General features: G+C 40.9%; 5 protein-coding genes and 1 non-coding gene across 11 annotated transcripts; 4 read left to right on the forward strand and 2 right to left on the reverse strand.

The window, feature by feature from the left end:
* Positions 1–5,424: 5,424 nt before the first annotated feature.
* Positions 5,425–41,448, reverse strand: PCMT1 (protein-L-isoaspartate (D-aspartate) O-methyltransferase). Of its 2 annotated transcripts, none has more exons than XM_066179100.1 (8): positions 41,190–41,448; positions 28,977–29,081; positions 27,833–27,864; positions 25,996–26,100; positions 22,623–22,743; positions 17,847–17,932; positions 16,064–16,233; positions 5,425–7,641 (listed from the first exon to the last, which is right to left on the reverse strand). In XM_066179100.1, exons 1-8 carry the CDS (start codon positions 41,446–41,448, stop codon positions 7,629–7,631), a joined length of 891 nt encoding a protein of 296 aa, XP_066035197.1. In that variant the 3' UTR covers positions 5,425–7,628. The 2 variants fall into 2 exon arrangements, with proteins under 2 accessions (XP_066035197.1, XP_066035198.1); XM_066179101.1 differs by having other exon boundaries at positions 16,017–16,233.
* Positions 41,449–47,770: 6,322 nt separating this feature from the next.
* Positions 47,771–55,930, forward strand: NUP43 (nucleoporin 43). The gene is made up of 8 exons (XM_066179102.1): positions 47,771–47,920; positions 48,305–48,427; positions 48,698–48,775; positions 49,687–49,864; positions 50,487–50,622; positions 51,470–51,621; positions 53,482–53,604; positions 54,872–55,930. The coding sequence occupies exons 1-8, from the start codon at positions 47,801–47,803 to the stop codon at positions 55,084–55,086; spliced, it is 1,125 nt and encodes a 374-aa protein (XP_066035199.1). The 5' UTR covers positions 47,771–47,800; the 3' UTR covers positions 55,087–55,930.
* A 759-nt stretch (positions 55,931–56,689) lies between these two features.
* LATS1 (large tumor suppressor kinase 1) lies at positions 56,690–78,946 on the forward strand. 2 transcript variants are annotated; one of them, XM_066179103.1, is made up of 8 exons: positions 56,690–56,890; positions 60,728–61,233; positions 63,294–63,444; positions 65,264–66,789; positions 71,428–72,010; positions 72,714–72,896; positions 73,148–73,254; positions 74,195–78,946. In XM_066179103.1, exons 2-8 carry the CDS (start codon positions 60,883–60,885, stop codon positions 74,708–74,710), a joined length of 3,417 nt encoding a protein of 1,138 aa, XP_066035200.1. In that variant the 5' UTR covers positions 56,690–56,890; positions 60,728–60,882; the 3' UTR covers positions 74,711–78,946. The 2 variants fall into 2 exon arrangements, with proteins under 2 accessions (XP_066035200.1, XP_066035201.1); XM_066179104.1 differs by having other exon boundaries at positions 63,294–63,429.
* A 1,012-nt stretch (positions 78,947–79,958) lies between these two features.
* KATNA1 (katanin catalytic subunit A1) lies at positions 79,959–99,046 on the forward strand. 3 transcript variants are annotated; one of them, XM_066179107.1, is made up of 11 exons: positions 79,959–80,210; positions 85,670–85,844; positions 86,560–86,717; positions 87,521–87,704; positions 89,578–89,699; positions 91,074–91,179; positions 91,528–91,686; positions 92,800–92,926; positions 94,473–94,607; positions 94,870–94,996; positions 98,704–99,046. In XM_066179107.1, the coding sequence occupies exons 2-11, from the start codon at positions 85,674–85,676 to the stop codon at positions 98,900–98,902; spliced, it is 1,488 nt and encodes a 495-aa protein (XP_066035204.1). In that variant the 5' UTR covers positions 79,959–80,210; positions 85,670–85,673; the 3' UTR covers positions 98,903–99,046. The 3 variants fall into 3 exon arrangements, with proteins under 3 accessions (XP_066035204.1, XP_066035202.1, XP_066035205.1); XM_066179105.1 differs by lacking the exon at positions 79,959–80,210 and adding an exon at positions 80,580–80,695; XM_066179108.1 differs by lacking the exon at positions 79,959–80,210 and adding an exon at positions 81,496–81,899.
* TRNAG-GCC (transfer RNA glycine (anticodon GCC)) lies at positions 80,284–80,354 on the forward strand. The gene has a single exon. It is a non-coding gene; the product is annotated as a tRNA-Gly (tRNA).
* Positions 99,047–102,256: 3,210 nt separating the features above from the next.
* On the reverse strand, positions 102,257–121,095 carry GINM1 (glycosylated integral membrane protein 1). 2 transcript variants are annotated; one of them, XM_066179109.1, is made up of 8 exons: positions 120,959–121,095; positions 112,257–112,316; positions 111,984–112,080; positions 109,070–109,221; positions 106,728–106,884; positions 105,845–105,975; positions 105,003–105,166; positions 102,257–103,201 (listed from the first exon to the last, which is right to left on the reverse strand). In XM_066179109.1, the coding sequence occupies exons 1-8, from the start codon at positions 121,067–121,069 to the stop codon at positions 103,093–103,095; spliced, it is 981 nt and encodes a 326-aa protein (XP_066035206.1). In that variant the 5' UTR covers positions 121,070–121,095; the 3' UTR covers positions 102,257–103,092. The 2 variants fall into 2 exon arrangements, with proteins under 2 accessions (XP_066035206.1, XP_066035207.1); XM_066179110.1 differs by lacking the exon at positions 120,959–121,095 and adding an exon at positions 118,216–118,289.
* Between the last annotated feature and the right edge of the window lie 22,372 nt (positions 121,096–143,467).

Below are 143,467 nucleotides of genomic sequence, written 5' to 3' on the forward strand. Positions count from 1 at the left end.
TATGTTTCAGTGGGTTCAGCAGACCACCTGCTGATGCTGCCCATTTTCAGTTGGGGAGTACAGCCTCTCTTCCATCCCAGCCCCCAGCAGACATGGCAAATAGCGCAAGACCCAAAAGACCACATTTTAAATACAGCCTTCTAGGGACGACTCGCTGCCCATTTAGTTGGGGTCTTATTTTCTATCATTGAAATTTGCATTGGGTTTTAATTAAATACCTAGATGTCCTTCACCACCTTACCAAAGCAGCAAGAAAAGTGGTCTTTTCTCTCTGTGCCCACTGTGCTCCTATTACCAAAACCCATTACCCTGGCACACAGCCAGCAGCAGAACAAAAGCTTTGGTTTTGTTCTGCCGAGCAGGACAACGGCAAGATGTGGCACCAAGCACAAGCCAGCCAGTACAGCTGTGGAAAGCAAGAGCTCAGCTTTCCAGTCACTTTACCCAACAGCAGGCTTTGTTTCTGTGCTGCTGCTGGTGGAATAAACCTTCAAGGATTTTGCATATGACAGCTGAGAATGAATGCCTCCAAGCAGAGAGCAGCAGACAGCAAGCACGGTACAGGAGTCTGGCTAATGCTGGGTTGAGAGTTGCCACAGTCTTCCCAGGGACTCTTCTTTCTGCGAGGGGAGATGGTGACAGTTGCTGCCCTACAGGCCACCAGCTTGAGACCAGTACTTCCCAGGTGACAGCAAACTCCACGGCTGGAGTGAAATAAAATAGTTTTCACCTTCCTAGAGAGCCTGGGGGGATTGAGAGCTGGATGGAGAGCAAGACAAAATTAGCAAAGTAACAAACTGGCTTGGCAGCTCCTGCAATTAACACACACACTGGTCTCAATACCATGTGTTTGCATTTAATAGCTTTCATGTTATTTGATTTTAAATAAGTCATACTGAACTACTGAGCTAGAGCACACCTCGGAGTAGCAGAAAATACTGTCAACATGCTAAGGATGCTCTTCCCCTTCTCCCCAGGCAGCTCCCAGCCGCTGCCTCCTGCTGACACCACTTCCGTAGCACGTTCCCAGCCACTTCCAAGGTTGGGGCTCTCCCTCTGATGTCAAAGGAGTCTTCAGAGCAGGCTGTACTTCTAGCCCAGCTTCATGGCTGCTTTGCTAAAACTGCATTCATGGCCTCTCTGCAGACCCCAGAGCTGGGGAGTTTTACACAGTCACAGATCACAGAATATTCTGAGTCAAAAGGGATGTATGAGTGTTTATCCTGTAGCAGAAGTGAGACATTCTGTGTGAAAGTCATCACTATTTGAAGTCTGTCAGATCTGTTTTTCCTGTCCTAAACACTGACATTTGTCTATCCACGTATCTGTGAATATGCTCAGTCCACCTATTCTTACCAGCACTTTAGGTAAGCAGAGAATATTGACTACCCTGACTGCATGGCCCTGTGGATGTTGCTCCTCTGTCTATTAGGAGAGGTCATTAAAATTTATTTTGTCAGTGTATTTTAATGTTGATCAAGATTCTTATTTCACTTAGACTGGTTTTTTAAACTGTTTTGCCCTTCAGAGAGCTTAAGGGTACAAATTACTTCAGAGTAGCAAACACTACAATACTTACCCAGGCTTGATCCATATTTAGAAGTAATGGGGATTTTTCCAAAATATGGGCTGCTTGCTGCCCACTTTTGCAGGGGATCTTAGCCTAAATATCTCGCTGTAATCATTCCATAGCACTGTAGGATAATAGCAGGGGCAGTTCCAAGAGCACATTTGCAAAACAAAAAGGCTGAAATAGGTCAGTGTGATGCTCCATTTGCTTTTCAAATCCTAGATAAAGCATAAGAGTTTCAATCCCAAACTGCACAGAGCCAGTCAGAGACAGGAACCAATAGCAACACAAACACGCCACCCCAAAACAAAGGGAGAGCCTTTCAAGTAAGCCCTGACAGAATCCACAGTCATGCATCACTGAGGTCTGTGCTGGCTGTTTTCATGTGCATCAGGAATTGGGATTTTTCAGTTTCTAATGGCAAAAGCTAAAGGAGTAAGAGCAAAGGGAAAAGCTAGAGAAGATTCAGAGAGTGTGGACGGGCATAAAGACCAGACAGAGGCAATAAACAGAGAGTAATTAATATGAAAAAGAGCCCAGGACACAATCAGTGTGCTGAGTGACAGGGAAACATGCTGTAAACAAGGAATATTTAAAGGGGAAAAAATGTGTAGAAGTAACTCTGCTTTCTATTTTTCAAGTTATAGTTACTTAAAACAACTGAAAAAGTGAGCTGCAGTCTGCACTGGAGTCCTGAAACACAAAGAAAGAGAAATGTAGAATAACTGGATCATCACACTTCAGAAACAAGTTTTTAAATACACAGAAACAAATTTTAAATTTTTTAAATAAAATTTTTAATTTTTGCAGTTATAAGGCTCCTGGCTGACACTGATAAACAAATATAAATCAATGAAAAGTGTATTTTGAGCAAGCTGGCAGAAACCAGACAAAGCAGAAAGGTTCTGTGAAGGACTGAGAGTCACCACATCCTTGGCCAAAAGAAATGTAGAATCCTGTTCTAAAGAGGGTAGAGCAAGACATTTTAACATAGTTCTTGAAACTACCAGATCCTAATGCATTAAAGAGATGCATTTAAGATTTCTACACTCAAACCAAATGACGGGACAACAGAGATACAGAAGGAGCAGGGAACTTGAAAGAGTGCAGGACTGTAAAGGACTTGAAAGCAGGCAGCCCAGTGGAAGATTGGGCCTATAGGGAAAGCATGCCTGAAGGCTAATTCCATGCCCAAGAGATGACAATCCTGAGGCTGCCTCTATATCCAGAGGAGAGGAGCTTCTCTAGAGCTTCTCTGATCAGAGCAGTAGCCTTAGCAGGTACTCTCAATCACCCATTTTCCTAACCAGAGGCCTTCGAGAATGTCCTCCTACTCCATAAGGCACCTGCAGTAAAAGTTACTGGTTTATCTCAGATGCCAATTCTCCATTATAGCTGGAAAAGGATTTGGCAGAACATAATAAGCAAGAAACATGGCTTGTTCATAATACAAACACATAAAATTCAAACATAAGCCCAAACATGGCGGAAAAAAGGACTTCAACTTCTCAGAAGTATTAGGAATGTTTTCAAGAGCATCTACCAGGTCAGTTGCTCAGAAGCATATGATGAAAATGGCTGAACTATAAAAAAACCCTTAGAGAATCAAAGTGAGATCTCAGAGTAACTTCATCAACTTCATCAATTCATCAATATTTATGAAAATAGGCTGTTGTTGCTAAAAAAGTTTTGCTAAAAGGTATGGGATTGTCTCAAGTTCTAAATTTGTTATGATGAGACACAAAGTGAGTTATTTTCATTTCTCCTTCCTGAAGTTTTCAGGCAACTCTCAATGGTCAGCTGCATCTCCTCCAAACATATTTCAGCAATAGCTATGTCCACTCAATTCATAATTTAAAGAAATAGGATTTTAGTTACCGAGCACATCCTGCTGAGCATCTCATTAACACCCTGCCAAGAGCGTGAGAGAACAGCAACAGCCTTTCATAGGAAAATTCAGAGTGCATCTGCTGCATCATGAATTTGTGCTGTGTAAAAAACTACTACCTGGAACAGAAAGCAGCCCTGTATGTATGTCAAGGATGAAGTATGGGAGGTAAACAGGCCAGGTAGAGGGAACTTTACACTCCCTCTGCCAGCATAAGGCCAAGTTTTAGTCCATGCTTATTTCTTCAGATCTGGCTGAGGCATGGAACCCCAAACCTGGCCAGCTGGGGGGGTCTGAGCACACAAGTGTGTGTTATTTACAGTAAAGGCAAAGTGGGGTTATAATAGCTTAAGAGTGTCTGTGCACTTACAACTGGTCTGCAGTTCACAGCCTTTCACAGTCAAAAGCAGATGGACAAAACTCAAATAGACCCAAAAAAGGCAAAATGTATGAACCCGCAAAACCCACTCAAACCCCATGCTTGAAGCCATCTACTGTATACCACAATATAACTCTAATTTACCCTCCCTGATCTATGAAGCCTGAACATCCAGAAATGCAAAAGACCAGTTTCAGAGGCATCATCTCCTGCATCTCCCTGGGCCATCTTTGTGGCAACATGTCCCCTCTGATTTTTTTTGTTTGGTTCTGCACAATGTGCTTGTGTGACCTCACCATCTGCCTTTGTTCTGAACCAGGACCACCCCTCATTCACTTCAGCAGAACACCTCTTCTACCTCTTGAGACAGGCATCAAGGTTCCATAAAGATAGCTATTCATCTTTTGAACTGCATCCTAACAATATGTTTAAAATCAGCTATACAGAACCAAAGCTACAAGTCATGAGTTTGGTTTGCATTACTCATCCTTTGTATCATGTCAAAGTTCAGAAGGAATTCTCTCATGTTCTCCTGTGAACTGCATTTAAATCAAAAGCAGCACAACCTAGGGCACATTAATGCGCAGAAGGAAGAAAGCACTACTGCTGTAAGAACGGGTTAACACCCTTCTTCCTGGCAGGGTGTACTAGTTCAGAATTTTCCTCAGAGTATTTTACTTTACCTCTTTGTGCTGATGTGTTAATTCCACAGTCCCTCCACACTCTAAAATCCTGGAGCTTGTCACTCTGTCACAAAAACACTGCACATGTGGAGAGAACTGCTGCCAGCTGGAAGCTCCAGAGCCTACCACGCAGAAACCCCCTAGCGCCAGGCATTATTGCCCATTTCAAACTCGATGACTACCAAACATTTCAGGAATCATCCAGGTGGCTTCATCAGCAGTGCTGGTGCACACGTGCTGGTTTCCCTCCAGATAAAATCATGTTACGGGCTCTGTGGCCTCAAGCCACCTGACCAGTCTGAACAGAAAAAGTACAAAGTCATTCATTCCTGCTGCATAAACAAAAAGAATCCATCCAGCACATAAACTCCTCTGTGGAGAACCCACAACTCTCAGTGGGTTTTCAAGATACAGGTATTGGCTTTCCAAGTCTTCTACTCTCTGGATTCCAGAAACAACTGGCTAAGCAACTCAGAGTTCAGCCAATCTGTTCTCCCAAGCTGCTCTGGCTTAGAGGTGATAGTAACAGCCCAGTGCAACATGACTGCACCTCTTATAAAGACAGAAAACTTTAATCCTTGCAAATGGCAAACCACTCTCCAAGGTAGCTGGATTCAGCTATGGACAGCAGACAGAACTGTGCACAGAGCCTGTTCACCAGAACACACAGACGTGAACTAAGAAAAATTCCAAATAGCCACCAAAAACCCCATTTACATTCCAGGTAGTATTAACAGGATTTTTAACTGCTGCAATACATAAATTGACTGAAAATGGACACATAGTTCTGGTCAGTTAGCAAACCAGTATTTTTATACATGTTTTCTTTTGGATATGTGACATCCTGTTGAAAGTTAAAAAACAACAAAACCAAAACAAAATCAGACAGACACCTAGATACAGCTTCCTCTCAATTTGTTTTATTTGGCAAAGTAGCAGTTCAGACAGTTCACACAGCATTTATTCAAACTCTTCAAGTCTTCTGCATTTCAACTTGTCCTTGTCTCCAAGTTTTTACTTCAGAACCATTGCTCCATCATGGAGGAGTTTCCATTTTTGACTCCTAAATGCTACTCCTGGATACTCCTTTCTTGTCTGAGTACCTTGACTATCATCGACCCCTTCAGTGGAATGGGTGCACCTATTCTCACCAGCCTTGGTCCCTGAAGCCTTACACCTCCTGAAGTGGTTCTCCCCCAGGAAGCTGTCATCGGGTCTCAGCTTTAACACCACTTCCAAGTCAGGCTAGCTTATTACACTGTGACCAGAGACAGGAATTTGGATACAGTTGAGCTCCTATCTTTCATTTAACGTATTAAATTAGTGAGAAGATGTAAATAAAGCTGAACTCAAACTGAAAGATACAGCGACCAAAAGGCTGAACGTTAGCATGCATCAGTTAAGATATTTCACTTCAACACCAAGAACTAGAGTCACAGTTGATTGTGGGTTAGTACAAATTTGTCAGACGCAAGTGGATTTTTCTGGATTGTATTTTCTAGAATACACACTATATTAATTTCTTTAGAAGATTAATCTTGTGCATGTGCTCCCAGGCTGCAGTCTGATCAGGAGGTGGTACATTAACTTCCAAATATCTAAATAAATTAAGTCATACAGTATCTTTTACAGAAGGAGAAAATGGGGCTGACCTTCAAAAAGCAGGTTATGTAAAAAGTTCCTTTTCCATATTCAGAGGCCTTTGAATTTTAACCTTTATGCTTCCTGGGATTAATCCTATCACAAAATTATTGCTCTTCCACCATAAGAAGTTGTTTTGGTTTTTTTTCCCAGTGATCATTATGAGTTGTTTTATTCTATAATCCTTCCTACCATAAGAAAAAAAGAAAATACGCTATTTAATTCCTGATTGCTCAAATATGAGCAGGATGACTGAAGACACACACTTCTCCCCTTTCCCAAAGAGCCCACCTTACTGTACTGCTTCACAATTTGCTGTTGACTTTTTACAGTACCAAACAGAAAACTTAGGGCAGAAAAAAAGGTTTATAGCCTTCCAACTATTCTTCTATATGAAAACTGAGTAAGTGCATCTATCTGTACTTAGGAGTCCAGGATTCTTTCTGCATGCATGATGTGTTCCTTTTACAGCAATTTGGAATTCACTTTCTAAAAAGCCGGAATTTTTCCTGGGTGCCCACAGTTATAAAAATAAGAATGGTAATACAGCAAATGGCTTTGCCAAAAGCAACTTTCTTTTAGAACCAAAGGGGGGTTTGGTTTTTAATAAAGAACCTAGCATATCTCAGACTACCTACCCATCTTAATCTTCCACACAAGCACAAAACCCCCCTTTTGCTTTTAACTTTATTTGGCAAAGCAGCATTGCGTAAATTGTTCAGTGATTGGAACACACCTCACCTCCCTTTTATGGAGTTAGATCCATGTGTATCCCACCAGCACTGAGCTATAAACCAGAACAGAATTTCTTCAAGATCACATTAATCAATTTTAGAAGGAAAGGGAAAACCATGTCTGTTATGTTCAGCTTGAACAGCAATGTTTGATAAGAGCAGCCACCTACCTCTGATGTCTTGAAATTTAATATATACAAATGCCTGGTTTTAAGGTAAAAAAGCAGCTGATTGTACCTACTACATGCTAGTCTATGACACCATGTCAAAAGCTTAGAAAGGAAGTTCATCTCCTTTTAGTAGCATCTAGCAGACGTTGGAACACAGAAAACCTGGTATTACCTACGTAGTGTTGTAAGGTGCACAGAAGCAGTTTTACCAAGGGACACAGGAGCCGAGAGAAGTGAGTGTTCAAGTTCCCCCATCAAAATTAGAGCTCACAAGCCTATAGGTCTTTATCTGCAGTTTTGCAGAAATTCACTTCAAACAGATGAAAGTGAAATAAAGGCATGTTAAATAAAACAGTGCCCACATAAAACTTTCCACCATTTCTTTATCAGATTTGCCTTGAGCATCTAAAAAAATAAAACAAACACCACGCTTTTCCATGCTGATAACAACAGTATAACGAAGTCCAAAACAAGCTGCAATGCTGTTGGTTTTCAAAAAGCTTTTAGAACTGGAGATGAGCAGTCCACTGTAACACTATGTTTGGGTCAAGATGATGTAGCTTTTACAATTCATCCCTGTAGAAAGAAAACACATGCAGTTACGTTTCTTCTCCCCTTGGAAATGGTATTTGAAAAGTTTTGATACTGACTCAGGTTACATTTAAGTGCTCACGCACATCAGCAAAACTTTAGAAATCTCTTCAAGCACTTGAAAAACAAAAAAGAAACACCAAAGGAAAGGCAACAGCAATCCCATATCATCTCATACTATTATGTGACTTATTGGGTAATATGGGTCCCTCTATTTTACATTTAATGGATCACTTGCTTTAAGGAAACTCCACACACTGCACAGCTACCTGCCATCCAAATTCTGCTGGCTACACACTGGCAAGCAACTGAGCCAACTTACTAGACAGACTGTTGGCAAAACCCATCCTCTGTAGCTGCCAAAAAGGCAAGTTTAGCTTCAGCTGCACTCAAGAACTCTCAAGACAGTGGGAACACAATCTTGCATCCCTGTCATGCAGTTTGTACCACTTTGTTTATTTCTCAGAGGAACTCGATTAGCTTCTGAAGGAGCTACAATAAATCAGGAGTAGGTTATGGAAAGGCTGGGGGCAGGGCATTGTGTGTGTGAGCTAAAAGGAGAAATAATAGCTCTAGCTAGGAGAAATAATATATCAGAAGTCCCCCTAAATCGCTGAAGGAATCTAGAAAATGCAGAGGTTTGTCCCTGTAGGATATTTAAAACACACTGAAACAAGAAACCCATAAAACCTATATTAGAACCATAAAGTTATCATATAGTTATGATTTGTTAAAGTATTTCTAAAGCATTAATTTTAATGCAAAATGCCCATCAAATCTGAAAGCTGTGCACTGTGCCACTCTGAGCACTAGAAAACTTGAAGTGTTCTTCCTCTTTTTTTTTTTTTCCCCCCCACAAGGCACAAGCGATCTATAAATTTAGAATGAGTTTGCCACAATTTTTCTTTTGGTGCATCAGCCTCATTAGCCAAAGCAAACAGTGTCTGAATTAGAAAAAACCTCAGTAATGTGATTGCTGGCTCAATACATAGTAGTACTTCCAGCTATCATGCAAACTAATGCACAAAAATCTAGCTCTACATGCACACATACAAAACTTTTAAGTTACAAAGACATTTTTATGCTCCAGGAATCATACAGCATGGAATGACAGCATGCAAAACATTGTAAAAAGCAACTGAAAAGGCTGTAGAAACTAGTGCTTAAATGACTAGATTTCTATCTTATGCAGTTGAGATGCAAACGTTGTGATTTGTAAGTGATAAATATTTGCATTCTTTGCACTTTGCACTGCCTCCTAATAGTAAGGTACTAATCACACAGCTTTAGAGCACTGCAGTAATTACAGACAGCAGAAAAAGGCAGGAGGCAGAAGAACACATCTTGGCAGGGATAAAGAAAAATCTTTTTATAGCTAAAGGTTTGGAAGCTCTCCGTATTTGCCTATCTCACAGAATGGGTATTTGCTTATTTTAAACAGAAAAAAAGAAATTAACATCTGATACCCAGTTTAAAATGCAGTGCCAGTGAATTCAGACCAAGTGCTTCATTCATCCCTAACACTACCAGGACCTGCATCATCAGTTAAGTTTTACAACTTCAAGAACTATATGTAAGTAATGACTACTGCTGTTGCTTAGTCTCATATGCCTAATTGTGGCTGTAATTTTTGTCCTGATTCCTACCACACACTCACAGCTTTATAAAACCCTGGTCTTTTATTGTGACAAGCAATTCTTAATCCTTCAAACCCAAGGCAGATCCTCAAGAAACTATAAGCCTAAGAAACATTCTGTATTTACTTTGAAACTATTAAACACAGTGATTTTACCCACCGGCATATCTTAGCAAGACTTTTGCCTTTTTGCTAATGCACCTAAAATATTTAAAGTGAGGGTTTGTTTTTTCTTTTCTTATACTTAAAACATATATGTATTATATAAATATATAATTTAAAATAAATATATATGGTTTAATTGTTGGTATTTTTCATTGCTTTAACATATTCACTGACCACTATATCCTATAGGTGACATTCAAAATAAGGATTTTCATATTTTATTTTTTAGAACATTTACTGTATTAAGGGAATCAGCTTTCCTCAAGAGATTTTTCACTTGCTCTTCGCTACCCATTAATTTAAAAACAGCATGCCAGCCCAAACCAATCCACAATATAAGTGTTAAATATATTCAGCACTTATTTTCTACAGACAAAAGTTGAATTTATATGTCCATTATTGGACTGTATGTATTAGAAAGTTCCAGAAAAGTGTCAGATCACTAAAGGTAACAGTTGTCAGCTTTCTCCCTAATGTAGCATAGCTTGCAGACATAAATACATATTGCAAACCAGCATCAGCTGACCTGAGCTGATCCTGTATGGATCGGAAACTGACAAGCTATGAAATCTACCAGGTCTCAGCTACTGGTAAGAATCAGGATACAGGCCTATCCTCCCAGTCAAAGAACAAAATCTATCCTGCTACAAAGCTTAAAAGGAGACTCAAAAGATTGCTCTTTCCTCGTTAAAACTATCCTGTTGTCCTCTAGAGCCACAAGAAAGATCTACTAATTTGTATTCTTTCTGGCCACAGCTGTTTGCTGTGTTTCTTATGCAACTCACATAATTTCTCTCCACCTTCATATATGTACTCCATCCAATCTGCTTACCAGCTCCTGCTTAGCAAGCAATATCTATATTTAGGGTTTAAGTCACCATAGTAGTCCTTCTCAGGCCTTTGGAATTCCAACAAGAGAACCACTCATCTGTCAACTGAGTCATCAAAGCAACTTGGCAAGCTCAAGTTAAAGCAAATTTCAGAAGTCATTAGCTCAAAATTACTATTCTTGGAAAAAAATGTAAGAAAGTTGGAAAGACTTTGGCTTACTACTGGGGAAAACGTATATATTAATATTCTACGCTTCCCATTATGAATATCCAACAACAAACCAAGAAACATTCTCAGAAAAAAAATCTAATAGACAGTGTTTCAGATAAATAAAAGAGTTCATCAAGAAATAAAATAAAGAATCTTATCAACAATAAATTTGGGATACAAGTAAGTCATGCAGCTTTGCAATCCGTCACCACCTCTTTAGTGGAAGGCATTCAAATTAAGTATTTGAACAAACATTTATAAATCTATTTGAAGTCTGTATCTCACTCTTTTAGATCCACTTCAATTTTCTTGTCATTAGGCAGCATTTGACTTTCCCTTTTCAATATATCATTCATCCATGAAAAATATGTTTTCATTACTGAAAGTGAAATTCAGAGTGTGGCCTGTTATGAATTAGAAGTACAGCATCTACTCAGTGTTTCAGCAACCCGTTATTTCTCACTTTATAACTTTAAAGATGCAATATTTAGACTTGTAGCATTTTAACCTGGAAAGGTGCTATTATAAAATATTTATTATTTGCTATGATCAATCATAAAATTTAGGGTAAATTGAAATTATATAGAATTTTTTTCTGTAATCTACTGTATCAGATATATCACACACACTTTTACATAACTGTATTGGGTTTGCCTGGCAAGGTTTGGAAGGGGAAAGAAGGTCAGGGCTGCAGGGTGGCTTCTGTGAGAAGGTGCCAGAAGCTTCCTCCATTTTCTATAGAGCCAACACCAGCTGACTCCTACTTGGACCCTCCACTGGCCAACACTGAGCCTGTCAGGAATGGAAGCAACACCTCTGCAGTAACACATTTAAGAAAGAAAAAAGCTATCGGGCAGAGAAGAGCGGGGTGAGAACATGGGAGAGGAATAGCCCTGCAGACACCCAGATCAGGGGATGAGGGGCAGGAGCTGCTGCAGGTACTGGAGCTAAGATTCCCCTGCAGCCCATGGTGAGGCAGCTGTGCCCCTGCAGCCCATGGAGGAGCACACACTGGAACAGGTGGATGCCCGAGAGGAGGCTGTGAACCCATGGGAGGCCTGTGCTGGAACAGGGTCCTGGCAGGCACCAGCAGACCCATGGAGAGAGGAGCCCACTCTGGAGCAGGTTTCCTGGTAGGACTTGTCACCCTGCGGGGAACCTATGCTGGAGCAGGCTGTGCCTGCAGGACTGCATCCCAAGAACAGTGACCAACCTTGGAGCAGTTCATGAAGAACTGTAGCCCATAGGAAGGACTCATGCTGGATAAGTTCATGGAGAACTGTGTCCTGTAGGAGGGACCCCACACTGGAGCAGAGGAAGGACTTCTCTCCCTGAGCAGCAGCAGGAAGAACGTGTGATTAACTGACTGCAAACCCCAGTCCTTGCCTCCTTGCACTGCCAGGGGGCAGGAGGTAGAGGTAGGAAGGAGGGAGAAGGGATGCATGAAAGGTGTTTTTGAGGTTTTTTTCTACATCTCATTATCCTGCTTTGATTTTGCTTGGCAATAATTTCTATTAATATCTCCAAATGAAGTCTGTTGTATCCATGATGGTAACTGGGGAGTGATCTCTCCCTGTCCTTAACTCATGAGTCTTCTGTTGTATTTATTCTCCCTCCTCTGTCCAGTTGTGGAAGGAGCAGTTTTGGTGAGCACCTGGCATTCAGTCAGAGTCAAACCATCACAATAATACGTAATTCTTAAATTTAACTTAAAATATTTTGTGCAAAGATTTTTTTTGCTGAAGTAAAATAAAAACTTGAACCATAACCATTATTCTACATGGCCTGAGGAATTCCAGCAAACAATATCTGCTAATTTCAAACTAAATTGGTCAACTAGCTCATCAGGGGCACCTGAAACACTGAATGAGAGTTTCTAAGCAGAAACATATTAAAATATATCCTAAGAAATACATTTTCCAAAAGGGTGTTAATTGTCGTTGATGCACAGATAAGAGAGTACAGTAACAGCCCCAGTTTAATCACTGAAGTTTTTCCTCAGGTCATACTGTCATTATAATTTTCTATTTTATCAGCAAGTATGAGTTCAGCATGAGATTTACAAATAATTTCTACTAATACAATATATAAGACAAAAGTAGTTGTTAACATTTTAAAAACAGCTGCCTGTCTGAAAATCAAATCCAAAATGCAACAGAGACTCATTGCTAAGTGTTATTTACATTGTCATTCTCTCATGGGTCCGTGTCAGCAATAGCATGGCCAGCAAGACAAGGTATCCCCTGGAGGTACTTTAAAGATGTGTAGAAGTGGCCCCTGGGAACATGGTTTAGTGGTGGACTTGGCAGTACTGGGTTAAAAGTCAGACTCAATGACCTTAAACGTGTTTTCTATCCTAAATAATACCATGATTCTGTAACTTTTAAAACTGTCTTTCTATATAAGTAGTAAGTGAACTCTCACAGAGAAATAAAACAAGAGAGATAATAATTTATACAAGATCTGCCAATAAGGCAGCCATCAAGCCATATTCCCAACTGTGCAACACAAGAGGCCTTCTCTCCATCCTATTTTTCAGTAAAAAACCCCAAAACAATTGATAAGTTTTATGTGAAAGGATACCCTTATCAGCATAATCACATAACTGGGCACTGACTGCTGGATCTCTGGCAAACTGCATTGTTTTGTTTTGTACCAGAGATAGGGTTCCTGTGTATATTCTACTTCTGAATGTCCCAGCGAGTCACATTTGAGAGGATTCCCACTAACATTGGGAGATTAAAAAAACAGTATTGCAACTGTACCAAAACTAGAAAGTCATGGCCTAAATTTAAAGAAATTTAACACTATTTACAAATAAGATGCTTTATTTAGCAAATGTATTGAAATCCAAGGAACCTTTTCCTTCCAGCTAGTCCAGACTTCCTTTTGCGACAAGTTCCAGTTTCACACAGTGAAGCGTGATACAAAATACCTGAAGACAGGCTTGACTTCACACCCCACTTATGAATGTTGTGCTGCTTTGCAAAAGCACCTTGCAGCCCCATTAAAGAACATTCCAAAATGTGAATGGCTCAGCAAAAATTTAAACAGTTTCCTTCCTGCCAACTGGAAGGTCTGCTAGCCTAGGAAAATGCTGCTGGCCTATCAATTGTATTCTGTGAAGGGACACCAATTCTTCCTTCAATGTGATGAAAGAGTTACCTGCATTAGGAGTGAAATCACATAATGTAAACTAAAAGAATGACAAACTAAACACACATAATTGAGCTAATCTTAAAATGATTACTGTTTAATGAATTTGTGATTTACAGCAACTAGTCTCCCATACCCTACAGATTTTTATTACAGAAACTCTTAGAAATGCTTTTTCAGGAGTCTCTAACTGAACTCTGCTCACAGATCTTGAGCAATTTAGAAAAGAAAAACTGAAGCCTACGAAGTGAAGAAAAAACACCTTTCATCTTTGATGCCCGCAGAGATAGCAAATGCTGACTTATAATTAGGAATTTCCTTGGCAGCAGCTGGCTGACAATACACTTCATAGTCAACAAGGAAAAACCAACAAAAACAAAGATGTAACCTCCTGTAAGGTCAGCGGTACACTGACAGTCATCCTAGAAAATGGAATGGGAATTTTCTTCAGATCACAAAAAGGACAATTAAAGAAATATCAAATGTTACAGGAAGTGGACTTCTGAGATTTTCTTTAACAGAGAGTTTCAAGACTGAACGAAATATAAATGTGCATGGCAAGATACAGCCTCTATGCCATTGCAGATGAACCCCTCAGGCTAAGCACTTTTATTTTCTGATAACATCACTGTAAATTGTTAAATTAAAAATAAATAAATAAAATCAAGAAGTGTTTCAGAAAAGCAAAGAAACTTGTACAAATTTCTGGGGAAAATAACCCTACAGTATGCATGACTAAAGAAGGCTCAAACTATTAGCTCTTCCCAAGCTGGCAGACAAAATGAAATACCAAACTGCACTGAAGAGATGAAAAAACCTCAGAATTCTAGTCCTTAACACAGTACCCTATCATCACTTGTAGCAAGGGATAAACTATCCTTCAAGAAACTCTTCTTCAAGTGTTTATGAACACACAACTGCTGCTACCAAAAAAATCCCAATTGCTACTCTAATCAGATAAGGTGGAAATGGAGAAAGATCTATGAAACCTCTCTGAGAGAAGGAAGGCTTAAGAAGACAACTATTCTTTTTTAGACCAAGCAAAGCATGGACTCCAAACTTAAATAAAACACTTGCCAGAGGAGGAAACTGACCACAAAGGAACGCTTCCAAAGCTTTACAAGAGGCAGGAAACCCCTGAGTACCACACTGAGGGAATACTGGCAATATTCGAGGCCAAAGCATTCATTTGCATAACAAATACAAAACATTTGAATAACAAGCACGCTTCACAAGCTTTGAACTAAGCTGTATTTCACTGAAGATGTTTTAAGAGTAATTTCTACGTGCTGGCTATATAGTAATCCAAAAAACACTGAAATGTTTGAAATGAGATTTCACTAAGCAAAAGTATGCAAACTGCATTATTTGGAATTTTTATGAATATTTTGATAGGTTAGACTAAGTATTCATGCATTCAAATCACAAGCTATACTCCAGAATATCAAGGGAAAAAAAGTCAAAAATCTAAATTTAGGTTATAAAGCTCAAGAGTTGTTTTTCAGAGCTCAATGCACATCTCTGCACTTCACTAATGCCAATAATGCATTCACAAGCCCCTTCTGCCAGGAAGCAAAACAGCAGTGTTGCTTTGTTCATTCACATACTAATGTCTAGCATGGCTTAAGCTGACAGCTGCATTAAGTCTATTTATTTATTTATTTATTTATTTATTTATTGCTGGCTGTTCAATTCAGCAAACTGGAAGGTTTCCTGCTTCTAGAAAGGCCTTTAGAGTTTGCTGTATTGGCAAACACAAATACTGCCCCATCAGAGACAGATGATAGACTTCTAATAAAGTCTGAGAAAATTTTCTGAACACTACTCAGCTACATTTATACTTTAGGGAAGAAGGAATTATCTTCTCTACTTTTTGCTACTTGGGGGCTAAAGGAAAGTGCTTGCAAGATCATCTACATTTTCCACAAAGAATTTTGCAAAGATTTTTCTTTCTTTGTAGTGTTTCAGAAAAATAAAAAATGAACACCCAATTACCACTAACTTAAAGGACAAAACAGTATTTATTAGGTAAAATTTTACACTTCACCTTAATTATTGGGCAAAATAGTTATAAAAAGTTCATTAAAAGTGAAGTTTAACCTTAGAAAATACTGTGTTTAAAACAACAAATAATAATCTTCAAAACACCAAAGACTAAAGAAAATATGTCCAAAAAAGACAAAGTGCAACCCATGCAATATTTTTCTTCTGCTTTTAATTTAACTGAAACTTAGCATAACCTCCTTTGGGTGATGTAGTAATGCAGACTGAGTCACTTTTCATGGTATGGAGGAGCAGAAAGCAATGACAGCAGCAAAGGCAGGCCTTGCAGTCTATCTGCTTAAAATTCACACCCTTTCACCTTGCGTGTGTGTGGAAGAAGTAAGTGGAACAGAAAATCACTTCCACCTGGACCACTGCTTCTCTTTATCTGTTAAAGGCACATATATCACTCCCATCAGAGGCTTCATTTTGACACTGCCATCTTCTAGTTTGTCATACTGTTCGAGCATCTGGTTTCCCCCAGCAGGGCCAACTGGTAATATCAATCTTCCGCCAGGTTTTAACTGGTCTATAAGCTAGAACACAACACAGAAATTAGAATGTAACCAGCCACTTCAGAGAAGCTGGATCCAAAGTATGTTACAGTAGATTAATAGCTTTGCCAGTATGTATCTATCTACTTTTATGCAGTAGGTAACTACTTCCATTACGAAAAATAAAAAGTGCACTGAAAATGAGAGTATCACAGCAACACAGTACAACAACTGGTATTACAGTAAAATAATTTAATTAACTGGGTAAGTTCCAGTTTTATTTTCTATATATGTGGGGGAAACATGTAAATCACATATTATTTCTACAGCAGATTCAATCTTTTGAAACTATTTAACTGTTCAATAGTTATTGTGCATCAGGACGGGCCCATTGTCAAAAATTCTGGGGGTAACTCATCTCCCCTTAAGCCCTCAGAATAAGATTTGAGATTGGTGAGTTTTTATTATTTCTCTTCCTGGAAAAATTTTGTCTACAACAAACTCACTAACCAACAGCTCCTCTTTCATTCTGTGAATGGAACAGCCTTTTGTGAAACTAGTCTAAAACATATGAATATGAGTAAGATAAGTGACACAAACATAGTATGTGAGAAATGCTTGCATTTTTTTTCACAGTTAAAGGAGGCTAATCACAGTAGTCTCAAGAAAAATTTCATACTTCCCAGATGTCACAAAAAAAGTTAATCCCCATTGCTAACAAAAGTTATAATTAAGAACTGTTTCATAACTGTTTCATTCACAAATAAGCTTTCAGTTACTTTTTAAATTGTCATCTGTCAATATTTTGCTGGGAACACCCTCCACGCACACTCCCACCAAAAAAAAAAAAAAACCACAACAACAAAAAAACCCAACCAAACAAAAAAAACCCAACCAAACAAATAAATCCCCCTCAAAAAAACCCTAAAAACACAACCAACTTTAAAAAAAATTAAGCAAAAGAAAAAAAAAAAAAAAAAAACAACCCACCACCATTGGTGATTGTCTGGAAATGTCCAATCTGTCTGTAACAACTCAAAGCCCAGTCTTTCACTATTCCTCACTAAGATTTAAAAACTTTAACTGGCATCTAGCATATAAAAATCAAGCTATGTATTACCATGTGCCTGATGAAAGGAAGAGAAAAAAAATCTTATCTGCAAAAATGGACTATATGTATGCACACTCTAAAGCCCCTATTTACTCTTCAGCTTCTCTAGTAAGAACTGCCCTGTATCCATTCTGAAAGCTATGAACAAATGGCACTGTTTGTACTTCCAGCTGAGCATTTTGCTTTTAACAGACTCAGTGCTTTGGAACTTAGAAAACACACTTAAATTTTTTTAACTCAGCGTTTGATAAAATTATCTTATTAAACAAAATGGTCCAGTTCACTGTTGTCATAGAGGGTTGCACACATGTCATTTTAAAACATGTTTATTTAGAGCAGAGTTATTAGAACATACAGCTTTATCAAACCAACAGGAAGCCCAATTGTAACAGAGACAAAAACCCCACACCATACAGTAATACCACACTGCCCACTGATACTCCCAGCAGTGCAAGCTACCAAGTATTTTACATACAGATGTATGCAAAGCATTCTCTACAGCTAAGATATTACAGAAACACACACACAAAACATAAAGGCTTACTGCTTGGGGCACAACTGGGGCTGCAGCTCCAACATGAATGGCATCATAGGGAGCTTCTTCTGCATATCCCATTCGTCCATCTCCCACTGCAAGAAAATGCTATTTTTAAAAACATTTTCAAAAGGACTAGAGAAAACAGCTGTTTTCCCATATCTATATGTAAAAAATAAACACATTTGTAAAATAAATGCAACAAAACACTCTCATGTATGTACACGTGCTTGTAAAATATACTAAATACCATTGAAGCATCTGTAATTAAAAAGCATGGATTTATAATGGAAGTTCTTGGAAACACATGGTCCACCTAGAAAAGATACTAAAGTATTTATGTTCCCTACCAACTCCAGTGCAGCTGAGTTTCCCCCCTCATTTACCCTCTTAGAACACACTTTCTCTGCCTTGACTTTATGCACATCATTCCTAAATATAATGCAAATCGTAAGTCCAAAGCATTGAATGTCAGAAGCACGTATCAGAAGACTCCAAAGGTGAAGAAAAGACAAATTAAGTGCTCCCATGGACTATATACCTACAGCTGCACAACCAGTCAGAACAAGAGCCCACACCTACATGCATACATTAATGCAGTACTGCAGTAACCTCTGCACGCCCCACATTCCAGCAGATGGGCTTCACTATTCTTCCTGCAGACAATCACTGGACTAACACAGAGAGCCAGGTCAGACTCATGGCTAAAGCTACAGTTGGCTGCTTGGAAGATGCTATTAGTAATTAAGGTTTTCAGAGGTTACCAGTGCTGCTTCAGCTTTGGTGGAAAACTCATGGAAAAGCACCCTATCACAGATGTCTCATACCACTCCAGTTATGCAGAAGGAAAGAGCAACAGTTTGGGGTTTTTACGCCAATGAAATGTGACAAACTAAACTGGACCTCGAGTTAAGTTTTGAAAGAAGATAGTGTGAATATGGCATCCACAGTATTCACAGGAAAGCAACAGGAAGTCAGAGCAAGTTAGGCAAGCTCTCTCTGGAGTCATTTAGAACAAATGTAATAAATTAGGCTGAACCATCCATAAATTCATACTCTGTGATTACAGAAGATCCAATAATCAGTCAAAAAGGAAAAACATGGAGGTTAATGAGCATAGTCCTCTGATCAGCACAAGTAATTTAGGGTTTCCCATCTTTGGGCTAAGCTTTGACTTCTGTGCAAACACCAATATCACAGGTTAATTAAAACTGAAAGAGTCAAAAGAAGTGCTACGCCCCAGTCAAGAGGCTGAGAATCTGTCAACTTTTTGCCTTCCAACAACTCACAAGGCAGGAAAAACACACAGTCACCACAGCAGGTTTCACTCTGACCTCCTTTGATGATAAGGAGGGCCATCTGGATAGTAAGAACACCTTTAGGTATCCAGGGTCTTTAGTACAGAACCTGGACAGCTCCTCAAAACAATTAAAACTGAGGTACTTGTCATCTTCCTATGAGGTCCTAAAAGATGACCCTGGCAAGGACCTTCGGCACCCATGCTCCTTAAGAGACCACATTTTCGCAGAAGTTGAGAGGCCTCAGAGGTCAGTGACATAAATACTCATATCATCAATCCTGACCAGCACAAGCTCCAACCAAGGGCCACAAGCAGAAGCTGCCAAGCAAGAAGTACTAGTGCTTCAAGAGAACCCATCCCTACCGATCACCATTTCCACTAAGTCAGATGGCAACCGAGATCACCAGTAATAAAAATTCCAGTATTTCCAGAGCATAATCCCTCTGACTGCCAAAGCGGATTCTACTGGAACAACTACCTCCATGCAGTCAAGTATATAATTTAACTTATTCATCTTAGTAGCACTATACAACTCTTCTAAAGAAGCAGCAATGATGTGTTTGTTACTATATGAAGCTGCTGTTCCATCAGAAATGGCAATGGAGAAAGACTTCCTTAGCTTATTCATATAGATACTGCTAAAAATTATGTTGCTACACAAGGAGGCAGATCCTCATTCCCCAGGGTACACAGAAGGCATTACAAGCAATGATCTACAGTACTGCTGGCAAAAGAAGTGACTTCCAAGTTGAAGAAGCAGCTGTGAAAGAAACTGCTGTCACTTCTGAAGAAGAACACATGTATTCTGAGACATACATGTCCCTAGTGCACTCTCCAGAGAAGTCTGAATGTGACTTCTGCACATCTTATCACTTTACTGACAGCAGTAAAACAGACCCAAAAACAACTAACCCCTTTGCACTTAGAATCAATAGCTAACATCTTCAAAAACAGCACACATCCAACCAAAGGGGGGGGGGGGGAAATCACGCTCCTTTATATGTATCAGGCACAGCATGGCTCTTCCCTTTTAAAATCCACAAAAACTCTTCTGGCTACAGAAGAAATGTATCCACCCACAATGGCAACACACTTTTAGATATACAGAAGACTTAAAACATAGTTAAGTTGGCATTCATATATTCAATGTCATTCAAATTATTATATTATTCAACGTCCAAGGGGAAAGAGCAACCCAAATTTTCAGCTTGTGTTTACATCCTGAATAATGTCACCTATCCTACTCACATCTCCAGTTACATGCAGCCTGTTAGTGAAATAATTGTGGTGGTGGGTGGCAGTTGGTGATGGAGAAAAAATGTCAGGACTTTTGATATAAAAGGGTTCTGTAACTTGTTTATAAATCTAGACCTGACCTGCTGATCACTGTACTCAAGCCTTCAGTGCCTCTATGCAGACCTGTTTCATACAGAGCTGTAGTATGAGCACAGAAACGGAAGAAAATTACTTCCCTCAGTCATTTAGAATCCCTCATCCCTGCTGGCTATGGCTGCATCAGCAAATAGTGCGGTACAATAGAAGCAGATCTGTACAGCAAAAGCTTTTGCTGAGAACCTGGCATCCATGCAACACACGCATTTTGGGATAATCGCTGCAGTCTAGAGCTAAGTCTTATTGTCTTAATATCCACATATCAAACATATTTGGTTGCTTCTTGGAACACATAATCTTGTCTAGTTACATCCAAAAGAATCAAATTTTGTGCTTTCCAGGAGTACTCTCATATGAACCAAAGAGTGGTAAGTAGAAGCCCTCGAGAGATTCACTTCAAAGCCTTCCTCCTGATATTAAGAAGAAACAAAATAAAAATCAAGCTATCAAAAAAAGAAAAAAGACAAAAAAAAAAAAAAAAAAAAGACCCACAAACTAACAAAGACATGTTAATCCAAGTATACCTATTCCCAACTTCTCAGTGCAGTTCTGCTGAGACATCCCAAAAATAACTTTGGTGTTCCTGAAATGCACTTATGGTATATGTGAGATATGACAAAGCAGAGTAGAATGACTGAAGCACACTGTGAAAACTCAGCAACTGACACACCTGGTCTTATTTCATAGAACTCCCATCATCAATCAACTGGTTTTCACAATTTTTTTTTGGTGTGTTTGGGATGGGGGGGTTTGGGTGGGGTTTTCTGTTGCTGTCTTTTTGTTTTAAATAAACAGCTGTCTGGATCCTTGCTCCACATCAAAGAGCTCCCAGAAATCCAGCACAGCTGAACCATTCTTCTCCACCTAAGTTTCACTTGTCCATCTGTACTTTTTTAAAATGTACCTCACAACATAACTATTCACAAGTCTCTTAGTCACTCTGCTACATAGTCAAAAATAATATAGATAATGATGGTTACTTAGAATTCTAGACTCCCAAGAGCACGAGAGTTTGTTTCAGGAACAACCAGAAGTGTAAGTCAAAACTGCTTTTGTACAGCAACAATGGAAATTATTCCCTCATTCCTCCTCTACAGCCCTAGAAGTGTAACTTCTTTTCCAAGAAGCTTTGAGACATAAGTATTCTCAGCGAGATACATTGCATTTTATACATGTGTACATATTGATAAACTTATTTTAAAAACATTTGGTAAAGTCTCTCATTTACAAAAAACCACCAAAAATCAAAATAGTAATTAAACTAAAAGCCAAATATCACACAATAATAATTTTTCCAAGTGCTCTTGTAAGAAGCCTCAGAAAGCATCCAGCATCAACTTCTTTTTTAAACTTAATGAATAGAATGACACTTTCCTCCTGCCAGATCTGCATCTTCTAAGAAAAACAGACAATAACCAAACAAAAAATCCCAAACAAAGAAAGAAAAACCAAACAAAAAGTCCCCCCCAATTTGTTTTTTTACATAAAAAACCATTATTTTAAATAATTCGCTGTCCTTGCATTGTTTGGGCATTATTCCCTCTCAGTAACTGTAACTGCATTAAAGTACTTTGGTGTCAATCACTTCCCTAACATACAACTACCATCAATTTTAAAAACAAGTGAAATAAACTTCAGTTGTGCATACTGCCAATTTTTCCACTTGAATCTTCACATGCAGCTTTCTCAACTACTTTATCAGAAGTGTGAAGGCTTTGTTAAAACACCCAAATTTAGACAACAGGGTATTTATTCAAGAACAGTTGTGAATTCAACCCCAATTTTAAATAGCAAATATAACATGACAGACTCTCAGCATGTATTTTCACCAAAAAAACGCTTCCCTGTTAACCTTTTCTAGAAGAATGATAACATAGTTGTGATCACCAGAAGTCATATTCTGAAAACTGGGGGAAGATACTGGTTTTCAGAGCCCTAAAGACAATTTAGATTTTAAAGTTTTCATTTGGCTTCTCTTTCTTGGGTTTAACTTCTTAAATTCAAACTTTTAATAACCTCCAATTCAGTCATTTTCAACCAGTTGCTAGAAAGAATATCAGTTTAATTAGTAAGTATATCAGTCTGATGCTCACCAATCAGTTTCACTCTTCCTGAAGACAGCAATGTGGGATCGTCTTTTTTGACATTATTTATTGAGTCATCTACTAGTTCTTTGATATGATCAATTCCTACAACTTGTCCTTTGGGACCAACCTGGAATAAAAATATACAGTTGAACAATTTCTGCTAGTTTTATTTACAGAATGAGTACTTATACTTCCTGACCTCATTTCTCTAAAACAAAAACAGCGAAGTGGAAATATATTTTCCCAATGTTATTAAAACTACCATTAGACATGACAAATTCTGACTGCTGGAAGCACCTGATGATTAAAGTGTGTCTGCACAGTTTTATAAATACTTGTTAGAGTGATGTTTTTCAGATGGGATTCAGTTGTGTTATATTGTTAGTGGAGATTTCTTCTTGGAATTTTTAGAAATTAAATTTGATCATGTTTGTTTTCATTACCTGCAATAAAAAGTAACAACATCAAGGACAAAGACTAGAACTGATCTCCTTTCACACTGAACAAAATTTACCAAGGAATAAGGTTTTTCTAGAGAAGACATTACTTCAAGGATTAAATCATGATTTTTATTCAAAATCATCTCAAGAGTCCTATTCTTTCAGAAGCAAATGCTGCAATTACCAGGGACAAATTACCATTCACTCACCCTTGCATTCATGAATCTACTTTCAGATTTACAGCTCTCCTCCACAGGAAGAGTGGAACTTCTGAGAGCTCTTAACTCAAAATTAAGATCACAAAATCTCTCTATTCGTAGAGGGGGGAAAAAAAGGTCTACTAACAAAAATTTCTCCACTACAGGTATTTCTTCCAGAATTTTGTCTTTAGTCCAGGAAAAAAAATCAAAACCAATCCAAATCTTCAAAAATATGATCACTTATAACAGGATCCTGCTCAAAGAACACAATAGAAGAGTATGTCCTAGCAGCAGCCCATGCTGCCTAACAACTGTCTTCGGGCACATCTGAACACATTGTTTATGTTTCTGTATCTTACATTTTAATATTGTTAAGGCATGGAAAATTAGTAACTGGTTATTCCGGGGAATTTTTTGTTTGTTTGTTTTATTATGAACAAGTCCTATGTTAAAAACATAAAAAGAGCAGTGTTGGGTTTGAGTGGAAGACCACCATCCAGCCTGTGAAACAGGGCAAGGCACAGAGCGAGTTCTCATTGTGACAGCCATGGATTGCTGTTCAGAGGAATGCCTGGCAGTCAGTTGTACTATAAGCTGGCAAAAGACCCAGTATATTCCAAACAGTAATATCACAGAAATGAAAATTTAGCAAAATGGTCAGAGCATGAAATAGTCTGATAAAGTAAAAGAACCTCCTGCTGCATGTGACAGCCCGTTATGCTATTTCTGAGTCCTCATCAACTACCTCTGCCTATTACCCTGGAACTGTGAAGTACATGCCATTGAGACAACAGAAGGATGGCACAATTTCTGGGATCTCCATGTTAGGAATAAAAGTATACCCCACTCTTTTCATAAATCCAGTACTGACAGGATGATAACTGTAATTCATTTAATTTGTCAGCAACCCTCAGAAGTAAATAAACTTAATTTTGCAAGATATGTAGATAAGTTGATCACAGAAGTTTAACATGAAAATCCAAACAACAATCCTAAAGATACTTTACTAGTCTAAGTAAAGATAAAGCTTTCCCAGAGGTACCACAAATGAGATTATCATCATAAGAGTAAAGTTGTTATCTATGTGCACCCAGGCACTTGTGCCACAAATGTGAGCTACTGATTCTAGATCTCAAGTAGACTGAGAAGCAATATCAGCATAGTCATAAACAGCACCTCCCCAACTGAATTTTAGTGGCAAAACACTCTACCATTAATTCCCATAATATACTTCTTTCAAGTTTTTATTACTGTTGCAATGCTATCAAGCAGAATTAAAGCATTTACTCCGTTTTCCACGACACAGGTCTCTAAGCCATTCCAATGCAAACAACCAAGGAGGATTCATAAGAGGCACATGACATTCATATGGCAATAAAAAGATAGAGGGATTAACTACTGGAAATTTGGAAAGGGATTTCCTTCTTGTGCTGATTCTGACTTCTCCACAGCTGTTTCAGTAGAAAAAGTGCACAACCACAATTTAGCACGCCCTGGTGCAAATGCCTGTTCCTTTATGCATTCATAACTTCAGTGAAACATACATATAGCCTGGACAAAAGTTTTAATGCTTGTAGGATTGGCATTCCTATGCTAGAAATTGATTGCTGACTTGACAGACCAAAAATAATAAGCAGTTGTTGAATTAAGTGCCATTTAAAATTTCCTCTAAACTGCAGTTTGGTTAACTTATTTCAACTACTTTTTTTTTTTTTTTTTTTTTTAATTTTGCAGCTAACATTTAGAAACCTAAATACTTTTGCAAATGCATTGCCCAGTCCTAAACATTCCGAGCTAATTCTTAACATGGAAACAGAAGGGATTGGAGACTCAGATTGGTGCTTGAAAACAGAAAACTAAGTAGCAAAGAAACCTAAATGAGAAATTATCATATGTATCAACACATTTCAAATTAACTTTGCAGAAAGACAAAACAAAAAATCTAGCTGGCAGTTTAATGAAGGTCCCTAGTAATCATAAAGCAATTATAAAGCCCTAGAACAGAGAAAGAAGAACTGATTGTATTACTCTTCATGAATCAGTCTAACAATACAATAGCTACAGCCACTAAACCCCAAATTTTTTCATCTTTCCCCCCCCATGTAAGATAGGGCACAGAAAATTCCTTAGGTACAGGCTGAATAACACAACTGAGATTAGGTCAGTTGGCAAAGATGTAAAACTCAGACGGATCTCTAACTTCTAAAAGGTTAAATGGACATTTATAGTAATGCTTGTGCAATATAACATGAAAAGAAAGCAATTAAATTCAAAGACTATATATATACATAAGATTTTTTCATGTGGAAATAGGATTCTTTAACCCTTCACTAAGCCCTCATCATAACAGGAATCCATGACAATTTATCACAATGAGAACATTCATGGCCACACAAGATAACAAAAATGGAACTCTTCAAGACAAACATCATCTTCCTTCAAGATATAAAGCAACAGCTACAATTCAATCATTAAAAAATCCCACAACAATCAAAAAACCCTAAACATTCTCATTAGGTAATTTCTTCACTACTACACAATTTACTGGACCATTTAACTTGAACATCTGCTATCAGCTATCATAACAAATGGGTACCAATCACACCCAGGAAAGTAAGTTATTTTCTGTGTAATATACTTCAGTCCAATAGGAAGCATGATTTTTTTTGCCCTGTAATTCAGAGTTACACTTGAGTTCAAGTAGTTCTGATGATCAAGTGATTAAACTAAATAACTCACCATTCGTGAAAAGCATGCTGTAAGAATTCCACTTCCAGATCCTACATCAAGTGCTTTGGCTCCTTCATGTAACTGCTCAGACAGAAGCTCAAGTGCATATGCATGCTAAGAGATGACAGAGAGAAAATTTCAAATTATTTTAAGTGTTTGTTTCACTCAATGTATGTTAATTTCTAACGAGATTTTGGGAAATGCCCTGAGCATTTGTGTGAGAAATTTCAGAATAATTTCTGTTACGAAAAATGGGGGGAAGGAGTTAACTACATGATATAATCATTGTTATTTCATTAGCTTCAACAAATTTTTTTTGTATTTTTTTTGTTAGCATCCACATACAAAGCCCTGACTGACCACTCAAGCTTCTAGCACAGACACTATTTATTTATTGGGAAAGACACTATAAATCAGTTTATTTCTCCTCAGGTCTGGTGACTCTTACTATTCTGGCAGTATATGGCCAATAAAGAATTTAGTTTATCATCATTATGCCATATGCATTGGAACAAGCTGGTACAAAAGCTAGCTAGGAAGAAGGCAGCTCTAGAGCATCAATAAAAATGGCTATTAAAACTACCTCCTCTATTACTTGCACACTTGCTGAACCAAAGAAAAGGAAAAAGAAGCTGTCTCTTACAAAGGCAGATAGGCAGGTTCATGTATGAAATGCAGTAGTCTGTAGATACACTCGACAACTTTTGCTTTGCTACGTGGTGGACCAGTACACAAACTAAGCTTAGGCTGCACACTAAAAAAACAATTTGTTCTTTAATGTTTCAAAGACAGCCATTACCACACTCTTTCAGCTTAATCCATCCCACCCAGAAAACACAAATAATTAGAATACTCTGTGTTAGAACATTCCTTGTTAATATTTGCTTACAGGATAAATTACCTTTTTGCTCTAACACTTCATACATTACTACTGCTAAGCAAAGGAAAAATAATGACTTAAGGGACTTAAAATTTTGAAGCATAATTACTACTTGTTTTTCCCCTTAGCAACAGTACTTTTTTCTGTCTTTTCTTGAATAATTTCATTAACATCTCTATACAAAATTCCTGATTTTTTTGTATTGATAACTAGGTAAATTCTAAGCCAACTACACAGTTTTTAGTGAGAAGCAGACTTTTACTATTTTTACACACTTTCCAAACATCATAAAGACAAAATACATGCTTCTATTCACCTTTTATCTCAAATAAAGATACACAGAAAAATGATAGGTGGGTTAGATATATGCACTGAAATCCCAACTGGAACGCTCACCCTGGTCTCAAACCACTTGGCAAAAAAGCCTGCAACTCAGTACAATGTACCAGTTTTCTTGTCTAAAGATTTAAAGGCATTACAGCAGTACCATACTATAAGAATCACTGTCATTCATTCCTGAATTCTTATGATTTTATAAACTACAGAGTAATTTACAATGAAAAGAGTTCTGGAAATCTTCTGGTCCAGTCCTCTTTCAATACAGGGGCATTTTAAATTAGGCTGCTCAGAACCTTGTTCAGTGAGCTTCTTTGTATATCAAAGAACAGAATTTCCACAAGCTGCAAAGCCTGTTTCAGTGGTTAACTACCCTCATTTTTTTTTTAAACTCTAGAAACTAATCAGATTTTCCTATGTTGCATTTTTTTGCCCACTACCCCTCATACTATTACTGTACATCTGCAGGAAAAATCTTGATCAATCTTTTCTACTTCCTCCCAGTATGCAGTTCACAGAAGTGTCACTGCAATCAACTGCTCATTAAATTTACTAAGGTAAATATTTTATTTCAAAAGCACCTGGATGTTTATAAAATCACTATACTAATCACCCAGGTTTAAAACTTACCATATGTGGAGCACTGATTGTTGCTTGGAAACCTGTAAAACAAGAAAATGGAAGATGTTCATTGGTGTTCAGATAGCAACCTTAGAATCTTTACTACCTTGACTGTAAAGTGCAACACCTTTACTGTCACCCTTATTCAGGGTACAACATCCACAGCCCAGCAGTTACACAGGTACTCTACATCAGAAGTGAGTTCCAGTACATCAGCTGAAAGCTAAGCAGTGTCAACAGGAAAAAAAAGAATTTTATCCTTGATCTCAGCTACAATCTCCATTTTGTCACTACACATTGAATGAATATCACATACTAAGCAAGTAGGTTGAATTCAGAAGACTAATGTCTCCCAGAAGAATATAACTTCTTTTTCACTCAGTCCCTATGTAAAAATCTGGATTTGTTAGTTTGAGTTTCATGTAGTGGCAACCATAGAACATCTGGAGAACAATCTCAAGTATTCTGCAAACAGCAAATGAGGACAAACACCTGTAAGAATGGGAGGAACACTCACTATATTTGTTTTTGTAAAGATACATACTCAAAGGCTTATGTATCTTAAAATATTTTTTAATTTTCCTATAGAACTAACAAAATCCTAATAAACTTCACTCACCATGTAATATTAAAGGCAGGAAGAAGAAAAAAGAAATTAGTACATCTACATAGCTCTCTCTCTTATCTTGGAAAGATAAAGCTGGAACCAGGATGGAAAACAACTGTCCTATCAGTAGATCTGCCCATTCAAAGCCTATTTTTCAAGATTTCACGTAATGGTTTACCAAATTTTGCATCAGTCCCAACTGAATAATTTCTGTAAAGATAGGGAATGTTTCTACCATAAACTGGATGCAAATTTTTTTTAAGTATTTATATCAGCTGTACCACCACAAGTTGCTGTGGTTTGAAAAATAACTACATATTTACACATATTAATATTGGCTGAAAAACATCTCTCATATCCAAATATGCCAACTGCATTCCACAAGAAATTGAAGCTTAGTCAAAAGGTATGCAATAAATTGATGAAGAACTAAATAACCTTCCAAATTACAAAAATTATTTTCACATTCCTAACACATAAATGACAAAAGCAGTCAAAATTACACAAATGAAAACGATCTCAATCACTTTTGCAAGATGCTCTTACCTATAGACTGTGGAGAGTCCATGTAAGGGTTGTATTTTGCATAGTGGCAACGGTCTGTAGCCAGCATTACTTCAAATACCTTGTCTGTTTTGATTATTCCATTTTCTATAAACAAAAAAGTATATAAAAATGAAGGGATTGTTTCTCTTCTGTAGTGCAAGAGTCTGTGAAATGTGTTAACATATTCATAAAATTGTGAGAAATCATCTGCCTTGCACAGATCTCTAACACTCTTACCCTCATCATACCGCCCATGGCAGGGGTTGGACTACATCATCTTTAAAGGCCCCTTTAGCCCAAACCCTTCTGTGATACTAAAATTAAATCTGGGGTCTGGAGATCAAACCATGCTTAAGTGAGAGAAAGTTGAACAAGACTCTCCCTGCAGTTACAAATGCTTTTCTGAAACCACTGGCAAAGATCTACACCCTAGTAAAACTCAACTTCATGCACAACTTTGATAAATCCTGAGAATACAGTCAGTAAGACATTAGTATTACTATACACAACAAACAAAATATACTTCATATTTCTAAGAAGCTATACAAGTAATTATTGAAAAATATACAAAACCAAGTTGGAAATGTAATGTTGAAGCATCATCACTCAGTACTTTAGTTTCCAGATCTCTTTGTCTTGTGTTAGCAAAGAAAAAAAATCCTTTTGTAAAGAAATTCCCACTGAATCTGAATTCTTATGCTGAGGCAGACTGAGGCAAAAAAGTTTCTATATCAAAACACTCTGAATCTTTTTACACTTTTCAAAATAAAATATAAATGCAAATGCATGTAAAATGTCAGAAGCAGCCATTTTTCCTTGCTGTTTTACTGAGGTTTTTTAAACTTTAATAATTCTATTTTTTTGAAGTTCTGAAGAGGACATTAATGAATAACAGAAAACTGTGGAAAACAAATGGAAAATATTAACTAATTACTTGCATTGAAAGATTATATAAACCACAAATAACTGCCTTTAAATGATGGGTTGCTTCATTAACTGCTGTCTTTAAATAAGGATTTATTTACAAAATTATACTTTAAGAAAAAAAAAATCATTTGAGCACCATTAATATCTAACCCAAAACATGAAAATCAGATTATGGAACTCCTGTAAGATTGTCCTGAAGTTGCACCAGTGAGTTTTCTTGACATACCACCAACAAAACACAGCTGTGCCCAGGACTGGGCTAACTTCTGCAGAGACTTTCCTGACTGTTTACAGCGTGCTCCCAACTGCACCTAATAATCATGAGATTTTCTTGTCTTTTTTTCTTATCTACTATCTATGTCCAGAATTAATTACCCTATATAAAACAGACTTGAATTCAGAAAGGAAAATCACCCCTCAGATCACATTCCTTTTTGGTCTGAAGACAAAGTATGACATAGAACTGCAAAAGGAATGTTCTCTTACTACAGAAGATTTTAAGGGAAACAATTCCTTTTTAAAAAATATTGTTTTTAAAAAATATTTCTGTATCTGTTAAGTCCCAGAAGAAGCATACACTCCATTTACCTCTACTTTCAATGTCTTGTGTCCCTACACATTAGACATATCCTGTTCTTTTACTTCATTTTGAACTGAATACTACAGCAGTTTCAGTTAGAGGAAACTCATTTCGATCCAACGTTTTAAACCAAAGCCAGGAGGCATTTGCAGCAGTTCATAAGTTTACTTACTGAGCAAAACTGTACCCAAAAGAAAACAAACAAATCAATCCACTAATACGTTGGCACTAAAAACAGAGGATAGTAAGGAGAAAAAAGTTTTCCCTGACCACTAGAAATTAGTCGGATTAGTTGTATAGCAATTCTGTGAACAAAGCATAGAAACCAAAAAAATCAAACTTTTACTCTTAGAAGCTCATTAAGAATCACTAAGTAGTATCTCCAAATCAATTATACTTTAAAAACAGGAGAATAAGCAAGGCTGATTATGACAAAAGTGAAGAGATTAAAGGCTCTAGGGGGCTTGAAGGGATGCCAAAAAACAGTAGCTGAGAAACACTCAGAACAGGTCTAAAATAGTGATTTCTTTACATGCAGATAGGTGCATATACTCTAAAACTATAGGTAGCCACCCACTCTTTCCTTTTGTGCCTTGTGGAATAAACATGCAGAGAACAAAAAGAATAAACTTCCAGCTTGGAAGTGCAACTGCAGGGCCCTATGATAAGGCCAAGAACCTTCTCTATTTTTACAAAACTTAGCTCCAATAAAAGTACATACAATGATCAAATAAGATGCTTACACTGACAAGCAAATTACAAAAAAAAACCCCCTGAAAACAGAAACTACTAATATTCTACAGATTTTGAGCATTCAGGATGCTCTCATTAAGCAAACAATCATGAGATCTGCTGACTGTTGTGCTGTCTTTGATTATTGTCATCTTTCTCGTCAGTAAATAGGAATTGAAGAAAGCTCTCCACACTCAGAATCCCCAGCAGAATCTGTGGGAGAAGCTGAATCTGCTGTCAGCCATTTATTTTAATTATTGAATAATGCTCCATCCTCATTAAAAAAAACAAACCTCTCAGCTACCCCCCCCCCCATAGATTTAGTCTGCTTTTCAAATTTGCTTATTATACAATCGAAGTAACATCAAATTTTAGGTGGAAAATAAGAAAAACAATCAAGCCCTAAAAAGTAAGATCAATATTGACTTAGTTGTAATTTTTATTGTGTTGATAACAGTAAGATTTTTTTTCATAGTCTCACAGCTGAATATAGAGAAACATAGCAACTGCAAGGTACCAAACTCCAAAAAAGTCCTTTCTTTCCTGCCACAGTCAGTCCCAAGATGACCAGCTGCCAGGATCTTAATTCTGTCTGAAACATGTCTCTATCAAATTCTCAGTTAAGTCCACAAAAGAAGTATACCCCATAAAGAAGGCAATAATAGAAGCTTACACTGCGAGGACAACATTCCAATTTCATGTCATCTCTACCAAAAAAAACAAAACAATTTAAAAAAATTAACTATTAATAAAATGCTAACTAAAAACATTTTCTAAATCTTAAAATGTAAGAAAATAAATATTGCAAGAAAATAATTCACTATTAAATGTACAATAGAAAAATCTTTCCAATTAAAATTTGCAGAGAAAACTCTCCTTGAGGAGACTATTGGGTTTCAAGACCAATAATCAGTTTGTACTGCAAACAAATCAGGTATTAAAGGGTTTACAAGGAAAGGATAATACACAAACACACTGACAGCTTGAAATAGAGTAAATTCAAATAAAACAGAGTTATATCATCACAACTTCCAAGCTTCAAAGGGCTGAAGCCGAAAAGTAAGTACTTAACAGTGGAGCACTGCCTGCCAAGTTCAAGAGTTACTCTGTGCAGAGGCTGTGGCAATGACAACTTGACATAATTGGAGCATGTTTTGAAAACTCTCTCTGGTCTGCCTCTTTTCCACAAATAACACCATGAAAACAGGAAAAGAGCTCAGAGCAGTCCCTGGACTTGAAGATGGGAATACACCACTGTTGAATGTAACCTGGGAAACTGGGCAGTTGGCTGTCAGAGAGCAAGGAAAGAAGAATCTGAAAAGGCATCTATGGACCTGAAACAAGTAAACAACCTATTTTTTTACTTTGTCTTTTATTTAGCAACAAATTCGCTACTGAAGTGCTTATGTTTCAAAGAATTGCCTACCTCACTGACGGTATCCTGACTGTTGATCAAACACATTTGTAACCAAACCATAAAATACTAGCAACATTTACACCAACATTGGCTTCCATATCAGAAAAGGGGATGTGTCATTGCCACATGATCCAGCACACAAGCTTACTTTACAAACCATTACACCTACTCAAACTCCTCCTGTGGCTGAGTTTATGTATTAAAAAAATGCTCTTGCAAATCCCAAAACCATTTACTGTGCAACTACTTCAGCATCCACATAGTTCAGCTTAGATGACTTTCTCCATAACCACTGCAGAATACTTCACTTCAGAAGACAAGTTTTCAGCAAAACAGTGATATTTTTAAATCATACAGAGGTCTTAAGGCACGATGCAAAGCACATACAGCTTTACATTACTAACGATTCATTCATGGAGATTAAAATTACTGATGTGACAAATCATAGAATGGTTTGGGTTAGAAGAAACCTTAAAGGTCAACTAGTTAGTCCATTCTTATGTTGGGGGCCCCAGAGCTGGATGCAGCACTCCAGGTGGGCCTCACCAGAGAAGAGCAGAGCAGCAGAATTACCTCCCCTGCCCTGACAGCCACATCACTTTTGATGCAGGACAGTTTGCTCTCCACAGACTGGCAGAGGGTGCACTCAATCCCACTATCCATGTCAATGACAGAGATGTTAAACCACACCAGTCCAAGTGCCAACCCCTGAGGAACACCACTTGTCACAGTCCACACTCGAACATAGAGCTTTTGACCACAACTCTCCTGAGGGCTACCACGCAGCCTTATCTATCAAACAGTCCATCCATCTAATCCATGCCTCTCACTTTTAAAGACACGGATATAGTGAAGGACAGTGTCAAATGACAGTCTCCATCTGACCCATGCAAACCAGCTAGCATCTTTCCAGAGAATGGGCTGGAACAGAACCGCATCCTGATTTGTACGCAACGTCAAGATTGTTGGTTTTAAGCACCTGATCAACTGACATTTTTAAAATCAGGGTCTTTTTGTTTGAGCAGAGGAAGAAAAAAGATGGGAAAGAAGTGGTTCAGTTAATAGAATTTTATTTAAGTAAGGAGCATAGGAAGATTTCACTGTAAAGCATGAACACAAAGAAAGCACTTAGAACAAGAAGTGATACATCAGCACCCTAAGATCCAATAACAGACACTGACCCAAAACATACAAAGCTCTTTGTGCTAAAGAAATTGCAAGTAGGTGTTTGTAAACAAGTGTTTCTTATACCGCTCATACGTGCAAACTTCTTGTGCTTTGCTGATAGTTTAAGAGCTATCTGCCTCAAACATTCAGCTGCCCATCTACTGTCACTGAGATTTGGATTCACAATATCCAAACAGTGTCCAAACGGGATGTTGCATACAGCTCACTGGAAGGAATCACTTGAGAGTCTATCATTCAGAGACACAACGACAGAGACACTGAGGAAAACAAGAGTCCATCAAAGCTAATCTTACAGTCCACATAATATAAAGTCAATATAAAATCCCATGAAAATTCCAAAGTGACAGAAACTAAAAATAATGGGAGTAATAACAGTAATAAAAATAAACATTCAATTACCATTTAAATGCTACTCAAAACTTGCAGAGGCAAAACAACATGGGAATCATAAGCCAGGCTAAACACAACAAACTAGTATACAGCCTCAAGCTTCGGTTAAATACAAATTTACATTTCACTTTTACTTTCAGGTGGAATTCCTTCCCTATTTAATTAGAATCACCTTCAAAAACAACCCACCCATTTTGGTATAAAATGTAAGAGTTTTCTATTCATTTTCATGGATCTGAAAGTCTGCAGTTAACTAATTTAGTCATTTTAACCACTGCTGTATTGCCCTCTCCTACTGTAAGCCAATGTTGCAAAGTTGGTATTAACAATTTTCTTCTCCAGAGGAGGAGAAAGGCCTGCTACCACAGCCTTCCAGCACACAGATTTATACAGAAGTTCTCTGTAACGTACTCATATTTATCATAATGGTTATGTTGATTTCGTCTAAATCTGTATCAGCAGCTGAATGAAGAAACTTTGAGGAGTACACAAAAGAAGAAAGTAACTTTAAGGTTGTTTTCAGCATGCAAAAACATAGAACCTCATCTTCCAATGAACTTTAACATCCACGTGCAGATGAGGGAGACTTCAACCTCTGAGCACTCCTCAATCTCTCAACATTTGAGAAGGCTGAACTTCACTTACACATCACATGGAAAGTCAAAACTAAAAAGAGTTCAATACGAACTGGCAACAACCATCCCTAATAATGAAAAAATGTTGCAGAGCTTAAGAAAAACTTAGCTGGATCAGACAGATAGACAAAGAACTTTCTTCACAGTAAGGCTTGAGGCAAAACTACTTACAGCTTTAGATCTGTAAAGGAGGCAGATGGTGCACATCTCACACTTTACTGAACAGATCCCATGCAACCACTCTGCAGTTTTCAGAAAAGCCAGTGCTGTTAAGACCAGCAGCCAGACCACAAGAAGAGTTTGTTATTACAAAGGTGGTTTCATTAAGACAGGCACTAGTACTATACAGAAATAGAGAAAAATCAGAAGATCAGCAAAATATAACTCTGACTCTTGGAACAAAAATGACAAAGACCTGTCCTACTAGCAGAAATTAGGAAGAATTTCTGAAGCTGTATTTCAATAGTGTTAGCACTTAAAACTATTATGTGCTCAAGTCCACTATTGAAGTATTCAGGTTCTGAAGTCTTAAAATGCAATTTACAAGTCAGTCAGTCCAGGAGAAGTCCACAGTTTCTGATCTCAAGCTTTAAAAGAGTTAAGTTTTTTGCCAAATGTTAGTAATTTAAATTAAAAATCAAAACATTAATAAATTAACCTAATTTAAAAATTAATTAAATTATTTACTTAAAGTGTTACATAGCATTAAAAAACACAACTCTGAGGGATAACATTCATATAAACAATCACTCAAAAGAACATGAACATTATACATTTATTTCTAGGCTTTCCAGTAGCTTTTAGTGCTCTCTTGCTACTACATCAGGATGAAAGAAACAGTAGCATTAAAAGAAAAATTTAGAGTTATACTGAAGCTAAACCATAGGAGATTCCCTCTTTTTAAAATGCCTACAAGCAGCAGTAATGACTGGTTGTGGCCATATTTCTAGTATCATTTCCATTTTGCTATGGATTACTAGGCAGCTTCAGACCACCAGGAAAAAATCATATCATGCCATTATATTCACGTACAAAAATAAAAATCTATCTTCAATCAAGCAAGAACACTAAACATTTTTAATTAAAATTATTTATTAGGAGATATAAAAATTTTTGATGTAAATAATAATAATAAAAAAATGCCCTCTTTTTTTCTTGAATGATCAAGGACTTGGATTTTGATGCACTGAATTTTGGGAGTTTCTGGGAAAGTATGGGTATGTTTTTAACATTACACTGACACCCTGGTCTAACATTAAGGGAAAGTAGATGCCAACAAAGAACCAGTTAAGAACACAGTCTTAATTTACACACCAATAAAACGTGACAAATGTTCTTAAATTTAGGTTGGGTTCTTTCTGTTATCATTTCCTATTATCTGGGATAGTTGTCTTGATTTACTTGAAGGCCTGCCTCTTAAAAGATCAAGGGTGTAGAAATTCCTTCAAAACATTTCATTGACATAGGCAAGTCATAAAAAAATACTCAAATCTTTTTTAAAAATAAAAAAGTTTCTCAACAACTCCTTTAGGCAATTATTCAAATTACTTGCTAACATTTTTTTAAAAAATCTCAATGCTCCAAAAAATAGCATCACAGATTTCAAGTCTGCCACCTGAGACATGAACTAAATTTTAGAAATTTTAGATATTCTTAAATTAACATATCAGTGGATTGTTAGTTTTTAACTGAAAAAATAGTTCCCTTTCTAACCGTTTCACTACCTGGTCATAAGTTCCAATGCTTATTCACTGAAGCCTCAACACATTTATGATGAAGGAAAGGGTGGTCACTGAATGCACACAGCAGGCAGCATAAGTGCTTGTACAGGAGAGTCATTAGATTTGGTCTAAATTATCATTTCCCTTCTTCATGTTCATCCAAGTTACATTACTCTTTCTTAAGCAAAATTAAATGTACAAGAGATTTGGAAAAACCAAGAGAAAAGACATGACAGGGGAAAAGAAAACAAAACCAATGTTTACTGCTTGCTGAACCCAGCTTAGGCTTACTATTTCCAATGCTCTCCCATTCATGGCAGTTCCCAAAGATTTGTCCTCAGCAACCACAACCCTGCACCAAAGGCATCGATTCATTGCAGATAAGCCTTCACCATGATAATGTATACCAAGATGTCATTTTTAATTATTTAACAACTAAGTAATTAAAACACTTGGAGAAATACCTTTAGCATGTTTAAAAATAGAATTCTCAGACCCTGATAGTACTTGAATATATACTGATTTGAAGCATCATTCACACTGAAAAATTAAGGAACTGATCTTACATGACGTGCAAAATTCTATGGATTCTTGTAAATGAGAGTTGCAAACTGCTGTGACACAAGTTTCTTAGGTGAAGAAGGTAAAAGAATGTAGCAAGAAACAAATCCACAGACAGTTAACAGCCACAGCCCAGTTAATTGACCTTCACTTTCACTGGGAAACGTGGGTTCAAGAGCAGCTATAGGTGATCAAACACCATTGACACAACATGATCAGAGAAATAAACAAAGCAAGCTTGTCATATAGCAGCATGACACTGACTGGAGGAAAAAGGCACAATAAAGAAACCTAATGAACTCTGCTTGTGAATTGGACAGGGAACCAATTCTTCTGTCCTTCAGGTGTGAAAGAAAAGCCGATTGCGAAGATGCTGGCAGGTAAAGTAACAGGACTTGGCAAAAGCCCAAGTATGACAGACAGAAGATGAAATGATCTGATAGTGACCTATCGGCAGACAGCTGAAGATACAGAGAAGGGAGAAAAGTTACAGATTTAGAATCAAAAGACTTTCAACCAAGCAAGACAACAGTAAATAACTCACCAATTCTCTTCCTCCTTCCTCAGCACCTCTACATGACAGACTCATAATAAAAAAAACCAACCCTGTCAGAGTTATTTAACACAAGCAATTATTTCTGTGTTTAGCATGATCTCTAACCCTACAGTAACCTGCATTTCTAAAGTTTCCTAGAAATGTTGTCTGTTAAAAGATCTTACTTAAATTATATTTTAGGGGAAGGGCACATGTTCAACTATTTTCAGTTAGGAAGAAGCAAAGATTTAAATAATTACTCTGTATTTGTTTTAGGCTTTAATGAATAAAGAATCATTCAGATTAAAAAAGGCATTTTTAAAAAATGAGAAGTACTTTCAAAAATCACTGAAACAAAGCAGCTGAACACCTCATAGCAACAGCACATTCAAGGACAGCATTTTTGTTGAGAACAGCATGTTTTAAACAAGTTTATTTTGCATGTGTCAAATTGTGCATCTATGATGCAACATTAACAGCACAAAAATATGTTTACAATGCAACAAGAAGTTAAAAATCAAAACAACAAAGCAATGTACTGCAACATTCTTCAGTCACTTCTCCCTAAGCATGTGCTGAAAAACATGCAAAGTTCCAGGGCCCTCTTTACTAGTTTGTTCCTTTTAAGACAGGACAGCAAAGATAAAGCCTATAAAGAATAATGGCCTAAATCTGCATTGCAAATACCCAAAATCACTTGTCACTGCCCTAACACAATGATCATTACCATGACAGAAAAGTTAATTCGATAGTTAAAGTGACACTGAAGTGAGTAGTAAAGCAAATGCCATCAAATGGAGAACTTCATTGCCACAAAAAAGAAGCACTAGTAACTGTCAGTAACATCTTATAACCAAGAATATTCTTCATAGCTGTTTTAAAGGAAAAGAACATATAGCCTACAGGAATCTTCCAATAGTGTTTTTATTTGGAGCAAAACCACTTTAATTCTCCCCAGCCCCAACTTACCCACAACCACTTTCCCTGCTTCTCTAACCATAATAGTACAACAGCTTACAGATATTGAGGAGTTTAAATCCTGACATTTCACAAGTCATGAGAAAGTGACCCAGTCCTACAGCACTGCCTCCCTCACAAGCCATTCTACAAGAACAGTCAAGAATTGTGGCATAAGGGCAGGGGCAAGAACCTCTCTACCAGGATTTGCTTCAGAAGAAAACATACTGTGTCACTACAACCTGCGTCGTTTTATTTATGTTATACAAAACATACTCTACATTACACACACATTTACTAAGTTACGCACAAGACAAACACTGGACAACATCAAATTAACCTCATCCAATTTGCATTCTTACTTTTAGCATAAAATGCTGTAAATGTAGCTGTTTTTAGAGAAGGGAAAATACAATGAGGGATCTACTACTTACTCCAAAAGAATTCTCTGGAACATTTTAGTCTTTCTGTAACCAATAATTTTTAAGTTTGTTGAAACATATCCGGGAGAATTTTATCATATTAAACAGTACTTTCTTCTACATCTGCTCCCAGCTTTAGTGACAAGGTATCATCTTACCTGAGGAACTCTAACTTGAAAGTTATGGTCTTAATTCAGCAGCTGCTCTGCACTGATAAAGCCCTGCAACATGACAAGAGTCCCACTGAAGCTGACAACAATCTTGCTGCAAGATCAAAGGCCTCTGTGCTTCCACGATATTTTATTGCCAATCCACTATTTCCCTGTTTAACAACACTCAAAACATTTTAGCATGCATATGCAAAACAGACAGGGGGAAATTACAGACTGAATTTCCCAAGAAATTACCAACAGTGCACACTTTGAGATTACAATATTGAGCGCTTCTATTTTACTTTCCTCTTCCTATATTGCCTAACTACAATGGTTTCTAGCTTTGTCATCATTATTTGCAACGCCCTAAAAAGCTCCCATGTGTTGAAAAACTGTCATTGTCTTCTGCAACAAAGAAACAGGTTTTGCCTTCAGGTTCTGAGCACCATAGACTATTCTGGCAATAACTGCTTTTTGGATGTATTTTGGAGTTTAACGTTGATTTTTATGTCAGAAAGCTTTTCCCTGCTCTGTAAGAGAACAGTAGTATTTCACTAAAACAGTATTTCTAGCCCTTTCAGTTGCAGAACAAAACAAAAAATGCATTGCAACACTTGTAACTAGAGAAGTTATTATCAGAATTTTTACAATGAAACTCTACAGTAATTAGTAGTTTTTACAGGGAAACAGAAAGTCACTTCAGCATGTACTATTCTGCTGGATGTCACAGTTCTCAAAAGAAATACTGGAAAAGACCACAGGATCAGATGATCTAACATAAGCAGAGAAAAGGAGAAAACAACAAGGGTGATTCTCCTATGACACCAGAATAACGAGGCGGCCATACAGCTGAACTTGACTGCGGTCTTGTAGTATCAAAAAAACAGGAGACAACTGCCATAATACAGGCTCCAAATCTACATCCTTTGACGTCTCGGACACGGACCTAAGAAGAGGAAGGAAAAAGGCCAGGACCAGAGACGAGGGACACACTAAGTATGTTTAAGAGAAGTTAATTCTATTCTAATATGAAAAAAATGGAAGCTCTGAATACAGCAGGCGTTGCGTCTCCGTCCTCTCAGGACCTGCAGACTTCAGGATGTACTGAAGTACATCGGCGAAGAAACGCCCGCCCAACGTTCAGCACGGGGACAGCACAAACCCTGGGTGAGCACAAGGGAGCGCCCAGTGCCGGGCAGGCACCGCAAAGCTCGGCTGTCACAGCACGGCTCCGCAACCCCGACAGCTCCTCTCCTGTCCCTGCGGTCCCAGCCCGGCCCTTCCAGCGGAGCCGCTCCGGACCCCGCCGGGGAGGGGGGAGGAGGGACTGCTGCCACACGCCCCTTTCACCCAACACAAACAGCCGCGGCCTCTTCGGCGCGATTCCCAAACCCGGGCGTCTCCCGCTGCGTTGTTCAGCCCGGGCCTCAAAGACCGGAGGGCGCCCGCCGACACCACCAGTCCCGCCGAAGCCCGGAGCGAAGCCAGACGGACGCCGATCCCGGTGCGTGCGGGGGATCACGGGCCCTCCGGCGCTGCCACCGCGGCCCCGCCTCAGCTCGCACAAGGCAGACGGGGATGAGGCGGCGGGAACGGGGCCGGCGAGGGGGGGACGGGGCGAGCAGGGAACAGCCACGGCCGCCGCACGGCGCTTCCCCTCCGGGACCGCCATCGGCGCCACCCCGCCCGCCGCAATGCCTCCCGCAACAACAGCCCGGCCCGCCCTGCGACACCGGCCGCCGCACGGACGCACACCCCCCCAGCCCGAGCACCCGGGCTCGCCCGGACACACCCCCGGCCGGACACAGAGACACGCACGTACAGGGACGGACGGACAACACGGACACACGCGGCCGGGCGCCGGTGCCGCTCCCTGTGACAGTTGGCGGCGGGTCGGGCGGGCGCCGCGGGAGCGCGCGGTCGCTAACGGTCACCGGGCGGCGGGGAACGGCCGCCCCGCAGCCCCGCCTGCCCGCGCCCCCGCCCCGGGACTCACTGCGGAGGTTGTGGATGAGCTCAGAGTGGCTGGCGCCGCCCGACTTCCAGGCCATCGCTAGGCACACTCTGCGGAGCAGGTACAGAGCCGCCTTCAGCGCCGCGACTGCGCACAGCAGCTTCCCCAGGAAGGACACAACCTCCAGCGCCGATACAGGCGCCGCCTCCTCGCCGCCTCCTCCCGCGGCCGCCGCCGCTGCGGCTGCCGCGCGCTCGCCGAGGGGAGGGGCCACGCGCCCACCGCCCCGCGCGCCCGACATGCCCCGGCCGCGGCCGCCGCCGCCGCTCCGCCGGCCAGCGCGGTGCCCCCCCGCGCATGCGCGCCCACCGCGCCCAGGGGCGCGCGTGGGGAGAGCCTCGCGCGCCGGGGCGGGGATGCTCAGCGGCTGCTCCCGGCCCGCGCGTTTTATTGCCGGGGCTCTGGATCTCGCGCTGGCGGCGAGACCCCAGTCCTGCCTTCGCCTCAGAAACGGCGGCGGGGCGGGACGGGTCTGGGTTATGTGAATTTAGGAGCTCTGTTAATGAATGAGGTAGCGAAACGACACGTCGCACACGCTTTCCCCCCTTCCCCGGCCTTAGCCGCTCCTGTGACACAAGTCGGTACACGTCGGCTACCGGAGAAGTCGGCGTGGGGGATGGCGAGCCCCATCACGGTGGCTGCCCCGCCAGCTGCCGGCTCCGGCCCAGCGCGCGACCCGCCGCCCTTGCGACGGAGCCAATTAGCGGCGTCTCCCGGCGTCGTGTTTTGCATAGGGCGCGCCTATTGGCCGCGGCCAGCCCGCGCGGGCCAGGCCTACGTGTTAGAGGCTGCCATTGGCCAGGTGGCGTGGGGGCTGCGTGTCCCGTGTGTGTCCCGTGTGTGCCCACGGCAGGCCGCGGTGGGAACGGGGCAGGGCGGGTACCACCGGCACCCGGGAAACAACGCGAGAATTGGAGCGGGGTGGAAGAACACGGTGAGTTGGCACAGCCGTGCATTGTCTGAACGCTGCGCGAGTGCCCGTGTTTCACGGGAGCATCTACCGGGGCAATGCCGATGACGTAGGACGAAGTTATAAATTAAAACTACTTTTCAAAGGTGTCCAGGACAATAGCTCAGAATTTAGTAAATGCCGATGGGCCTTTATTCGATCCCAGCATAGGCACATGATGAAGTAGCAATCTCAAGGGAAAAGTAGCACCTCCATATCCTCCCACAGCCTGTAACATAACGAGGAAAACCAGAGAATTCACTTTCCACAGTCAGGTAATGTTTCTCCCCGCTCTGAATCTCCTTTGTGGTTAATTTTGCCGCCAATATTCATTTGCCACCTGTTATTTATAAACGTTTCTATTGTTTAAAGGGAAAGCATATACCATCTTTGCAATTTTGGAGAACCCACCATCAGTGCTGTGACTTCTGCGTTCGTGCTGCCTTCTGGTCCCTGCAAATGGGCACATTGTAAATTCACACACCTAGGAATAGTTTTGCAGCGCTTCCTTTCTTAACCAGGCACACTGGCACAGGTATTTCATCTACATGGTACCAGACATCAGGGTTTTCAGTTCTTGGCTTTGAAATGTGAGAACAGTGATACGTAACTATGGATAGGTTTGCCCTATCAATAGAATATTGTATAAATATTGGGGAAAATAAGGTGTCATCTAGCAGAGGTAATTTCAAGTATTACATTGTTTCTTAAAAGCATTTCTGATACAGAAATGGACACAGCCTAAGATACCAGCGTGGGAGATTACACAGATCTTGTGAGAGAGCCTATCTTGACTGGGAGTGTTGAACATTCCAGCTCCACACAACACATCTATTTCATCCAATCATTGCCGGTTCAGGTGAAGAGGTGAAGGTGGGAATCTGCTTCCCTACTCTGCAGTCAGTCCAGGGCAAATCTGACACTTGCTCAATGCATATACCAACCAGATCCCATCCATAGACTTCCCATCTGGTTCTTTTAATCCTGGAGACAGATTTACTGCTTCATTCTGTGTTCTTCATCTAACTTCTTCTGAACATGATCTGGCAACTGCAGTCCGTGTGAGGCTCCCAGCCTGTCCCAGAATATAAAAGGTCTCCCTGTTACACCCAGTGGGCTGAGAGAGAAGGAAAGAAGCCATGGATTTAGAGGAATTCCCCAAAGGGACCAAGTACAGAGAACAGACAGACATTGTAAAAGTACAGCACAGAAATACTTAATTGTTTTAAATGCAAAAGACATTTTCTGTTGTCAGATGCAAGCAAACTGCATTGCTTTCACACAGAGAGGTTGCTGGCAAGAAAATAGCTGGCCCACATTTAAAAGCATTCCAAGGATACTTACCCCCTTGGGAAACCAAAAGCACAACAGAAACCATTTACGTACAAACTGATGCTGCTTACCAGGACCAGCTTGAATTAGGCTTAGGCTTGTCACAGAGCAAGCCTGCATTTCTTTCAGGAGTTTGCAGTCTTGCTCAGTTGCTTTCTGACTGAATGTACCTATTTGCCATGTTCTTGACATGAGTATTCAGAGAATTAAAACAAGTGTGGGCCTTCCTTAACAATATCTGGGATGTCTTGGATGGATACCAGGCATGTGTGAAGGAAACAGCATTTGGCTTGGCAGGCTTCCAGGAGCTCTAAGACAAGCCAAGTTGCTTCGAAGGGCCCTGGGAAACTAGCATGCACCAACAGTGGCAGAATGCACTCGTTTATGCAGTAAACAAATGAAGGAGTCCCTAACTCTTTCAGTTCCATAATCCCAGGCCATGAGTCCATTTTAAATACCTATTAGGAGTACATCTATTGAGACTAAACTAAAAGCAACATAGACAAACTTTACTAGAGTAAAATACAAGCAGAAATAATGATAAAGAAGAATGTTCTGGGCATCATCACTCATGTGGAACCTCTGTTTGTTCTGATACTCAGGACTTCTGTATCCTACTCCCCCTCACTTGTCCAAACCAGTGTGAGCACCTTGGTCCCTGGATGCCCAAGGGACATCTGTCAATTGCAGGCACCTCCATTTTCCACATGTAGAGCCATTTCCCTAGACTCTCCAGGGAGCTGCTGCATGGACAGTTCTCTTAGGGAAAAGGCACAGGAGTGCCAGCAGCATATGATTGTGTTGACACGAAGATCCCACTAGCTGTAAGCACATCGGCACTTCTTCCTTTGCTGCACATTCACTCACATCCCAATCCTCTAGCTGTACTTACATACGTTTATATATAAATCCCTCCAAGCTACTATTTCTGTTTCATTCCTTCCCTCCCACCTCATAAACCCGTTAGATTTTTTTTAATTCTTTGAAATTAGAAAGAATTTGAAAAAATGCTCATCACTGTCTGCTCCCATCTGCTTCTGCATATCACAAGCAGAAATTTCCTTGTGAAATGTTCCTACTGTACATTTCCGCAGTTATGTCCCAAACCCTACACTAATTGGCTTTTACACCTACACTCCCTCCTCTTCTTGACTCCATTCTGTTTTTTAACTTAATCACCCTTCTTCATCTCATTTCTTTTCCTATAAGCTCAAGCCAGTTTGGTGTGTAGCTTCCTTTTGTATTAGCATTTCAGAAGTTTACATTGTTTTGAACTCCACATCCATGTTTTACCAGCTCTGCACTCGAAGACGAGGTGAGAAGGACTCAGTCACATCAGTGACCTTCCCCATTAGGGAGCAGCAGAACTGGGACCCCTTCATGAAGGAAGGTCAGCCTTCCAGATGGGACGTTCCACATGACACACCATCCCATGGCATCTAAGCAAAGCAGAGCAGGGCTGGGGACAGAAATGGTTTTGCCATCAAGCAAAGTGACAAGTCAGGCCCCAAGTCAAGCCAGCCACCAAGTATGGGCAACATGGCTGAGCACAGGCCCTCTACAACACAGCTCAGGCCAAGAGTAGGGTGCCCCAGCCCACATGGGAGCCCCAGCCAAGGGCAAGACTTAGGAGTGCTCTCAGGGCTGGGCCCTCTGCTGTTTCATCTGCTCTGCAGTACCCTGCACTGTAACTGTATTCTTCAAGAGAACAAACTGGGCACAGCTCCAGGAATTCTTACCAGCTGTAAGAATTGTTTTGGCATCTTTAAATATTGTTCAATAATGATTGGAGGAAAGCAGATTATAAGCAAATCCAGTTCAGAATTAGCTTTATCCTGCCCTAGTACAACCACTGATCTAGCAAGTGCCTTTGTTCTCAGGCCCCCTACCTTCTCTCAGAGATAGGCATACTTTCAGTCTTCTTCCCTTTCACTTGCACTCCTGGCTTTAGCTATATTTAAGGGTAATCCATAGATGCTCCTTGTTTTCTCAGCTGATATGTTTGAACCTAATGCTCAGAGTCAGCTTCATCTAGACTTAACATCCTTTTTGAAAACCACAGAAATACTAGATGAGGCATATTTTCTCCTGGTGCTTATTTCTGCCTTTTATATGTTTATTTAAATCTATTTAAATTATATACTAACACAGTACAGATCTTTCATAGGGATCAAGCACAGAGAATATATTTAAAGGTTTACAAAGCAGCCCTAAATCTATCACAGCTCTCACTACCGTCATATAACATGCTGCCAACATTTTCTTTAAAAAATGTAGGACAGGGAAGAAAAAACTGTGACTCTTCTTTTCCTCTAAGTGAAAATAAGCTTGTATGTCCAACTTACTTCCGTTAATATTTCCCAAATGCTTTTGAACAAGCAATCCTGAGCAAAGAAATAAATCATCCAAAAGCACAAGTTAAAAATATACACAGAAATCACAAACTAACCAACAAAAATATTTGCCTAATAAAACTTTACAATAATCGTAAAGTGTTTTCAGCTTTCAGTTGTCTTGTCTGTATTCTGAGGCTGCCTATTGATATTTCTCACAAGTGTTGTAAGAATTAGCTGAAAATACCCTTGGAGTCAACAGTGACTTGCAGAACTGCTGTTAGCAGCTCAATAAAGGGTGCCAGACGCATTTGCTACTGTAGAATAATAATGCTACTGCCATGTGCAATGAAGCTGTTTTAAGGTACGTTTGCAGTATAGTAGACTACTACAGCATACAGCTTTTGGAATTTGTTCAGTGTTGGATTCTGCTGGATTATGGAAAAAAAAAAGTTAAATGAAGTTCAAAAGATGCCTGAAGCACATAAAATATCACTGGTTTGGTATCACACCTGAGGGACTAAAAACAGCATAGCAGACTTGAGAAGGAACTCAAGAATGTGGTCTAGAAGAAACCTGACAGATGCCTTTAGCAGGAAAACTGCCATAACACAGTGGAAAATTTCTCCAAGCCACTGTTAAGTCCATCTGACAGAACCTCTGAGACCTGGCAGAATTAGCTTTGGAAAAAGCGCAGTAGAAAACGAAGTTGAAAAAAATATTTGTGAGAAAGTCCCTTACTGGACTGCAGTGACTGGGCCAATAGTCTCATCCCCTGAAATGACAATTGACAACACAACTGTGTCACCCTTTAATTTTACAATTAACCTCTGAACTTTTATTGCATAGTTGTTTGGGTCTCAAGTGAAATACTAGAAAGGAAGTACATGTGTGCTCCTCTTTGATTTAATATACCATTGGGGACAAAAAAAAAAATCTGTTTATTTCTGCACAGGTAGGAATCTGTCAGAGCAAGGAGAGTATCACTCGGAAGTACATTATCGTGGTTTAATCCCAGTCAGCAAGTACCAGACAAATATTTGGTCACATAAGCCCCACAAACCTCCCCAGCCCACCCCAGGGGGAATGGGGAGGATAACCAGAATAAAACAAAGGTAAAAAACATGGGTTGAGATAAGAATAACTGATCTCTTAATAACTTTATTAATTTAAATCAAAGAAGATAAACAGCCTGTCTCTGGGCAGTAATTGGTCCCTCGTGGCCAATGCCCCCCAGTTCACACAGTGCCTGCGATATTCTGTGGTATGGAATATCCTTCTGGTCAGTTTGGGTCAGCCGTCACGGCCATGCTGGTGGCTTCTCGTCTACCTGTTCACCGGCAGAGCGAGGACTGAAAAGATCTCGACTTGCGGTAAGCGCCACTGAGCAACAAGTAACTCATCAGTGTGTTGTCAACATTATTCTCACACTAAATCCTAAACGCAGCGCTGTGGCTGCTACTCGGAAGAAAATTAACTCTGCCCCAGCTGAAAGCAGGACATACTTCAAAGCAGACCTAGACCAGAAATGCTTAGTCGTTGTGTAAGGCACTCATTTTGAGAAAAGAGAAGTCGGAGCATGTCATGGAAAGGTGACACGCGGACACAACGTTCCGGTGGACGCGGCCCAGCCGAGCAGGCAGGTAACAGAGCGGCACCATCACTGCTTCCTGTATTCCCTCCTCTCCGGACGCGACCTGCAACCGACGCCGAGCTGATGCGCGTCGGTGCAGCGGCTCTGAGGGGCCAGGCAAGGCGCGGTAGCGGCGGGCAGCTGGCGACGACCGGCTCCTACAAGCGGCGGGGCCGCCACCGCCGCCTCAGAAGCGCTCCGGGCACGGCCGGCGCCCCGGCCCGCCCACGCGCGCCCCCGCGCCCCGCCGCGCCCCCGCCTGTCCCTCCGCGCTCGCCGTCGCGCCGCAGCCAATCAGCGCGCGCGGCGCGGGGCGGGCGGGAGCGGGCGCGGGGCGGGCGCGGCCATGGAGGACGTGAGCGCCAAGTTCGTGTCGCAGAAGATCAGCCGGGCGCGCTGGCGGCCCCTGCCCGCCGCCGCGCTCCAGCCCCCCGACATCTTCGCCACCGGCTCCTGGGACAACGAGGTACCGGCCGGGCGGGCCCGGAGGCGCGGGGCGAGCTTCCCGCCGGGGCGCGGGGCGGGCGGCGGCGGCACCCCACGCCACCTCGGTCCCCTGCGTCTCCGCCGCTTGGTGCGGGAGAGCGGGGCCGGAGCCGGCCGTGCGCACAGCCTGGCTCGGCAGTCCCGCCCTTCGCTTGACCGTGCCGTGCTCGTGTCCCCAAGGAAGCTGTGGGGCCGCCCCGCCGCACGGCAGCGTGATCCCCCTGGGCGAGCGCTTCCCTCCGGCCGGCGGCGGCTTCCTCAGAAGCGGTGCGCAGCCCGCAGCCTATTGCTTTCCCTGGCTGAGGCTTATTGCTAGGTACTTTCAAAAGCATTTTCGTGTAAATGTGGTATCGTTTCCGTTCAGGATAACAGGATCTCCATTTGGTCTGCTGGCGACCTTGGAAATGCGGGCCTCAATGGTGAATATCATGGAGAGCCTCATCTGCTGTGTGACATCCAGCACAATGGTGATGTTATGGATATGCAGGTAAAATAGCTATGTTGAACACATCCGTACTTTTTAAGGGCTTGTCACTTAGGGGAAGTTAAGTGGAAGTGAACTGTCAAAATGCTGAGATTGGCCAAAAAATTCTTATGAAGAAAAAGGACAAAAATAATCAATATTGCTTTGTGGGTTTGTTTTTTGTGGGTTTGACTTTTTCCCCCTTCATCCACCAATAATTTAGGTTACTCTAAGATCAAAATTATCATCTTGGTACTAACATGGAATAATAGCATTCTTGTAATCTCTCTCTAGTTTTTGGATCAAGAGAGAATTGTGGTTGCCTCATCAACAGGAACTGTAACTATATTCCGTCATCATCAAAATAACCAGGTATGTGACACGCACTGGCTTTAAGGTGCTATTCTCCGTAATACAGGTCACTTTGATCTTAGCACTAAAAACATCTGGCTACCAAAATCAATTTCTTTTTAAAGTCTGTTAGAAAAAGCTTTGACTTTTCACATAGGAGGAAAGAAAACAGTGTTTTGCAACACATGCCACATAAACTAGATTCCAGAGCAAGACAGACTGGGGTATCTCCTCGCCTGTATCTGTAACCAAACAGCCCATTCACTGGAAACATACTCTAAGACGTTTGAGTGTTTTGGGGCAGTAGGTATTCATGGATTTGGACCTGCCTTACCAGGGTTTTTGCATTCTTGACTAAATGACTCGTGTTCAATTCTAACAAATTATGAGTGAATTCTAAAGTGCCATGTGAAGGAAGGTATGTAAACTCTGTAGTCTTTTGCTTTGATTATAAATCACTAGAAATAAATGTATATTTACTTTTCTATATATGTTAACAATGACGCAGTACAGGTGAATGTCAGTTAATATTTTGGTGTGGTACCTAAAATAAACAAATTCCTTGCAGTCAAGATCTGAATCTGACCTTTTATTTTCTAAGGGTCTTAGTTCTTTTCCCCTGTCCTGGAGAAATATTGAAGACATCAGCCTAGTGAAAGATATTTTACAGTCTACAGTGTTATTTCTAATTGCTAGATCATTTGAAAACTGTGGTTCAGAGAAGAAACAATTAACATTTTGTAGAAAGATTGTGTGCTTAAGAGTTGATGAAAATTTAGATCTCTTGATTTGTATTTGTATAGGAAGCTCTCATTCCCAAGAAATAGTGTGGCTTTCCTGGTGCTTGTTTCTGGTTTCATGAGTATTCTGGAAGCTTTGTTCTGTCAGGTTCATTGTTTAAGACCATCCTTTCATGTCTGGTTACTACATAGACGTTATCTGCCAACCACCGTTGGGAGAAAGCCCATTATCACGTGGATCAAGACACATCTTGTGGTGGAGCTGCCTGTACTGGAATCATCTGCAACAACCCAGAAATTGTCACTGTTGGAGAAGATGGGAGAATAAATCTCTTCAGAGCTGACCAAAAAGATGCAGTAAGAACTATAGGTATGTGAAATATCTGGGGTTTAAAATTAGTCTAGTTTGGAGGGAACTGTTTGGTTTTCAGCTTATTATAATAAAACAAAAAAGACGGTTTATTACTGATTTCAGTATTCCAGGTTGAACATGTTTGTTCCAGATTATTCCTATATCCCTCCAGAATTCAAATACTTGAAGCATATTTCATATCTAGATATTTGTAATTTCCTGGTTTTACAGTTGCAGTTGGAGAGGGAAGAGAGAGAACATCTTGGAAGATGCTCTCAGGTTCTTCAGGATGGAGTTCTGTGGTGTAAGCAATGTGTTTTACTGGTTCCCAGTTCAGTGACACCTTGACATTTCCCCGGCACTAAGCTGAATCCCTAACATGGAGATAGAACTCTTGTACCTCATTCAACAGTTGCAAAGGAATGCCTGGGTAATTTTGTTATTGTTTAGTGGATTTAAGAGTGCAGTACTAAGTGCACAGGTTTGTAGTCAGTTAATGTAGGAAAAAATCTCTAAAGTTAGAGATAATATGAAAGTCTTTTGGAGCCATAAGCAGCTGTGTTCTGTTCTCCTTTAAGAGTTATTAAACGGAGACTAGCATTCCATAGGTTTACCTGAATGCTTTCCTCATTTCTTGCAGACAATGCAGACAGCAGCACACTCCATGCAGTGACTTTCCTTCGTACGACTGAGATCTTGACAGTAAATTCAATTGGACAGTTAAAAATATGGGACCTCAGACAGCAAAGAAATGAGCCATCTCAAATATTTTCTTTGTAAGACCTGTGCTTTTTTACTTCTTTACTGAAAAGTATGTGCTGTTTTATGTGATCTGATTCAAATCTTTCCTAATAGCTCCCTAACAACAGGATGGTAAATGACTGATTTTTTTGAAAAGGATTTTAACTTTGGTACTTAAATAAGCAAAGGCAGACTGCTTAGTGGCTGAACCTCTGTTGTGACTCAGCATTGTGCTTAGCAGGTCTGTTTAATTTAACTTTTGAAGGCATATTACACCTGTACATTTCTCTTTTTTGAGAAAAAAACTTTCAATCCTCAACCCCAAACTCTTTACCTGTTCATATTTGCTTTTCTCCACAGGCCTAATGTAAGGTTTCTGGCATTTGGAATGTATTTGATTGGTAACTTTGTGCCTTACAAGGTACTGTGAGAAAACAAAACTACCTAGATTTCAATCCTGTTGTTTGTGCAATAATTCCCATTGCTGATTTTGTTAGTGCCCGGTCTCCCTTTTAAACTCTTAATATATACTAAAGTGATAATTATATAATGCATCAGATGATGATGATGATTATTATAATATGTAGCGTATTATTTGCTTCTCACTCTATCTATGAAGTTGTCAGATGCTGGGTAGATGTCAGATGCATACCACAGGGCACAGAACCCGATTGTAGTTTCATGTTATTGCCATACCTCTGGTTTCCAGTAGATGTCATGTGCCTTCAGCCTGGGGTGGTCAGATGTTACAGGAACTGAAGGTGCTGTCGACAGCTCATCAATGCTCCTGATGCCAAATTAGGGATTAAGAAGGGGAAAATCGAAGCTAAGTAAAAATTTCATGTTTGGGTTATTTGGTTGTTTCGTTTTTTCTCTTTGCAGGGCAGGTGACAGAGTTCCACTTCACTGTGTGGACAGGCATCCCAATCAGCAGCATATTGTGGCCACGGGGGGCCAGGATGGAATGCTGAGTATATGGGACATCAGGCAGGGTACGATGCCAGTGTCTCTGCTAAATGCTCATGAAGCAGAAAGTAAGTATCTGCAATGGAGGAGGGGAGAATAAAGTGGCATTTTAGAGAACAATTCCTGTAAAAATAAGTTGTTGTAACTGTGGTAGGAAACAATCACATACTTGCTACTTCATTGAATCATAGAATGGTTTGGGTTAGAAGGGACCTTAAAGCTCATTTACTTCTAACTTCCCCTGCCAAGGGTAGAGGCACCTTCCACTAAACCAGATTGCTCAGAGGCCAGTCCAACCTGGCCTTGAATATTTCAGGGATGAGGCATTCACAACTTCTCTGAGAAACCTGTTCCAGTGCCTCACCACCCTCACAATAAAGAATTTCTTCCTAATAATGTAATCTAAACCTACTCTGTCAGTTCAAAGCCATTCCCCTTTATCCTATCACTATATGCCCTTGTAGGAAATCCCTCATATGTCCTTCGTGTGTTTTAGCATAGCTTCTAGGAGAATTTGTTTCCTGTTTTTCCTAGGACCAGAGCTGAGGCTGACAGGTTGGTGGCTCTCAGGGTCTTCCTTTCTACTCTTTTTAAACATGGGTTTGTGTCCATCTTTCCCTTTTTCCAGTCCCCTAGTACTTCACCTGGCTGCTGTAGCCTTTCAGATATGGAGAGTGGCTTGGCAACTACATAGTCCAATTCCTTCAGGACTCTGGGATGCATTTCATAGATTTGGGTACATTCAGGTTCTTTAGGTGATCATGAACCTGAGCTTCCCTTACAGTGGGAAGGACTTTGCTCCCTCAGACCCTGTCTTGCAGCCCACCCACTTGAGAAGTGTGGGATGAGAGGTTGCCATTTACTGAGGCACGAAAGTTGTTGAGTAGCTCAACCTTGGCCTTGTCCAGTGTTACCAGTTTTCCAGCATTGATTACTGGGGGGTGTACACCTTCTTGGACCTTCATTTTCTGGCTGACATACCCGTAGAAACCCTTCCTGTTCTTTTCACCCCTTGCCAGATTCAGGTTCAGGTTTTCCTTGGCTTTCTCTCTCTGTATCCCCAACCCTTGTTTCTATACTCTTCCCAGGATACCTACTACTCCTCCATGTGTTTTCATCGAGTAGGCTTCCTTCTCTGTATAGGAGACTGTTCTTATCTAAAAGTGAGCTCTCTCTAAACTAAAAGGAGACTTAGTAAGCAATTCTTTAATGGGCTGTTAGATGCATTTGATCAGAATGGCTGTGTTCCTAGCAGGGTAGGTGTATAAATAGTCATGGAAGCTGGTGCAGTGTTAGGCAGATAGAGTAAAGCAGAATGCAGATACTAACAAACTTGAAAACGTGAGGAAGAAGGGGAGACTCAACATTCATTTGGTGTCTCCACAGTGCTGAAACAGCTCACTTTCCTGGTAACTACATGAACAAGACAGAAATTAATTTTAATACGAAAATTTTATGATTTGATGCTAATTAAATGAAAGGAGTAAAAATATTTCTTGATATTAAGTTTTACTGACTTCAATGTCTTCTGCAGTTGCAGTATTTAGACACAAAATAATGCGTGTCGTGGGAAGGAATGCATGCTATGTACCGATTTAAACTTAATAGCAGGGAAGATGACATGATACTATGCAGAATGCCTGAATTCAGATAAGACTTTAACAATTTTCACAGTACTGAAAATGCAACAAGATAAGGTCTTTTTCTTTCTTTTTTTCTTATTTTTTGTTCCCTCCTGCCAGCAGAGGGAAAACTGCAGTATATAACTCAGGATGGAGCTTTGGGTTTCCTACCCACACACTATTAAAAATGAAAGGTTTTGATGGAGGCATAGGTTCTTCTAAATGCATGTCTCTATCATACTGTACAAATGCATTGATCAAAGTACTTGTGACTTGTTCTGAAGTGGTTTTGTTTGATACTTCCAGTGTGGGAAGTTCACTTCCATCCCTCGGACCCTGATCATTTATTTACGTGTTCTGAAGATGGATCTCTTTGGCACTGGGATACTTCCACAAACGTATCTGAAAAACCATCTTTTCTTCATCAAGGTAAGGATGTTTGAAGTCCATCTGCACTGAATTTTTCAGTTGGTAACATCATTACAGTCAGTGTTTTCACATGACCCAATTAATAACAGAATCCTAACAAAGAAAATTAAAAGCAGGTTTCTTTTCTTAGAAAGCAAGTCCTGATAGGCACTTGAGGAAAACTACTTATACAGCAAACAGTTGTGGAGGGTTTTTCGTGGTCTGGTTTGGGTTTTTTTAATCTGCTACCCTCTGACCAATGTGTGAAGGGGCACATCTATGATTTCAAAGATAGACTGTGTTCACTTAAAAACCATCTGTATGTAGAAAAGAAACAGAGGCAGCCTGACTGACATTAGTGAGTCTCTGAGGGAGTTACACTAAGTTGGAATACAAAAACAATTGATAGGTTAATGAGATTGTAGAATTAAGATTTACAATTCAGGGTAACAATTGGAACTTTCAATAAATGAAACTGGATCCTTTTGCATGGTGGCAGGATTTTAAAGTTATTGATACTGACTTTTAATATAAGCATTTATTTTCACATATTAATCACAAAGACTCCTAAGTGCTTGCCTCTTTAGACTGTAAATAGTGGGGAAACTTTCAGATGTCACCTGCTGCCTTTGGCCTCCAAGTTGTCATTCAAAGTTAAGTTTTATCTATGGAAGTTATAGGATGACTGATTCAAGTTGGACTCTGCATGTTTTCAAGTATATGAAATATAAATCCTTTGGGATAATTTCTGACACCTGCTAATCTTACGCTGAATGACAATGCTAACTTTGTGCTTCATTTTGAATCTAAAATGTTATGTTGAAAAAATTCAAAGTCAAGTATAGGTATATCACTTGCTGCAGAGTAAGTAGGGAGGAGGAGCAGTAGGGAATAATTGTTATTGCAGCAAAGCTGAAAACACCTAATAGAGCAAGACACTCTATAACAGACTTGTATTCTTGTATCCTTGCTTTGGTATCTGGCTAGAGAAACTTGCAGGTACCTACACAGTCTGTTCAGTGAGATGAGTTAATAGCTGTTGTGATGTATTAACTGAGGGTAGAGCTGGTAGAAAATTCTTGTAATTATTTCAAGTACTTGGTTTTTTAAGCTATTTTTTCCTTATTTTACCAATGAAATGACATCTCAACTAATCTGAAAACTGACTTTAATGTAAAATTATATTTCTGTTATGTCTGACCCATATCTACTGTGTTTCTCCAAAATCTGCAAATATGTAAACTAAACTGAAACTTACTTCCTTGTCTGCCCTCTTTCCTTCTTTCAGGAGGAAGAAACACTGCCTATCTTTCCCACAGTACCATTAACCAGTCTGTAGTAAGTGCCTGGCTGAGCAATGATCCGACCAAAGACCGCATGGAAATCACCAACCTGATTCCAAATCAGACTTTGTCTGTGAATAGTTTAGATGTTCTAGGACCATGCCTGGTATATGGTACTGATGCAGAGGCTATTTATGTGAACAGACAACTTTTTGCATGAAGTGACTGCGGTATCCCTTTGAAGTATTGACCAGCTTGAACTACTGGGAAATGTCAGGTTCATTCTTAATGCTACTCCTTAGTCTGTTATTGGCGTGTGTGGGAGAGGCCTCAGATTGGTCCTGGTGCTGTGGAAGCAGTGAAGTACTTCACATTCTGACAGCTTGATACTCCAGGATGGGCAACTGAGCTAGCTTACATGCCATTTCTTCCCTGCTGCCTGCTTGGTTTTGACAAGCAGGAAAGTTGTCACTAAGGGCAAAATCTTGGCTGTATAGTGTTGTCCATTATACACATGCACAGAAGAAAAGGTAAACCCTGGATTTTTATTTTTCCCTGTAAAGGTATTTTTCAAGTATTATTTCTAAAGCAAAACTGTGGACTTAATGGAAATTTTTATGTCATCTGAAAGAGATGGGTTTTTTTTTTAAGCTGAGTTTTTTTATATATATATAGGGGAACATAACTTTTAATGTTAGTTCATGAGAGTTGGAAGGAAAACCGTTAAAGCTATGAAATGTGAAAGGTTCTATAGGAATCTAAGCATTCTAGCAACATGATTTTGAATTATTTACAGCTTTGTCATGGATGCTGCATGTTAAAACTTGATAATGCACCAGTAAATCTCCCAACAGAAAAGTGGGGTTTTTAATTAAGAAGTCAATTGACAGATGTGTTGGCTGTGTTTTCAGGTGTAAGAATGAGACTTTCTAAACTTGAGACATAGTCTGTCAAAAATTCACATCTGGTTTATTGAAATCTTACCTGCTAATTTTATTATTAGCATTGTATCTGCTTTTTGTTACAAAGAACCCTTTCTCTTTTTAATAAAAAGTTTTGCACAAGAGTAGCAGTCTGACTTACTAAAATAATTCCAATAGATGTGCTTGCAGGAACTTACTTGGATTGAGCCTGAGTATTGAATCTGAAGGCTGGAGAAACCTCTGTATTTGGGCAGGAGCAGGTTAGTTACGAGGTGTTACATGGCATTTCCACCATAACCGCTCTGGAGTGTACTTTAATTCCAGTCGGCGCGAGTGGCCCGAGTCTGCTGTGGCAGGAGCACCTCACCTGATGCACATTCCCTGTGTGTGTCAGGCTGCAGGAGCTGGATGGGGCGGCTGGGGACAGGGCGGTCCTCCCTTTGCGGGGCACTGGGGCTGTGTCACCAATGAGCTCCTTAGAGCAGCTTAAATTTTACTTCCCGATTTATTTCAAAAGCAAAAGATAGAAATGAAATGGAACGCTCCGAGTGCTAACCGGTGGGTTTTCCTTTCTGTTGGTCTGTACCGAGTCTATCGTTAGGGCATCAGCTGAAACACGAGGCTCGGCGGAGCTTTCTCCCGCTCATTAAAAGAAAATGGGAAAATCAGAAAATGGGAATTTGTCCGTGGCGCTCGGCACCGGCCCGGGAGAAGCCCGCGGCCGTGCCCGGCAGCGCTGGAGCTGTGCTGTGCGCGGCTGCCCGGCCCGGGCGCGCAGGGGTTACAGGGCGCTGCCGCCGCCGCCGCCGCCGGGGCGGGCGGGAGCCGCCGCAGCTCCACCCGGGAGCGGCTGGCGCCGCGCGAGGCAGGCCGGGATCTGCTCATATCCGGGCGGCTCCGCGGCGGGGACACTGACAAAATGGCGGCGCCGAACTGAGCGGCCCCGGGCGGCGGCGGGCGCTGGCGGAGGGACCGAGCGGGCGCTGCCGGCATCGCCGAGGGGCGGAGGAGGGGAAGGGTCGCGGCCGGTCGGCGCCGCGCGGGCGGGGCCGAGCTCCGAGCGCCCCGGGGCGCTGCTGCCGCCGCCGCCTCTCGCCGCAGGTAGAGTCCGCCGTGCGCGGGGCCGCAGGGGGTGGCGGCGGTAGCGGGCCCGCCCCGGCCCGGCCCGGCGTGCTGGGCCCTCTGCGGGACGCGGCCGCGGCAGCAGCGACCCCAGGTCACGGCCTGGGGCCGGCGGGGCCACAAGCGCAGGTGTCCCAGCAGGGCACGTTCGGGATACTCCTCCCGGCGGTGAAAGCCTCCTGGCCTGCGTGGTCCTTGGGAGGCCGGCCCTGCTCTCTTGCAGGAATCGGTGCCGGCCCGAGCCAGCGCAGCGGGGCTTTGGTGCGCGGAGGCTGCGCTGCTGTTAGCCGTGAAGATCGCTCCGAGGTGCGCCGGAAATAACTCCTGCCGCTCCCGGGAGTACATGTGAACGTAGAACAGCTGTATCCTGCTAAAGGAGATAGCAGAGCGTAAGAATGGAAGCAAACCGAGCGAATGCACAATGTTCCTAGTGTTCAGCTGGCCTCTGGTTCTTTCCAGCTGTGGCTTCTCTGACCGTTTGTAGTTGTGCATATGTGCTAATTTCGGGGTCAAGTTTTCTCCTCATCCTGTGAAAACTTTTAGCATTGGAAATGCATCCTTTGGGAAATTGCTGTTGCAGCTCAATGACTTGTTACCTGGAAAAAGAGCTTCCTTTAGTTGGTCTGAACCAAGTCCCTACAAACTTAATTTTATGACTTGCAAAGTCTCTGTTACTTTCTTTATCCCAGCAGTGAAGCACTGTGATTATGTATAAAATAAGCTGTGGGAATAGGTACGTGAGAGGGGTGTACCTAAGTACATTAATATGTGACGTTCAGTACTCGGTTGGAAATGTGAGCCCTGAAAGTATTTTTATAAGGAATGTTAAAGTTAGGTTGCGTGTTTTTTTCCCTCAGAAAATCATTGGAGTCATTGACAGTTGCCTGTTGCTGTTCAGAGCATCAGAGACTGGTTTGGGTTGGAAGGGACCTTAGAGATCATCTGGTTCCACTCCCCTGCCTCTAGACCAGGTTGCTCCAAGCCTCATCTGGCCTGGCCTTGAACACTTCTGAGTTTTCATTCAAGCATTCTTTTATTAAGTCCAATCTTTTATGATTATAATGTAAAAAAAAAACCAAGGTGGTTTTTTTTTCTATTACAGTTTGACCTGTAGAAAAAATACAGTATTCCCATATTTTAAAGAGAAGTGAACGATAATTTTTTTCAACACCTTTAGGGAAGATAATTTAATCAACAAAAACAACTGCATTAACAAACAGATCATTTAAGGACACAAAACTACAAGAGGGAATAGAAGCAGTTGGTATGTTTGGTAGCTGGAAGTACAAATTTGAGATAGATTTCTCACTCAGCAGTCTTCTTCCTTTAAAATGTGTGCCAGTGTCGATAAGCGGAGGTGACTTGTGAATTTTGAGGTTCATATATAAAGCAGGGTGAACTGTAGTAATTTCTGGAGGACTAAATTAATTTGTTTTCTAAGAACTAAGACTTAGTTTTACACATTCATGCTGGTAACCATCAGTGCTGCCAAAAGGAACAACCAAAAAAAGTTATTTATTTGGGTAAGTTCCTTAGCTTGGTTCATGCTGTGTGGCCTTACAAACAGTTATGCTGTCTATGATAAGTGGTGGGAGGTAAGTGGAGTGGCTGGTTAGACTCCTAAACCTTAGCTGCTGCTAAAAATTTAAGTTAGAGTGCAGCTTTTTTTTTTCCAAGACTGCTCCTGATTTATGATTTTAGTGTCCTGTTAATTTAACCTTGATTTCTCTTAGGGGTGTTAGATTTGTCTAGCTCAGCTACCCAAGGTGTAACCATAAAGTGGATACTGAAATACCAGATGAAATTTGTAAAATATATAGGTGCTGTTTTCTCCTGAATTCCAGGCCTTTGGAATTTTTTAAAAGCATATGTATGGGTATTTTGTCATGTTCTTACTTCTTTTCTTTGAAAAAAGTTCTCTATGGAAAAAGTATTTTCACTGTGGTCTTAAATACGGCATGTTTGGAAAATTATTTTGAAAGTGGCCAGAATTAAATTACATTTTAATTGCTCTCATGCTGTACTTTCTGTTGATTTCTGAATTTCTTAATACTTTGAGCAAAATTTCATTGTTAATTATTGAAATCCACTGTTGTGTCTGATGATCTCTTCCTTTTTCAGTGAGCACTGAAGAATTATATGCTATCAGACTGTATTAAAAAAATATATAACTAACCAACTGCACTCGTTTAAGGTTTCAAAAGTATCACAGTGCAAAGAAAGCTTGTGGGTGCAGTTACACCCTTTAAGATTTAGAAAGGTTCATAAGAGAAATTCTGTTATTTTTAAAATGGTTCTCTAAGGCGAATGGGATTAAGTGGGTATCCCTTGTGTTTCTTTTCATGGTCCTCATTTATGTGCTACTTTCCAGCTTTCAGGTTTTATTCGTCTATGCGTACCATGAGCATTTATTTCATATGATTTGCATATGTTTCAGAGAGTTTTTTCCTATTAACCTGTCATATTCTTCCTCAATTGCTGAATCACTAATTGGTTTGTGACAATGCAAGTATTACAGAAATGAAATGTGAATGAAGAAAGAGTGACTTTTTTGTAGACTGTGTAAAATTTAGATGCTTGTTTAATTTGTGTCTAGTATGAGAAATGCTTAGCAGCACAGCAGTAAAGGAACAGTGTGAGTTGAGGTTCAACACTTTTGTTGCCTGTGAAGAAAAGACAGTGCTGAAACATTTCATTTATCTTGTACTGTCTTAGTAACTGATCTTCCACTGTGGAACAGTAGAGACTGAAAAAGTTTTATTCCATGATACTCTAAAGAGGCAAATGCTGGGCAATTTCTTCAGTGTGACATTGTGGTTGCTTTATCCTTTGCCATGGCAGTTGCAGTAATAATTGGTGCCCAGCCTGGACACAGAGATTTGAGTTCTCTGCAGACATGGGGCTCTTTCCCTGATGAGTCAGCGCCTTCCAAATGCAAACGTTTTTTATTTGGCGTTTGGCAGAAAATTCTGTTTCCCTTACCAAATGTCATAGCTATGCTCTCAGCGAATTTGATGCTTGAGTTGTTAAACAATTTTACATTAAAAAAAAAATCTGATTACTTTTTCTTTGTTTCTCATCCTGCTCTCATTTTCCCTTATGTAAAATAAACTTAAAAATTACTTAACTATTGATGAAGACTGGTTCAAGGAGCTGAGAGACTGTGAAAGCCTCAGAATCTGAACCCTTAAACAGATTCAAGTGGCAGATGGTACAAGAAATCATAAAGTTGCATGTGATGAGCTAGGCAGGTGTTTACTTTTAACAAATGTGACTGTGTGATAATGGATAAAAACACTGTAATTACATGCTCTTACTGGTGTACTTCTCACTTCCATCTTTTTCTGGAGCTGGGTGTCAGAGTCATTGGACAGCAAAGTTATTTGACCCATATCCTGGCTAATTAGGTAGTAGAGTTGGCTCTTCTGGCTGTAAAGGTGTTGATGGGGGGAACATAGGCGACAAATGGACAGAGGAGAGGGAGGCAAAGAAGCAGTGCTGGGTTAGCCGATGCCAATGATTCATACCTGCTCTTGAAAGCTTTGTCCACCAGACAGAGGAGTTGCTCTTTACTTTGTCCACATCCTTTGCAATTCAGGACCGTTTAGATTTGAGGCACCTAAAACATTTGTTATTAACAGTTAAAAACCCAACATGGTTTGTAAATTAGGTTGAGTAAAGGCTGCCTGAAAAATTTGCTTAGCATGCTTTTAATATCTGTGAAAGCAGTGCTGCATGTGAACATTTCAGTGCTACACTCTGAATTTTTTTACTGCCCTATTAACTGTGATTTGTTTTGTTTTGTTTTGTTAACAGAATAGCAGTTTTGGGTTGTGACAAACTCCAGCGCTGCAGGAACCAAGGTTTCACAGTGAAGAGCCACTGCTTTCAGGAGTTCTGACCTCAGCCAGTCTTCCTTGAGTTCTGGTGTGTGCGAGTCCTTGGTGGAGGTTGCATATATACATGTTTTCATGAAGAGAAGTGAGAAGCCAGAAGGTTATAGACAAATGAGGCCTAAAACTTTTCCTGCCAGTAATTATACTGGCAGCAGCCAGCAGATGCTACAGGAGATACGAGAGAGCCTCAGGAATTTGCCTAAACCCTCAGATGCTGCTAAAGCTGATCACAGCATGGGCAAAATGTTACCAGAAGATCCTAGACAAGGCCGAAATCCCCCCAAATTCGTAACATATCATAAGGTTTTGCAGGAGATAAGAAACTCACTTCTGCCTTTTGCAAATGAAGCAACCTCAGCTGTCAAAGGAACGTCAGAAGTTAATCGACAAATGCTGCAAGACTTGCAAGCTGCTGGCTTTGATGAGGTGAAGTGTTTTGTTTTGAAGATTTGGTGTTCTGCTAGCTATAAACTATTAATGCATGTTGGAAGTGGTGTTGGTCAGGGAATGTTTGAACAGTATGATAAGCAAAAAGCTTCAAAATCTGGTAGGTTTCTGATTTGGACATGAAACTGGTAATAGTGGGGGGGATGTAGAAGAGGACTAGAAGGATTTAGAGACTTGGCTTTATTTTTTTAAGCATCTTGTCCAGATTGTTCTTATGTGGTAGGTTGTTTTAATTATTTATATAATTTTAAGCAGAGAGGACTGGACTCTCCAGAGCGTGGATTTTACCTCTGATACTTAAAGTAATTTTAGATTGTGCTCAATTAAAATAGGTTGATAAAATATGGCTATTCTAAATTGAAAGGCAATACCAAATGTTTTGGAAATTGATCTGAAATGTGTTTTCTGGAAAGGAAAAATGAATACACTTGCAGCTCCTGTGTTTTTACTGGGACCTGCACATCACAGTAAATCTCACTTGTTTTGATGCCTTCTTTGTAAACCGGGGTACAAAAGCATGTTTAAAACAGAGCTAGTAAACCACTCATCTTTCTGAAAGAAAAATGCACAGTACCACAATAGAGATTAACTTTACGGGCGTGCACTGCTTGCAGTATTGACCAGCTCATGAGTTCTGCTGTCTGTCATGCTTTGGTATTTACAGAGAGATCTACCTCTCCCAAGAGTGAGCTGCTCCAAAACTACCAAGTGGCTTTTCCTCAACTGCATCCCAGTGTCAAGTACTGATAGTGGCTTTTCATGTTCCTTTCACTTGTTCAAATACACAGCCCAGACTGTGTGTTAGGAAGAATGGAAGGATTTTATAATAAGAAATGATTTTTGTAATAATTTGCTCCAGCTCTGTCTTTCGTTGCTGAAGTTGAGGAAGTTTTTCTGTTGTTGTGGGGGATTTGGGGTGAGGAGGGGTGCACATTTGGTTTTTTCCAAGTAGATCAGTTCTCAGCTCCATTTTACAGATAGAACCTGCAGCTGGTTTTGCATACTGAAGTTTGTGGTATATAGCTGAACAATAAACTAGAAAGGTGTCTTAAGTTGGTGTTTTTGTTGGATCCTTTGTATCTTGAAGCCTTTTTGCTCCTGCTCTTTGTTCTTGGATGCAACCACAAATTCCCATGACACTTGTGATTATATGGGGCTTTTTTCAGGCACGGTGCCAGCATAAGCCCCTTCTGCCATGTGTTAACCTACGGTTGTGTTGCCATAATAGCCCATATGGCACTGATCCACATATGTCACTAGGAACAGATACAGCAGGAAAGCATTTTTCTTGGTCGAGAAGATTCAAAATGTACTGATTTTTTTTTTTTTAAATGATACATCACAAACATTCTGGTTATTTCCCCCTACTTCTCATGTAGTAGGTAGTATTAAGTGTTAAAGCAGAACAGATAGTTTTATATATATATATATATACAGACAACTGATACTGATTGATATGTATGTATGTATGTGTATAATAATCAGGGTAGAATGCTGTTCATTGTATTTGGGGTTTTTTTAATCCTAAATAGCTTACAGAGAATCTCTTTTGCTTACTGTGGTTCAAGTTCAATCCTCCTATGTTCTGTGTACAGTGATACTCTTTAAGACATTGAACACTTCGTATCACATAGGTGACCAAATTTTTGAGCTGAAAATACTGTATCTGCTTTTTCTAACCTCAGCAGGTCCGTAAAGATTGTGACAACTTTATTGTGTGGGGTTTTTTTATTATAAAATCATTTTTTAAGGATTGTATGACTAAGCTGTTGTTTGAATGGCAAGATGACATGATTCACATCAAACCACATGGCTTCAACAAGTGAACTTTTCTTCTGAGCATCAAGACTGCAGTACTATTTTGGATGATCTCTTCTGGAGAAAACATTTTAAATTTAGTTTTAAAACAATTGAGAGAAGTCGATACTTTGTAAAATTACTTTGGAAAAATTAGGATATTTAGATAAATAACCATGACTTTTGGGTTTTTTTTGTGATTCTCCAGTAAATAATTTTTTAATACATAATTTTCTCTTTAGGATATGGTTATACAAGCTCTTAGACAAACTAACAACCGTAGTATAGAGGCTGCCATTGAATTTATAAGTAAAATGAGCTACCAGGATCCTCGTCGGGAACAGATGGTTGCAGCAGCAGCAAGACCTGTAAATGCAGGTATGAAACCACCAGGTAGGTGTATCCATGGTGACTCAGTAACTCACGGAGTGTATTCTTATAGGTGAAAAATAGAACATAGTAAATGTTGCCTTCACATGCTCACAGTAGAACAGAGATACTGAGATACAGGTTTTTTGCTTTTAAAAGCAGCATTGTACATATGTGATGAAATCCTTTTAAAAGATAGGTCCATTTGACATGAACTTCTTAAGCGTTGTCTTATTATTGCATGGTTTTATTTACTGTGCATGAGCATTTTATACAAGGAATGGCATTCAGATCTCATTTTAGTAATTTCTATTACCTTGCTGATGTGATGCCTGTATTCTGTTCTGTGTCAGGTGCCACTTAAAAATAAGTTCTGAGCGTTGAATTCTTCTTTTAATTTTTTGTCTCTCTTTACACACACTCCCACGCAACAGCATTCTGTGTGTGTATTTTTGTGTATGTATGTGTCTGTGCATGTATTTATATACCATACGACTAGGATATTTGTATTTTAGGATATTATGTTTCAGGATCCCTCTCTGCTTAATTTCCTGCTTGCTTCCAGCTTTTGTTTGTATAGTTTTTAAAGCAGGTTTCATGTTCTTAGAGATGTTAGAGGACAGACTGTGCCATTACTAGCAGAGTCAGAATTTTGCCTCTTGCTATTATTGCTTTCTTAACAGATGCTGGCACATTTTTTATACAACTTGATGCCTTTTTAGTAGCATACACCTAAAAAAAAGTAACTTAAAAATGCAGCAGAAATACTGAACTTTTATTTGACTAAAGTTGGATGCTGAGCTGCTAGTGCTGGAGTTAGATTTTAAATTAACAATATAGGTAGGAAGAAAAATTAGTCAGGAGTTGCAAAGAGCAGCATTGTATTCCTTTAGTCTGTTAAGCAGGATTAGTTTGTGCTTGTATGAAGTTTGTAGGTAAATTCCGCCATTTAGACATACTTTTCATTGTTACCTGCAAAAATACAGTAATTAGCACATTCTTCAAGTGAGGACAGGGTGATTTCCAGCAGTTAGAGTACTGCATGTGTTTACACATATCTTAGTGTTAACATTATAAAAACCACAGTAAGACTGCCTGCACTCTCAGTTCCTTGTATATTTTGATTATATGCTGCAAAACAGCATCTGTGAAGTAAATACATAGCAGGGCTTTGCTCTGTAAGTTTTGCATTCATAGTTTTAATTCTTGCCTCTCTATCTACAGCACTTTTACTCAAAAAGATACAACTTTTGAAATTAAAGTACTTAGTCAAATTCTGCATGATGAGAATATAAAAAGTGTGGGTGATCTGTATGCATATAAGGATGCAAGCCTTGATTTTACGATATTCAGTAAAATTTTAGTTTAAGAACACTAAGTGTTTTGCAAATGTTAACTGGAAGGGAGAGCAATATAACATTTTTCCATGCTACTAAGTTTTTTGCATTTGTGGTGAAGATTCGTAGAGCTTTTTCTACATGTGATTAAAAATACATTGTGTGTGACTAATAATCTTGCACGTTACCATTTTTTCAATTAAATTTTGCATTTTTACTGAAGCAAAATGCGTTTTCAGAAAAGTGATTTCTAAAAAATCACTTTCTCATACTATAGTTTTGTAGTTTCATTTTTTTTTCCTCTTAAATGTACGCTGAGCATATTAGCATGCTGTGCTGTGTATTGCTAGAAAACGTTTCCATATGAAGTCCAGTGGATTATACTGTGTCAGAGAGTTCAAGTCCTGTTTCTGTAGTAATTAACACAGAAGAACAAAATATTCAAGGCAGTAAATAGGAATATTATCCAATGATGTAAATGTTGTGTTTTCTTCTCGTGGAAGCAGGGGCTGTCCAGCAGTCAGTTAACCGCAAGCAGAGCTGGAAGGGTTCTAAGGAGTCCCTGGTTCCCCAGCGGCATGGCCCTTCCCTGGCAGAGGGTGTCGTTTATCGCTCAGAAAGTCCCAGCTCCCAGCCGGATGTAGGAAGGCCGTTATCTGGATCTGGCATTGCAGCATTTGCTCAGGCTCATCCTGGCAATGGACAAAGAGTGAATCCCCCGCCTCTACCGCAGATAAGGAGTGTCACTCCTCCTCCTCCACCTCCTCGGGGGCAGACACCCCCTCCAAGGGGAACCACTCCTCCACCTCCTTCCTGGGAGCCAAATTCTCAAACAAAGCGGTACTCTGGAAACATGGAATATGTGATCTCCCGTATTTCTCCAGTGCCACCAGGAGCTTGGCAGGATGGTTATCCACCTCCACCTATGAATCCTCCTTCTATGAATTCATCCACACAGGGTCAGAGAGGCATGAGTGCTGTCCCCATTGGCAGGCAACCAATAATCATGCAGAGCTCTGCCAACAGCAAATTTAGTTTTCCCTCAGGAAGAGCTGGAATGCAAAATGGCAGTTGTCAGGCAGAATTCATAGTTCACCAGAATGTGGTGTCTGGAAATTCGGTGAGTCGCCAGCCACCCCCGTACCCAATGAATCCAACCAACAGGCAAAGTCCCACAGCACTACAGATGCAGGCAGGAGGATCTGCTCCTCCTTCAGCGTATACCAATGGGAACCTTCCTCAGGCGATGATGGTGCCAAACAGAAATAGTCACAACCTGGAACTTTACAACACAAATGTAGCTGGAATACCTGCATCCTGGTCACAGCCTTCCCCTGTGCAGCCGCAGTCGTCGCCGGGCAATGGGCATGACATGCCTGCATGGCAGCCCAGCGTTCCCGTGCGGTCAAACTCCTTCAACAACCACCATGGCAGCAGGCAGAGTCACTCTGGCAGCTCCCAGCCCTCAGCCACCACAGTGACAGCCATCACGCCAGCTCCCATTCAGCAGCCAGTGAAAAGCATGCGAGTGCTCAAACCAGAGCTGCAGACTGCCTTGGCACCCACTCACCCCTCCTGGATGCCGCAGCCCGTGCAGACTGTTCAGACCATTCCCTTCTCCGACAGTCCCTCTACCAACATGGCAGTTATGTCTCCTGTTGCGGAGTGTCCAAATTACCAGGGTCCCCCACCACCTTACCCTAAACACTTGTTACATCAGAATCCTTCTGTCAATCTGTATGAGGCAGGAGCCAAGCTCAATAAGGAGGAGCCACCTCCTTTACCCAGGGAGGATGAGAATGAAAAGAATTATGAATGTGTTGATTCAGCAGATAAAGAAAAGAAACAAATTACAACCTCACCTGTTCCTGTTAGAAAAAACAAGAAAGATGAAGAAAGAAGAGAGTCTCGCATTCAAAGTTATTCCCCTCAAGCCTTTAAATTCTTCATGGAGCAGCATGTGGAGAATATACTCAAGTCACACCAGCAGCGTTTGCATCGGAAAAAACAGCTAGAGAATGAAATGATGCGGGTAAACTCTTTCTTCTTTCTAAATCTGTGATTAAACTGTTCCTGTATTACTTCTATGAGATATGTCTTAATTGCAGAATTAAATAGTACAGATAAGTAGAACGTTTGAAACTGTGGTATTGAAGTCTATGTATTTGAGATATGGCAAGTTTCTTCCTTGTCTTGTTTACATATTTAATTTTCTTAGAAATTGATTTTTAAGTAAGTTTTTTGCATGTCTAAAGGTAATTCCTGTGGCCTTCATACAGTAAGGCAGCAGAAGCAAAATAATTGTTGCATGAACTGACATGTAGCTACATGGCTCATAGCTTTTTGCTATGGGTTCTATTTAATCCTGATTTTTGAGTTATAGGCACTATTTTAATGATTTTAAAAAATACTTCTACTTTTTTTTCAAAATAAGTACTGAAGGTACAAGCAAATTGGGGACAAGTTGCAGGCTGGCTAGTGCATTTATATAGACACCCAAACAGTGATATTTTTTATATTCTTCAGTTTGTTACCAGTAGGGATAGGTTTTTTAAGTTCAAATAAAAGAAAATTTAAAGGTTGGCTGGGGTTTTTTTTTTTTTAGAATGAAAGAGACCATATCTTTTGTCTAATTATTTTGTAATCTGCACTGTAAATGTATCTTTTTACTGAAGAGCAAGTGAAGGGCATAGTTATAAAACAAATACATGTGAAATCAACTTTGTTATGCCTGGATGGAGTCAGTGGTCTATTTTTAGTATTTCAGTGTTCTGTTAAACCAAATCAAAAGGGTAAAAACCGGAGCTTACAAGCATTTGTTATTTCAAAAGAGAAAACAGTGAGAACTAGTGAAACTAAGATTTGCAGAAAGGTGAAAATGAGATGTGTCACACATGTATATTTCTTAACAATTGTAGTTGAAAGTTTGACATAAGTATGATGTTCCATGTTATTTATTCTATGAGAGTATGTATTTGGCTCATTCCGCTTTCTTGACATGCTCTTTTTTAAATCTGTGTTTTCTTACTCTTTGAAAATTCTTACTGTAAGCTGTAGTGTTTTGTAAGTGTTTGCTTAATCACGAATATATAAATGTTAGCAAGATTTCATCCTGGAACTCTTACTAGATCTTTATTCTTAGTCTTCTCTCTTTCCTTTTTCACTTCACTAACAGCTGATTTAAACTGTTAAGGTGTGGGAAGCTTTCCTGAACTCTGTAGCCTCCATTCCTGTGTAGACAAGTAAGATTCTGAAGCAACAGTGTTTCTTAAGAATAGCATGATCCCTTTTTAGAGGGCTTTGCATGCAATCCTGCATCAAAATTAAGCATGAATTTATTTTGGCTATTTTTGAGTACTTAAATGTAAGATTATAATTAATGTTGATTTGCAAACTTCACTTCCCCTTCTTACTGTGTTGTGTTCTGTAGTATCTGAGAATAAGTATTACTTATATGAAAGCACTGATATAACTTTTCTTGATATTTTTCTTGTGCTTTTAAAGCACCTTAGTAGGGGTATTTTATAACACTTATAATATTATAATTGTAATAGTTTATGCTAGATTTAAAGCTGGGATGTTTAATTACAGGCTGGAGGGTGGAAGATGTGTTATTGTGCTGCAGCAGACCTCTCCTTTTTCATAAACATACAGGAGAGGAATGCCACAACAATAAAGTGTGTTTTGGGTCTTATGAGAAGGAGAAAGGGAAACAGGCTCAGTATTTATTTTCAGGAAATTTTAAGAAGATTAAGCAACTATTGAATCCCTTCTTTTCTCACCTTTGAATTTTAAAAGAAAAAAACCTCAGAATGCATCCCTGTGAAAATGCCTGCTTTAACTGGAGGCTGTATTTCTAACATAAGTGACATATTTCTATGGTGTCAGGTCTCCTAGGAGTTGAGTGGTCTCAAAAATGTTTGATTTAGATGTATGAGTTTGGCCAAGAGTTACAATAGGTGTCTCTCCTGCAAAGAGAAACTTAAGTCATCCTTTAAAACTCAGCAAGGTGGGAAGGAAGCAAAATGAGAGCAAAATCGTGTGATGATAGAGAGCAAGTCAGGAAACTTTTGGTCTGACATTTTCTTGAAATAATTGTAGATACACGTGCAGAAAAGTTTGTGCAGCTGTCAGTTTATTTTTTGGTAAATGCTGAAGCTGAGGAGAGTTCCAGGGAAAATAGAGCAAATCAGAGAGAACGTTTGTAATTAACATTTGGTTTAGTGGATAACAGGGAAAAATGAAGGTGGGTTGAGGGAAGAGATGACAAATTGCAGTACTTGGGCTAGTTTTTATGATAAAACTGTTCAGATGCAAGAGCTAGAGAGCCGGTAGAAGACAACAAAGCTACAAGGGTTTTGGAGACTTTGTATGTCTTGTAGTGATTAATTATTGTGTTGAGTCTCACTCCTAGGTGGTTGTTGCCATCTAGGTTTTATTTTTTGCCAGCTTTGTCAGTGATGGGTAGGGTTCAGTTTGTTCCGTTTATGTCAGGTGCGTCTGCGCTGAGGCAGTCTTGAGAGCTCAGATGGGCCTTGAGAAGGTGACCCGCCATTGTCTGAACTTTACCAGGCTCAGGTCTTTAGTTGTCTTCTTGACATCTCTTAAGTCTTAAAAAAATCCTTCCTTCTGTGTTGAAGTGTGCCTTACGCCTGCTCATTCATAGAAAACTTCAGATGTTTTTGTCTTGGAAGACAGTACAAAGATATTCCTGCAATAAGACAATCTTTTGATTCAAAATATGTAGTTGAACCTATTTCCCATACCAACCTTGAAACTAAAGCTAACCAGTCCTAACTACTGCCTATCTGATGTCTACAAAAATTTTTGTCTCAAATTTGACACAGCCATCCCCATTGAAATCTTACCAAATTTGTATAACTTGTGAAATTTCATTTGGGTAGACAAGCATTTTGTATGCAGTTTCCTAATTGCATCTCCTTTGGATCCACTTTTGCTATGATGCCTGTAAGAAATTTTCTGTGTTCTAACAGTATTTTCTTTAATAGGTGACACATAGTAACTTGTGGAAGCATTTTTAAGATACTGAATGATATCTGATTTATTTTTTTACCTTTTTTCTCAGTCACATCTATTATATTTTGTTTCAATTTATGTTGGAAGTCAGACAAGGCCAAAGTCGTGTATTAAGATACAGTCTATAGAGGCCTAGACTAGTTACTTAGTCCTGCTGATGGTCCTGAGTACTGCTATGCAGACAGTATCATCTCGGATACTTGGGGCTTTAAAGAGATGGAAGCAGCAAGATTTAGTATCATGAATCGATGTGACAGTAAGAAATGGAAAGCTTTTAAAATAGTGCTTGAGTACAGTTGTGATGTTTGCAGGGGTTCAGTGTGGCCATGTTTGAGTTTCTGATCAACATGTCCATGAAAAAATAAGTATGCTACAGATTGATCTTGGAAATCATTGGTGTGGGACGGTGATTTCAAGGCAGGTAGGCAGATAAAATAATTGAGATGCTGTGAGAAAAGGTAGCATATAGTAATTTGAAAATGCTGTCAGAAAACAAAAGAAGGAATGAACATCAAGCTACGTGGGGACAGTGTCACAGAGAAAAAATATTAAAAAATTGAAGACAGATTCTATTCACATTAAAACAAAGAAGCAGTATTCTGATTCCAGGCCCTGAAATGGCAGCCAAAATTGAATGGGTCTTTTAAGGGAATTGAAAGCAAAAGTATACCAGGAGGGCACACAGGTTGGAGTATAATGAGAGTGATCAATGTGGTTCTTGTAGATAAGGGTTTCCACACTGTAGGTGATGAGTTGTCTGTGGCCTGTGGGTGTTTAAGTTGTCAGAATGTTGGTGGCATTGGCTGGAACACCAGGGATGTTCAGTCAAGATAGGGATATGTACACATATGGGAGCCAAGAAAAGATACTGTTGGGAGGAGTGAGCCACTTCAAAAGAAAGTGCTCTGTTCAGCTGGTTCCTGGATAGAGTGGAGAGCAGTGGTGAGAGTGTGAGCGAAGTCCTGTTCGGAAGGGGTGCGTTATGTGATAAGAGGGAGTATCAGGCCCAGGCTTGTGGCAGAGGCACGGGTTTGGTGTGAGCGGGCACTGGGAAGCAGTGCCAGTAGGATCTGTTTTGGATAGCTACACGTGGAAGTGAGAGAGTGCATACTCCCTCCTGCAGCTGAACCTCTAGAGCATGGTCAGGAAGTTCAGTGACTTCTGCTCCAGCTAGTCTGCCTTTCTCATGGCAGCTCCTTAGCCCTCAGCAAATTTAAGCTCCTATATGTGTCTTGGCTTTCTTTAACCCTATAAAGATAATCAGGGAGGCAGCTGATGCACACTGTTACTCAGATAAAAACCACTCCAAATAATATTATCAGTAATTTGTAAGTTACCTTTCTTAAGAATGTAGTAGTCCCTTCTCTAGAACCTCCTGGTGCATGGCACCTTGTGCATTTTGCTGTTGAAATTTGCTGAATTATCACATTGCAGTTTTTTATCACTCCTATATGTTTTCATAGAATCCTAATGTGTAAATTAAAACAAAAGCAAATCCCTTTAAGTATTATTTCTTGTGCTGTGTATAAGTATTTGGTTTGCTTTGCCTAAGCCTTGTAATTAATTATGAGAAGATCACCAAGAATTAAGAGAACTGTTCACTCTTCAGATTTAACTCTTGTTTGCTGTGCAGGTTGGATTGTCACCAGAAGCCCGGGATCAAATGAGGAAAATGTTGTGCCAGAAAGAGTCCAATTACATTCGGCTAAGAAGAGCTAAAATGGACAAATCAATGTTTGTAAAAATTAAAACCCTGGGAGTTGGTGCATTTGGAGAAGTTTGCCTAGCAAGAAAGGTGGATACTAATGCTCTATATGCAACAAAGACTCTGAGAAAAAAAGATGTCTTGCTTAGAAATCAAGTTGCTCATGTTAAAGCTGAGCGGGATATCCTTGCAGAAGCTGATAATGAATGGGTGGTTCGCCTGTACTATTCATTCCAAGATAAGGACAATTTGTACTTTGTAATGGACTACATTCCAGGAGGTGATATGATGAGTCTCCTAATTAGAATGGGTGTCTTTCCAGAAAATCTGGCACGGTTCTACACAGCAGAACTGACGTGCGCAGTTGAGAGTGTTCATAAAATGGGCTTCATCCACAGAGATATTAAACCTGACAATATCTTGATAGACCGTGATGGTCACATCAAACTGACTGACTTTGGGCTCTGTACTGGTTTTCGATGGACCCATGACTCAAAATACTACCAGAGCGGTAAGAGAAATACAAGTGTTCTTTACAAGGAATTAAATTATAAATTAGTAGAAAGATGACTTTGCTGCTGCCTTTAGGAGAAGGTTTAAGTAGGCTTTTCAAAATCCTGCTTGATTACTTAAAACAACAGATGAAGAAAAAGAGCGAAAGAGAAGTCAGAGTTTGGAGAGTAGTAAAATACAGATTATGTGATAACTTTTTTTTAGTTTCCAAAAATAAAAACATACCTTCAAAAACAAGGTTTAAATTACTTTTGATTAGTTTTTCTCAAAATATCACATATCTTAGGCCAGACTGTTACACAGTCTCTGGTGAGAAGATAAGAATTTAAAATCTGATTTTATTTTTGACCACTTAAATATTAGAGGTTCTATGTCTACGTAAGTGTAAAAACGATATACACCTTATACAGCCAATGTGCTGATGTTAAGAAAAATCTGAAAAGCATTGAGATTTGTATTTTCTTGTAGTTATGTCAAAAATCAGCTTAAAAAAATTGTGTCCTCAGAGATTGCTGTTTTATCTCATAAACAAAAATCAACACTTTGATGTTGAGTTCTGTTTTAACTCTCAGGTCGAGTATTGAAACTGTAACAGATTCTGTCTTGTAACACGAAATGTTAACAAGATAAATAAAATTCCATATTATATGAGAACTAAAGTAATCATCCTCAATTTTGCTGTCCTTATGACTCCCTGGCAGGTGACCATGCCCGTCAGGACAGTATGGATTTCAGCAGCGAGTGGGGTGACCCAGCAAACTGTCGGTGTGGGGATCGGCTGAAGCCGCTGGAGCGCAGGGCTGCGCGGCAGCACCAGCGCTGCCTGGCCCACTCCCTGGTGGGCACACCCAACTACATTGCACCAGAAGTGTTGTTACGGACAGGTAATGAATGCACTGTTGTACTGCAGTCTCACTGCAAAGTAACTGGTATTCAGGTGTCCTGCTTCACCTTTCCTACACTCCTGCTTTTCCCAAGGATGTGGTATTTTAGCAAAAAAATAAATAGTTGTTAATAGGGAAATCTTAAATAAATATTGAATAGAATTGAATTGTCTTGTGAACTTTTTTGTTCTTAGAAATTCAAAATTAAAACTATACAGGAGCTTGACTACCTTATTTGAACTTTGTTTCAGGTTACACACAGTTGTGTGACTGGTGGAGTGTTGGAGTAATTCTCTTTGAGATGCTAGTGGGGCAGCCTCCATTCCTGGCACAAACACCACTGGAAACACAAATGAAGGTAACTCTAAAAGTCTGGTATTAACAGTCTGAAAAAGGCTTGAAACTTACATAGTATTGCTAATTTGTAGTGGAAACAAAGGTCACGTTTGAGAGTACTGCCTATCCAAGCATGTTACAAACTATGGAGATTTTAAATTTTAACTTACTGTGGAGGTGCAGTTAATTTATAAACAGACTTCTGGAATCACATTTGTAACTGACCTGGCTGTACAGTAAACATGACAACTAAAAATCACATTGCATCTCAGCCTTTCACTGTTTGTTCCAGTTGTTATTTCCTTTCCCCATCCCTCTTCCACTATCTGTGTGTTCTTTTCCCTCTTGGCTTCCATGCTTGTTGGCCTGCAGAGGATTTCCTTTGGTGATGTACCCGCAGGTGCTTAGCATGGGAAGGTGGAGAAGCAGTAGATGACTGACAGCTCAGAGCCTTTGGTCCTTCCTTCCTGAGCCCCTGCTGTTTCAGGGAAAGCATCAAGGCAGTCTTCTGCAGGTGTCATTTTTGCAAAATTGCATTCAGGTGGCTCAAATGTAGTGCAGTATTGAATTTAAAAAAAAAAAACTTGAAATCTGTTAGTCTTTACAGTACCTCATGTAACTCAAAACTCATCTGCCTCACCTTTTTAGGATTATAAGCCATGGGCCTAATCTCAGGTTCCAGGTGCTGGATTTTATGGTATCTTTGTTGGTTTATAGCAGGGGTCTGCCATGCAGACTCTAGATTTGGAATGTGAATAAAGTTTACCTGCATTTTGCTACATTTCCAGACAAAATACTCCTTGTGTCTCTGAAAGAGCAGTTTCATGTTTTCCCCTCTGCTGTGAAAAACCTTAGACATACTGAATTATTTCTTTGTGGTCATTTGTTTTGTTTTGTTGTTTTAATGTGTCTTTTCCTTTTTGTGAATTTATAAATAAATAACACATCTTTTTGCTTTTAAGGTTATCAACTGGCAAACTGCACTTCATATTCCACCTCAGGCTAAACTGACTCCAGAGGCCTCTGACCTTATTATTAAACTCTGCCGAGGGCCAGAAGATCGTTTAGGCAAAAACGGTGCAGATGAAATCAAAGCTCATCCATTTTTCAAAACAATTGATTTTTCAAGCGATCTACGGCGACAGTCTGCTTTCTACATTCCCAAAATTGCTCACCCTACAGACACATCAAACTTTGATCCAGTTGATCCAGATAAATTGTGGAGTGATGATGATAAGGAGGGGAACAGAAATGATACCCTTAATGGGTGGTACAAAAATGGAAAACATCCTGAACATGCTTTTTATGAGTTCACCTTCCGAAGGTTTTTTGATGACAATGGCTACCCATACAACAATCCAAAGCCCATTGAGTATGAGTATGGTAGTTCCCAAAACTCAGAACAGCAGTCAGATGATGATGATGATGATGAACAGGCAGGTAGAGGAGTTCAGAGTCGTGATCTGGTTTATGTTTAGTAGAGGAATAAAGGTCAAAAATGAAATAATCAATTTTGCAGCTATAACTTTTGGAAAGTCTCTTCCCTTAAGAGAATTGAAAGAAGATTGCTAGGGTAAATATGTGCACGCTTTTTTTTTACGCTAAAAAAATTACTCCTTTGCTTTCCCTCTCTGTACATTTTGTTTCCCCAGAATACAGGGAAATCCTTCTCAAAAATTAATTTATTCCAGTGATGTTGTTTAATTTAGAAGAAATTTGATGTTAGGTAAAAAAAAAAAAAATCACTTGAGTATTGTTATTGGTCCTCTGTACTCTAAGTACTCAAAATAGCAAATAGTGATTTTTTTTTTCCTAAGATGCCTGGTATGTATTTATACATATATTTAATAATTTTAGAGAACAAATCTCTGCTTCAGAATTTTTAATCATAGTTTTTCCATGCATTGACCAAATATAAAACCTACTTTATGCTAATAAAGTTCTCTGATTCATTTCTGAAGAGGAAAAAAAAAAGGGCTGCTGTACCCTCAGTTCTCATTGTATTTAGCCTTATTATTCACAGCCTTGGAAAAACAGCCACCTATATGATGAAATGTTTCCAGCTGCTATGGGAGTGGCCTGGTTCTCAGCTTTGAAGCAAGGAATTGTCAGTCTTGGCTGTAGTGTGATCATAAGATGATGAACCATTAGAACTAGTATTTTATTAAATAGTAATTGGATTGATATTAGTAACACTGTAGCATGTGACTGGTACTCTCAAAGCAGGACTTCTCACTCAGAAACAACTTGATTGTCTCCTGTCATCAGTTCTACAGATGTAAGAGGAAAAGAAGCCTTAGAAACACCACTTTCTGAAATCTAGTTCAATTCTCTGACTACAACCAAACTGTAAAGTGTGTACAGTGCTGCTTTAGTTGGAATTTTTAGTTTGAAAACTAAATTTTAGAGTAGTGTCTTTATGATAAATTCAAGATAGTAATGGGAAAAGATTATAAATTATGACTTTTGAGACTTGTTGTGAAGACCCATTTCCCTTGGCTGGAACAGTTTTTCCTCCTGGTAACACAGGCCCTGAGGAGAAGAAGGGCTGTGCATGGGTCTGTCTGAGCTGGCAGTACAGTTTCAGTGCTCTGTCTTTCACAGCCCAGTTCTGAACAGAACTGGGAGCTTACAGCTGTGCTTGCTGCCTTCTGCATTACTGCTTCCATAATTTCCAGCAGCAGATGCTCAGGTATCTCCTAGGGTGTTGTGGTGGGAGAGCTCTGTTGAGCTTTCGTGGAGCAGGGGATGGGAACATCACTCTAAGCAGCTTCACTGAGACAAGACCAGGAGTTAGTGTTGAAAGGCAGAAAGAACTACGATTTTGTGTCTATCCTTTATTTTTTTTCCTTTATCCTTATTTTTCCTAAAATAAACACAGTGGTAAAAAATGCACTATTTTTAGTAAACTTAATGTCTTTTGAAACATTTCTTTTTCCTTGGAATTGAATTCCAATGGATAATCTAAAAACATGCATGTAAGCATTACTGCTTCCCTAAATTATTATTTGTGCCATAGCACTGGCATTGCAACTGTCTATCTAAACATCACGAAATTGGTGTTCGTAGCTGTTCTCGTAGCAAACATCAGTTACTAGTTTACTTTTCTCACCAAGCTGATTTGTTTGTCTCTTTCTGTGCTCCAGTCCAGTCTCTCTGTGCCACTGCAACTGTCTCTAGTACTGTCCTAAATACTGGATCAGTGAAGAAAGCGCTTGTTGGTTAGCATTTGGAGTTTCCTTTATCGTAAGTGTGGTCATTTGAGCGATCCAGTTTCTAGCGTGGTCCAAAAATGATTTATATTGACATAACTGAGGAACTGCAGCAGGTTGGCAGTGAGGAAACTTCTTAAACGTTGTCACAGAAGAAAATGTTTGTGGAAGTTCACCCCTCTACTGTGAAGTATTTATAATGGTTAGAAGATGGTTGTGAGAAATTGTTTTCTCAAACAAGTAGTTAGTTAGTTGGTTTCTATAATGAAAAAGAATTGCAGCTCAATAAAACACTACCTGTTCTGCCTTTCTCATTTCCCACAGCTGTTGAAATAGAGTAGCTTTTAAGTTTAATTTCATTTAGCTTAATTATTATAAAATGGCTGCAGTGCATAACTACTCCATTTTATATATTATGTAAAAAAGATTGCTTTTCATGTAAATAAACTTGAGAGATTATCCTCCTTCATAGTAAGTATCCCAGTAAAACTGGTCTACTTGTCTGGGAGCAAAGTATAATATATTGCTGGTTAAAGGTAATTTAATTAAGCCTGCCTCACCATTTTTGAAGTGTGCAGAAAAAATAATGTCAATTCATTAAATTGACTCTTAAAATTGCCTTTTCATCTGAGTATATGTCTCCTCTGCCTGCACTATACTATGGTGTATTCCTGTTTAATACTATTACTGTTCTTAGGCAATTTAAAAATAATTATAAAAAACTATAGAAAAGTGTCCTGCAAAGTCACCATTGGTCTATAAAGAAAAAGCAATTGCTTTTATTAAAGGAAATTATTGATTATTTTAAGGACATGTGCAAGTACTGAAACACTAAATACTCTTTTGCCTTTTTTAAACAAATACATGAAGTGTTCACATCTTTAGAATTTGCTAGATGCTTCTGGCATTTTCTAATATCATGAGTTAGAAGTTGTAATGTACCTTGTTTGAATTTTGCCATCTATATGCTGCAGTATTATATATTTCCTTGCAAAAAGTGCAGTTCGTTGCAGTCCAGGTTCTCCTCTGAGAAAGTTAGTTACACATGAATGTTGTCACAACTCTCCAGCATGCTCTGCCTTACCCATGTTTTGGAACTTGATGTTTCATACATAGATTCAGAGTCTATTGAGATTCTTCATGGTTGCTGCTTAAAACATGGGTGTTTCACTGGTGACCTACGATGGGGATTGGTTTGTACAGGCAGTGGAGAAGAGAGGCTCCTAGCCAGCAGCTGTGGAATTCTGCAGTAAGTTTTAGTTCAGGTTACTTTTACTTTGTAAAGCATGAAAACAAGTTTCTCTTTTATGTGCCCTTGTATACATATTAATTGTATTTATAAAATGTTCTATAATCCTATAACTTGTACTGTAAATACTATTTGATATTCAGTGGCATTCTATCCTCGGGCAGGCCCTCTTGCTGTATCTTTTCTATCCTCAATTTGTAATAGAATCTATAGAATATATGGCTAGAAAGTCTCTTTGAGACTGATGTATCTTCCGCTGTTGCAAAAACTGTGAGTGGGATTGATTTATTTAGACTGCTTTTAATAATATTCAGCTGATAGGCAGTGCAGTGGGTGGGTTCTTAGATGATGCTGCTATCACTGAAGATACCATTAGGCTTTTGTTTCAGATGTTGTGGGTGTTTCAGATCTGACCTTTAAATCTGTTTGCTTTATTTCAGCCAAAGCAAAAAGATAACAAATTGGGTCAATGTCACAGTAAAATGTTTGAATGCCTTAAGAAGCTTATGATAAAGGCACTATTCAATTTACTGATTTATATATATCTATATAGATATATATATAGACATATTCTGTGTGTATATGTATATATAATGTCTTTTTTGTATTATAAGACTATCAGCTCTTTTGGATTCTCCAATTAAATACATAGACCATCCCACAATTCTGCTTAAGTGGATCATTCATATATTCTGTGTGTAGCTAGTAAAGGTAACAATCTCTAACGATCTCGTGTTATCTCATGGCCATAGTAAGTTATTCACTGGGGGGTTTTTTAGTATTCTTGTCTAGATCATGACCTGGGCAGCCCCTTTTGCCGGGTCTCTGCATTCCTGCAACCCAGCTACATGTGTGCCATGTAATCTCTGAATGCCCATTGGCACATTTGGGTCTTAGGGGCTTACGGGGTGGTGGCTTGGACCATGATCTCCAAGACTCCTGATGTTTGTATGAAAAGAATGTGCATCTTTGCTGACTTTTCCAGTAGGTACACTGGAGCATCCATCCCCTTTGTTGAGTGCCAGGTTTCCGGTTTGTCAGTGCCCAGCAGTTGAGCAGTGAAGTCTTGGCTTGCCCCTGCTGACTGAACACACAGCATGCGTTGTTTGACCTGGGGGATGGGATGTGAGTGTGTGGTTGCACTGACACCTTCGTAAAAGTTACTTCAGAATAAGAGAAAGAATTCCAGCTCTTGTGAGCAGCCTGAGTTACCAGCTACTGGTAGTCAGTGACATTCCTGAGTTAATAGAAACTGTTCCTGTTTTCCCAGATTTTCCAATCGGTTTCTGCAGTGTAACACTTGATGGAATAAAAAACCCCACACTGAAATCTTTATAAGAAGTGAAAATCACATTCTTATTTTGGCTATTCAAACATGCACTATTAACACTAGTTGCCCAATTGCATTTACTTTTCTGTCCTCCTTTACGTTCCCTTTCTACAAGTCCCATTTATGCTGCAACAGCTCTGCTGTTTAACAATAAAATGGCACAAGTGTAACAGCAGGAATGCTATTGTACTTGGCTGTCACCTCATGTTTCTAACTGCTTCTCAAAAGTATACATGTTGACATGCAGGAGTTCAATTTGTTGGTGTTCTTTCTGTGTCCTCTGCTGCCTCTTTCATCAAAACAAGTAAACCTTATGAATCAGTATTACTATATTTATTATGCATACATGATGTACCATGAAGCTGTTCCTTAAGAGGACCAATGTATCACAGCTTTCATCTGTATTTGTCTGTGAAAATCCCTTTAAGTGCACATCTCAAAGTACTGATGCAGAACTTAATGTGTTATTGAAGAGACTGAGTTATATCCTAATTCTGCTACACTTGGGGAGGAGGTTGTGGAAGTTTCGCGCCATTTTTTATTCATTAGCCCACCTACAAAGGGGAGAAAGGAAATTTCCTCCAGTTCACGTCAGCCAAGTCATGTGACACACTTAAAATTTTGGAAACTCGTCAGCAGCTTTCTCTGTCTTTTCAGCTGAAGTAATGTAGGAATGATTGTTTTAAACGTAGACACTCGTTAAAGGAATAGACTAAAACTGCCCGTTTAAGAATGGGTAGAAATAGAACAAGACGAGTAAGAATGGATGTGATATACTTAATTAAAGGATGACATACTGCTGGGGGGGGTTGGAGTTTACCCTGAAGGACTATCATAAACCTCCTGCATTGTGCCCAACCTTTAGATCCTATTAGCTGCTAAGCAGCTGAGTCTATTTAGACAGGTGACGAGGTACTGCTCCATCAGGGACACATAAGGGCAGTTTCCTGGTCTGACTGCGCTCGGCAGCAGGTTTTCCTCAGCACTCTCAGATGCGTTTCTTTTCCCCAGAACGACACCATCTATGAAAGTTTGAAGAGGTGCAGACAATTCACAAGCAAAGAACATATAGATAAAAGTGGGCGCTTACTATTAATTCGGCAAAACTCACATTTTTGAGTTACGGAAAGGAAACAGCCGAAGGAAGGAAGGAAGGAAGGCCCTCGACCACCAGGGCGGGATCTCAGGTGAGTGCAGTAGGGCGGGGGAATTTGTGTTGTCATCTTAGAGTAACGAAGACAAAGGCGTTCACTCGCACAAGCATTGGTGGTTCAGTGGTAGAATTCTCGCCTGCCACGCGGGAGGCCCGGGTTCGATTCCCGGCCAATGCAGTTGCTCTTTTTTTCGCCGCCTTTATTTTTTTTTTTCCCCCGCTACTCTTTAAAATTTAAAACAAAACCAGCTCTTAGCTTGTAGTAGTAATACTCAAACAGCCACCACCTCCTCGTCGGTCCGGCTGGGCGGACCTTTTCCCCCGTCCCACCAGGCTGGAAGTGACGCAGCCGGATTTGCCTTCAAAAATTGCCGGCGGCGGCGGCGGGAGGAGGCGGCGGGCAGGGCCGGGGCGGGGCCAGCGCCGCTGCAGGAGGAAGGGGGAGGAAGAAGCGAAGGGGTCGTGGCTGGTGCCGCCGGTAGCCGCTGCCGCCGCCGCGGGTGCGAGCTCCGGAGAGGAGTAAGTGAGCGAGAGGGGCCCGCGGGGTCCGCCCCGGGCCGCGGGGACAGGCGGGCCCGGGACGGGGGGCGATGGCCGCGCCCCGCGTGGCGGGGCCACCCCGAGGGTTCCCGGGCACGGGCGGGCTCCGGCTGCTTTGCCCCGCGGCCGGACGGCGAGGGGCCGCGGGCGTTGCTGTCGCGACAGTCGTGGCCACGACCACGGAGCTCATTATGTCAGGGCTGTGGCTCACACGTGCTCGGCGCCGCACGGGGGCATTGCCGTCGGGGGCTGCCGCTGCCCGCAGGTGTGCCCGCCTGGTGGGCTCCTGGGGCTGCTGGCACTGCTGGCACTGGCCCAGGCGCGCAGCTCTGCTTCCTGAGTCTCCCTTCACTCTCCACCTGCTTTGTTGGTTTTGGGGTTTTTTGTTAATTTGCGGTAATCTGCGATGAGCAAGTTTTCCCTCCAGACAGAGAGAAGCTGCGGGCAGCAATTCCAGATACCTGCTCAGCCGCGGACCTCTCTAAACTTCCAGAGAAATTTTTTTAATTTGACATTGATCATCAGAAAGAATGCCAGCCCCCGTGAAGTGGGGACGAAGTAGCCTGTTTAATAAAGCCTTCTGAAAGGCTTAAACTGGCGAACATAAAATCAACATGCCATCAGTGTATCTCTACTAGTAATTGATTTTTTTAATTTTTTTTTTTTTTTTATTTTGCACAAACTACCATCCATGCTTATGTTTGTGGCTGCTGCTGCTGGTGGTTCTTCTGCTACCGTTACTGTTAAATACAGCAACTACATGAGAACCATTTTGTTTAGTATCCAGCAAGTCTGGCAAATCTTCTTCCCAAGTAATCAGTACAGTCACTTGTTGATACCAAATGTTGCTGGCCACGGATGTTATGAAGAAGAGTATTCAAGGTGGAAGGGAATTCGGAGGTGATGCAGGCCGTCGTGTCTTCAGTAAAAACTGATTCCTGAAAGCTGGGATGTTTTTTTCTCATGTGACTTGCTGAGAAAACTTTGCAAATATTACACGGTTGCTTTGATGTCAGAGCCTGTATAGCAGGCTGAAATAATGGAAACATGTGCACTCTGCCAAAATTCAGGCTCTGGCTTAGTCCAGACATTAAGGTTGGAGTGAAGAACGCCTTAGAAGTATTTTCCATGTATGGCTCGTCTGTTCTTCGAGTCAGCAAGTCCACCACGGTAACTGACCAATGTTAGTATTCACTTTTAATATCTGCATGTCAGTCTCCTATTTTTTTTAAAGTTTGGGGGACTTCTTTGTGCTACAGGATTCATGCAGCATTCCTGGATTCTAACATATGACTGTGAGCAGAAATTACTTAGTCGTTTCTATTGATGCGTTCTTGAAGTTATTATGGAAAACATGAAGTATCCCCAGTGTTTTCTTGATAGTGGTTAGGCTGGTATCTTTCAAATGAAATACAAAAATAAGTTCCAAAACCTCATTTTCACAGGCTGTAGTGTTCTTCAACTTTAGTTAGGTTCCACCCTTGCTGGACTCGGCTGTTCTATACTCTTGAAATACTTTAGGTCCTTGGAGCAAAGGATAAAATGTATTTTGTAACTAGAGATGGTGAAACTAGAATTTCCTTATATACTTGCAGCTGGTGTGAAGAGTGATTATTCTTGTTGTGAAGTCTTGTCTGTTTGTACACAGTGGAGAATTAAACTTGCAAGACAAAGTGCTTAGGTTATTTTCCTTATATCCTGTTCGCTGTAAACTTTGTGAGCTCTTCACGGTTTCAGCGGCTGTTGGAACATAGATAACTTCACTGGTCATGATTCACGGAAAGGTCGTGGCTGATAAGTGCAGACCTGCTGCTTTGACATCCTGTTACGTGACAGCACCAAGTTTTTGTAAATACATGTGATATTGCTAAGTATTTGTAAATACTTTAAAAATCATTAAGTAGTGCCGGATTAGTTTTGTGAGAGTTTTAATCCCTTCAGTTCTGGTTTAACTCTGGATTTGTGTGTAGTCACGCCTCTCCCACGTCCTCTGGCCTGCCGAGCTGCCCCAGTATATTGTGACCTTCTGTCGCACACTTCAGTCTGCTTTCAGATTTGTACTCTAACTCTTCCTTTTCCCCCTTAGAAGTGCTTTACCATCTTCACCTACAAGTGAAGTCCCATGGTCTCTCATTAGTGTATCAGCTCTGACACTGCCTGAAGTGGCAACAGCGGTGGCATGCCCAGACATAAGCAGAGCCAACAGCTTTTTCTGCCTCACTTATACTGAAGAACCATGTATTTGAAAGCCACTTCAAGCTTTTTTGCTCTCATGAGTCAAGATGAAGCAACATATTAAATTTGTTTTCTAGTTTAAACTAAATTATCCTGCATTTTCAATAGCACTGATGAAACAGGTAGATTTCAATAGCATTAGAAACTTGAGTGAGCGCCTTCTTTTTTCTTTTTTTTTTTCTTCTCGCAAGTTGCTAGCTTCTCCTTACGTCTCTGCTTCTACTTTCTGTCCTTACATTCTCTGCCCTTTCTAACCTGAAAATGTCATTGACCCTTTTATTATGTGCAGTGCTGTCCTTTTGGTCCCGGGCTTTCATGGATTTCTGACTTGCCTCTTCAGTTTTGTTGGTTTTGGTTTTTTGATTTCTTCGGGGTTTTTTGTTTGTGTTTTTTTTTTTTTTTTAAATTATTGTTATTTTCACATTTCCAGATGAAAACTATTCTTACAAACTTTTTTTTCCTTCTGTTTTTTCTGTGTACATAAAGTTGCTGTTCTGCTTGGGTTGCTCTACAGCATTCAGTGAAAAAAAGAAGTTACCTGTGACTTCCCTCTGTATTTAAAAGTCTAGTTTGGTTTTAGTAACTTGCTATTACTTGATTTTTAAAATGTCTATTACAGTCTTGCTCAACTTGTGATTTCAGTAGTGTTAGTCATCGGTTTGAATTCTCAGGACAAGCAAACAGGTGTATCTGGTAGGATGAGCAGGAGTGGAAAAGCTTGCTCCTAAATACAGCAGGGAAAACTTTGTTGACATCTGTGTGATGATCCTTACAGCACTTGACAAACATCTTCAGGCTCTTTCTCTTGAGGTTAAAACCAACAAAACTCCCAAGCCAAACTGTGTCTCCACAGCCTAATTAGCCTGGGATATGTTACTCTTTGTAGTTGGTGGTCACATTAACTGTATCAGCTTGTAGACATCATGGACAGCTGGGCGAGTCTGTGGCCGGAGTGAGATTACACAGAGTAGGTTCTGTGATAGCAGCTTTCCTGCTCACCCCCTGGGTCCCCTCCGCAGGGGTGGGTGTGAGCTCTCACAGACCTGTCCTCAGCTCCCCTGCTGACAGAGTTTTGCTGTTCTGGACTGAAAATTTTGACGGCAACTATTTGCTCCAGGGGAAGCTGGGGAAGGAAAAGGAAGGAAGGAAAAAAAGAAGAGGATGTTTTCTCAGGAATGCCTGAGCTGTGTTTCTGTGCATGAAACTACTTGAGAAGGGGACAGAAAAAGGAATGAAAGCCCTAAAATGTTTGATTAGTACTTAGCAGCCGCTCTTTACAATGGAGAGCTCACATTTTAGCAGTAGGTTGGCAGGTGTGTGCAAAGAGTGGCTTCTGAAACCTCTGATAATGTGTCCGAACTCGACCCTGACCTGGTCTTGAAATATATTCAGTCTTAAGTCCGTTTATTGCGCATGTGAATTTAGTGCCTCTTACATTCTTTAAATAGTTGATCTGTATCAAGTATGCTTCATCCCAGGGCTTAGCTGGAATTGCTTGTCTGCAGTTGCTTCTTCCTGGCACTGGGTCCAGGTACCAAAATGAGAGCAGGATGACTCTCTTGCAGGCATGGTTTTTATGCTGATTTTAATGTTTTTTGTGCCTGGTTAGGAAATTATGAGGAGAGTGGGGAAGTTTTTGGTGTGTAAGAGACAAGAAAAGTGGAGACAGCACGAGCATCTTAGAGAAGAAGGGGATGGGGTGTGTAAGACACTGACAGTAATGTGGGTCAACTGCTCTAGGTGCAGTGGCACTGTAAAGTATGAGTCTACTTCTGCTTCTACTGTACTTGTATAAATAATACTTCTGTGCTATTCTAATCTAAAAGCACAGATTCTGTTAGTGCTGCACAGTGGAAGTAGTCACAGTCTATGATGTATGCTCCAAAAAACCACAAACAAGCACCACCGACAGGGAAAAACAGCATGGTTTGAACAATACATTAAATAAAATGGGTAGTTACACACTAAATGCTTAATTGTGGCTTTTGCTTACCTTTCAGTGATAACTTAAATAGCCTTAGTGTTTTACAGGGGTTTCCTTTTAGGTGTAAGAATTAAGGTGATAGGAAGGTGCAAGCTGGGCATGGAAGGTGGATATTTGTTTCAAAGAAACATTATATAAAATAGAAGAATTGTAAAATCAAGCTAATGGAAGAATAGTGTTTTTCCACAAGGCAAAATCAGGCTATTAAAACTCATATGCATGGAATGTTAAGGCAAAAAAAAATAAAAAGAATCGTGAAATATAATGCATTAGGAAGACGGGCTTTGATTTGTTGCTTGCTTGGTGTTTTTTTTTGTTGTTTTTTTTTTTTTTTTTTTTGTTTGGTTTTTTTTAAAAACCACACAGCATAGGCCAGGCACAGTAAAATACTGATCTATCTTACAGTAGAGGAGAGGTAAGGAGAGTATGCAATTGTGACTTACAATAATGCATTTAAATTTGCATATCTTACATGGGCTTTTTGACAGAATCTCCATGACAAGAGACAAAGCTGTGATGTGAAAAGTTTAATTTCTACTAATAGAACATTATCTTTTCACATATATGACATTCATTTTAGGCCTTTTTTTTTTCTTTTTTTGGTAACCAGTGTTTTCTCAGCTTCTATGTTTTGAAATGCCAGATGAGGTAATAAGCATATGAAAATACTTGCAAAAATTGTTTCAGTACTCAGTTGGTTTTTTACTTCCTTAATATTTCCTATTTTTTTTCAGCTTCATGTTGAACATGAGCCTTGTTATGATCATTGAGAATGTGAAGTTGGCCCGTGAATATGCCTTACTGGGAAATTATGACTCTGCAATGGTCTACTACCAGGGAGTTCTTGACCAAATGAATAAGTATCTGTACTCTGTGAGAGATACCTATCTGCAGCAGAAATGGCAGCAGGTAAATAGCACTTTTCTGGGACATCTTGAGGGAAAAGCATTGAAGTAGCAAGAATCGCCTATCTTAATGTAAACAAAAACATAAAAAGACTTACCCCATTCTCTCATAAACTAGTGTTGTTATATATAGGCTTCTTTTTTGTTATATAGAGTTGTTTAAGTCATCTTTGTGATTTCTCTGTGTGTCAGTGGCAGAACAATCAATGGAGCGTGGCTCTGAGGAGCCAGTGCACTGTCTGCCCTGACAGCTGTGCTGATGAGTACCCCTGTTATGCTCAGGTCTTTTAGCCTGGTACCATTCGGGTCTTATTTCCCTCAATGTTTTTAGTGGGACTGAGGTCCTTAAATAGCAAGTGAGTTGAAAATTTGTCTTCAACAAAACCCCCTTTTTTTTTCATTCATAATCTGTCTATTAGGTTGATACTTTTGATTGATACTTAGTCTATTAGGTTCTGTCATACCTGTTTAACCTGCAAAATTTGTCAAAAGTCTCTTTGTTAAATCCAAAATCTCTTTGTTTGTTCTTTAAATGTGCTGAGGAAGGCAGAAAAACATCCTTAATATCTAATGTGCATAATTCTTGCTTATTGAAGTAGAATTAGGTAGCTTGTTAAACCCTGTGGAATCCATCCAGGCATTGCATGGGCTTGAACAGAGGACTGTTACAAACTTATTTCCAATGTGCTTAATCTACCTTTTTTTTTTTTTTTAATCAGGTTTGGCAGGAGATAAGTGTGGAAGCTAAGCATGTGAAAGATATAATGAAAACACTGGAGAGTTTTAAACTAGACAATACTCCATTGAAAGCCTCACAACAAGAATTACCAGCTCACGATGCAGAAGTCTGGTCTTTGCCAGTACCTGCTGAACGTAGGTAAGGGGAAACCTGAAGACCTAAATTAATATTTATCAGGACAAAGTGTGCTTTGACTTCAGCCTGTTGTGGTGTAATTTTTCTTCTTGAACTGAGATGTGTAACACTTGCACCAGCGGCTTGACACCATTTGTGGTGAAGGAGGTGTCATTTTGAGGCAGCCTAATCCAGAATGTGCTGGGGGTTTTATCTTACATAGTCCTGACTAAAGTCAAGCTTCTTCCCCCCACACACTGTTGCCCGAGTTGTTTGGTGTTTGGTTTTGAGTTTTAATTTCACTTTTGTCTCTGTTGGCATTAATTAGCTGGTTCAGGATGCTAAAGACATAATTCTGTCTGTCTAGTGGTTTTTTGTTTGTTTCTTTCTGTTTTTTTTTGTCGTAGCTATCTGACGCGGTTCACTGGAGGTTCTAACACATGCCAGGGGTAGCATGAAGGAGGGGACAGGAGTATGTACAAAGCAGACACAGAACTGTGCATTTTGATCTAAAGTGACCATTAGATTGATTACTTTAGCTGTATTGCCAAATTATTCCTTGTTTGTTAATTTTTTCTAAGCTCCATATTACTTCTACCGATTAAATATACAAAGCAAGGCACTTGTTTTAAGCAGGTGGACCCTGAGCCTGTGGCACAGGGAAAATGGATTTTTAGTCACTATCTAAAAATACCTGTCTTGTTTCTGACATACAGATTTTTATCTTGAGCAAAATGGCTTTTCAGATTGCAACCAGTTGATTTGGTTATGTCGTGCTCACCAGTAGCTTTACACTGAGGCTTTTTGCATATGTTACAACTAATTAGACCTTCGCCAGGACCCAGGAAGCGTCAGTCTGCTCCGTGCAGTGATTGCAGAGGTCACAATAATCGTGCAAGTGCAGCTGTCAGAGGCTCTCACCGCCCGTCCTCTCGAAACCCCAATGACAAAGGGAAGGCAGTCCGCAGCCGGGAAAAAAAGGATCAGCAAAATAAAGGAAAAGAGGAAAAGGTACACTTGCAAATAACTTCATGGAGTTGAGAAACTCAGTTGTGCTTTCTTACTACTGAGTGTATTATAAAATGACATGCCTATAAAATGTTTCTTCTGTTCATGTCAGTGTGCTGATTTGAATCTCACCTTGTAAAGTGTCTTTCCTTTGTGGAGAGTGTTGCTTTTGGATTAATTAAAAACAAACAATCCCTCTGGGAAGTTGAGATCTGGTAAATGTGTCTGAAGGTGGGTGCCAAGAGGATGTTTCCAGGCTCTTCTTGGTGGTGCCAAGCAGTAGGACAAGAGGCAACAGGCAGAAACTGATGCATAGGAAGTTTCACCTGACCATGAAGGGAGCACTTTTTTACTGTGTGGGTAACCATGCACTGGAACAGATTGTCCAGAGAAGTTGTGGAGTCTCTCTCACTGGAGATGCTCAAGAACTGTCTGGACACAATCCTGTGCTATGTGCTGTGGGATGGTGCAGTTTGAGCAGGGAGGTTGGACCAGATGACCCACTGTGGTCTCTTTCAGCATGGCCCATTCTGTGGCATGTTTACTGCAACCTGAAGGCAGTTGTTTAAAATGATACCATGGAATTTTCTGAAGTAGAGCCTGCTGAAGCTCATTCACATGGGATGTCCTTGTGGCTTAATTGCTTTGGGTATAATTTAAACCAAGATCGAATTGCCTATTCCAAAGCATGTCAAGATTTTACTTAATCCCTAAATGAGACCCTTGCCTTTTTTCTTTTTTTTTTTTTTGAGATATGTTGCTAGCTCCATATTCTCTTCAGTTGTAAACAAACAAAACCCCAACATATTTGAACTGTGATCTGTTCTTGGCAATCAGAGTGCTTTAATTTTTGCTTTGTGCTCTGGTCTCCATAAATTTAGCAGATGATCAAGGTAAGAGACCATACAGCAAACCAGCAAATAGTAGATTCATAGTTTTCCTGGGTCTAAATAAATCAAATATCCATGGAATAGTTTGTTAGCTTCAGCAACCTTAAGTTGTGGCGAGGTGTCCTGTCCTGTGGAGATAGTATAATCTACAAGGGTGGAGTTGTTTAGCTGTGTAAGGTGCTACTTTTATTAGGAGCTGAAATTAGATTGTCTTTGAGTAATAATCCTCTATCAATTAAAATATACCCACAGAGAGACAGGATAGGTCTCTTTTTCTCTTTTACAGTTGTTCTGTCATCACCAGTGCTTGCTGTTAAGTGTATAAAACCAGGGTATGTCTAGTGCATTTTATTTCCTTTCAGTTGCATGGTCTCTGCTGTTTGAGCCCTTTCAACTATGTAGCTTCTTTGCTTCAACTCTGCTGCAGAGCTGCTTCTCTGCTGTTCATGTCCATGCTTCTGTATTAGTTAATTAAGTCTGGTTTTACCCCATGGTGTCCCTGCAGATCACCATTGCTCATTCTACATATGGAAGTCATGCTTAATTTTTTTTTTTGGTGTCCCACATATGTGGCATATTTAGGACACTTAGAGAATTTGAGATACTCTCAGTGTGACACTTTTTAGTCCAGTCTTACACAAAATTTTCCCCTGTTCTGTCTCAGATAGTTTCAGATTTCTGTAGAAGAGGCAGAAACTCTTACACTAGGATAAGTGTATGCAGTTTTGATTAGGTACCTAAACAAAGAAACTGCATCAGTACAACATGCTGGCTTTGGGGAGAAGGAAATAGCGGCACTACAGAAATCTGGGTGAAACACACAGATCCATCCTGCAGTGCAGCTGTAATCCGGATGCTTCATAATTTTCATGCCGGTTTATGTTGCCACCTTCTAAAAATATGATGCTGTTGTGGACTTGTGGTAAAAATTCATTAGTAGCATAACCATTGCCATGTATTTACATTGTTGTGTCCTTTATATGTAGAACAAATCCACATCTGAGATTTCAGAGTCTGAACCAAAGAAATTTGATAGTACTGGCTATGACAAAGATTTAGTAGAAGCTTTGGAAAGAGACATAATTTCTCAGAATCCCAACATTCGATGGTAAGTTTCAGTACTGCTGCTAGTCTCTTGTGTTGTTTCTATTTCCTCTCACATTATATGACAAGAATTAAGTATTTTAACAGATACTTACATGTAAAAAGTACCTACAGGTTTTCCTAACTGCCTTTAAATAGGGAACTAAACTTTAGTTGAATACTTCTCGAGCTCAAAAAAAATTTTTTCCACACATAGATTCATATAATCATTTGGGCTGGATGGGACCTTTAAAGATCAGCTAAAGCAGTCCCCTGCCATGTCAGGGACATCTTTCTCTAAATCAGGTTGTTTACAGTCCTGTCCAGATTGGCCATACAAAGATTCTCAAAATTTTCTGAGTCCTAAAATCAATTTTTGAGATACTCTTTTGCAATGGAAACGTTTCTAACGTCTGTCAGTGTCTCTTCATTTGAAAATCTGTTTTGCTACTCTGGGGCATATCAAGACAGAAAACTGATTAACAAAGGAGTTATGTCAATATAGGAACCCTTTGAAATGTTGCTGGGTGTCATGTGGCCACTAGTATAAAATACAACCCTGTGCCAATACCTTTACATAAATGTGTTAAATATTAAACCTTGTATACAGGTTGTTTTGTGTTCTGAATATTTCCAAGCTTAGGTGGTTTTGTGAGGATTTAATGAGCAAAAATCTTCTGGCAAGTAAAGTAGGCTTTAAAAAAAACCTGAACAGTCCCACAAAACACTTTGAGTGCATGCAACTGTCTTGTATTTCAGTTTAGTATTTATGTTTCAATTTTTATATTGAATCTCAAGTTACAACTTCAGATTTGAAACTAGTTCTTCATATAAATGTGTTTTGAAACCAAAATATTAACTGGGCACATGCTGATAAGAGGAATGCCCTGAAAGTTACTTTCAAGGAAATAAGACCATACTATAACGTATCTAAGAATTAACACTTTCATAACTCTGAAAAAGAATTCTAAAAATTCTGTTTAATTTCACTCCATTTACTAGTCTTCAGCAGGCTGTTCTTGTAACAATGAAAGATGGTATTTAAGTTTCAGGGACATCCAACCTCTCAGCAAAAGAAGAAAGCATAATTGGTAGTTAGCCTAAGTTTAACCAACCTGCTTTCTTCTGCTTGTCTTTCTCTGAATACTGACAGTGGTGTTCTAGTGAAATAGTTCTTTTATTTTTTTGCTTTTGCATCCATCTAGAGTCTGCCAGGCAGATGTTAATTGTAGCTGTTCCAGGCTTTTGCCATTAGAACGTAAACAATTCAGGAAAATGAATTAGATTTATGGGAGAGCCAATGCATAACAAAAAGTTTATTGTGCAGTTTTTTGAGTTGTGGAATGATTCTTTTGCCTGCTGTCTGATTCTGTCAAACAACTTTTCACTTTCTTGTCAGGGATGACATTGCTGATTTAGTAGAAGCCAAAAAACTGCTTAAGGAAGCTGTAGTTTTACCAATGTGGATGCCAGAGTTTTTCAAGGGGATTAGAAGACCGTGGAAGGTATGAAAAAATCTGTTCCTGCGATCATTAGTAGGATTTTGGGATTGGATCTTGGCAGAACAAGAAATTTCAAATATTTTTCAGTTTAAATAAATTCTTCCCACGTTTCAGTAACAAAACTTATTGTAAACAATAACAACAAAATTGTTGTAAATAATAACAAAATAAACAGCAACCTCCACACTGTCTTCAGCTACATGTTTGTGAGTAAGCAATGGTATTCATTACTTACCTTTGAATAACTTTTCAAGGGAAACTTTACATCCAGTAGTTTACTACTACACTAAACAAACTGTAAAATTCTCTGTTGATTTTTGTCCTAACAGTGGTTCTTTTTCCTTTTAATAGGGTGTGCTGATGGTTGGTCCTCCTGGTACTGGAAAGACCCTCCTAGCAAAAGCTGTAGCCACTGAATGCAAGACAACCTTTTTCAATGTTTCTTCTTCCACACTTACCTCAAAATACAGAGGAGAATCTGAGAAACTTGTTCGTCTGCTGTTTGAAATGGTGATTTAAGTTTCTGAACATGAACAGTGAGATAATGAAGTAGAATCACCTCTGGAACAGTGAAACCTTACCAAGGTTTCAAACTCATAGGATACATAAGGAGCTCTCCAAGCTTCAGATGCTTGGGGCATTTCTGATTTGCCCATTTGCATTTCAAGATTATTCCTAAATGGATTCATAAAAGCTGAAAAATAGGTTGTCTTACATTAAGAGGTAGCTCACTATCAGCTGGTGAGTGCTGCAGGACATACTTGAATGTAAATCTAGGGATGGAATTAATTACTTTCTTGGTGAGAACCGTATTTAGACTGCATGGCTTTTTGTGGGTGGTTTTTCGTTTGTGGTTAAAAGAAGTGGCCTTCCAAACTGTAGTTGACTTCAGAGCACACATAATACTTGAAATGGGATGAGAAAATAGTTGTCTTTTTTTGCCATGTGTTACCACGTGTGCGTGCAGTGTTTGCTAGAGTGCCCAGTACTGAAGGGGACAACAGAGTTGCAATTATAGTAATCAGAAAAGGCAGGAAATAAAAGATATTTTACGTTATAGTTTGTTAGGCAGGATACCAGCTCCTTTTATGTGATTGGTCAAAAATGCAGATAACACAATGAACAGCATCTCAACTGCTCTAATGCAATAGCTTTTATTATCCTGGATCCTTGTCTTTAAATGCTCTTATTTTCAAAAAGGTCAGTTATTTTGCAGTTGACCTATCTCTTGGACAGGTTCCGTGTCATGGTGTCCCAGCTTAACATTCATCCTGGCTTTAAATGAAATCTCATTCAGGCATTCTGTGATGACTTTCACAGTTAAAAATGTTACTCCTAGTGTGGGAAACTGCCTGTAGCTTATGAAATGTTTGTTTATAGCCCAAACAACTACAGGACTTTGCCAAAAGCTCTTTGCTGGAAGCTCTTCTACTCAAACGCTCTGAATGAATGCACAGCTGCTCTGTACCTGAGTGCTGGCGTCCAAGAGAGGGAAGGGTGGGGATTGTTTCGTGCTTAGAAGCTGGGGTAGATACATCATTACTCAGCTCTGAATATGCTGCTGCTTCTTAAGTGGGAGTGAACTGCTATTTCAGCTTCTGCTTTGTCCTTTGCTTTCTTCAGGCTCGATTTTATGCCCCAACAACCATATTTATTGATGAGATAGACTCCATCTGCAGCCGCAGGGGAACTTCGGAGGAGCATGAAGCCAGCCGACGTGTGAAGGCAGAGCTGCTAGTTCAGATGGATGGTAAATAACCTGATCACTGGGAACTGCTGGACTGGAGGAAAATTCAGGGACAAAAAAACCCCCAAAAACAAACAAACAAAACCAAAACAAACAAACAAACAACCAACCCTAAAAAAAGGGAAAACTTAATTTTTCAAAAGCCTTACATGAAATTGGGATTAAAATCTGCAAGTGACATTATTTAACAATCTTTTGGCCTCTGAGCTATGATCTTGTATTAGTGACCCAGAATAAGGAAAATTTGGTGGAAAATACAAGATTTCAAAAGAGCAGCAGAAAAAAATCCTGCTTCTCTCAGTCTTTGCCTGACATATCACTCACTTCTTCAAAATTAAATAAAAAATAGTTCAAAAGAACTGTTACCTGGTTCTATTTAAACTTCAAAGGCAGCATTACAGTTAACTTCTTTGGGATCTCTTTTTCTCCTAAAATACAAATAACAAGTGAAAATTTTCTGTTCTGTAGAAGTGGAAGGGAGAGTTTTCATTTTAAAACACTGTCGTCACTACAAATACGTGGCTAATATTTCACAAATCAACAAAGTTCAAAAGTAGGTAACAGTGCAGAGTTGCTATAGATGCATCCATTTTATACACTGGGGAGGAGAGGAGGAAAGGAACTATTGAGAAGTGCTAATCTGTGAAGTGATCTGTGATCGAAGTCCATGAGTCAGAAGATTTGCATATTTATTTTTCCTTCTCTGATCTTGGTACCCTTTTATTTGTCTTTAAAGAGCAGCAGAGCTCTAATACTCTTCTCATGTCAAGTATGTACATAATCTGATTTTATTAGTTAGAACTATTTGAATCCTTTTACTAAGGCATTCATAAAAAGTGTTTTATGTGCAGACTCTCAGGCAGACTAGGTACAATGGCTATCCCACAGCCCAATCCTGTTGTTCTAAGCAAAGAACAGTAGGGAGAGTAGCAACTTTGCCAAAATTAGCTTCTTCCTGTTGTAGCAGATTCATAGTATTTAGAAACTGAGGTGTTCTGTCTCTTAAGCTGTTGTGATTTAGTCCACCAAATTTAAACATTCACTTCAGCAGTTTGTACAGTCCACCTGTACATATGAAACCTTTGGCCTGACTTCAGAAGTGAACACACCTGGTAGAGGAGTCATGCTGTTTTTGTGTAGCTGTTGGTGAATAGTGTGGGGGGTGTTGGTTTTTGGTGTGGTGATGGTGCTGGGCTTGTTTTATTTCCTCACCTACTGCTACAAGATGTTGACGTGAAAATCTAACCACTGTTGTGGCAGAAGTACAAACGACTCTGCTGTAACACCACTCTAGCCATGATAGAGAGGAACTTCCTGGTCTGAGCAGTGGCCTATGCCCCTGCTGCCGTTTAAACCAAGCTTCCATTTATGCTTGCAGGCTGTCATAGAGATGAAAAAGCAAACTCTGTTGCGCTTGGTGATTCTATTATGCTTGGGCTCATTAAAGTGCAGTAGAATAGCTGCTTTAATAGTGCAGAGCTGTTTTCTCTGAACATGAAATTTCAAAAAACCCATATGTGTATTTTGCCTCCTCTTTTCTCCCCTGCAGGTGTCGGGGGGGCTACTGAAAATGATGATCCTTCCAAGATGGTCATGGTACTTGCTGCTACTAATTTTCCTTGGGATATTGATGAAGCCCTAAGACGGAGATTAGAAAAGAGAATTTACATTCCTTTACCATCAGGTAAGAAGAACTGGGGAGAGGAATGGTTAAAAATTCTAAAATCTAAACTTTATCAACATTCCTTTAATATTTATCACTTGGTTTAAAAATCTAATTGATACACATATGCAAATTCACTTATGGATTTAGGACCATCTTGAAGATGGACTCTTGTAGCAAGTACAGCGTCTTTTTTCTCATTCTTCCCTCTTATCCTCCTTCAATTTATTATTTATCTTCAGAAAGCAAATTATATAGACTCAATTTTCATTTCTGTGATTAGCCAAAGGTAGAGAGGAACTCCTAAAAATAAATCTGCGAGAACTGGAACTGGCTGATGATGTTGACCTTGCAAACATAGCTGAGAAAATGGAGGGTTATTCAGGTGCAGACATTACCAACGTATGCAGGTAAGTTGCATTGCATAATTTGTGTTACGACTGCTGCAAACTTTTGGAAAACTGTTTGTAAGATAACCAGTTTACGTTATTTAAAGTTATTGGATAAAAATGGATGGTAACTTGTCTTTCATGTATAGCTAAAAGGTGAAATACTGCATTAATATTTACCTTCGTTTCCATTTGAAGAGTAGTTGTTGCAACCTAGTAATCTAATAAGCTGTGATTTAGGTAAAATTCCACCTTCTTTCATATAGACTAAATTCCATGCATGAGGACTATCCAGAGGATGGTAAACTTTAACTTGCAGACTTGCAGTCATTCTGCTTGGGCTGTATGACTTCTGTGGAAATCCATATGGAAGAGGCAACAGTGATAGAGGCTGGAATAACTAAAGTGAAAACATGGAGTTTTCTTGTTTCATCACATGGAAAAGGTGTAGAGTCTTGTGTGATGGTACAAGAGCTGTGTACTCAGCACATTGTTTTTTTGTGATGAGACTGAGTAAAGTTTTCTGCTACCTCCTTCATTTCCCTGTCTGATCTGTACTGTTGGCATACAGTTGTTGGGCCTATTCTCTAGCCTAGATTCCTGAAATAATTGACTAAAAATATCTTCTAATTCTTCCTTTCATTTTCTTTGAAGAATTGGAAGGGGAAGGAGGAGAGTGATCTATTAAGAGACAAGTGCCTGTTGTCCTGTTTACATCAGACGACTTGCACTGGCACAGTTGCAGGAGTGGCAAACCGAGCTGTGCAGTACGGGACAGAGAACCGAAGCTGCTTAAGGTGCTCTTGTCATCTGATAAGCACCTGTGCAATGCTGCTTTCAGGCTTTGGAGGTAGCACTGAAGTGTGGCAGGGCAAGGCTTGAGCTCCTAGTTGTTCCAGCCCAACTTTTGTGGGTCTGTACTTTGAGCAGGATGAGAGAGCTGGAGTAAAAGCACCGCCTGGCTGCTTCCTCAAATGTGGATCCGTTTCTTGCCTAGATTCTTAGCATGGCTCTGCAGACATGTGTCAGCACAGCTGAGAGGACAATGTGCTGTGCCACAGCAATGAAAGCAAGCGGCCTGTGCACAAAGCTGCCACCAAAGGCTCTGTCAGCAGGGCCACTGCAGGCTGAGCTAAAAGTTTGAAGCCTCAGTACGGTTTCCTGAACAAACCTTGCACAGTGTCTGGGAAAAGAATGGTACGTTAGTTGCTCTGGATCTGTGTTGTGGAGATTTGTTTCCTTTGTAGGTTTGTGAGATGAATTTCTGGTGTTCTTTTGATCTTGGTTCTGCTTTGAAAGGAGTTTGTGCTAATAGGTTAATGTTAAATGAAAGAGAGTTTATTTGGTCTGCTGTTTTGTGCATTTTAGCTGCAGTTTGTCTCCTCCAGTCTGTTCAGTGTTTGTTGTTTGTCATTAATTTTATACTGAATGTCAATACACTTATTTTAGAAACAAAAATACTTGTAATGTTTTTCAGTGAATTTTATGTGTGTATGTATTTGTGCACAATTAATTTCGATTTTTTTCACCAAAGCCCCTTTGTACAAATACCGTTAAACGAAAAAAAAGGCAAACATTAAAAAACACAAAGAAACATCTGAATCTTCTATTTGTGGCAGTCTCTGAAGTGATGACTGAGGTGGCAGCAGGCAGAAATCCAGATAAACTGGGATTTGGATGTCCATTGTTTGAAATCACTAAGAAAGTACTCATATGAGCCTGTGCATTTACACTTTGTCCTTGGTGTCAGGAGAGACAGCCCTTGGAAATGGTTGTTTCATTTACATTGAGATAAAAAGATGTGGATGATTTAAAAGTGCTTTTTTATGGTTCAGGCTCTTAGCATATAAGCATATAAGTTCAGACCTGTATACTATGACAGTCCTTGCTAGTGATACATGCAAAACATAAGACTAAGTGGACCAAGAACACTGGTTCACTGAAATGACCTTCCTATCTTAAAGAATTGGAGGTGAAGTCCAAAGTTCGCTGAGCCAGAGTGGAAACCAGTCTGAGGTAACATTACAGTTCCTAGCAGTCAGCTTATAACCAGGGGGAAATAAAGGTGAACCTTCATTTTAAAAAGACATTCAGGAAATACAAAATGCATCCAAATTGCAGATTAGATGTCAGTATGAACTAACTTTGAATTGTTGTTTTGAGTGGACTGTCAATGTTGAAAGGCCTTTAGAACAGAGCTGGCACCTGTTGTGTCTTCCAGTGGGTGGTTGCCTGTTTTTTGAATAGAGCTTTGGTGCTTCTCCAGGCACCAAGATTGCATTTGAGAGAGCACCAGGAGTTCAGTTTGGAATGACTGTCCATAAAATGACTTTACAAAAGGAAGTGGTGGCAGCTGCACTTCAGTTCTGTTAGTGTGTTAAGGTATGATGGGCTTGTTGCTTGGTTGGTTGGCTGGATTGTTTTTGCTGGACTTTGTTTTTTTTAACTGCTGTCTGGAAGCAAATTAGATGCATGGAATGTCCGCCCCCCCCCCCCCCGGCCATTGTGTAACAGTAGCTTATGGCTTACACATGATGTTGTAACGGTGAAGCATGGTGATACTTGGTGGAGATGGAGTTCAACAAGGCAACCTTTTGGTTGTTCTGAAATTTTAGTTCCTGTATTAGAGATTTTATTTTATTAATTAACTCTGTCTGAGATTAGCTCAGTTGGTCAGAGCATGGTGCTCATAATATCAAGATTGTTGGTTTGATCCCTGTACAGGCTGCTCATTTAAGAGTTGGACGTGATGATCTTTGTGGGGCCCTTTCAACTTGGAATATTCTGTGATTCTGTGAATTATTTAGTAAATTCCTGAAGTCTGACAGTTATGGTTTCCTTTAGCAGGAGGGGATGGTACTGAAACAGAATGTGTTCAAACCATTTTTCTAAATCCTTCTGGAAGACAATGTGTAAGGTTTTCTCTTTGGATTCTCACCTTGTGATATGACACAATATACTATTGTGGTATCACTGAGATTACACTTCCATCTTTTTTACTGCTAGACAGATAAGCAGTGTCTTCTCGTTATTATAAGATATACAACAATGAATTAGCAGGAACTTCAGCCTTCCAGTGTTATCTAATGATCATCTCACCAGCTTATCACCTGCTGCTACCAGATTTACTGCTGAAAATCTAAATCTGGTCAAACCTAACATGAAAGAAAATGACACGCTTGTAAAAACACTCAGTGCTCATTAAGGTCAGAAGTTTGAGGAACTACAGACAGAACAGATTTTGTTATTTAACATTTAGTTCTTGAGTGTACAGGTTGGAGGTAGATACTGTTGGCTCCTCTGTCTTTGAACTGGGATTCCTGTTCAAACCAGGGAAGATTCAAAACACTCCAGCTACTACTTCTGTATCTAGGAGGAGTGAAATTGTTATTGCCTTGTTCCTCTTTAAAAATACTATGAACAGCAGCTACATAATAGGCGTGCAGTGACATCAGCTAAACCAGTGTGTCTTTACCTCTTTTGCCGAGCCTGTGAGTAGTAGCTGTTGAGATATCCAGTGAGGATAATGCCATGTTTGAAAAGTATGGTTCACATGGTATTGTAGCTTGTACAAGCACTTGGGAGATCTTCCCATAAAAGTTTACAATTCTTTACTGAATCTTTTTGAATGCAGCAGCTTAACTGGAATGCTGTGTTGAGCCTTTCAAACAACTGAACTCACCGTGCTGTATTGAGTAATGATTTTATTTTCTTACCCTCGTGACTAGAGATGCATCATTGATGGCTATGAGAAGGCGTATTGAAGGCTTGACACCAGAAGAGATAAGAAATCTTCCCCGAGATGAAATGCACATGCCAACAACTATGGAAGACTTTGAAATAGCTTTGAAGAAAGTTTCTAAATCTGTTTCTGCTGCGGACATTGAGAAATACGAGAAATGGATAGTTGAGTTTGGATCATGTTGAGTTGTCTTCTCTCGAAGAAACCACCTTATGTCTTAAAACAGCTTTAGAAGTAATCGGTGATGTGTCAGTGCACTGCATGCTCTTTTTAACTTTTGTAATTTAAGAGCAACAGATGCCTAAATAAATTTTTTTTCTAAAATGCAAGTTCTGCCTAACTCTTTGAATTAGCTCAGAAGTCATCCCTTTTTCTCAAATGCTGATGGTATCTGATTTGATTTTCAAGATTCTAAAATTACTTTAATACTAGAACTCCTTTCATCAGAGTATTTATATTTAGTCTTGAAAAATTGCTGTTGTGTCAAAAAAAAAAACGAACAAAAACTCGCTAAGTGAGTCAGGGATGCTGAGAACTTGAAAATGGGACAAACAAGATGCAGTTTACACAGATAGTTTTCTTAGCTGATCTTGGAGAATTTTACTCTTAAACTGTTGTTAAAGAAGCTTTGCAAAGGCTGAGATGTGGAACAGCAACTCTCGTGTTGGAACAGTCAATGGAGTCAGTGAAGTTTGAGCAACAGGAACTGTTAAATAATACTAAAATACATCCAGCCGGTGTAAACTAATTCTGTGCAGCCAGCATTGATGCTGTCACATGTAGTTTCCTTGTTAGTCTGATAAATCAAAAGCTTTCTGGTATTAATTCTGAAATGGGTGTTTCTTCCTTGACTGTCTGGTAGTGCAAGCAGCAAAATGCTAGACTGGTGAGTTGAGTCTGGTTTACATGGTTGTTCTGATAAGGCAGCATGTGTTGTGTTTGTGCTCAGTTGATGATTGGCTTTACAGTTGACATAAAATCTAAATTCTCATTTTTCATTACTTAAATGCTTCTACATGCCACTTATCATCTGAGAATGGTTCTGCAGTGTCCATCCAGGTAATAATTTCAGATTTTGCTGAACAGTGGTAATTGTAAATAAACCACCTTTAATTTCTATCCATCTTCTACTGTTTGGGAAACACTTCTTCCTGCTAGCTCCTCCCAGTGCAGCCAGCTGTAGCTCTGCTTATGGGTAAACTTCATGATTTTTTCATGAATCAAATAGGTCTGGACTTGTTCCAGCTGGTAGATAACATGCTGTATAATGCTGGTTGTGGAATTCCTGCTCATGTGTCTCTTCAGATGCTCCAAGGTAAGTGGGAAGGACAAATGGTAAGGCAGAGTTGCAGTCTTGAGAAGGAGGCAAGTGCATCTCAAAGACACAGCTGTGTAAATGCCATTATTGTGAGCATCTTGTTCGTGTACCTAAAATTCATCGCTATGTTGTGAGTGACAGCTGGACACGCTGAAAAGGGACTTCCAGCAGTGTCAGTGATGAGAGGCTCAAGTAAGACACTGAGATCTTGTGAGAGCTCCTGAATCCCTGGGAGGAGCTGGCGTGATGAACCCAGAAATGACAGGAAAAAGTTGAGGTGAGTATACGAGTGTGTGTACATTTATAGGCTTCCATTTCCAGAACAGGAAAACAGATTTATTATTTTCAGATAGTCTTACATGTCAGAGTTAATAAAAATACGCAGTATTTTGAAGATGCTTCAAGGTACTCTTAATACTTATTTTTCTGTTTGTATGTAAAGATTAGAGTGTAGCTGTCAGCTGTTGTTGCAGGAGATTTCTTCTCACAGTTCACTGCAAACAAACCAGAATACTTTATCTGTCTCCCACATAAGAAGGGAGAGTTGGCAGCAGTCCATCAAGCAGGCCACTTAGTCGAAGTGTGATATATTTTGAAAACTCCTAAAGTAAACCTCAACTTAAAAGCAGCAGTTTAGTACTCAACCAGCCCTGTTCACTCTGAATGAACAAAATTAACATCTCTGTAATGCATAGTACAGTAGAGGTGACAGAGGCTGAATTTGTAGCTCAGAGGTTCATTTTGGTTTGGAACACACAATGTGGTGATACACAGTTCTGAGGGCAGGAAGGACTGCAGTGAGGTGCTTGGGAGGAGATGATGTTGCTGTTTCTATGAGCCTACCGCTATTTTTGGTAGATGGGTTTTGTTGGGTTTTCTTTTTCAGTTCCCAGTCTCCCCACATACCTTCCCCTAGAGGGCACATGTGTCCCGATCAGTTCACGTCCTGGAAAAATGAGACCTACCATGACTGGCATGGAGGACAGTTGCCCATTCCTTACTGCCTTAGTTGGGTGAGGTGTTTTTTAATCGATTTACAAAATAGTTCAGAGTGGTGCCAGCTCAGAGTAGCACTCCTCTGAAAGGCACAAGACTCGTGATCTGGGAAAACAATGTGCAAGCTAAAACAGAAACACAAAAGCTTTATTTAAAGACTTGGTAACTCAAGCTCCATAAAGCAGCAGAAACTGTCTGGCAGTTACTAAGTTCAAGATTTGCACTATTTTTAGAATTTCATTAACCTGGTGGTGATACTTCTTTTGTAACTTTGCAGAAATCAGCCAAGTTTTGAAACAGTACCAACACTTTCAGGCTGAACCATGGATTTGTTGCAGCTGTTTAGAACAGCTAAATCTCCTTGTGGCTGATGCAGGTGCTTGGTTTCCACTTTCATAAGGAGGGAAGCAAAGAGCACACGCAAACAGCTGCTGAATTTCCATCTGCAGTGTAATTCCTACTGTGTTTGTGCACTATGGGAGAACTGTTGTGTTTCCAGTCCATCCTATATTTTTTTTCCCAGAAGAAGCTAACTTCAGACTTGTACATCACTTCTTGAACTGTCCTAATGGGGGGCCAGGGAATACCCACATACAGAGAAGTTTGTCTACACCTATGCAGTCACCATTCCTGTGCTAATCCTAGCAATTTCCTGTTCAGCCATGGGTGGCAATCCCTCTGCCACCCACAAGGTACTAGAAAAAAAAATAAAAAACAACGGGAAGTTTGAGCAGTGTCCCCATTACCTTGAGCTGCTGTGGTGTGTACCACACTGCACTGCTGGGTGGCGAAGTTTGGGGTTTTTTTGTAAAGCCAAGTCAGTGTTAGAAATTTTCCTTTTTATCACTGCAGTGCTGTCAGTTCAGTGAGAAAATGAGAGTTGCTCCCGTCACAGATCAGCTGTAAGGACCATCATCTGAGTAACTTGGATCTCAATTAACTCATGATAATGTTTCCTTAGGGCAGGAGGAGGGGGGAATCCCAGCTTTTCTCCCTCACTCTTTAACAACTCCAGCTGAACACATGTACTTCTGATCACTCAGATGATAACTGTGCTCAGTCTAGTGCTAAGCAGTTACAGTTGTGAGGTTTTGGTCTTATTCTTTTGACAGACAATTTTTGTAAGTAAGAACAATGAAAAGCTAAGAAACAGATAGTGCCCTGAGTCTGAAATGTTTGGCAAACTGCTGTTTTACCAGATATAAATGCACACATGAGCACAGTCTAATAAACAATTTAAATGTTTATTTGAAAAAATGTTAACAGTACAAACTGGCATGAGCAGACTGGGCCCACTCAGCAACAGTAAGCCAGTATTTCCGTAGAATTTAATGGAATTTTCATTTTTCTTTTGGGACTTCATAGAGTACTGCTGCCACAGATACAAAAAGCAAGATGGTTACTACTGCTAACAATTTTTATGAGTGGAAGGGACCATAAAAATGTAAAGTGCTTGAAATATAAATCTGCTGTTCAAATTTTTGCTTTGCATATATAAAATGTCAGATCTTTTGAGTAACACAAATGTTTGGTAGTGGTATCTTCCTTGCAAGACATACTAGATCCTATGAGACCTGGAACTAGGTGGGGCAGCTTTGCTTAGGTTTGCAGGCACAGCTGATGTTTGCAATATTCCCTCATCTTTTTCTGAAGAATGCTATCTGTGGATTTAAGGACACCCTGAATTTCATCATCGTGTTAGTCAGGACAGCTGACTCGGTTTATGGGCATGAAGGCAGCCAGCATCTTGTCTGAGGTGTGGAAAAGTGACTTCACAGAAGTTAAAACCAATGGTAGTCCTCAGGGTGGAAAGCTGCTCTATTTTGAAGCTTCTGAAAAGGCAGCTGTTCTATTTTGAAGCTTCTGAAAAGGCTGCTTGTTTATGCAGAGGCACAAGGAAGTCAGCTTTGGGCCTCGGCCTGAGTGGCCCTTTGTCAATTAATCTACTTGACTTAGTTTTCTTAGTAGGAAAAAAACCCAAGGTATTAAGATTAGGTGCCAAATATAAGACCAACTAAAAGTGTGTTTTTAAAAACCAGTAATTCCAAAGTAAATACTGTATTAAGTGCATGCTTTCTCATCTAAAACATTTTTCCTGTCTGAAAGGTCTGAAGGCAGGCTGATGGTAGTCACAGGTACAAAGCTGACTTGATCCAGGAGAAGGATGCCTCTGAAAGGTAAGGTTACCTGGCATTAGAAAACAATACACAAAACATTCTGTGTTCTAAAAATTAGACTTATTCCTAAACTCCCCAAACTTAGTTTAAATCAACCAAGTATTACCCTCATAATACCTCTTACGTGAAGCTGCAATGAAAAATGCTTCCAAAACATACTGGCTGTGGTTTCTGAGGGCTCCTTTGCCTAGTTTCTACATCTGAAACGTCAGCAGTGTAGGCTCTATCTGCTCAGTTTCATAGTAGCATAAAACTGTTTGCTGTCAGGACCTACAGCTGATTCTCCAGGACTCAGCAACAGCCTCCAGTTTTATCCGTGTAACTGATAGAATGGCATTAAAGACTTGGGATGAGGTCCCAACTCACATCTGCAACTGTTACTCACCAGATAAGCTGTTCTGCTCCTGCTTACTGGTTTACAATCCTGAGTTAAGATTTTAGCATTCTTTAGAGGACCATTTTACACAGGTAGCAAGAAAGTAACTGTGTGGTTTAGGGGTTGTTTTTGAGGTTTTTTTTCCCCTGGTTGGTTTGTTTTTTTAAAGAGGAGAAGGCAGTTCCAATTCTTTTTACGCTCTAACAAGGCATGAGCAAGCCCCATGTTCCTCAAGTGAAGAGAAATTACTGCAAGCTGGTTCCTCTGCTCCATACTGACCTCTGCTATGGACAGGCCATCATCCACTTTGCTGAACAGTCTGCTGGGATTAGAATTTTCTTCCCAGTTCTACTTAGTTCAGTTGCATACATGGCAGTGTTAAGCTACTTACTGCCAGTGGTAAGCTGCTTACTACTGGGAAAGGTACAAAGTGTTTCTCCACTGTTTCTGCTCTGACCAGGGAAGGTCTCTCATCTGACAGCACGCTGTGTGAAATGCCAGGGGAAGCACTGCCTCTTTTGTCACTGCAGTTTCCAACCTTCCTCATCTTCCAGCCCTCCATTTTCCTGGTCTGTCAGAAGGCCCAAGGCCGTTCCTACTCCCAAGTGGATATATAAATTAACTGCATGCAGAGCCATTCAGAGGCACAGCTGATCAGCTGCATTTGAAGACATCAGCTGTGCTTGAGGCTGATGAAGCATGCTGCACTGTCAGTCGCTTCCCAAAGAACATGAAGATCCAAGGAACAGCTCTTCCAGAGCTGACTTAGGTTGCTGCACATGCTTGCCCACTGCAGCACTAAATCTACACTGATTTGTTACCTGCAGTTCATCCTTCTGCCTCCTGTTCTGAGACCTTGTTTTCCTGAAAAATGTTTGTGTTGCTGGTAACACACTGAGTGGATACAGCCCTTGCAGGAAATAAGCTTTATTTGTGGCCTCTTGCCACCTATGCCAGCACCAGTCACAATGGCTTGGAAGCTCCCTACACAGGTTGGTCCCCGTTGGAGAACTACCACACAAATTTGCCAAGCCAATTTGAGGCCTTTCAGAACTACTGTAAAACTCCAACACAGTAGGAGTATGGAAAAGATTTGGAGATGCTGGAATTGTTTAACCCTAGTTTCTACCCTTTCTTGGAACTATGTTAATAACATCTCACAGTGTAGTCCTTAGAAGACTTGATAAAAATTTGGCAGTATGACAGCTCAGCTAAAGACATTTCCAATTAAATACTTTCCCATGTCTCTCTGAAATGCTTATGTGTCAGAAGTGCACTTGGAATGGAAAGTTACCCTTAGCTTTCTCATTGAATTCTTCTACCATTATCCTACAGAATGGGCCTGCTTCTTGGAAGATTCTTTTAGTCAACAGTTTGCCTTCATCACAGCAAAAAAAAGAATTACAACAATTACTTACTTATTTTCACAGGAAGGGAGAATCACCTTTAAAACTTTGATAATAAGGGCTGCTCCAACAACTCCAACAACAACAACTTCCATGAAACTAAACAAGATAGGTAAAGACTGAAACCAGAATCTGCACAACCTTTTTCTCAAGTCTTCCACCCACTGGCACATCACCTACAAAACAGGTAAAAATACAAAGATTACAAAACAAAGCAACTGCTGGGCTTTTGGGGGTTTTTTAGCTACTGGTAAATCACATTACATGGTGATAATTTTACTGAAACTCATATATTCTTAAACATACCTAAAAGCATGATGGAATTGACTGGTGGCTCAGATCTTAATTGTTCAAAGTTTGAAACTGGTGAAGGTTTAGTTCTCTGTTCATTAAAGGCCCTTTTGGAAAATAAAGGACACTTGAACACAGCAGACAGTGGATTATAACTGTGAAATGTTTTGGCCAGAGAGGAGGCTGTGAAACACATCCTTGCCTAAACTGGAACTGAAACTTCTCCAGCTGTTACTGTGTTTCCTACAGCAGGTGAGACCAATGGTCCATTTCTCAGAGGGGTAAGCTCTTGAGCAGAGTGGTGGACTTTAAGCAGTATTTGAAATTGTTAAAAATGCTTATCTCGGTATAATGTAAATATCACAAGTGACTATCAGGAAGTATCTGTGTGGCCAGAACATGGCAAGATTTAGAAGCCAAATGGATTCCTCCTGGACTTGTCATTGCTGAATGGTAATTTAGGAGGGGGCATTTTTGGGGCTCTGTTTATCTGCAGAAATCCACTGGTCTTAGTGGTTGTCTGTATATACTAATAATTAAAACAAGCAAACAAACAAAAGCACCTTGTAAGAAGATGGAGGTTCTACCCTAAGAGGGGTCTCTGGTAACTTGCCAGGTAATGTCTCTTCATCCACTGTAGTTTCTACTTGCTGGATGAGGTACTGACTGGTAGTTTGCAGTGGATCTTGAATATCTGAAGAAGAAAAGCTAAATTTAGTGGAGAGTTTGCTTTTTGTTTGACTCACTCTGCAGGAAAATAAAGACATGCTGTGTTTCTCTACAGAGGGTACAGTTCTCACACATTTACAGCAAGAACACAGAAGGCTTTTTTTTGACTTGAGTAGTCAACTTGATAAGAAGCAGAAACAGTGTTACAGTGCAGCCTTTAGCTATGCCCTTAGCTGTAAATTTCAGCTGTCATCAGATCAAAAGGTGATGGACTAGATCAAAATATTCTACTCCAATTAAATCCTTGACAGTTTTTGATTAAACAAAACTGAAATAAAACTAAGGCATCAAATAACTTCTATTGCTTTTAAGTTACTCAAGTTTAATAAAACTGTTCTGTGGTTTGGAATTGACCCAGACAGGTATTTCCTCTACAGTTTTCTCTTTCATTCTCAGAAAACAGAGGGAGCTGTAGAGAAATTTCCATTGCAGATCTGAGAGAGAAATTTATTCCTATCAGATGTTTGGACTGCAGACTGCCAAGTATCAAGTACTTCAAAGGAGAGCAGATTTGAAAACAATCAAATAAAATACCTAATATGAAGAGTTGAATTTAGGTGTTTAAAAAATACAAAAACCAAGACATAAAATAAAACCCATGCCTGATAATGAAGACACTCTTTCACTATGTAAAACAAGGGATCAATGATGCTCTCTTACCCTGTAAAGCAATACACTGAATATGGATGAAGATAATACTTAACAGCTGAGAGATACCTTTTCCTGAGAGGTTGGGCAGTGTAAATAACACGTCGTTGTCCCTTGGCAGGGAATACAGCATGCTCTCTTTCAGAGGGACAGTGTAGTTGGAATGCCTAAGTACTCTCAGGTCCTTTACTAAAACATCTATTTCTGTTACTTCATCCTGCTGAACCTATAAAAGATGCAAACACGGTATTACTGAGTTTAAAGCAACACTGAAGCAGGCTGGCAGAGAACACCAGTATGTCCCAGAACATTCCAGGCCACTAAGATGTACACATAGGGCTGTTATAACAGGAATCAGTATTCTTTGTTTTCACATATCACACTTCTGTAGACCATACCACATCAAAAAATATGCTGAACAGACTGGGTCTCTCTCCCTGCAAAAGCACATGGTAGTCTGTACATGGACTTTTAACCAAGTCCTACATAGTACATCACTGTCCTCTTGCAGGGAGGCATTTTAGGGCATGGAAAACTCAGGTATGTAGTGAAAGCACTTGCAAACATTGAAAGTCTTGCTGAGCCAAGACTGACACTTCTGTTTTTGCAGGAAGGTTGTTTTGTTTTCAACAACTGAAAGCCAAGTGTCACAGCATTTGACAGTGTCCTGCTTGATATCCTTGTCTCCAGACAAGAGAACTGCACTTGACAGATGGACCAGGCAGTGGATAAGGCATTGGCTGGATGGCTGCACTCTAGGAAGCTGCTGTCAGTGGCTCAATATCCAAATGGAGATCAGTGACAGGTGGTGCCCTCAGGGATGAGTATTTGCACTGCTGCTGTTTAACAACTTTGCTGGCACCATGGACAGAGAGACTGAGTGCACCCTCAGCAAGTTTGTTGATGACACTGTGTGGTTAACCCGCTGAAGGGAAGAGTTGCCATCCAGAAGCAGCTGTACAGGCTTGAGAGGTGACCCCTCAGGAAGTTCAACAAGGCCAAGTGCAAGGTGCTGTACCTGGGCTGGGGCAGTTCCAAGCACAAGTACAGGCTGGGCAGCAAATGGATAAAGAGCCGCCTTAGAGCAAAGGATGTGGGAGTGCTGGTGGATAAAAAGCTCAACATGACCTGGCAATGTGCACTCACGTTCCGGAAAGCAAACTCTATCCTGGGGCTGCATCAAAAGCAGTGTGGCCAGAAGGTTGAGGGAGGTGATTCTGCTCCTCTACTATGCTTATGTGAGACTGCTTTTGACTTAAAGGAATAACCAAGGAAACAGCACTAGCTTTCTGGTTATTTTTACTAGGTCCCTATGAAAATCTGAAATGCATTGTGATGTCTAGTTTGAGGCCTGAAATACAATACCACTGTTGTGTAACAACTGAGTCAAACCAAAATATCTTAGGCTATTATCAGTGGGATAAAGACCTCATTGGAAAAGCTACAGACCTCTCAGTGGGGCCTTTCACTAACAGAGTAAGATTTTGACACGATACAGATCCCTGTAAAAAATATTACATGCTGACCATGCAATTAATCAAGGCTCAGTGGTATTATCATCATTATCCTTTAAAAAAAGAAAAAGGCAGCAGAACACAAGCCAGCTTCAAAAAAGCCTGGCCACAGGTAAGATGCAGAAGTGCAGAAACAGAAATATGACACAGAAATAAGCCAGTTGCTGGCTTCAGCAGCTGGACCTTTTCCACGGAATCTCTTTGGTTAGTAACTCAACTACACCATACAAGTGATTTTGAGAACTCAGTTCTGCACATTTCAATGTCAGCTAGAATTGCAACCCCTCGCATTGCCTGCTATTTGTGCAAATACAGTTAGAATTGGAGGCGTGGAGGTACTTGTTTATCTCAAAATCCATGTTTGTTATCAAGATTCAAATTATCTTACATGCAAAGGCTTCTAAGGCAAAGCTCTCAGGTGTAGTGGGCTTTCACAGTAAGCTCACTTGCCATAAGAGTTTCCTGCTGCAAGCTGTTCCCCATGCTACCTGCTTGAAACCTTTTGATAGCTTGGAATAAACAATGGGGAAAACCTCAAGACATAGATGAGCCTGTGCCCCTTTTGTTTGTTTTGCACAGTATTTTATACATCAACTCTCGCATTTGAGTCTGGCTTTGCTTGCACAAGTTCACTTATTCAAAGTGCATGTGATAGAGTAAATGATAATTATTAAAATATGAATAGATGCATTAAGACTTGAAGTTTCCTCACGAAACACCCCCACTGTTATACTGCCAACTCTGCTGTTATCTCCCTCAGTACTGTTAGTTAACATTAATTATATACTTCATGTTCTAATCACCAGCCAGATATATGTATATCTTTTAATCCATGGGAACTACTTGCCTCTCCTAAATTAAAAACAAGCAGAATGTTGTAGCAGGTCTCCTTTTTACCTGTTTTCCATCAATTTCTGTCACTTCTTCCTGAATGACAATCAGCTGCAAATCAGAAGTGGATGCCAAAGGCCACTCATGAACCATGATGCGAACGCTGACGGTTCCCAGGCGCTGCTGATCCAGTAAGTTATCCGAGCTTCTGTTCTCCACTGTTAACACAAATGTCACCATTTTCAAAGAGAAACCACCTCAACCAGAAAGCAGTACCCAGCCACAGAGAAAACAGGTGCAACTCTGACATAGATACCGTTGCACGTGCAGCACCTGAATGGAGAAGTCAGAGTACCACTGGCATCAAACCAGAGATGCCAGAACAGCAGTACAGAACATCTGCATTATGCTGATGTCCTTAACACTTCAGTAACTGCTTTTACAACCAGTAGTAATCTGAGCAACAGCTAAAACAGGTGCCATGATTTTTTTTACCAGTGTATCACCAAATCAGACTCAGAGCAGGTCTGGTAACACAGCAGAGCTGTACAGTCAATCCCCTGACTCGTGGAGCCTGCAAACAATGTTGCATCTCTGTCTTTGAGGTCTGCATTTAAGCACTCCAAGCAGAGCTCTTTGGCTTGGTTATTGCTGCATTCTTATTTCAGTTGTCCAAAGGAGCTCCTAAGAGTAATGCCATAGCCTAGCCAGCCACCTGTGTAAACATCTTGGTTTGCACAACATTTCCCTTCCTCTTGAATACAGAAACAAATATGCTCTTTTCCAGGCACACTGCATCTCCTGCTCAAGATGGGTGCCAGTTCCCTCCTACATATTTTTCTGTCCCCCTCTCTGTTTCCATATGTGATTGGTGACACCTCAACCTCTCTTCCTACCCAAAAGCTTTCAGCTATTTCAACAACTTAATATTCTACAAGTACACACAGGACTGCCTTCCTACCCTGCCTGTTTCTGCTGAGTCTTCCTATCCTTCTCCCAGTTACTGGAACCACCTCTGCTTTAGGTGAGGGCATGCTAGAACTGAAGTCCTGCAGAAGCACAAGAGTGGAGCTGAGGGATCTCTCCAGCATGCAGATACCAAGGGACATGAACTCAGACCAGTGCATCCCTGCTGCTAAGCCACTGCTCACTTGCAGTGCTGAGCCTGTCAGGTAAAGTGGGATAAGGCTCGACTTGGGTCTCAGTCACACAGTAACTGCTCAGTGTGTCCACTACTTCTATGCTGTGATCCCTGTCCTCATAAAGCTATTTTTCTTATTTAAAATATAGAAAAATACTTTCTGGCATAATTTAGTAATGTCTTCCATTGCCAAAATAAGTGGCAGAAAGTAAGTTCCCTACAGGTACGAGCCAGGGCACTAACCTGGTTGCTGAATGTTTTCTGACTTGGAGCAGCAAGCATGCACTAGAGGCCCAAAGCTTTTAAAGATCCCAAGCAGCTGAAGCTCCCTGTGTTCCCAGCTTTCACCATGTGTCAGGCTGTTCCACCACCACTACATTCACAGGAGTGAGAGATACACTTCCAAAACTGACATTTGGGGGAACTTCAAGTGGGGACATGGGTGCCAAGAATGATCTGACAACCATGTCAGAGTACATGGTCTCTAATTTTCAAAAGCCTGATTATTAAGGTCCAGTTTTGTTTTTATACACTCAGGACTGTTTCCCCTCTATTATTAAGTATCTTGGTATTTCTTTAGCATTTTACAAACACTACTTGAATCTGTTTTCAATAATTTAGGAAGTAAATAGTATAAACATTACATTAAGGGTAACAGAGAGAGGTATTGTGCTGGGGACTCAGACCCAAACATGGAGATAAAGAGTTCCAGGTTTCTAGCTCCCAGGTCAAATCAGTATTTTCCTCACTGTTTCAGATTCAAAACTAGTCACTGCAAGTGCTATGCAAAGCTATGCTTTGGGAAATTAATAGGAACTACAGAAGAGTGCTCAGGAGCTCTCAGAATTAGTCAATAAAATCGTTATCTATTTTTCTGGAGTGAGTTATTTTGCAAGTAAATGACATTTTGCCATGGTTTTGTACCAGAAAAAGAGAAATTGATTACTGCTCTCCCTCTCCAGAAAAGAAATGCTGTCAAATTAATAATTGATTGTGCTTGGGAAAGAAGGGTTCAAGCAACAAGGTCACAGCTCAGAGAAGCAATTTGAAAAAGTGTTAATATTTTGTAGGTGCCTGATGAGGATAACCTCAGATATCAACCTAGAGATTGACTTCATCTCATGCAGCAGAAGATTGTTCTCAATACAACAGAAGTTTAAATCAAACAAACCTAATGATCCTTGTTTAATTAATTATACAGTATGCTCTGTGGAGCTAAAAAAAAAAATCACAGTACTTTCTGTTTTTTTCACAAAAAATGTGGCATTGAATCAGTGGAAAAGCAGGCAGGTTCAAGACAATTTGAATTCATTAACTACTGCAGGACCCTAGCAAAAGTGCAGTATTTGTGCTATAATATCCTATCCAGCCGAAACTTGTTTGTCCAATAGACACAGAAGTGATACCATTAAAAGATCTTCCTAACAACCATTCATACTTTTGTTATTGAATCTCCTTCTGGATATATGCCAACCAACCTAGGGACACAGCCATTAGCAGGGTGGAGTTGCATCCTTCTGTTTACATTGTCTAGCTTGTAGTGGAAAACATTCTTTTGAAAAGATGGGCAGAGTCTGGATTTCAGATCAGGCCATTTACACACAAGCCTGTTAATGAGACTTGAGATGAAGGCGGTCAGATTTTTTTTTGATCCATTTTAATACCAGAATTGTCCTACCTTGGGAAATATTTTGCTTCCACAATGCTCTGGTTTACAAAATACAGAACACACAGCCATTGTAAGCTTTGGTTACTAGACAACAGGGGAGCCAAATACCCCAGGGGAGGGAGTAAAATTAAAACAAAAAAACAAAAAAAAAAAAAGAAGAGAATACTCACATATTATTGTCTGACATGTTATGTGGGCAACCCCGCTTTTCATAGGAAAGTCATTTAGATAAACCTGTCCATTAACATAGGTGATGTTAAAAAGAACCTGAAAGACAGACAGCCAGAATGAGTGTAAGTTTCCAGCCCCTGTGCTGCAGTTCTGCTGTGAGAGGAAAACACTCCAAAGTGACTGACGTCAGAATAAAGGATATACTTGCAGCTGCTGCAGACTTTGTTTCGCTGCACATTAATTCACTGAATAAACAGAAAAACTGGACAAACCTGTCCTTTGTGAAATTCTCCATTGGGGTTCAGCATCATAACACCAACTCTGATTGCTTCCTGGAAAAAAAACATTAAGAAGAGATGTAAGTCTGAGAAAACATATGAGCCACTGCATGCAACTTTTGTGTACTGTCCTGGCAGAATGACTCCTTACTAACCCCAGAGCGCATTCCCTGGCTTTCTATCCAGCAGACAGAAGGAAAAGGAATATGCTTTCTTGTTTCATGTAAGGATTAGTCTGGTTTTTTCACCCCTCTTTTTAACAGAGAGGATTGATGAGAAAGAATGACATCTGCATTCCCCTATGTAGAGTTTGTGGGGTTTTGTAAAAAAAAAAAAAAAAAAAAAAATCACTTGTTTCACAATGATATCATGATGGAAGTCTCTCATGTTTGCTGAAAAATAATAGAGCACAAAAGGTAAAAATCAGATTCTCTGTAAATGTTTTTTTTAAGCACTCCAGTTAGTCTTCAAAGTGAAGTTTAATACATGTTTGTCTATAGTAAAGAACATTCAGTTTCGTCAGGAGTAATCCTATTTCTTTGGTTATGATTCCCAAATTATGCCACATGAGACACCTCAAACTCACAGAAAATGAGGATTTGGTCCTATCTTTCAAACCCTAATTGCTGTAATTTATTGAAACACTCATTCTGTCCTCTTATTTCTCCCTTGTAATTTCAGGGGCTGCTTTGCAAATGGGACCTTAAATCTTCCAGGTTTGTCCCTGAAAATTCTACATACAAAGATCAAATCTTGCCTGCAAATAGCCAAAAGTAATGATTGCCACACTGCACTTTCCTCAGACACCTCTTCAAAATAATGTTAAGCTCCATATTTGGCTTTTGTGAGCCATAAATCGTTATAACTTCATTTCATTAACACCTGGACATGGCACTTAGTGCTATGGTCTAGTGAACTGGGTGGTGGTCAGTCAAAGGCTGGACTTGATCTTAGAAGTCATTTCCAACCTAAATGATTCAGTGATTCTGTGGATCTGTTTTTCTCTGGAAAATGTCTCCATGCCTTCAGCATCTTTAGCTCTGCAGCTGAGTCATTGTTTCACAACCAACAGTTAAAAAGTGAGTCATGTCTTAATAAGAAGTTGAACATGCTCAGAATTTAAAATAAATAAAAATGTAAATACACAAAAAGACTTTTCATTCAGTATTTTTACACAACTCTGGTTTTTCAGCCAGAAAATACGTGAAATATACAATACCTAACATAATACAGCCCCACTTCATGAACAGAAAATTTCTGAAGTGTGACTATGTCAAAAAATCATTGAAACAATGGGTGTTAATGAGCATACTCAAGTAGCCAGAATGGTCAAAAACTGGAAAACAACCTCCAGGTCCAATGCAGCTGGAATCTGCCATCATGAGAAGAATGGTTTAAAACCTAACACAGATAACCTCTTGGTTCAAAGTGACTTGGAAATACTTCAGACCCATTTGGCATATCAGTAGGAAAGCTCTCTGACCACCAGAACCAAAGAGACCAAATCTCTTCCTCAATGCCCCTTCTATGAAACAGGTTATTATACTGATTTTCCTTCAAAACTTAAATCCTAGCTATTCAAAGGAAATAAAATTTACCAAATTAGTCAGACAAGTGAAGTCTGTAACTGAAAATATAAACTGAATTAACAGTATAAACATGGGACATATTCTATCCTGTCTTCCTGTAATTTCCTCAAACCACTGATTTTCTTCTTATATTTTAAGAATTGTGTATATTAATAATAAAATAAAAATCCACCAAACTTTTAGAACTTTTAGCTCTTAGCATTCAGAACTGTCTTTTACACTCCCAAACTGTTATACAGATTACCAAAACTCTGAGGCATCACTTCCTTGGTTTTTCTGTTTTCTGGGAATTCAAAAGGCACAAAAGATGCATTTTCCAGGCAGTCTTAATAATCCTTCATTTTTTAAGCCACAAATTTCATCTGAGGTTTTTTACACAGAAAGTATTTCACAATCTTTTCTCAACATCTACAAAGGGACTAACTTAGATTACAAGGAAAAGGAAATGACTGATGAAAAATAGGAAAATCCCCTCCTTTTTTTTTTTTTTAATCAAATGCTTTATTTGAAAGTGAAGGGCATGAAGGAAGCTAGATATGCTCAACAATTGACTGTTAAATGCACAAAATTAGCTATTTATACAATGCTTCATTTCCTTGAAAACAGCTCTCAGCTCTGTTGACACAGTATCCACAAGCACCCTTATGGATTCTGGAACAGACTTAGAACTTGCACTTGAAGAACAGGTTACATGTTTTAGAAATGAAGTATTTCAGTGGATCACTTCTGTGCTGTCAAAGGTTCAAAAATCAGACTGTAAGGTGCAGACAAGTAAGACAGTTTAACCACCTGCTGCCTCTGCCACCGAAGGAGAGAGTGCAGATCTCTCCTGCACATCATCCTTCCCTCTCATGCGTCCCAAGTCAGTGAGGTAATTTAGCTCATTAACTTGGCATAAAAACTTTCCCTTTTTTGCCACACGGTTTTTCTGTCATTTGAACAAGAAAGGAAGAGCTGGACAAGCAGAAGAGATGCAAGAACACAGCTGGGAGTAATGAGCTGGGCTCCTTGTTCTGATGGACAGATTGTCGCACTGCCTCTGCTGCGTGATCTGTCTGTCCTTGCAGCATCTCCTCAGGAGACGTCTGTTCTCACCACCATCTCAGGGGATGGTGATGCATCTCCTTAATGGGACAGGTTCATAAAGCTCCTCAGTAACTCAGAGCAATGATCAGTATTCCCCTACAGCAGCTGTGTCATGACCCTTGCAATTCTGTGTTCACGTACAACAGAGAACTCATACTGTTACAATTCCTGGGACTAGTCTGTTCACATCCAACAAATTCCACTGATATCTTCCCATATTCTGTACATCCATTCTACTCAGTTGTCGTATGCTCTCGTTTTGCAATTTATGAACAGGTTGTTCATGACTCTTCAGATGTTCCCACAGAGAACAGCAGTGTTCCAGCTCAGTCTTAACCCTTCCTGGAAGGTGAGTTTCACACTGCTGTCTTCCCACGGCTTCCCACGGCTTTCCACTGGTGTGCCCTGCAGTGCCACACTCAAAACTCAGTGGGGCTTGCTGTGGCCAATCTTCCTGACCCTACAAATACCCCATAACAAAATTGACAGGATGGCAAAAACAACAAGATGCATGCCAAATGCAATGAAAAGCTGGGCAGGAGCACTGGGAGAAAGAAAGAAGCAGCTCACAGGAGAGCAGAACACCATCCCAGCTAATCTACTTTCATCCAGAGCAGGGAAGAAGTGATACATGGCACTGCCCCTGTTATCACAGGCCTGATTGGTACCCCTTCAATATCTGCATGGTGATAAGTGCTCAAGAGCCATACGTTGTTTATGCCTCCTAAAGGGGAGGGAAACACCTGGCAGGCCAACAGCTCTTGTACCAGTCTTTCAGGATGAAATGCCTGGCCACAAGCCACACTTGCTAGAAAGTGCTCCAGTGGTAATTCAAATCCCCATCTTTCCAGTCCTAGTGCTGAAGACTCACACACTTACCGAACATCCTTTAATTTCAACAGAGGAATTTTTTTAAAAATGTTACCATAATAAAATTCACAATCTGAGGGTGGAGGGGAAGAAAGTGTTTTAGAGTGCTTTGTAGATATGTCTTGTGGTTATGTACTTCAGTACTAAGAAAGGTAAATAACCCCACATCCCTTATTTTGTAAAGCATAGTAAGCCAATCCTGCAGTAACAAAGCCACTGAGAGCAGAGCTGGTGAACTCTGCAGTAGTCCACACTATTGCACTATCAATTTCTGGAGAAGCCTCAACTATGAGTTTAAAACTTGGTTGTATAACTTAAATACACTTTTCAGTATTAACGATATCATATAAGTTTCAGACAGGCCTGTGATTTAAAAGGTTCTGAATTCACTGGGATATTTCAAAAAGCAGCACTTCAGCAGAGCCAGAATGAAAGGACAGCCCCAAGAAGCAATTCAAGTCCCTAAGAACTGGGGTGTGCTTTCAGCTTACCATTGACCCTGTTCCATACTTTGCAGCCCCTTGTCCCCTCCTGTGCTGGTAAATGCCTTCACACAAAACTCCAATCTGCACTGAAAACAGCCCTATCATTCTTAATGCTCTTATAGGATGTAAATGTCTCTCCTGAGTTTTCCTATGATTTCCCATCCCTGTTTTAGTGCTCCAGCAGTTATATTTACAGTGGTAATGGGCACAGAACCTGCAAAGAGGACAGCACACCTACCACAAGTACAAGTCATTCTGTTCTAGGACAGCTAGGCACCAGCACCGACAGTGTGATGCCATAAGTTACAGTGAACTAGTGAATTTCTGTGAGCTTGGATCAGCACAGGTAAGCAGGTAGTGATCATTTTCTAAATCTTTTCTCTTTCAGTGTGTGCTGCTGCAACAGAACCCAGGACTGTTAACTGGGGCAGTATAATCACAGCAGCAGCAGAAGAACAAGAAGGGGAAAAGACGTCAGCAAAGAAAATAAAGCATCTGGCGCAAGTTAAAAGGGAATATTCATTAATTCTCAAAGACTAATACCACACAAATCTACAGAGAACATTTCACCTAACATTGCTTTTTAAGAAAAATGCCGCAAAAGAGAAAGCTGATGGGTCCAATCACGCAGGAACTTCAAACAGATCTGATTACCTGATTAAATAATCCTGGGAAAACTTTATCCACAGGCAGTGAACACCTGATGGGGTGCACTGTTCAGTTTCTCCCAGTACAGGGTAACTGTTCAGTCCTACACAGCTCCATCAGTCACACAAACCCCATCAAGATTCTGCTGCTAGCAGTCAGCCCACTTGAAGCACAGCTGTTCCCTATTGAGGGTCTCCAAACAAGGCTCTTTCTGCACTACAAGGCCTGTGGGAAGCCAAGTGGGCAGCCCTAGGGACAGATGGCACAATGCCTTACACGACGGCCAGCTGTACAGAAACTTGAAAGGCAGACAATCCCCTCACAGCCATTACACAGGCACTACTGATATCCTGTTTGCGACTGAAAAATGTAAAGTCCGATGCAGGTTGCCAAACAAGCAAAAAATAGACAGAACTAATAACCTGTTTCTAAATTTGAGAAGAGATTATGGGAAAAGAAGTGTCTGAATAGACAAAACTACCACACAAACTCATACCACTTGAGACCAGGCACTCACATGGACAACTGACTCCAAATAGTGTAACTATATATTGCAACCCAGGGCTCCATGATCCATGCTTCACATAATTCTTTTATAAGAATCAAAACAGAACTATGTTGTAGAGTCTTAACTACAATCAGGCATAACTGAATTACGAAGTAACCATGGTCAAAGTTTGATACAAGTTGGAATTTCACAAGTTTGTAGGATGATCATTTGTCCTTCACATTTCAGAAAATTTTGGTACAAAATTTTCTCCATTAAGATTTGGCATTATTAAACTGCATGACAGAATTTAGGGTAAGATAACTACATCCAGTATTTTCTTAACTAGCTAAAGCTAAACTCTTTGTCAATATAATGATCAAACATGATACTTTTGCTTTACTTTGCTTTTCTGAACAAGCACGCTTACTTTCATTCCTTCCTTGTTTTACAATGACTCGTTATAACACGGCTTATCCTTCCCTTTCCCCTGTGTGTGTTACTGGAATTAACTGCTGTTGTATCCTCACCATTAAACCAAATCATACTATGATATTTTATCATGAGTCTTAAAGATGAATACTCAGTCTCATATCACGGAGACATGGTTGCATCATACTGCTTTAATTTAATCAAATATACATAGGAAGATGATGTCAGCTCCTTTAGGCCTAAAATTCACATGTGCCGGGCTCCTAACAGAGAAACTGGCATAAAGCGATGGAAGAAACATTGCAGCACATTGCTATTAACAAGTTTCTTCTTTGATTAAAAGTCATTGTACTCACTGCATCAAATGGTTGGTGTAGTGAAAATTATTTCCTGCTGTTGTGAAACGACCCATCCACACAGAGGTTTCTTGCAGGCAACAAATAATATAAAAGCTTTTTTTTTCCAGGCAACTGAACTAAAAAGAAAAAAAAGTCTGGTAGGCAGGTATGTTATTTAGAAAGAACTGTGCTAGCCTAAATTATCAAGAGGTAAATGGAATAAGCAAATAGCATGGTGTTAGCACGGCTTTTAGCCAGTTCCTATCAGCACATCAAAAAATACTCTAAAGCACAAAACCTTATGCTGACCTTGCACCAGAAACATTACTTTAACGTTAAGGTCAGCTGTCTTATTGCATCATTCCCTTTAACTTTTTTTAAAGAAAAAAAGAAGTCCAAAACAACAACAACAACCCGCAAATTTTGTCTAAAATCAATCAATTTTTAGTCCAGTTTTGCATATCCAAATTTTTATGAGGAGAAATAAAACCCACAACAGACATGCTAATGTTAAAAAAAAGGTCCAGATTTCAAAACAGCTTTTTTAAGAAATTACAAGTATTGCACAACAGTTGAGGCGTTCACATACCAGAGCTGAACAACAGCATTTCAGCCTTACTGAAATGCTATTCCAGTGTCAAAAGGTTTTTCCTCAGTCCTTCCACTATGGTTTCTCTAACACCATTGCCATCAGCAAGGAGGTAAACTTCAACACCAGCTTTAACCCCCACATGGAAGAGTTAACAAAATGTGAAGCTGTCAGTAGGGTGGGCTGTCAGAGTTGTAGAGCACAGTTGTGGTGTCCAGCCAAAGCAAGGCTGACCATGCTAATGCTGCCTGCTCCCAACCAGCCCGCAGTCCCAAGCCATCCTGAGCAAACGACACAGTTATTCTGACCCCATAGCCCACTGTCACTGAGCTCATGGCTTCTCAAAGCAACCTGACAGCATGGCATTCCCACTCTGCCCATTCCCACTCTGCCCATTCCCACTTTCCTGACAAGCCACCAAAAACCAGCTCCGTGTCAAAAAACATTGATTCTTCTACTCAAAACTTTCTCAAGACACACTCTTACTTTTGTATCAAAACTGGCCCTGTATGTACAAAACTAAATAGTGCAGGAGAAAACACAAGTTTTTATTTTGCTGAGTTTAACATTTTAAAAGAAAAAAACATTACAGCAAAAATTTGTATGCCTCTTTTTGACTCTTAGAATAAAATTTCTGCATATACTTAGGCCACCAGACCCGTATAAAACTAAAAGAGCGCAGACACTTCCAAACTAGCAAATCATGAGCTCATGAGACCACCCAAGCAGTATGGCACAAATGGACAAACTCAACCCCACAAACAGCAGAGCTGTGCCCCAAAAGCATTACAGTTCCTAAAGCTGTGCCCACAAAGCATTACAGTTCCTCAGTCAAGCCGCCCTCACACTCCAAAACACTCCTGTTCTATCTCTGACCCCAAGCTGCCTTCCGTGGGACTGCCCCGGCACCCCTGCTCAGGCTGTCACATCCGAAGACAGCAGACACAAATGTGCCTCCGTGTGCTTTGAAACTGCCAGCAGTGACAAAGAACTTTAATGCTACCGAGGTGTAGTTTCGGTGGGGAAGTGTGACAGTTTCTGGGGAGAAGGTGAGGAAGAGCATGAGCCTGTGTTACACTGTCACCTCACGAGCCTTTCGGCAAATTCCTGCCAGCACTCCCTTTCCCCGGAGGGATAAGCGAAGTGCCCAAGGATTGAGCTCCCCCCGCTCTCTTCAGCACACCTCACTTCAGGCATCCAAGCACTTTTACAGGTGTCTGGAGATCTAGATCCCCATTTTGAAGTGAGAGCTAAGGAGGTCACTCTTCAGAAGTTCATCAAGAGAAGCAGAGACCAGGAAGTAAAGCCAGGAATGAATCCTGCTTCACAACACGGGATGTGCCAGTGCAGGGCCTCTGTCAGGCTTTCTTGGAAATGTTTTACTTAAATTACGCTAATAAATAACTAACTCTGGAGGGAAAAAAAAAAAAAAAAAAAGACATAATAAATTTGGCCAGGTAACAGTAATTTCACACTGGCTAGGCAAGTTGACTACAATCCCCTCACAACTCTTCCCTGTGCGATCTTACACTTTGAGTTCACAATTATAAAAATTTTAGAGAATGCATCTGATAATGATTCAAGCTCAGGCAGAAGAACTCAGCTCTTCCGTAATTCTAGAGGTCAGAGCTCACCTGGTTCTATAGCAAATCTTTTTATTCCCACTGGAAAGTTCTCCTAAGTAGTACCCCAAACGTTCCTTCCACTCTTCTAAAAAGCCACCAAATTTAAAACTGATGCCACCAAGATACAGCATAGATATTGGAATAGAAAAACAGACAACACAATGCCCGGTGTATTTACAGATATACCAATACATCAAAACCCTTTTCTCGGTTCAATTCACGAGGCGGCGAGGCACAAGTGCGGACCGAACGCAGCGCGTACTGTACGGCACCGGACCATGGAGATGTAGGCGGACAAGCCGGAAAATAAAAACACATCTACACTGCACAGAAGTAACCATCTCCCCCTTCAGACCTGCCAGATACGGCACATCGAATCCTACACAGACGAACCAGCAAAGGGAGAGGGGAATCCCTGTCGTCCCGCGGCAGGGCCGGCTCACCCCTGTGAGGGAGCGGGGCACGGGCAGGGGCAGGAACAGGGACAGCAGCAGGGACAGGGAAAGCGGCAGTGGCAGGGCAGGGAGCGTGCTGGCCCCGGCGGTACCTGTCCCAGCGGCGCGGCCGGGCCCAGCAGAGCGGCGGCCAGAGGCGGCAGCAGCAGCGACAGCGACAGCGACAGCGACAGCAACACCCGACGTCCCAGCGCCGCCTCCATCTTGCGACCCGGGAATTAAAAGCAAGTGAAACATCAACAGGCGGGGCCGGGAGGAAGCGGGGGAGGCGGCGGGAGGGGGCCGGCCCTGCCCCGGCCCTGCCCCTGTCACTGTTCAGTGTTCACTGTCCCTGCCCCTGTGCCTGTCACTGTCCTGCCCCTGGCCGGGCTGAGCCCCGCCGGGACATCCCGGGTTCGGCGTTGGGGAGTAAGGCTCGAGTGTGGATGTGCGCCTGCAGGAGCCCGACACGCTTAATAGGCGATTGCAGCCTTTGAAAGCACTAAGAGAAGTACCCGTATAGGCAGTGTAAATAATTGCAGCTGTTTGTGACATGTCCAGCGTGTGTCGGGAGGCTCCCGTGAGGCCCCTGCTGTTGTCACCTGCTCTGCGTGGAGAGGGTCGTAGGGCCGGAGCAATGCCGGGCTGAGCCCCCAGCACCGCACTGCTGGAAAGGCTGCTGGAAAGCAAAAGCAGGCAGAGTACTCCAGGACGGAGCAAAAAGTCATCGGAAAGGAACAAAGCACAAAATAAAGTTTTCAAGAGCTAGAGGTCGTCATCCTAAAGAAGAGAAAGCAGAGGGAAACTTAGTAGTGGCAGACAAAACCATGAAAGTCTCAGGCAAAGACGAAGAAAACAAGCTGGACCGCCAAGTCCTCAGTGGATTTGAAGATTACAAGTGTTTTATTTGTGACAAGAAGGACTGCCATTACCTATTAGCAAAAAATAGTAAGCAAGGTAAATATATGAACACCTTGTCTAGATAGGTTTTATCACTGTCATAAATTAGCTGTCCTGTTGAAGCAATCTTTAGCCTGATTTTACATTGCTCTATGACTCCCTATTGGTTGATAGTGAACATAAATCACAAAACCCAGAGAAACTTCTCATTTGGTATGCAGTTCGCGTTCATGAGACACTGATACAAACATCTGGCACAAGAAACACGGCATTGGAAAATGAGGCCTAAGAGAGTCGTGTATTGTGAAGTATGTTTCACACACTTCCATGAAGCCCTCAAATATTTAATCCCTGAACATATTTATCATCAGCAGTTTCTACTGTTTTAGAGATGGCAAAAATACAAAGCTGACTGATTGCCTTTGTAATACCCACAGAAGTCAGTAACAGAAAAAGGGATAAAAACTGACTTAAAAAATCTTCATTTCCACCACCTCTCTTCACCATCACATAGTTTACCTAATTTCTCGCATACTCATCCTCAAGATTTTTTATTTTTAATTTTTTACATCTGTTATGTTTGGTAAACTGAAAGCAATAGGTAAAGGATCTGTTCCCTGTGCAGCCTCATGAGGCAGAGAACTAGGAGGTGAGTGAGTTCCCCAACACGGTGTTTTGCTGCCTCTCCTGACAGCTGCAGGAGCATGTGCAGGGATATGAGGGCTGTCAGAGTGCAGCTCTTGTCAGTACTTGCAGCCATTTGCATGTGCTGGTGGGAGGAAGTTTAAATCACCGAAATTCCTCACTGTGAGTTGCATTCTCTAGAACTCGGAGTGGGGGTTTCCTTCCAGCAGGAGAATAGTACAGTGTTTTGTGTAATAGATTCATTACTTCAAATGTTTACAAAATGTACCAGGAGCATAATAATTAATGTTATCAGGGTGTGTTGAAATGGAGGGAAGCAAAGATCTCTGATTTGCAGAATCCATAGATTCAGCAAAATTCAGGCTGGGTTCTGATTTGACCTTGAGGAGTTTAGCATCTCATTGAAATAGAATCGTAGATGAATGGCTATTCATTTTTGACTATATCTGTTTGCAAGTTGCCTGGTAAACTACCTATCAAGTAGTGTTTTCCTTCTGTTTCTGTTTCCATTGTTCTTTCCTTTTTCTTCCCATCTTTTCCACCCTCTTTTCTTCAATCCTCTCTCATACTCTCTTTTATTCTCCTGGAACTTAAAACTTCAAAAATTATGGACTCACAGTGCTTTCAAGTATTTCTGTTTTCTTCAAATCTCAAAGCTTTCATTAGTCTCACAGTACACCAGATGTCGTAACAATTTTATTTAATGTAAATAGTAAAATTCCTTGCAGTAACTATGGAACTTATGATCAGTTTCACAGGTGAAATGTCCTCGGGTGAAAGAGGAGCTACTCAGTGCTAGGAAAAGCTGGGAGCATAACAGGGCTTTCCCTTCGGGCTCAGCTGTGAGGCTCTTAGGCTCATCCAGTGAACATGTCCTGACATTTTAAACTGTTGTTAGAATGTGTAACTTTTTAAAGTATATGGTATTGAGACTGACTACTGCTTGAGTTGCTGTGTGCTAGAAGTGCTGTATTTCATTTGGTTTCTATTTGAATTGGAAGTGATGTCTTTGACCTTTCTAGGTCATTGTGAAAAGGTGTTTTTTCTTTGAACCTTCATTACAGGCATGGGTTATTAGGAGAAGAAGCCAGTGTAAAGAAGGAGGAAATTCGGATTTAGTTTCTTTTATGACTACAAAGAGTGATAAAAGCCTACTCTTAGTAGTATGTTTTCTTACTGAAGTGCAAAGTGAGAGTACTTAGAGTAGCAAGTAAATAGTTAAATTTCAGGCAGCACAAGCTTGCATGAGACTGATGTACCATTTACATCCCTCCTAAAGTTTCAGAATAATAAATGTAATGTGTGCTATAGTGCTTTCTTCTGTCGATAACTGCCATATGGATGGCTTAAAACCAGCTTTGAATCAATTCTGGATTGACATAGGCTGAGAATAAGCTCACAAAAACAATACAACCCTGCCAACCACTCGTTGACTGCACAAACAGCTTTGAGAACTAGCACAATGTGGAGGCAGAACACAATGCCCTGCAGTGCAGATCTTGGCCCCAGGACCAACCCACTATGTCTTTCAGGACCATCCTGCAGCAGTATGGCATCAAAAAGTAAATTCCCTACTTGGCTGTTTATAAAGGTGCTATTAGATCTACTATTACTTTTACTGCTACTTAAAGAGGAGATCCTGCTCTCACCAACCTACAAACACCTTTGCGCTCCCAGCTCCTGCTCTCCCTTTTCCCCTCTGCTGGTTCCATTTTACTGTATGGTGTGTCAATTCAGATCACTAATCTGGCAAAAAACAAATTCAGGATAAAAGAGGAGAAATAGTTTAGATTAGTGACTTGGACCAACTCATTATGTGGTGAGTACCAGAGCATGATCTGGGAGGAAGTGAAGACAGAAGTTCTCTACTCTGGGGAGCAAGATCCCTTCTTTTGAGGGCAACAAGCCTGTTTAGATGAGTGCAGCTGTAACACATAAGCCCAAGAACACGCTACAGCATGTGCACTACAGGAAGGGAATAAATTCTGTTTGCTTGTCTATCCTTTCAGAGGTGCCCACAGTACTACGGGTCACATTGTGACCATGTACTCACAGTAAATATTGGGACTGTTAATCATTTCGAAACCCTCTAATTAATATCTGTCAGGTAGACTGGGTAAAATAAGCACACGGCCCCTCACTGTGCGCCACGCTCAAAAGCTGAGTGATCCACAAAAAAATGTGTACTCTCCCATAGGAGGTTGCTCCTGGCGCAGTGTGGGTGTATGCCTTTCGTTTTCCGCATCCCCTCCAGGACAGGCTCCCTGGCAGCCTACTCACAGCATTGTCCACAATATCAGACTCATTACTTATTGTGCAACAAGCCAATAGTTACACACTCAGAAGAGGTGCCCTACTTTAATTAATAAAAGGTATGTCCTGCCTCTGAGGTGGAGATCAACTCTGAAAAGGGTGTGTCCTATTAAAAACAATATAGTATTGTAAGTAAGCATCATCTGTTTTACTTGAAGGGTGGCCAGTTTAGGACTAGGCAGTCTCAAAAAAAGCAGTTATTCATTGTATTCTTGTGCATATGATCCTGAATGGAGAGAGGCCTCATCCGTATCACCATCATCTCATTCCACAGGAGTGCAAATTCTGTTGGATGCTATCAAAGGCAGGGAATAGGATTTCCTTCTCTGTGAATCAGTCCAGTGGCAGTGTCCTGCACTGTAGCTGTGACACTACAGCTGAATTCTTTTCAGCTAGTGGGATTGAATTTTTTTTGTATTCTCATGGAATGTATCTGAACATTTCCATGCATATCTATGTAGAGAAGATGCATATTTGGAAAGGAAATTTCAGCAGCTAAATTTAAATTTTTTGTATTTTGCAAACTAACTGTTGTGACACAGAGCACAGTAGGCAATTAAAGCTCACTGTCTGTAAACAGGGCTAATATTTTGTTTCCGACTTCATATGATTGTTGTGCAGCTGCAAAAGTGAAAAGAATATTGAGTTCCTAAATGCAGACTTTTGTTAAGTGTATACTTAATTTTCTGTGACAATCGACACAATAATAATAATAATCAAGTAGAATAATTGTCTTGCAAAAAGCATATGACATGTGAAAGTGAGGTGGGTGCTCTGGATGCTGTTATAAAAAAATGGGGGATGTAAGTAGCTTGGGAATTAAGGTAAAGCTTCTCTGCATGGGAGTTGATTGTTTCTCTGTGTTCTGACCTCATCACTCCTGCTGCACCTGAAATCTGTTCAGTCACAGAGCAGCCAGTTATTGCTCACCTTGCTGTGACCTGTGCAGGCAAAAGCTGCCTTTTTGGTGCAACAGAAAGCAGCTCTTACAGAAGCACACGCTGAGGCCAGTGCTTATGTTGGGAAATTCAGCTTTCTCCCACCTCCTGTCAGTCTTTACCTTTTTGTTTGAACATTGTCTGCTCCTGAGTGTTCTCATTTCCAAACTGCTGAGAACATGAGCCTCCATAGAGCAAAGTACTTAGCAGTAGACCTGGTTAGAAGCTTTTTAGATGGAAATCAGAGGGAGATTTGTGTTCATTTATTTAGGACTCCTGTGGTCTTAGCAGAATGTGACAGCAGGTCCCAGCAACAGAAAATCTCAATGACGCTGGCAGTTTCCTGAGAAATGGGAAATGCAGGGTAGGGCCTGCTTTCCCAGATTCCAACAAGAATCTTAATGGGAATCTAATAGAAGAAGGGATCATGTTGCAGAAGTCCCAGTGGTCTGGTAGCAGTGCCAGTGCTGCTCAGGCTCTGCAGAGCCCTGGATGGAAGCACCAGGTGCCCTGTCAGTGTTGCCTGGTGTGCCTTTGGGGTGTGTATGCACAGAGGACTGACTGGGAGACAAGGTACTGGGAGCTGGACCCTAGGGACTAGTATCTGGGATTTGGTGCTCATCGAAACAAACGCTGACAGAGACAGAGCCGAAAGAATAAGAAAAGCGTTATGGACTGAAACAAGATTCTTTATTTCAGTGTAGTACAAAGAAGTGGGAGTTACTTTGCTTTGAATGAAAGTACTGAAACTAGAAAATGAAGCAGACAACATATATTTGTGTAGCAGTAGGAATCCTTGAATATCAAAGCAGTGAAAAATGATAGCTATTATGCTGCAGCACTCAAATAAATATTTACGTATCTTTAAACTAATGCACTACTACCTTGATTTATGTTACATCACTGGTAACTTAGTTTCCAGCAGTAAAAGATACTACCACTGAAAATGCTGTCTTAAACCACCAGTCTTTTAGCCAGTGATTTCTTTATGTTTAAAATGCACTGGTACAGAAATAACACTCTGTGCCAAGCCAGCTCTCCAAAACCCGAGCAAAATCAGTCAGTCTCTCTTTTTTTTTTTTTTTTCTTTCAAAAGAATGAATTTTATCCATTTTGTCAATTACACTGACCTTTGGTTATGTATAGTAATACTGTAAATAGTGGGCCCTGTTCACAATCAAGTATCATGAACTCATTCTGTTACAGTCATGAGAAAGTATTGTTTAAAGGAAAAAAAAAGATTGTTCCTCTGTCATCCTGCAGCACCAAACACAGTGGCTGCTCAGGATTGGGCATTTTCAATTACAGCACTGTTTTCCAGCTTGAATCAGGACAGGTCATCTGTTTTCCTATTAAATTTAGATGATTTATGTATTCAAAGGTACCAAGCAGACTGACATAGTGGTTTGCAGCAGAGTCAATAGCCCCATTTACTGATTCAGGGATGCTCTTTTAGTAAAAAAGCATTAATTACACAGGTATTGCTGTGAACCAAGTCCGTTGTCCAAAGGATGCACATTTCTTGCCTAATTGAAAGTCTTTACGTAAGAATATATTTTTATAATGGATTTGAATAGCTGCTGTGCAAGTTATTAAAATCATGTGTCTTCCTGCTCACACTTTGTACCACCACAAAAAAATAAATAAACAAGCAGTAAAATGTAGCACCATTTAGAAAATAATGTGTAAAAAAAAAGGTAGGTATTTCCTAGTGCTGTGCTGAGACATCTTTCTTCCTTTGGTGGGGAGGAAGATAAAGGTGTTAGTAATGTGATGGCTTCCCTCTCACGCAAGTGTTCAAAGAAAATCAACAAATACTTTCACAGGTGCCTTTGGGTGAAAATGTGGTCTTTTTTTTTTGCATTCACAGTCCTCTCCCAAACTGTAGTGAATAAAGACTGTATAAGACTTCTGCTATAAAGTTATGGGTTTGGCTGCTTTTTCAAGGCAAAGTCAATGAGTGTCTCCAAAGACCATGTTGAAAAGGAACTTCTTTATTAAAGTGTTTGTGCAGTATGTATGCATGTGTCATGATTGTCAACCAGCCTCTCCAAAACAGCGTTTCCTGTGGCTGCAGTTGTTAATGCTGCTGAGCTGTCCTTTTCTCTTGATCTGGAAATGATGAGCTTTAGCCACAGCACAAGCTCCAAGCTCCCCCCTGTGGCACCACAAATTTTATTGTGCAAGGAGCACACTTTGCTTTGAGGGATTCATAAGCAAGAGCTCTGAACTTTGAGAAAGTACTTGAGCCTATGCTGGAATGATTTGGATACAGCTCATTCTCCTGAGCAGATCTCAGCATTAGGGCAGGTAAGGCCAGGGTTTGCTTGTGTAGCTGGGTCTAGCTTAAGTTCTTTGGAGTTGAGGTGAGTGACAGACTGGGGAAGCATGAGTGAAGGAGGATGTCCCACATAATTATTTAATTGTATTTTATTTTTAAACAGTAAAGACTTGTAGACCTGCAAGCCTTAATTTGATTTCCTCTGCTGTGATTATATCCACTGGACTTGTGTTTAGTTTCCCCACAAAAGTGAGAACAAAACCAGGTCACTCATCTTTCATAGCCCTTCTGCTGTTATAAATATTCTAAATCGTGCACTTTGTGTTCAGCTATATCTAAGAGAAAAGTAATTTACTGGTCATACATTGACACTCACCTGATCATCACTACCTGCTGCCTTCTCCCAGTAAAAGGGGGGCAGTTCTTAGGCTGAGAGGTGGCAGTCATTCTGTGTGAAGTGTGTTTCATATGATGTTTTCTTTTGCTGTGTGAGGGTAGCACAGGTTGCAATACATTTTATGTTCTGTTTCACAGCATCTTGTCTTGACAGCAGTGGATGTGGAACTTTGAAAGTCAGATTATGGACAGAAGTAACATGTAATGATCCAAACTATGGTCTTCCTAAGCAAGATATGGTGGCCAGCTGTTTCCATTTGTGCTGACAGATGTTCATGCCTCATTCCACATGGAAAGTAGACTTGACTATTATAGATCATTAGAGCATTTCTCTTAAAGAGAGGAGTTTTCAGTTGCTCTCCAATAGGAATAATGGATGAAAGCGTTACAATATTCTTATATCCTTATTTTTTGGTATTGGTGAGTGACTTTAAAATTTCTGAAACTACATTGTTAGTATGGTTCGGCCTGTGGTTATGATCTGAGTAGTTTTGGTTTGTGTGTACTCACTGCCACTACTGAGAAGAGAGAGAAAACTACTTAAAACATAAAGTTTATTTTATAGTATGACAGTTTATATCAAGTGAAGAAAATGAAATCCAACATGATAAAACCACTTGATGCCTTTTAAAAAATACTATGATGCCTTTTAAAAATTTTTTCGACACTTGGTTGAAGGTCAGTAGATTCTCCTGAAGAATCAGGTGTTTTTCTGTTTTAATAGTACTGTCTTGAAAACTTTTGACTCGGAGCATTTTCTCTCCCTGCATTTCAGTCATTCGCCAGAAGGTGGGGCTTAAGGTATTGTCAGTGAACTAGAAGTGAAGGAATTTCACAAAGTCCTTTGGATTGGAGACTGAAACGTGTATTCTCTCCTCCCTGTTTTGCAGAGGAAATCCTGGATCAGCATGACAGCTCCTCAGGCCATAGCATCTCACACTCATGAATCTTAGTGGTCCCAGACTGTCTGGTACCAGCACAATATAATTAAGCCAAAGTATCATCACCTAAGACACATCAAAGAACAGAATGGTTGTACCAAAAATGAGAATTGTTGTGCCCCTGGAGATGCTAGTGATATTCTTTGGGATTACTGGGAAACTAATGAATGGGAGAGAGAGGAGTGTTTGCCTCATGTTTCTGCCCTAGTCCCAGCAGGCACCACTGTTACAGAATGATAGAACAGTTTGGGTTGGAAGGGTCCTTAGAGATTCCCCAGTTCCAGCTCCCATGCCATAGGCAGGGGCACCTTCCACTAGACCAGGCTGCTCGATGCCCTGACCAGCCTGGCCTTGACTTGTGTCCCCATGGGCGAGAAGCTGGTCAGCTTGATTCCCGTGTGGGGGCTTGTAGTGCTGGGCTCCACACCCCTCTTTGCAATCTTAGGCTCGTGCAAGCTCTCGGGGAAGACTCTTCTGGCACCCAAATCACTGCTGCCTTGACGAGGGGTTAACTTGTCAGCTGCAATCATTGCACTGAAGTAGCAGGAAGCCTTTTGGACAGCAGGGACCCAAACCCCACAGTGCCTCGGGGATGAGTGTCTCAGATGTTGAACCCGAATCAATTCTCTGTGGGGCTGTGACAGAGCAACAGGGGTACATAAGGGTGTCTGCAGTGACATGTATTACCAGGATGCTGCACACCAATGGGCTGCATGGAGAGGAGCAGTCTCATGAATTTCTGCTTTTATACACCAGTTGGTTAAGTCTAGTTTGGATCATGCTAGGCCATGTTTAGTAGATAACTGGAAGCTGGATAGATTTGTCTAGGTGCTTTATGGATGTACTCAGGATTAAGACTTCGTACTGAACAGCACTTGACAAAAAGCATAGCATGTCCCTTAGCTTTCCTCAGGTCTAGTTTGGGAGGAAGGATAGCTGCCTTCTCTGCGTGATACAGGAAGTGTTTGACTCGGAGCAGCCCTTGTCCATGCTCTTTTACGGGTCAGAAAGATACAGTTTGGGTCCAGTTATTTTTGGTGGAAGTCCGTGTAGATCCTTTTGCTGGACGATGTGGATGGAATGAGTTTTGATCCCTTGCCCTTATGTGAGCTTTCTACTGAAACTGTTTGACCAGAGTAGCTACTCTCTGTAGTGGCAACTCACATCACAACACCAGAAATGTCTTTTTTGGGTGAAACCAAAGTTTCAGCTAGATCCTGTCTTTGTCACTGTTCTGTCTTTGGGAATGGCCAAAGGCTGATGCCTAGTGAAGTGGGTAAGAATAGAGCAAATGTATAATAATTGTCCCCTACTGTACTTCTCTGACCTGCAGTGATTTCCAGCTGTTGGATTCATTGAACTAGAGATTATGTTCAATTGCCCTCTTAGAGACTTGGAACAATTCTAGTGGGCAGTTTGCTCAGGCCCTGTTTGTCCTAAGGCTAAATTCCCACCACCTCAACTGAGAAACTGCAATGGACCCACTGGAAATCACTTCAGTGTTGATTGTAACAGATTTCCTTGGTTTGCCATGTAGATGCTGACAACACTGATCAGTGAAGATTCAGTTCCTTCAGTTTTACACCATTCCAATGAATGGTGCAAAATCATTTGCTCAATATAGCAAAACCCAAGAGGGGTGGCAAAAATTTTGACCTATTGAACCGGAACGAGTGGTTCAGTGTCCTCATGAAAAAGAAATGAAAAATAATTCTCTGCCCATTTCAAAACAATAGCTTTATCTCTGTTTCAATTACGTGTCCTTTTGGAACAGTGAAGATAAGTTCTGATGTGTATCCAAAACATTAATCTCTTTCCTATTCTGAAAAACAATCAATAGGCTCAAAGCACTATTGGCACCTAGCAGAAGCTAACCACAACTAAGAGTAAGGTTAACAAGGCAAACCCACTTGCTCAGGAAGTTTTTGAGACAAATCTGAAACACACTGTTCCTGTCTGGCAACAAAGAATAAATTAAGTGTTTTTCTTAGCTCTTAAAATGCATTTAAATGCCAGAGTTCTCATGGGGAAAATTGGTTTCTGAAAAGAATTTTCATCAAAATTATCTTTGTACCCACTTCTTTAGAAAAAGAGTTGATTGTCATTTATTTTCTTAATCACTGTGCCAAGTATTCCAAGTATGAGGAAATACTGAATTCTGCATCTGACTTGCAGCAGCAGATTTCCTCCAGGCTGCCTCATCTCCCAGAAAAATGATGGCTGTTCCCCTTGCAGTGTGGCTTGGATAGGATGCTGCCACCCGTCTTGGCCCTTACTCTGAGGCACACCTGCCATACACCTTGTTCATTCTGGTGCTGCCAGAATCCAACAGGGGTGGAGGTCTGGTTCTTCTGGGTTTCATATAGCAGGAGAAAAGAGATTAACTCTGCCAAGAAGTATAGGCAGAAAAGGAAGGACATACAAGAGCAAGGCACCAGAGACTGCCGAGAAATTACCATGATGTGGTGAGGGTTTTTCAAAGGCCTGTGGGGTAATCTAGATTACCTGGAAATATAAATGCAAAGGAAATCAGTTAAATTTAATCTCTGTCTGTACAGGTGTTCTTGTTCGAAGTGAAGATGACCTGGTTGATGCCATTAAGCCAGTTTCACTTCCCAATTTTCATGAGTTCCACTGGATTTTTTGGTAGACAGATCATGATGCTGTTCTCTTTTCCAGGCTGGGGCTGGAAGAAGGAAGGACACAGCGAAAAGGGACCATTCTTCTTAGGGTCAGAAATGAGAGAATTGAGTACCTTGTTAAAGAGATGAGGCTTGAGCAGAGATCAGCCCTTCAGAGCAATTTGTCACTTGCAGAAAATCTACACAGGAGAAAGCAAGGCAACATCAAAGGCTGAAGAATGACAGAGGCTGAGGGTGGTTACCTCTGGAAGGTCTGAAAGGTAAAAAGAGAAGCCTTCGATGAGGTATAGTTGGTGGGTGCTAGGAAGCAAGAGGACAAAAATAGAGAATTAAGAAAATGATGGGGAGCAATGCTCTGAAGGGAGTGGTTGCAAGAGAGGACAAAACTGGAAAGGAGAAGAAATGAGATATTTTAGAGAGGCTGAGGAAGGTAGGAAAGCTGAGACATAGAAACAGTCATATCCAGAGGACAGTATAAGTGAAAGATGATATCCAGGAAAAGGGTGGAAGGAGCTTAGAGGAATCTGGTATTGACCAGTCAAACACAGTGCTAAAGCAGATATCAACATCGCAGCCAAGCAGACCAGTGAGGGAGTAGTCCACAGCAAAGGTGAGATCCATTCCAGTGGATTAACTTCTATATGAAATATAGACCATAGCTGTGGGGCAAATCAATGAAAGAAAGATGCCAGGTAATCAGATGGGCACTCGTGTGGAGGTGAGAGTTAGTGAGGCTGTGGTTAAAAGGCAATGATGTGAGGGAAAGGTGATGAAGTCCAAGTTGGGACCTCCAAGAGAAATCATCCAAGAGTTCTCATGGCACAGCAGTGTCAGGATGGGACATGTAGAAAAGTTGGATGAAGTGGTAATGATGGGAAGAGGGTGAGAAAGAGCAGGGAGGTGCTGGAATTATTGATGATGAGAAGAAAAACCCAGCAACTTCTTCCCACTTTTTATATGGAGTAATTAATTGCTAAGAAAGATGTGGGAAAGAAAAGGAAGGAGTACAGTGACTACAAGAATGAAGAAACGGTGAGATGCTATTTGAGGATAAGGAGTGAAAAGTTAATAAAAAGGGAGGAAATGTGATAAGGCAAAGGAAGACTGAAGGAAGACAAAACGATAGTGTTGGAGAGGGAGGCAGGTGAATTTCGAAAAGACTTTTTGAAAATGCTACTTGGACTCCAGAGTTTCTACAATTCTGAACAGCAGGGGAGGAAAATGCAAGTCCCTGGGACTCATAGGTGACTCTGGCAGTCACTGTGCTCGAACCACTACTAGTTCTTCCTGTGACCGACTAAGTTCCCTCTCCTTTTGTGGTAGCTGAATCCCAACAGTCCATAATCTACAGTCCCATGCCACATGTCTCAAATGGAAGTACCTTGTCCCTGAAGTAGAGAGAGAACTTCATCAATGCAAAGCTTAATGATAGTACACCATGAATGACACAAATACCCCAGAAGAGCTCTGCCCTGAGCTGTGTTTCCAAACTGGTGCTTCAAGTATGCAGAGCCACCATGCATTGAAAAAACTTTCTTCTGAGGCAACAGCAGGAGAGCTGCTCCCCTCACAGCATGGTAGTGTCATGTTCAGCTAAGCATCCTCCATGCCCAGGACACGGGCACAGCTGCCCTGTGCTGGTAGTGTCTTCCAGCCCCATTGGGCAGCCCCAGGTGTGCCCAGGGGCAATGCTGCCCCCCGAGCTGCCCCTGTGAGAGCAGCCAGGCGACACTGGGCCACTCTGGAGGCATCCATCTCAGGGAAACCTTTAGGCAACAAGTCCTAAGAGCCAAATATCAGCAGGCCTGCTGCTGAGCTCAGGAGCAGCCAGCCTGGCCTTCCTCATGGCCCTGGTGACAGGAAGACCATTCATAAGGAAATTAGGCACAACCCTTCAATGTTTTGAGTGCTGCTTGTGCAATGGCAGCATTGTTTCCAGTCACCAGGCTGACGTGAAGATTCAGGCAATGGAGCTGCTCAGCAGGAGGGCCCTTTCTGAAGAAGAAGAGGAAGCAAAAGCATCTCCGTGCTGCTGGGGACTTGCTTGGGGCGTGTGAGGAGCCCGTGGGGCTTTGGCTAATTCCTGTATGCAAAATGAGCAGGAGGAGGATGCCTTGGCCAGGATTCCCCTTCAAAGATAGCCTTAAATAGCCTGCCCTGTGCATGGGCCAGAGTATTTAATAGGTCAGAGTGATAATTTATGCTCATCAAGCAGCATTTTGTAAAGCTCTTTGAGAAACCCTGACTTGAAAATATATATAACATTGGGGGAAATGGTGAATAATATTTTGGGGATGATTTCTTGACCTCAGAAAGTTCATCTATTCATCTTTTCTATTTAATGGATGAAAAGTCATGTCTCTCCCACACTTTTTCAATTATCTGTTTAAGATCTGCAGCCACAAATAACTCCAAATATTTTAAGTCTATGCAAGTCACCCTAAAGGTTGAAAATTCTTTATCTTTCTTCCAAATATAAGTAGATACACCCACAGTTACTTTCATGTCTTAAGTACCACAGATGCAAAGTCACCTAACTGCAGATCACCATCTGCACTTTATCATGTTTTCAGGGTACTGTTACTGAGGGATAATGTGACCTCAGCAATGTGACTGACAGTAAATTCATAGGGTCATGCTGTGCAGCAACTGGAAGAATTAGTCTTGACTAGTGAGATGCCTCTCTGCCTTGTCGCTGTCAAAATCAAACACTAGTTTGAAATTCATTGCACTGGGTGCCTGCCAGAAAATGCAGTGCAATGCAGTTTATTTGAATTCCAAGTATCCTGAGTAGGGCTGAAGCTGGAGTAAACAATATCCCTAAAAAAACTGTGAGAGCAAAGCAGTTGTAGTCATTAAGGAAACAATAAGCCTAAGCCGTTGACCAACCCTAATTCTTTTCTTGCCAAATACAGCCATAACAATAGCCTTTTCTTTTTACAGAAGGATCTCATAGAACAAATTTCCTCTACTGCTGTAAAATTAAGAGTTGTCTTCTCACTCCTGAGTTTCCAGGAACACGAGTTTCACAGAGGTACCTATCAGAAATGGGCTGTCACTTGCACCTAGTGGTGGGGTAAGGGGAGCATTAGGGCAGACAAACTTCGACAACTTTATAAATCAGTGGAGTTTATATGGGCCCAGCAGACATTTATTGGTTGGGAGATGAATTCTCTGAGGCTCTCAGATTCACAAAGCACATCCTCTCACAATCCTGTCCCTGCCGAGCTTGGTGAGAGCTCTTTCCTCACAGGACCAGAGCTCCTCATCTCTGTCTCCATCCCCATGCCAGTCACTCTCCCTGGGCCAGCAGCACATGAGTGTCCCTGCAATCACCGCTCTGAGCTGCTGGCCATGGTCTCATCAGACCAAGAGGAGCAGTAAGGGTAACCCCTCCTGGACTATGTCTTTAATGCTCCTAGTTTCTGTCAGAGTAGCTGACTGCTGTAAGACTTAAGGAGAGGAAGGTGAAAACAGGGATCTAGAAGTCCTAAACTCTCAATCACATAGACAGGCTGTGCTGCAAGGCCTGTCCATGCAACTCAGATGGCCTTTACCCCTTGAAATTGTCATGAAAATCTCTTTATTTTAGCAAAATGGCAAAGGTCAGGGTTTTGCCTAGAGCCTCAATCAAACCAAGTCTCTACTGGAAGCTTTTTTTCCTCTATGTCTCAAGGTTACCGCCATCTCCAATGTGGGGTACAAGCACCATGGAGGATACTTAGAATTGCTCCACATGCCTTTCCAGTTTAGTGCTCTTCCACTGTGGAGGGCTCAGTACAGAGGGATGAGGCATTTTTTCCTATTTTAGAAGCAGCCACAATCATGTTTAATTTGGAAGAGCCCATGGTAAGAGTGGCCAAGCTGACACACCTTTTATTAGACTGCTGCTTGCCATGATGAAGCTTTCAGGACTCAACACTTCATTGTGCTAACTGAGTTTTAGCAGCTGAAATAGCCTGGAACGTGGACCGACAGTGCTGCATCTCTGATGGCGCCCATCATCTAAGTCTGTGTCAATCAGTCTCTCTCCTGACAGTTCCTGAGGTGTGAACATTGATGTCCAGGCATCACACTGGCAGAGATCCCATACCACTGGGGATTGCGTGCTTCAAGCAGTCAACAGCAGCCAGGTTTGACATGCTTCAGGGTTGTCTTCATTTACTCACCTTGCTTCTCATTAGGCTGTCATTTCCAAAGCTGGACTTGGGTTTTGTGACACCAGGCAGGAACACAGGGAACTTGTTCTTGAAGCTTTAAATACAAATTACACTAAGACTTTCATAAGTAGCACTTATATACTGCTATTTTAATGCTGACTAGTTGCAGTATTGAAAGATGTTTGGCAAAGCAGCAGTGGCTGAATTATATCAACTCAGTCTCACCAAGAGATGAGAAACAGGGGATCTTGACATGGCATTATTACATTCACTGTTCTGACAAAACTGCATGGTGGAATAACACAGCTATGTCCATATGTATAAACACTCAAAGGAAAATATTAATTTGCTCCAGAAGCTGAAGCAGTTTAATGGAGAGGAAAAGCATTACTTGCCACCCTCTATTGTGATATGTGACAAGGAGTGGGAGAATTACAGGTGTGGTTTCTGTGAGAAGCTGCCAGAAGCTTCCCCATGTCTGATACAGCCAATGCCAGCCAGCTTGAGAACAGATCTGCCAGTGGTCAAGGTTGAACCCATGAGTGACAGTGGCAGCACCTGTGGGGGTGACATGTTTAAGGAGAAGAAATTGCATAACAGCAACATTGGCCAGAGAAATTAGAATATATGATAGAAACAGCTCTGCAGACACCCAGGTCAGTGAAGGAGCAGAAGGAGAAGGTACCAAGTACTCAAGCAGAGATTCCTCTGAAGCCCCTGGTGATGACCATGGTGAGGCTGCTGTCCCACTGTGGTCCATGCAGGTCTGTGGTAGAGCAGACATCCAGTTGCAGACCATGAAGGGGCCCATGCCAGAGCAGAATGCTCTGAAGGAGGCTGTGACCCCTTGGGAAGCATGGCCTGGAGCAGGCTCCTGGAAGAAACTATGAACCCATTGGGAGAGAGAGAAGCTCATACTGGAGCAGGTTTGCTGGCAGGGCTTGTGACCCAGCCCCAGAACACTGGAGCAGTCTTCTCCTCAAGGACTGTATCCTGTGGAGAGGATCCACGCTGGACCAATTCATGCAACCTGTGGGAAGAGCTCACATTGGAGAAGTTAATGGAAGACTGTCTCCTGAGGGAGAGACCCCACACTGGAGCAGAGGAGGAGTGTGAGGAGTCCTCCTCCTGAAGAGGAAGGAGCAGCAGAGATAACACGCTGAACTGACAACAGCCTCGATCTCTGTGTCCCTGTGCTGCAGTGGGGAAAGAGGTAGAGAAAATCTGAATAAAGTAAGCTGGTGAAGAAGAGAGAGTAGGGGGAAGGTGTTTTGGTTTTATTTCTCATTACCATACTCTGATTTGATTTGTAATAAATAAATTAATTTTCCCAAGTCAAGTCTATTTGCCTGTGACTGTAATTGTTGAGTGATCGCTCCCTACTCTCATCTCAAGCCCTGAGCCTTTTGCTGTATTTTCTCTCCCCTGTCCAGCTTAGGAGGGGAGTGATAGAGTGGCTCTGGTGGGCACCTGGCGTCCAGGAGAAGCTGCTAAAATGGAGCTCAACAGAAGTAATGCTAGGCACTTTGTCCATAAAAGTCATAGATTCAGAGAAACATTTAGTTTAGAAAAGACCCTTAAGATCATTGAGTTCAGCCAAAGCCAAACTGACATTGCTATAGAAGAATGGCATGGAAAATACATGTTTTCAGACATAACTCAAGAAACAAGGCATGCCAGTTCTACAGCTGCCTAAAAAACTTTAGTTACTCCGTGTTTGTTTGCAGCATTCTTTAATGACATAATCTCCTCTTTTTTAGTCTTTGTTTAAATGGGTCTACCAGATGGGCATACAAGAATTCTGATTCCATTGACACTCATCTGGCAATTTCATTTAACTTAAGCAGCTCTTCGTTTCCTTCTGGCAGGTTTTTTTGGTTTTTTTTTTTTTTTTGTTTTTTTTTTTTTTTTTTTTGTTTTTTTTTTTTTTTGTTTTTTTTTTAATCTCTACCTAGAAGCTAGATTGGGTAAATACCCCACATATCTTCAAGAACGCATGCCTGAACTGTTTTGTTATTAAAAAACCAAACCTTTATTTTGGTTTAAGTGGGAGGATTACCAAAACATACAAATGTAAATAATTAACAGATACATTAAAGAAACTGTTTCCAGGCAAGTAAACCAGAAAAAAAGGCAAATTTCAACAACTAAATTATTGGCTACTGTGATTTGCCCATAACAAGTGTATTTTCTATGCTTTCTTCTTTTTTAGAAATGAGCATTTATTTTACATGATGCATGCAGCTATTTGTGCTTTTACTAACCTATAGCTAACACTGAAGTAAGGCAACCTACGAGGAAAAGGAGTTACCAGGTGCATGTAGTTTTACATTGCTGGAAGGTATTTCCTGGCTCTCTTTCAGCTGCTTTTCTCTTCGTTAGTGGCCTTCAATAGAATTATATATTTCAACTCAAGAATTACATTGCTTAAAAGAGTTTCTGTTAATTTTGGAGTAAAATAGACACTTAGGCATATGCATTTAAATATTCCTTGTATTTTGTGCTGGTTTAGTGTTAAACAGATCCAAAACACTTACAAGACAAGGGTCTTAGATCATTTAAACAAAATTGTGTGGAACGGTTGTTGCCATTAGAGTAAGTGGTCAGAAACTTTCTTGGCAGTGTTTAATATGGCAGTCCTCCTTTCTTGTGCATAAATAAGGCAAATATCACTGGAATTTAGTAAAAGGCTGCTATGTTTTCACTTGGATCTGAAGCTGTGATCACAGATTGTGCAGAAGACACTCCACAGCAGGTGTGGCTTTAGCTGTTGGGTGTTGAACCATGTCTGTATTGTAGCCCATGCTGCCATACCTGGGCTGAACTTTGCCTGCTTGTACCCAAGTGAGCTGCAGCCAGTGCTGTAGAGAGTTGCAGAGGAGAGAAACTCTCTGTGCAGAACCCTGGAAATTGCTTATAAGTATCTGGACAGTTTGGCTCATTAAAATTCTTCCTTTATATGCCTCTGTCTGCCTGTGCCTTCCATTTGTAAATCTACCCCTACAAACGGTTGAGACTACCATTTCTGCCTCACAGCCTGCAGCTGCCTTTCCTTTGCATCAATGACAAACATTCTAGAAGTCAAGAGTCAGTAAGTTTAGTCACCAAATGCAAAAAGGTGTTTCCTTTAGATGGTATAAATAAGAGAGCTCCATAGAGAATGAAAGGAGGTAAGGCAAGAAGCTGTGCTACACTATGCCAGCTGAAGACTTGTTGCAGCAGCCCTCTTGTTAGAGGGTAGAAATAAGCCAAAACACAGACTTCTTGTTTATCCCAGCATGAAAAGGGTGCTGGTTTATTCCTCTTTACAGCTTATCCATCCTGATTCTAACTACTCACTGATTCCGGCTGCAGCAAGCTCCTACTGCAAGGTTTCCCTTGCAGCCTCTGACTGCTGGTTATTTTCTGCTAAACTATAACTGCAGGTATTGGTTTGCAGACTCCAAATGTAGGCTTTTACCTAGCTAGACTGCAAGTTCCAACAACAGGCTCTAACAGGCCCAAACTGACCTCACTACAATAATTTGCTCATTCCCTCTTCTTCAAGGTTCCTCCTTCTTCATAATCCTCCTAACCAACTAACCCACTCCCCTTTATCACACTTATCTTTGTTGGATATAGCTGTGACTCACTGGGGCAAGGCTGTATTGGGTAATTAACACAGCTGTTACTTATCAGGGGCAGGCTCACCTGTGTTCCCTTCTCCTACAAAGACCTCTTTCAATGAATTTTCTAGAAATCCAGAAAACAAACTGCTGGTGTATTGCACCTTCTCTGCTCAGGATTTTCCAGCATATAGTGATTATTTGTCTGGCCTTATATGGCTTCAAGAGAAGCATTCCTAAACAAGACAGAAAGAATTAGCAATCCCAAATATCCCTTGTCTTGGTTTAAGCTATAATTTAATCTTGAATGTTATACTAATATCAGCTGGGCTAATTACAGAAAATTCCTTTCCTGCAAAGAAACAAATTTCACATTGCCATAGGAACAAGTCAATACTCATTGCAGTATGGAATCTTGGTTGTTTCCTGAGTAATCCATATTCTCTATGGGATTCTGTCTTTTAAATGAAAAACCTCCAAGACTGCACAGCCCATACAGGCGAGCATGGTGGATAGTTTCACCCAGACAGATGGCTGCACCTCTGCATGTTTAGCCTTCTGTCTCTTCTGGATGCACTTGCACAGAGCAAGCAATGAAGAAACAACTGAGGAAAATAAAACCCCATCCAGATTTATGTACTCTGTAAAGATTCACTCTTTCCTATACAGCTATATACCATTTTGCCTTCAGTTAGTAAGTGCCATGGTTTTTCCCTTTTCAGAACTGTAATTTTAAAAGCAGCAAGTGGGCTTGAGCCTGCTGAATAATATCAACTTCCATAGGGGATCCCTCTGCCACCCATGACCAGCTGGGGGCTGAGGGGGGCTGTGTGGGTGCTGGAGGAGCATGCTGAGGCTGTTCCTCCTGCCTTGCCATTTTGTCTTAGGGCAAGTTCAGACATCCTTGTCAGGGAGTACTGGCACAGTCACACTGTTCCACTGACTACATGCGCTGCAATTCCCAAATGCCCATCATGTACAATGATACCTTCTTCACACAGAACAGCTCTTGCTGCAGATAACAGGCAGGATTTGGATTTCTGTGATGCTGAGATCCCTGGCTCTAATAGATACTCTTTACCCAGGTTTACTTGCTAAAACTTTTGAGCCAAATATTCAGGTCTCTCAGTGTGGTTGTTTTTGGTTTTTTTCTCTAGCTGTCATGCTTTGCTAGGGAAGTGTACTTTCTCCCAGAAACAAGTGGTGTCCCATGTGAGAATTGCATGTCTTTAACCAGTCAGTGTTCAAGACAGTCCTTGATTCACAATCCAGAAAAGGCCTTTCAAAGCTGCACTTTGGCGTTCCATTCCTCACTATATGACTGATGCTGTTGAGCTGTGAACCACATCCTCGAGAATGCCACTTAGGAAGGAGAGAACCAAAGCTGAAAGGGGATAATGAAGCAGTGATGCTCAAGCAGGAGGGGCACCATTCAGAGCAATGAGGGGTACAGTGACCACTGATGCCTGGTGTGACATGAAGCCAGGAGGCTGCAACAGACAGCAATCTACTAAAAATTTGGTATTACAGATGTGCCTTAACTCAAGCTTCCTGAAACCCTGTCATCTAGAGACTCCTTCTCTTTTGTATGCTGCTTTGTTTTTAAAAGCCTCTCCCAGGCAGAAGCAGTTAAGTTCTAGGAGGAAATATTCCAGGAGTGGTGAAAGACAGCATTCTGGAGATGCCCACAATTCAGGACTCTCTCTGCTTGTACCAGTGTGGCTTCCTGCTTCCATTCCGGACTACAGTCCCTACCTTGTTTGTGCATGGCTGCTCCAGTCTCAGCTTGCTCCCAGGCTTTTTTACAGAGTACAGTGATCACCTTGCAATAAAACAAAACTCAGGTGTAGTTCTGCAGGAGGCTGCCCCATACCCAGTACAGATGAGCAGCTGCCAGGTTTGGCTCCCTATGTCCCACAGAGCTCTCCAACACCATCCCACTATAACATCACAAGGTGTGTAGCCTACAGTGTTCTGCTGGGAGCCCACATTCAGCTCATCAGTTAACACTGCCTGCATCTCATTTTGGATGCTGCAAATGATGAAAACGCACATGTGTAACAGGCAGGGCATGAAAGAGACTGTGTGCTCACTGATACCAGTGGGGACATGGCCAGTGTGCCCCTGTGGGCTGTGGGACCCTGAGCAGCTTGGCCAGGAGGGCCAGAGTGGTGAGTAGGGCCAGACTCCCAGAAGCAGGTACGTCCAGCAGCAGAGATGTGGGTTAGATTTTGGAGCCACTCTGTGCCAGTCCTCTGTGCACTCAGCCATGGAGCTGTGCAGCAGCATGTCAAAGCCAATGTTTGGGCAGAAGAGGTATGGAGCCAGATTCCTGTGCAAAGCCTGCCCCTGTTGTTTGCCTTCCTTTGATTTGTGCTTTTGTTTGTTTGGTCTGTTTGTTTCTTTCGTTTTTTTTCCCCAAAAATATGGCATTTATTTTTCCCAGTATCTTTCTTCTCCCTTCATAGCAGGCAAGAACTTTTGTGCCCAATTTAGTTTTGTTTTGGTTTTATTTTTGCTTAGTTTCCACAGCAGAGGACCCATTATTAATTGTTGCAGAAATATCCTTCAATTATGCAGCTATGCAGCAAAAAGTAGATGGGGGATACGGGTTGGAGGGTTGTGGGAAGAGCCAGACAAATGGGACTACGAAGTGCTCTGTAGATCTAGCAGTGAATCTCTCCAGTGCAAGGCTTCTGAAGCAAAAATCCCGGCTAGATACGGGGTGGAAGTTCAGAAAGAACAAAAGATGATGTGAAGAAGGAAAGACAACCCCGTATAGAAAGTTCTGTATAGTGAACCCTGTGCCCCACGCAGGATTGAATCCCCACGCCAGCTGGGGAGGGCACAGTGCCACAAGGGGAGAAGACAGAAGGCAGCACAAGGGTGCGTGTAACACGCGTGGGCCAGCTGAAAGTCCCCTGGGTGCCGAGGGGCAGCCTCGGAGCTAGTAGTTTCCTTGGGGCGGTGTTTCCCGAAGGAGCCAGGTGCGCGCACGCCAAGGCAGGGGATGCTGCGGGCACCGGCCGCCGGGGCGGGCGGCCCGGGGCGCCGGGCGGGCCGCGGGGGGCGGAGGGCCGGCTCCCGCCTCCGCGGGGCCGCCCCGCTGCAGTGTCCCGGCAGCCCGGGAGGAGGAGACGGCGGGGCGCGCAGGCAGCAGCGGGGCAGCCCCGCCGAGACGATCGCCGGGCGGGCGGCAGCTCCGCGCCCCGCCGCTCCCGCCGCCCGCGCCCCGCACCCCCGGCCCCATGGCGGGGCCCGCCGCCCCCTGGGCCGCCCTGCTGCTCCTGCTGCTGGCCGCCCTGCTGCCCGCCGCGCTGCCAGGTACGCGGGAGCTGCCCCGCGCGGGGTGAGCCGCTGCCGTCCCACGCGTGTCGCTGTCCGGCGGCGTGGGGCGGGGAGGGGCCGCGGGGCTGGGGTCTCAGGGGCGACACGGTGCTTGGGGATGCCCGGCGGCGCCGCTCTCTGCCCCCGCCCGGCACGGGGACAGGCGCCGCGGCGGCATCGCGGGGGACACTCCGGGCGAGCCGGCCGCCCCCTGCCCCGGCGGAGGCACCTGCCGCTGCCCCTTGTGTGTGCCGGGCGGAGAGAGACCCGAGCGGGGAGGGGAGCTCCAAAGCCGAGCAAGCCTCGGCACCGAGGGTCACCCGGCTTTCGGAGAGCGGCCGGGACCCTCCGTGGGTTAGCCCGCTGCGGCTGTCCTGCGTTTCGGGCAGCTGCGGAGCGCAGGGCTGCAGCCCACAAGGACGCTCGTGGCCAGACGTGAGCCGATGGCACCGGAGGGTGACAGCCTCCCACTTG

This window comes from Chamaea fasciata, unplaced genomic scaffold (assembly GCF_029207755.1).
Source record: "Chamaea fasciata isolate MVZ Bird 193981 ecotype frontalis unplaced genomic scaffold, bChaFas1.0.hap1 SCAF_3, whole genome shotgun sequence".
Classification (NCBI taxonomy): Eukaryota; Metazoa; Chordata; class Aves; order Passeriformes; family Sylviidae; genus Chamaea; species Chamaea fasciata.

Bases quoted from the DNA above. Each gene is read 5' to 3' on its own strand.
- PCMT1 (XM_066179100.1), bottom strand. From the start codon at position 41,448: ATGTCGGGCGCGCGGGGCGGTGGGCGCGTGGCCCCTCCCCTCGGCGAG. The intron at 26,101-27,832 runs GTAAGTTTTAAA...GTCATCTCTTAG, and splicing joins CAATCAGTGCTCCACATATG to CATGCATATGCACTTGAGCT. The intron at 16,234-17,846 runs GTAAGCCTTTAT...GTTGTGTTCTAG, and splicing joins CCCCAGTTGTGCCCCAAGCA to CTTATAGACCAGTTAAAACC.
- NUP43 (XM_066179102.1), top strand. From the start codon at position 47,801: ATGGAGGACGTGAGCGCCAAGTTCGTGTCGCAGAAGATCAGCCGGGCG. The intron at 47,921-48,304 runs GTACCGGCCGGG...GTTTCCGTTCAG, and splicing joins CCGGCTCCTGGGACAACGAG to GATAACAGGATCTCCATTTG. The intron at 53,605-54,871 runs GTAAGGATGTTT...TCCTTCTTTCAG, and splicing joins ACCATCTTTTCTTCATCAAG to GAGGAAGAAACACTGCCTAT.
- LATS1 (XM_066179103.1), top strand. From the start codon at position 60,883: ATGAAGAGAAGTGAGAAGCCAGAAGGTTATAGACAAATGAGGCCTAAA. The intron at 61,234-63,293 runs GTGAAGTGTTTT...TTTTCTCTTTAG, and splicing joins AAGCTGCTGGCTTTGATGAG to GATATGGTTATACAAGCTCT. The intron at 73,255-74,194 runs GTAACTCTAAAA...TTTGCTTTTAAG, and splicing joins CACTGGAAACACAAATGAAG to GTTATCAACTGGCAAACTGC.
- KATNA1 (XM_066179107.1), top strand. From the start codon at position 85,674: ATGTTGAACATGAGCCTTGTTATGATCATTGAGAATGTGAAGTTGGCC. The intron at 94,608-94,869 runs GTAAGAAGAACT...TTCTGTGATTAG, and splicing joins TTACATTCCTTTACCATCAG to CCAAAGGTAGAGAGGAACTC. The intron at 94,997-98,703 runs GTAAGTTGCATT...CCTCGTGACTAG, and splicing joins GACATTACCAACGTATGCAG to AGATGCATCATTGATGGCTA.
- GINM1 (XM_066179109.1), bottom strand. From the start codon at position 121,069: ATGGAGGCGGCGCTGGGACGTCGGGTGTTGCTGTCGCTGTCGCTGTCG. The intron at 112,317-120,958 runs GTACCGCCGGGG...TTTTTTTTCCAG, and splicing joins CGGCCGCGCCGCTGGGACAG to GAAGCAATCAGAGTTGGTGT. The intron at 112,081-112,256 runs GTTTGTCCAGTT...TCTGTCTTTCAG, and splicing joins GAGAATTTCACAAAGGACAG to GTTCTTTTTAACATCACCTA.